Source organism: Saccostrea echinata, unplaced genomic scaffold (genome assembly GCF_033153115.1).
Source record: "Saccostrea echinata isolate AGI-Se365-2 ecotype Australia unplaced genomic scaffold, CSIRO_AGI_Sech_v1 ptg000012l, whole genome shotgun sequence".
In the NCBI taxonomy this organism is placed as follows: Eukaryota; Metazoa; Mollusca; class Bivalvia; order Ostreida; family Ostreidae; genus Saccostrea; species Saccostrea echinata.
The window spans coordinates 19,065,633-19,209,811 of NW_026889761.1; the positions used below are offsets into that span (position 1 = coordinate 19,065,633).

Genomic DNA, 144,179 nt, shown 5'->3' on the forward strand with positions numbered 1-144,179 from the left:
TTTCTTAATTAAAATTCTGCTAACTTGCAAAGTACACTTGATCAATTTAAATATATTATTTATTTCAATATCATTTATTGATTCACTATAAACTGTGATTACTATGATGTGATACTGTTAGGATTTAATTTCAAGGGGAAATGCTGAACTTGTAAATAAATACTGCCTGAAGTTATCTTGTGGTCGTTTTGACTGTCTGCTAGTTCGTGATAGGTATAAAAAGAACTTCGAGTCCAATGTTATCATGCAAGTCGCACTTGTCCAACTTGAAATGGAAACGAGGCTCTGGCCGCCATATTTATCAAAACAATGCGGTTGTAGGACTTGGTTCACGAAGGAAAAGAAAGAATCTAATCATTAAATGCTTTTGATTGCATGTAAAAATCAGATTTCAGGTGAAATTAATCCCGTTGTTATATTCTGGAATATTTTAAGTATACAAGCAATTGCTCTTTGGAGTGAAGCAGCCAAAAATGTCCGAACTCGAATCGAACGAGGTCGAAGACGCCGTGAATTTGAACATCGAACAAAATGTTACCGGGAAAGAGGACACAAGCGATGCATCAGAAGCAGTGAGAATTCATTACTTGTATATATTTTTTGCATGTATTTTAAGGTTTAGATGCAGCATCTTCGAGTTATTTCAAGAAAGCATGCTGCAAAAAGGGGCACAACTCTTACTATCTATATATATTTTTACCATTGATTATTATTTTTTGGCGGTTAATAAATAATTCTTAAAAGATAGAAATAATTTGATTAATGTGATAACTTTTCAGTTGGCTGTTTAAAGAGACGGATATTTGTTCAAGTGAAAACATGTACTAAAGTGATAAGTACTTGTCTGGGTCTTATTAAAGGGAAACAATCTTTATAATCTATATGTATAAGGTTTTTTTTTTTAAATTTTTTTTTTTTTTTTTTTTTTTTTTTTTTTTAAGGAAAATGGGAAAGAAATTTGTGTTGACATTTAAAAAAATTAGAAAAAGAAAAGGAAATATAACACTTTCGTTTTTTATTTAAAAAAACAACAGATATTGGGAAAATAATTATATATACTTTTTATACATTTTCCAAAAAAAAAGGAAGATAAATATACCCCCCCCCCCCAAAAAAAAAAGATAAATAAAGGAAAGAAAAGAGAAAAAAGAGTTTTTTTCCTCCCATAATGAGAACTTTATATGCATATGATAATTCATTTACTGTGTATAAAGAACATTCAGAATTTTTTTTTCAGTTTTTTTATAGAAAAAAGATTGGTGTGCCTTACACATTCTTTGAAGGGTTATATCAGTAAAATTCACTTTTCTTGCTTGGTAGGTGATGAGTGAAGTTAATGGAATTGAGTCCAGTGGAAGTTCTGAAGGACAAGATGTGCTAGATGGCATAGATCTCCCGTCAGTGAAAACACCATTTACACCAGATAAAGGTATATATTGCAGAATTATATAGAGTCGCATCTACCATTATGGCCACCTGAAACTAGTGGCTACTCCTGATGAGGGGCCAGTTTTTAATCCAGCCCAATCATTTTTTTCACAATATTTTAACTCTTTCAATCTGCCACCTAACTAATGCAGCCTGTGGTCAGTGATTTTAAGTCTGTTTTGTTGAAAGCACCTGTTTTTAGCGGCCATTTTTTTGGTTTTATTTACATATCTTTGAGTCTGGCATGAGTATATATTTGTTACACACATAACAGCTGAATTGATAATTACACACACATAATTACGTCTGTTTTTTGTTATTTTGAATGCTTGCTTTTAATATGATAATTAAATAAAATTTTACATGTAATTAAATTGTTCAGTATATATGCAATAGTCAATTTGAGAAAGTGTTTACGATATCAAATTATAAATTAAAATCATTTTATCACAAACTACCCAATTTTTTTCACATGATCAAGTGGCAATTAGCACAAGCATTTGTATGTTTACAAGTATTTATGACATTTTTTTAAAGTACAAATCAACAAAAGGATGCATGTAGACATCTTGAAATCAGGGTTCGACACTAACGGTGGACCGGCGGCCCAAGTCCACCAAAAAATTGGAAGGTCCACCAAATGTTCTGGACTAGGTGGACCGTCGGTCCACTTAAAATTTAAACACTGTATTAAAAAAAACACGGTAAAATTCCTTTTTTTCCCCTAAAAATCAACATCCGTAAATCAAATGATTACTTCATCCATACTTGTTACAAGAAATAAATATGGTAATATTTGTTTTAATCAGGGTAACCTAGCGACTAATTATATATTTTACATATAATATTGATGACTACAATAACAATAACATTGAGACGCAAGAACATTCAACACGGACCTTGAAAAAGAAGCATGTAAAATTCGTGCCAAATTAGTCAGTCTGTCCTTTGTTTGTTTAATGCACAGAAAGGTGTGAAAATGTACACTGGGTAACAGGAAATCACTTCACGCCTGAATGCACACTGATGGCCAGGTTTGGAGATGGTTAGAATTGATTGACAGCTGCATTTGTGCATTGTTTATTTTTTAGATCTTCAAACAGTCGTGATTTATATTTTATGAATACATTACATTTATCTGCAGTTCCTGTTTTTTTTTCCTGCTATACATAATATCACATAAAAGAATCATATGATCGCAGTTTATTTGAATGAATAATAATTAAAAATGATAATAAATAAATACATATAAATAATAAATAAATACATATACTTTTGTTTTGCATCGTGGTAAAAAAAAATTTAGCCATAGATACATGAAAAATTCACTTGTTTATATTCACTTGTTTATATGAACAATTAGGATTTAACTTTTATCTACCGTTGGAAGCGAAATAAATGCAGATTTTTACCATTGTTTGAAGATATAGATTGTGTTCTTTTTTTAATTATTGAAAATATGTTTAACAATATTGCTGAAAACTCCTGACTAATTGATTTGATTCTGTTGACTGGTTAACTTATACTTTATTAGTCTGACTGGACTGGGTACATAAGTTAGTTTCAAGCCTTGTGTAATGAATTCATTCATTAATTCAAACGTTTATGAAGGTCCACCAGAATTTAAGAAGGTCCACCAATAATTTTTGACTAGTGGACCTGTGGTCCACCAAGGTAAAAAAGTTAGTGTCTAACCCTGGAAATCCTCAAAAGTGTTGTCAAACATTAAAGGAAATTACAAGAAATTGTAACGTGTAATGATTTCTTGTGACAAAGTAAATGAATATATGCAAGCATTCTGAAGTTTGCATTTTAGTTTTATAATGTAATCATGACAATCAATGTAATGTGGAACTTAATAACAGATGCAATGTTAAATTAATGAGGCTCATTTCTGAATTACAACAAGGATACTCAGGTTAGCTTTGTGACCCATGGACACTCATTTCAAAATCTTGCAAATTCTATGGCATTAATAGTTATGCTGCAATAGCAGTTGTAAGGATTTGAATTTATCAACAAGTTAAGCAAAGTAATTTCTTTTTATATAATATATATAGGATCTCCAATGGTTTGTGGTTGGATATGATCTTTTATCCAACAAGTTGTGTGTTTTTATCCCCGAGCCTTGGTGAGGGGATAAAAACACACAACTCGAATAAAAAATCATATCTAACCACAAACCATGGGATATTTTTTTTTTTATCACATTTTACACATAGCTATCACATGTTTTTACACTGTTTTATATATATAAATCCACAATATTTGACTTGATCAAATTGATGCAGAGACCATTGTGTCTTCACAACCGTGGATATGAAAATGATATCCACTGTACAAAGAATTAAACGTGATAAATATAGTTCACTGTATATATAACTCTACTTGTGTATTAACGTGTGAATTATTTCACAGAAGATGCTGCATTAATACCAGAAGAACCTACATCACCTGAAATGAATTTGATTGTAACAAATGTTGTATCCCATGCCGAGACTCCTTTGGATGAGGAGGACCCCTCTCCCTCCACAGAGGAGGTGCCGAGTCAGAATCCTGATGATGGTGCACAGACTCCTGAAGAAAACGTGAACTGTGTCCAAAGTGAGGTTCCATCTGCTGAACTTCTGGAATCAACAGAAGATCAGGCATCCAAGGATATTGAAGAGAATAAGCAGGAACTGAACACAGAATCTCAGGATGAGGCACAGGAAGTGGTTGCCATGTCTTCAGAAAAAGTTCAGGAAAGTTTCTCAGAGGCGTATGATCAATCTAACACAGATAATGAAAGTGCAGAACAGTTGCCGAGTGGCCTGGCACAGGAAACAGAAACCCCTGGTTCTCTGTCTCCAACTCTTCAAGGCAGCATAGAAAATGAGCACTCTGAAGTGGAACTTCAAGATACAGTGATGGAACCAGAAGTCCAAAATTCAACTGAACAGGTTAGTGATGTCGGCTCTCAAGACGGTGGCTTAGGAGAATTAACAATAACCTCTGTTGGCACATTGCATGGTGACATAACAGATGAAAGTGCAATAGAAGCCATGGAGACTGAACACTCTGACGATGCAATTCTGTCTAACTCCAATACTGAATGTGTTGCGGAGCGAAACGCTGGAATTGAGACAAACGATGAGAGCATGGAGATCACAGAGAATGAGGAAAGTCTTCTAAAGGAGGAGGAGGAGGAGGTTAATCAGAAGATGGAGGAGATGGATGAGGAAAGTTTGCTGAAGGAGGAGATTACATCAGAACAGGAGGAGAAGACAGTAGAAGGTGAAGAAGTCCAACAGGAGACAGAGAAATCAGGAGAGAATTCTCAGGAGGAGGTTGTAAGCAGCACTGAACCTGTGGAACCATCCCAGGTGTTAGCGGGAATGGATACAATGGAAAATACTCCTTTAGAACCATCTGAGATCTTAATTGGTGTGGATACCACAGAGTTGGCAGGTGCTGTAGAGAAATCAGCTGATGAGAACACTCCCAAAGTGATAAAAACTGAGCAACAAGAAAGTACTCCAGATTCTGTTGAAGAGGAAAAACCCAACCAGATTGAAAGAGAAACAACAGAAATGCAACCAGAGGTTGATTTACCAGAAACTGCTGAATCTGTGAAATCAGAAGGAATAGGAGAACAAGAGATTGGAACATCTGAGGCTACAAAAGGCACTGAGGTGACAGCTGAGGCTACAGAAGGCACTGAGGTGACAGCTGAGGCTACAAAAGGCACTGAGGTGACAGCTGACACTACAAAAGGCACTGAGGTGACATCTGAGGCTACAGAAGGCTCTGAAGCCAAGTCTGAAGAAATAAGTAAAGCAAAAGAAGACACAGTGACAGGGACCACTGACGACAGCATTGAAAACAAGGGAGAGAAATCTGATACAGATGTTGTCATGATCGATGACAAAGAGGACACAAGTGGTAAGTGTGTGGTTTCAAGTCATATAGAAATTGACATTGCATGGACTTTTAGAAATCTTAGGGGTTCAAAAGAATATATAAAGCATGTCTTATGAAAATATCTCATACCCATGGTAAACAAAGAATATTTTCTTGGTAAGTGCTAAAACTATGGACACTTAAATAAGACTTTTTTTTTCACTGTGTCTGAAAAAGAACCAAAGAAAGAAGAGAAGAAGAAAGAGAGTTCTGATGATTCTGATGACATCGCCATTGTGGGAGTCAGTCCAGCCAGTAAGACCGCCTTTTTTTAAAAATTATCTTTAAATGTGGGTTCTTGGTATTGCAGTAAAGTTACTCTTCCTAGCTGTAAATCTAATTGCGTTGACCATATTTTTTAGTGATGTCACATATAAAATCTTAGAGAGTTTATTATGTTTTAAATAAGAATACTGAATAATAAGTTTGGCATACTAATGTAATTTAATATCCATGTAGCAAAAAAGCAGACATCTGCATCAGCTCAGAGTGGAGGCACAGGTTTACAGATTTCATCAGTCAGTGGGGGAACAGACATCCCAGACATTGTCAACAAGGAGAAAAAAGATCAGCAAAAAGTGAGATATTTTAAAATCATTTTGTGTAAAGAGGAATAATGTTTGATTATCATTTAAATTTACTTGAAGATTATAAGTAATATGAACGTTATTGTTTTTTTTTTTCACATAATACTTCTTTTGTGGTACATTCATTTTGAGCTATGTCTCATTTTCTATTATTTCAAAACTTTGGGATAAAGGGTGGTGTAATTCATTTTGCAATAAAGAGTTAATTTTCTGATCATGTTTTAATTACTAATTACAGACTGAGGCTCCCAGACAGTCAGTTCCCTCAAAACCAGACATAAAGCAGGAGAACAAGAAATCCTCTCCTACCAAAGTGGCCAGTAAAGTCCAGACATGTATCGTCTGCAGCAGGGTGAGCATACCGTGTAATCATCATTATTCTGGGGGGACCAATGTTTGTGAATTTCATGGCTTTTACTTAGGTACTACTTACTGTAAATCATGTTTTATTCAAGAACTTTACTTTCATTCTTGCATTAATTTTTGTTAGTATAGATTATACACAGCCATACCCAGAATTCGTGAAAACTTTATCTTGCTTATAAATACCAAATACATATCTTGCGAAAATAAGGTGTCGCGATAATTTAGTGATCTACAGTACTTAGTCCTCTTTGTGCTGGTCAGCACATAAGGTCGTCACCAGAGACTTTCATGTTGGTCTATCTTGTGTCCCTCTCTGGACCTGTACTCTTATTTACCCACCACTTTATATTCCCTTGAACAATAACTTTGTCAACATATCGGTGCATTGAATCATTGCATCTGAGTTTTCCATAGGTTAGTAGAAATTACATCCCGATGAATGAGTAAAATTTTAGTAGTCCACAGACTTGACCCATGAATTAAAATGATTTCTCAGTAAATAACATAAACTGTGGAAATATTAGTATGGGAATACTTCACCTTGGTAAATAATGGTTCATTTTGCAATCAGTTTGATTTCTTTTTATTGATGGTTTATTGTAAACATTTTATTCATTTTTAGATTGGGAAGTGTAAGTACAATATAGTACGTAATGGTGATGTGAAACACTTGTGTGACGATGTATGTTTCCAAAAATTCCGGGCCAATCCTACCAGTTACCTCAGAGGAACCCCCAAAGCACCAGCTGAAAATCACTCCGAACCAAATAATGCCCACCCAACCAACTCTCACTCCAACCAGGAACAGTTCAAAACCTGCTCAGTATGTCAACTCATGAACATTAAAACCTCCAAACCATTCCTTAACTGGCAGGGGATGGACTTCTGTGGTGAAGATTGTCTGGGAAAATTCCAGGGCTCCCTCAACGCCTCATGTACAAACTGTGGAAACATGGTGACAGCCTCTGCTAAAGGAAAATACTGTCTTAGGTTTGCCAATGAAGTTAAACAATTCTGTTCCAACAACTGTTATGTGGAATTTAAGAAACGACAGAAGCTTTGTGAGTGTTGTCAAAAAGACATCTCCAAATCCACCGATGCTTTTGTAGCACCAGTTGGAAAAGAGGGGACATTTAAGGATTTTTGTAGTCAGTTGTGTTTACAGAAGTACGAGGATAAAACTAACTGTGATGTAGAAATAGTGGGGGTGGAGAAAGCACAGAAGTCCAAAGTTTTACCAAAGGGAGAATTTCCTTGTTCAGTGTGTAAAAAACATTCGACTGTGAAGCATGAAATTCGATTAGAAGGTAAAGTTCACCGCCTTTGTAGCGATCCATGCTTTTCTGCTTTCCAGTACGCCAATAAATTGACCATGAACTCGTGTGATAACTGTGGTACTTACTGCTATGGCGATGGAGCTCCACAGTTCATCCAGTTTGAAGGGCAGCAAAAACGATTCTGTAGTTATGTGTGTGTCAACAAATTCAAATCGGAAAAGAAGAAAGTAGTGGCTTGTGCTTGGTGTAACTCCAAGAAAAGTAACTTTGACATGATTGAAAGGGTAGATGCCCATAACAAGTATCAGCTGTTTTGTTCTTTAAACTGTTTGTCCCTGTATCGTGTTAATCTTCAGGCGACCTCTAACCAGGCAGTGGTGTGTGACCACTGTCGAAAGTTTGTCCCTGCTCAGTATCATTTGACTATGAGTGATGCATCTGTGAGGAACTTCTGTTCGTATCAGTGTGTGATGGCTTTTCAGTCGCAGTTTGCTGCAGCAGGAGGAAAACAAACAGCCCCTACTGCAAACCAGCATCATCAGCAGCAAAAAGCTGCAGTGCAGCAACAAAAGCCACCACAGCAACATAAGCCACCACAGCAACAAAAAGCATCCCTTCAGCAACAACAGAAAACACCACAACAATCTGCACCTGTGACAAGAAATGCGACCAGAGGTAAAAAACGGTCTATGGGCCTTAAAAAAATAGTTAACATAATAAACAGAAAAAATGAGATGTGCTTGCTTGCTCATAATAGTGAGATATCTATAATTTGTAATTTCAGCCCCACCTTCCAAACAACCCCCAGCTTCAAAGCAGTTATCTCAGAGGATGGGCCCTGGAGCCAATCCTGTCATATCCAATGTTGTGTCACTAGCTCCTAAAGGTAAAACTGTCTTTAAAAAAAATCTAAACTACGCTTCATATATTTTATTATACATGTGTACAGATTTAACTATGTTTGCCCCTCTTAAAAAATATGATTTAGAAAACTGTGTAATAAGCAAGGGTAGTTGAAACAACTTTTCTTTGGAAATTGAAAAATAACATTGTAATATAAAAATTAGATATTTTATAGGAAATCAGCAAAGTGGATTAAAGTCTGTCACCAGTGTTCCAGCATCAAACCAGCCACAGACAAAGGTAGCAAAATTAATGTAGTAATGGTCATTGATAAGAATTTATTTGAATTTGAATGAATTCTAGGCATTTTCATTGAATATGGCAGGGGCATACAGTGTTTGTCATGTCTGTCTTCAGTCCTTCAATCTGTTTGTCCATCACACTTAGCATTTCACTAAGTTTCAGAAATAATCAAGAAATTTTTATCAAACTTTATATTCTGATACATAGTGGTTGGAGCTATTCAGCTGCACTTAAGAAAATTGACACTGACCTTCCCTATGACATTGACCTTACTATTTTTGCATTAAGCTCAGTTTCAAAGAAACTATTAAAGATATTTTTATATAAACAAATATACTGACTAAATTAGTGGATATTTTATGACTTGTTAAATTGGCAGATATTTTATGACTTGTTAATTTGGCAGATATTTTATGACTTGTTAAATTTGCAGACATTTTATGACTTGTTAAATTGGTAGACATTTTATGACTTGTTAAATTGGCAGATATTTTATGACTTGTTAAATTGGCAAATATTTTACGACTTGTTAAATTGGTAGATATTTATGACATTAAATTGGTAGATATTTTATGATTTGTAGGGGTGAAACGGTTCACCGCGGTATCGATTCACTGCGGTATTTTTTCTCGGTTTGATACACGGTGCAAAATCTCTAATTTTCGGTTCGGTTCATTTTTTTCGGTCGGGATTGTTATTCAGTCAAGTGTGGCATAAGGAAAAACACGTTACTCAGTATAAATAAGTATAGAAAATGTAAATTTTTGATGACTGATAGCTTGTAAAATTATTTTTGACAGTCAAATAATTTTAATTAATTTCTTCTAGTCAATTTGCAAATAAAATTCGTAAAATATGTGACTAGATTTAGAAAAAGAAAGCATAAAACAACGTTGAATTTGTTTCCTTCTATCAAAATGTATCGTATCGAAAATAACCGAACCGAGACAATATTATACAATACGTATCGAACCGTGAAGGAGGTGTATCGTTTCACCCCTAATGATTTGTTGAATTGGTAGATATTTTATGATGTTGAATTGGTAGATATTTTATGACTTGTTAAATTGGTAGATATTTTATGACTTGTTAAATTGGTAGATATTTATGACATTAAATTGGTAGATATTTTATGATTTGTTGAATTGGTAGATATTTTATGATGTTAAATTGGTAGATATTTTATGACTTGTTAAATTGGTAGATATTTTATGACTTGTTAAATTGGTAGATATTTATGACATTAAATTGGTAGATATTTTATGACTTGTTAAATTGGTAGATATTTTATAACTTGTTCAATTGGTAGATATTTTATGATTTTTCAGACAACTCAGATTCAGGTTCAACAGCAGATAGTTATCCAGCCTCCCTGGCCTAAAACTCAGAAGAACAAATCTCTAATGTGTAAACCATTTCTACAGACCAAGGCTACGTCTTGTAGGCCCCACACCCATACCATAGGGATTCAAACAGGTACTTTTCTCATAAAAGGACATTGCTGTAAGGCCAAAAAAAAGTGTTTAGTTTCTTAGGCACTGCTGCATTATGTCATAAACTACAACATTGATTAAACTCTGTAGCATGGATCAATGCACATACATGTAAAAACTGCCTGCATGTTGTGTTAATTTAGACCTCTGAAACAAAAAGATTTTTTTTTTTGGCCTAATCCATCATCAGTTTACAGATTTAGGCATTGTGTTGCTTTATTCAGACAAGTAATGTTTTTCATTGATTGGTAGATAAAAGAAAATGTATTGTAATCCTAATGGAATTGGATTAATTTTTGATTTTGTGCTTCGTTTATAGTTGGTAGGAAGTATTACATTGTAATATCACCAGACTTAGTGAACTCTTAATTTCAGAAAAGTCAGAACCAGACAAGGTAATCCTTCCTGTCCCTATACCATTTTATGTACCGGTTCCCATGACGATGTACACCCAGCCAACACCTGTTCCGTTCCCACTTCCTGTCCCTATACCAGTGCCATGTTTTATCCCCACCACCAGAAAGTCCGCAGATGGAATCCTTAAGCAGATCAAGGTAACTGAAGGAATTTAATGTAATGGCCAAACAAATCTATTTGAAAGAAAAGTATGCTTGGAAGTTCAAGAATTTGAACAATTTTGTCTTGATTTGAATTTTACATTAAATTTCTATATATTTTTTTGTCCCATTCAGGAAATACGTGAGAAAATTCCCAGTGATCCCCTTGAGGCTGAGCTCCTAATGATGGCAGAAGCTGTTGCCGGGGTTGACAAGGAGTCAGATTCAGACTCCGAGAAAGAGACCGAGGTCGAACCTGAAGGTAAGAAATGATGTAGGCCATTACTGTGTTTCAGAAAGACTGATAATTTTCATAGACTGACTGTAACTTAAGAACAGATCCTTGAGAAAAATCCCATCCATACAGTGTTCTGAGTATCTGAAAAAATTAATAAAGTATAGATTTAAAGTTTATGAATATACAGTCAAAACTCGTTATCTCAAACTCAATGGGACAGAGAAAAAACTTTGAGATATCCAAAGGTTCGTGATATCGAGGGTAAAATACTTAAAGCATAAGCGCTTGAGACCTCCAATTCACTATGACATATCCATGGTATTTGAGATATCAGTGTTCGAGATACCGAAGTTCAACTGTAAATATAAATTTCCTTTTGCATTGTGTTAATGTTTTTTTTTTTCAATGGAGTCACTTCAATCACTTCAGGAAAGAAAAGTTGCAAATCACCAATACCAACTCCCAAGACTAACGGTCCAGAGACGACCACAGATGCCACACCAGCGGAGAGCAATGGAGACCTCGGAGAGGACATGTTACAAATGGCACTAAGAATGGCCTCAGAATTGTCTGAACCTGTCATGGATTTAGAGAATTCTATAGAGCCAGTCCCAGTTAACACAGGTACATGTATACATGTATTAAGTTAACTGTTGAAGAATTCTTTGAGGAACAATAGGTTGAGGCCTATAGAAATATTTGGAAAAAAAATAAAAGAAAAAAAATTACACTGAGTTACAAAAAATTTCTAATCAATTCATTATTTAAATGTCCAAATATCGAAATTTGTAAATCTTTCTCATTGTTGAAGGTTCATCTGATATTATAAACCACTGAATAAAGCAGGAAATTTTTTTCCTTATATAAAACAAGCTATTGACAATTCTATTGCTTAAAGTTACAGCTATTGTAATAAATTTTAAATGAAACATGAATACAGTCCCTAATAGTGTGTGTGTTTTGGTGGGTGGGATGTTACTTTTGTTGCAAACCTTGAGATGTTTTATTCATGATTACTTATCACACCATAATGCAGCTTATTTTTTAAAAAAAATTAAGATTCTCAATTTTGAAAATTAATTAAAATATATAATTACTATAATTTACAGAACCCCCTCCACCCCCTCCTAAACCAGTCCCTGAACAACCTCCCCCAGAGGAGGATGAAGAGGAGGTTTATGTCCCTCGAGAAACAAGGTCAGGACGGGGCTCCACGAAACGTTCCTCAAGGGGAGGTGGTGGAAATAAACGCAGAAATAAACGCCAGAAAGTGAATCATCAGGTAGAAACTCCCATGGAGGAGAGCATAAGTGAGCCCCCAGAACCTGAAGTTCAGGAGCCGGCACCGGACGCTAACATGTATCTCAAGTACACATACGGTGTCAATGCCTGGAAGCATTGGGTTGTACAGAAGAACGCTCAGCTGGAAAAAGTGTCTAAACAAGGCTCAGGAAAACTCAAGATGTTTAAAACGGATATGATGGGTTGTACTGCTGATGAACTGAATTATTCTCTGTGTTTGTTTGTGAAAGAGGTTAGGAAACCAAACGGGGAGGAGTATGCACCTGACAGTATATTCTATTTGTGTCTAGGTAAATATATTAGTAAATTCTACCTTTTCTAGGTAAAAATCAGTAAGCCTTGAAAATTACATGCATTTCCTAGATTGCCACTATATCCTTAAATGTACTTTTAAGTATACTGGGACTATTTCTGCAAAAAATTTGTGACCATGTACATAGTATAAATAAATACCACATGGAAAAAAATACTTCTACAGTATCAGAAAACACTACCTTCATATAAATGTTGATGTATTTTACCTGTGTCTAGTTAAATATTGGTAAAGTCTACCTTTATGTAAATGACAATGTTTACTACATGTGTCTATGTAAATATCAGTAAATCCAGTTAAATGTATAATGTGATAAAATGTGATTGAGAAACTATAAGAATCAGCAATATTAACTTGACATACATGTATATTTGGTTTTCTCTGACAGGTATTCAGCAGTATCTATTTGAGAATGGTAGGATTGACAACATCTTCACTGATATGTATTATGAGAAGTTCACCGAGTGTTTAAATGAATTACTTATTCATTACCAACCAAAGGTTAATGCTGCTGGTAAGATTGTATTTATTTTTCAAAAATTGAAGTCAAAAATTACATGTATATGTATTTACAATGTCAGATTGTGATGACTTGTAATTTGACTGATAATTCTGTATATCAGAGATGACACCAATAGAAATGTGTAGTATGTATTTGCAAAATATCTGCAATCAATTCAGTGTGAACAAATTTTCATGATATAATCAGTATGCAAACTTTTATGGCAACCTTACACATTTTGAATATTGCACATGTTTGCAAATGTCTATGGACTTGTTAAAACAAATTAAATTAAATTATATGTAAATTCAAGAAAATATTAATTATTAGGTAGTATTAGTTGTGTTAGTTAGTTTGGATTTGCGAGGAAACCTATGTATTGATTTTTAATAGGTCAGCTGGTGTGTCGTATTGAGGAGGAACATCTCTGGGAGTCGAAGCAGCTGGGTGCCCACTCGCCCCACGTTCTACTGAACACGCTTGTTTACTTCAACACCAAGTACTTCATGCTTCAATCAGCAGAAGACCACCTTAAGCTCTCGTTTACACATATCATGAAGCACTGGAAAAAGTCGCCACCAGGAAAAGGAAATTCTTCTGGAAGAAGTGTGTTCCTCCGATACTACTGCCCGACACCAGTCAAAAATCAAAGTAAGTCAGGAACCTTCAGTATATGTTTGAGTAGATACATGTACAAATGTGTGCACATGGCCCAGAGAACACATGCTTTCTGCAAAGCACCCAAATCAATATTACTTGCGCCAGACCAATGGATCATCAGTTATTTAAAGCCCAGATCCTTTATTATTGTTTGTCTGTCCTTCTTCTCATGCATAATTTCTTTTAATTTACAATGTATTACTAATAGGAATATTCAGTAGTTATTGCATAAAGTTCGAGTTTATGGAATTGTTTCTTGATGCATTTGTGCAGAAATAATGTTTGAAACTATTATTCAAAACAAATATGCAGTATTCATACAAGTACCAGGGTACAAAATTGAAATGATTCACTTCACAAGTACATGTGATGTATTTGTATATAAACCCTAAGAATTTAATTTTGCATCTTTTTACATGTAATTGTAGATGATTCTCAAAAGGCCAAGAAAAAGGAGGAACTGCCAATTTATGAGCAAGCTGAAAATGTAGAAAATCCTCTGAGGTGTCCAGTCAAGTTGTACGAGTTCTATCTCTCCAAATGGTAAGTTTTCAGAAGAAAACATAAGAATGTTTAAAAATCACTCTGCCTCTATGGGATGTGCAGTTTCTGTAGCCACTGTCTTTATATGTACAGTGCACCTGTATACTTGATCGTGTTTTTTCTTGACTGTATATTCACTGTCTGTACATTGAGTGATTGTATGCTTTCTATATTCCAGGCCTAGTGATTATAGAAAATAGTAAGTTCAATCTCAGTGCTCTCTACCCAGCTTCCCTTTGTAGAATAGAGTTCTGATCAATGTATGAATGTCATCTCTCTGGTGCTTATACAGGGAAAAACCCTTTGATAAAACAAGATGTGTTACTGAAACACTGATGCCCCCGTATGGCAACTTTTAGCAAAAGTTAAACTTTCTCAAATGCAAATCAAATATGTTGATACCCAAAGTAAGGTCTTGTCTCGAGGAATAAACCTGTGAAATATGAAAGGCCTAGCAACAACCATTGAATAGATTTGGAAAAGATTAAAAAAATTTTTCAAAAGTATGTCAAACATCAAGGTCAAGGTCAAATGGTCAAAATTAATAGTGCCAAAGGAAGGCCTTCTCCCAAGAAATACATAGGTGAAATATGAAAGCCGAAGCACCAATCGTTCAAAAGTTATGGCCAAGGTTAAAGTTTTCCAAAAGTAGGTCAAACTCCAAGGTCAAAGGGTCAAAGCTGTTGGTATCCAAAGAAAGGTCTTGTCAAAAGGATTACATATGTGAAGTATGAAAGCCCTAGCACCAACCATTCAAAAGTTATGGCCAAGGTTAATGTTTTCCAAAAGTAGGTCAAACTCCAAGGTCAAGGTCATAGGGTCAAAGTTGTTGGTATCCAAAGGAAGGTCTTGTCACAAGGATTACACATGTGAAGTATGAAAGCCCTAGCACCAACCGTTCAAAAGTTATGGCCAAGGTTAAAGTTTGGTAAAATTTGGGTCAAACTCCAAGGTCAAGGTCAAAAGGTCATCTATGGTGATACCCAAGAAAAGGTCTTGTCATAATGAACACTCATGTCAAATATTAAACCCTACCCTTGACAGCGCAATAGTTATGGGCTAGGTTAAAGTTGACAACAACAGACAGACAAACAGACAGACAGGACAAAAACAATATACCCCTGGGATCTTTCTATCCAGGGGCATAAAAATAATGGAGATAAAAATGAAATTGAGGCATATCAAGTATACCATACAGGACAAAATTTGAGACATATCATTGTTTAGGGAAAAAAAAATGTTTTATCAATTTAAGAAACATTTTCCTTAAATAGCTCAAGGTCATTTACTCCTTGCAAAGAAGGGTAATGTATGAGATCTGTAAATGAAAATGACTAGTACATGTACAGTACTTGTGTATTCTTTGATAAAAGAGAGTATTTTAGCATCACAGTAACACATGTTCTGAATTTCCAATGTGAGCGATATGGCTTGTTTTGCATGCTTAACATTTTGGGTAAAGGTAGTTTCTTAAAAACATCACATGAGATGGATTTTTTTCAGCACTTACTAAAAAACTATCAAAAACATTTATTGATAACTTTGATTTTAAGAATGGTTTAGTTTATTGAAGCGAAAAGCTTTGTTTGAATTGCACTATACCAGATAAAGGAAAAAGCATTGAGATTGAACTTGAGCTTAATAGCACAATTTCTGCTTACTAGCTTAATTAAATGTTTTCAATAGAAGTACTGAAGCAGAACTTTTCTGAGATTCAATAAGATATAAATTGTAAACATGGTCATACATTTTGCATGGTCTAAAGTTATCATATTAAAGTCTAGGAACTTTAAAAACATTAAATTGATTTCCTATTTTGCTCTGTTACAGCCCAGAGAGTATAAAGAATCGCAGTGACGCCTTTTACCTAGTCCCAGAGCGTTCCTGTGTCCCCGACAGTCCTGTGTGGTATTCTACACAAAACTTATCAGTGGAGGCCATGAACAAAATGTTACACAGAATCCGATTGGTCCGAGAAATACAGGAAGCCAAATTTCACACACAACCAGTGTCTTCGTCTACCTGAGCAAGTGTTTGTGTCATGAGAAATTACATTTTTACGGTGGGTGATTGTACTATGGTGCTTATTTTCAGTGCAAGAGTCTGTCAAAAGTGATTGAAAGTTGTGGAAGATGCAGCAATCAGAGAAATAAACAGTTTTGGGGGAAGCTTCAGTACCTGACAATTGTAAATGTTTGTTTTGAGGATAAATGGACTGATAGAAATCTGCAGTGGTGCAGATATACATCAAAGGTTGTCAATTAAATTCAAGATGACACTGTATTCATAACATCACAGTTTTCAATTTGTCAGAAATTTTAAGTTTCACATGTTACTCTCTACTCTCCTGATTTTTATCAAATTTTCAGATGTAGTAATTTTTTTTTTCCAGTTTTATAATCATGAAAAACTTCCAACACAAGATATGCATTTTTGACATAATGTACACCAAGGCTGTGTATTTGTATTTTGTGAGAACTATAATGGAAAAAATGATTTTATGAGCAATATTTGTTGTACATGTATATTGATATATTCTTCAAGATGAACAATTGGTGACTCATTGATTTTGTACAAAATTTTTTAGTATATTTACATTGAAGTATATTACAATAAATGTGTATGCTGAGGTACTGAGAGAGAAGATGCCAAGAGAGTTATTGTACAGTGTAGTAGATGCATAATGCAAAACAATAAAAATCTGAGACAATATCACAGAGAATTTCTTCTTGATCCAAATAAGTTTTAATCTACTCCCTTGAAGAGAAACAAGAATGATCGGAGTTTTTTAGTTTTAAGACAAAAATATTCTTTTCTAGTGATTCTATATCTAGTGATTGCTAGATAGGCTATCTCTTCATTGAAGAGTTGCATTCATATGCCAAAAGGAAAAACAGTACATGTATATATATGTCACCGGGTTCACAGGTGTGTGAAAGTCAATATATCGGGTCTCAGTAGCTCAGTGGTTAGAGCACTGGCACGGTACACAAGAGGTTCTGGGTTCGAGTCCTGGTTAAGACTTGATTTTTCACCACCTGTGACATATACATGACTAAGGACTTGCACCAATTTGTGATCTTGATTGATAAAGTTCAATCTTTTTCAAGGTCATTTGTTGGATGAAATGATTTATTGGGTGAGCCTTTATAGGGCCTCCTCTTTAACCACAGCTTATCAGTGTATATGTGATGGCAAATTATTTTCAGAAAATGGAGGCATTTTCAAACAATCCAAGATTAGCAATGTTAATCAAAACAAAAGCTTTTTGATTTTTAAAAAAAATATGCAGTTTTTATTTGAAATTGAAAAAAACCCACTTAAAATACATGTTCTGTTTATTAAAATACTAGTATGTGATGTCAACAAATTTAAATTGTAGTATATTTTTAAAAGGCTAGATTTCAACTTGACAAATTGTTAGTCGTCTTATTCTTGTGGGTCTCTATACAGTCAAACCTCGTTATCTCAAACAGACCAAGAAAATACTTCGAGATATCCAAGGATTCAAGATATCCAGGGTAAAATACTTAAGGAATAAGCGTTTGGGACTTTCAAATCAGTTCGACATATCCATAGTATTCGAAATTTCAGTGTTCGAGATACCGAAGTTCAACTGTATTTTGTTTCACAGTTGTCGCCCCAAATGTAGTCTCCAAGCTCATGGTTTGATATTAAAAGTCTTTGAATCTGCATTACATGGAATGATTGCATATTACTATAATTGTTGTTCCACTTTCTTGAGCAGATGATATATATATGTATATATATTTTTCCTACATATTCCCATGTAAAATTTTGACTCGCTGTTGTGGCCCAGGCCTTGTCGTAGAGACCATGATTTGAAAAGAAATCTGTATTTACTCTGCGTGAAGATGCTTCACTATTTCTTCAACTAATTTTAGCCCTACATTTCTTTAGAAGGTGATATTTATAGATATTTCCTGAATTTCAGTAAAACCCTCTCTCCAATCCCAGTTGGAACACATCATATCCCTCTTGGCCATTTTTGAACATCTTGAATATTTTTCCTGTATATTCAAAGTAAATTTTTGCTCCCTTATCGTGGACCCACCATATCCCCATGGGACATGATTTGAACTTTGAATCTACACTACATGGGAATGCTTCCATATGACTATAACTAAATGTCGATCTTCACATTTTTAATGCTTTTCCCTCTGCCCAGTATAAAAAATAGGACCCTTCAATTCTGTCCCAACCTTAGCCCTGGGGCCATGTTTCTTTATTTCTAAAGTATCTCCCCTTGAAAGAGAGCTCACTTGTCTGTGACCCAGTATTGTGCACAAATCAAGCCAAGTGACCCAATTCAGCCGGAAAAAAAATTTCTAGGTTCAGGCGTTTTCAACATGGTGTCCTTGGAGATAGTAATATCGAAATCAGTTTATTCCAAGACGTGAAGCTTTTGATTGATATACAACATCTCCATAACTGTACATTAGCTGGGTCGCTTGTTTCTAAGCACATAGCCGGGTTCACCCATCTTAGTTCGGTAGAGCTTTAACCTTGCATTTTAAGATGTGGCACTACACAAAGAGTAACAGAAGGGAGAAAATACAGTTGTGCAGGCCAGGAATAGAGCCCTAGCACCCCGATTTCTCCCTAAACTGGGATATTTAGCCACCAGCATAAACAATATTAAATTAACAAACTTACCTCAAGTATTTGAACCAATCTTAATTGTTACTAGGGGAATAACTCTAACTTAAGTAATGAATGTTGATTAAATACGAGACGTACTTTTGAGAGGGATTACTTCTGACCGTCTATTTATTGGTCTCTTATTGCCAGCAACATTAACTTTGCATGCTAGTAACTTTTTAAGCATACAATACAGAGACTTCATCAGATGGCAACTTTCAACTAGAAAATGTGTGATGGTCTTGAACAAAATATCCTTTTAAAAATGTCAAAGTTGCAGAGGTTGAGAGTGTAATATGATTGTCTGGTCCATGGCTTTGTAATGGAGAAAAACTTCTTGAGACTTAGTTCAAAGGATTGTCTTTTCTACTTATCAGAGAGAAACTTCTGAAACTTATGCTTGGCAAAAAGATAGCTTATGATCAGAGAACATCTTGCCACTAACCTCTAGTCATTCAGACAGGGTTAAGGTAACAGGGCCTTATAAAATTCATGTGTGGTTAAAATTTTTGTAATCAACAATTTTTTTTTACATCTGGGATCAACTTAGGGAATTTTTGCATTTCAATTTTGTTCCAATGGAAAAACCTGGTTTCTCATGTTTCACATGTTTTTGTGATACCAGTGCATGTCATACATTTTGACTATTTCATTACAAACTGCTATAGCAATAATTAGACAAATAATCCAACATAAGCTTTGTGTGAGTTTAAAAAGCTCTGAAATGTGACAATCTTATTTAAATCAAATACAGTCAAACCTCCTTATCTCGAACTCGATGGGACTGAGAAAATACTTCGAAATATTCGAGTATTCGAGATATCGAGGGTAAAATACATAAAGAATAAGTGATTGGGACTTCCAGATCAGTACAACATATCCATGGTATTTGAGATATCAGTGTTCAAGATACCAAAGTTTAACTGTATCTACATTGATAGATCAAAGAATATGATTGTTAAATATGATCTGCACACGAAGATGCCTTGCATAGTTTTCAGTTTGTTAAATAAAAGACAAAATTTTAATTAAAAATATTTTATTGTGCATCTTGAATTACCATAACATATTTGCCCTTATTTTCTCTTCAAATGTCATAAGAATGAAATTCATTGTTAAACACCTGAAATAATTGATTGTTACATTTATCACAAAACATTCATTAATACATTAATTTATAGTTCTAGACTTAATTAATAGCATGAATCAATATAACAATGCTTCATGATGTCATCTGCAAATTTGCATACAATGTAATTAAAACAATAGGTATCTTCAAAAATTATATATCATTCTACAAAATGAAAGTTACAAACCCCTGACATAATACATGGATACACATACTGGAGTAAAGAGAAATTTTGATGATCACTCTAATCCCAAAATCCTCCTTTATCTTGGGGAGAGAAAATCTTCATCATCGTTAATAAGTTTTCCAAAATCCTCCACCAGCTGAGAAAAAGTGAATGTATTCTTGTTATGTTTTGATACCTATAGCGCCAGGACATTCAGAATCGGGACGTAGGGCCGTAATTCGTTGTAGAACTTGTTGAGGTCTGTACACCACCAGAGGTGAAGGTCATTCCTGGCTGAGTGCCGCCCTGTACATTGTGTATGTGCTACAAAAGAAGCAGATCTTCATTAAGACACCTCCAGTATTCACCTTTTTAATTTCTTGAAATCCTAGAATGTAACTGATATCATTGCTAATTTACCACTGTTATCATATAAGAAGTATTATCCTTCAAGAGTCAAACTATCAAAAACATCATTTAAAATTCACCACAGACGTCTAGTATGGGTACTTATCATGTATTTAATACAAGTAGATTCAAAATGGCCCTTAGTGCTTGTTATTCTAGTAAATGTTCATAAGTAACAAACAGTATTATTTTCTTTGAAATAAAGTGATATTATTTGAGAATCGCAATTATTTTTCTCAGACTTAAGAATTACATATCGATCAGTTGTTTGTGGGATCACAGGTAATGAGATCATGAATGGATGGACATGAAATGGTCACATTGAGGGTATAATTAACCAATTTCCATGGAGATGAACTTTGTGATTTCTGACCAAAGTCAGGGAAAGTGATAATATGTGATTTGAAATGATGTGATTTCTGTTCTGAATCAGTAAAACACACATCTGTAAGCATCTACTGAACTCACACTGAAAAACAAACATCTAAAACAAGTATGTACGTATTGGTTCATTAGTGCAGATGTCCTGAGCTAATAATCCACCTGCTTTTGTAATACATGTAGGTAGATATGTTCTTGACTTTTGCAGTCATGGACATGACATTGTTTTGGCTCTAATTTCTTCATAATGATATGTATGTGTAAAAGTATTGAATTGTTAGGCTCGCTAATACACATGAGTTACTAAATAAATCCTATTTTGTATCAATATATAAGATATTAATGGAAAATGACTGTATCTGAAATAATGAACATAATATTTTTTTCTTCATACAAATTTGTTACAGCATATATATGAAGCAGGTAAAATCTTGTCAACAAATACCATGATTACAAATGCAAAGATGTGCATATGAATTAGGAAAAAAAATATGCGAAAATGAGTGTTCTATTACTAACAGGGCCTCAATTGTAAATATTTAATCATTCATGTACACATATGTATGTTGTAAACTTTATAAAACTCAGCATGACTGATCTATTTATGATATAATTACATTATGACATTATAACTTTATTAGTCTTAATTTGTGAAGCAATAATCACAGCTCTTTATATAATACTTCTATCAAACTGAAGCATAAATATATAGATTTTTTTTTATTTCAAAAGGTGGGTAAACAGATATTTAAATATATAAAAATACAAGTATTTCCCAGAACTGAATTGTAAATTCCAGAATTTAATTCCAATTCTGACAAATTGAGATAAAAATGAGCAGATCAAGCTAAAAAAAAAAACAAAAAACAAATAAAAAAAACCCCTTATATGTAATTTCTGGAAGGTTAAAAGCCAATTTAAGGGTACTTGCTTGAAAAATAGGAAATCATTGAAAACTACAGCCCATCTCTGCATTTATAATGTGAACAGTTAACATTCAGGGTGGTTGGATACATGCAGATGGAGAAGAAAACAAAAACAGGAGACTGCGGTGGTAGAAGAAAGCAGAAAGAATGTCGACTTACACTAGACTTGCGTGTTTGCCAGCCGTTTCCCTTGAAATATATAGAACAGTCATGTAAACAAAAGATCAAATACACACTGATACAGTACCGTAAGAGATGGCGAACTGGTGGAACGAAGCACGACCAATAAATGTAAAGATCTGCTCTACATTACTGGCTCGTAGTGGTCCAAGACTACATTGTCAAATCACAGGCTTTAAATAAGGCAATGGTAAGGTTACACAATTGTGGTATACAGCTATTCCAGTGAGTAACATTTTTTCAAGTTTACATATGGAACTGTTATGTATTACTAGGTTGCAAGGTAACTTGGTTATCCAATATTCAAGTACACATTCATATAAAAATCTTGAAATAGAAACTGATGACAGTTGTCATAATTTACTGGCATAATTATGTTAATGGCTACTTTTTTTATATAGTTCTGCAGGACACTACACAAGTGATGAAGTAATAAGAAATGATGGTTAATACCTAATATACATGTATGTATAATTAAATGTCAATATGCTTTAAAGGTTAACTGTGAATTTGTGAGGTAACAATTCAGTAAATGGGTCCTCTAGATTTGGAACCTCTTGAAATTCCTTCTCTAATCAAATTTATTTCCATCACTTTTTATATCTAAAGTCACAACCCTAAAATATGACTTTTTTAAATCACTCAAAATCCCCTTTCTAGACTACTGTTCAGTTCTGACTAGATACATAACTAGGTTGTCATAGTTAAAAAAAAATCCAGGTAAGATTTTGTGGGGGAGAGACTCTCATAAACAGGGATGGTACTTGTACATTGTAGGCCAGTAGCACTCAGTAGTAATGTGCCTTTTAAATTTTACTGACAAATAACCCTATAGGAGCCTCATACAAGCTACTTACGGGACAATTTTCAGTCCTTAGTGGAGAACTAGACAGACTGTGGAGAGCTACACAGAAAGTAGTGTCAAAGATTAACATAGGTTGATTCTGATTATCAGCACTGGGTTAAGGATTACCTAAGCTGAGTACTCCCCGAAAAACACTACCCTAAAATGCCAATCTGAGTAGCTGATTTTCACTAAAGCTTATTTCTCCGAGTTTGTCCTGTGTTACCAATCTGAGTAGCTGATGTTCACTAATGCTAACTTATTTCTCTGAATTTGTCAAGTATTACCAATTTGAGTAGCTGATGTTCACTAAAGCTAACTTATTTCTCTAAATTTGTCAAGTATTACCAATGTGAGTAGCTGATGTTCAATAAAGCTAACTTATTTTCAACAGTTTGTCCAGTGTTCCAAATAAGAGTTACTGTAGCCGGCAGTGACTAAATCTAAATTATTTCTCTTATGGTTTGTCTGATACTACCAATATGAGTAGCTGACAGTGACTAAAGCTGACTTATTTCTCATAGTTTGTCAAGTTTTACTAACATGAGTAACTGATGTTGACTACAATCAGAGTAGTGATATTGTCTAACAATCTGAGTAGCTGATATTGACTACCAATCTGAGTAGCTGATATTGTCTAACAATCTGAGTAGCTGATATTAACTACCAATCTGAGTAGCTGATATTGACTACCAATCTGAGTAGCTGATATTGTCTTACAATCTGAGTAGCTGATACTGACTACCAATCTGAGTAGCTGATGTTGACTACAATCAGAGTAGCTGATATTGTCTAACAATCTGAGTAGCTGATACTGACTACCAATCTGAGTAGCTGATGTTGACTACAATCTGAGTAGCTGATATCGTCTAACAATCTGAGTAGCTGATATTGACTACAATCTGAGTAGCTGATATTGACTACAATCTGAGTAGCTGATATTGTCTAACAATCTGAGTAGCTGATATTGACTACCAATCTGAGTAGCTGATGTTGACTACAATCAGAGTAGCTGATATCGTCTAACAATCTGAGTAGCTGATACTGACTACCAATCTGAGTAGCTGATATTGTCTAACAATCTGAGTAGCTGATATTGACTACAATCTGAGTAGCTGATATTGACTACAATCTGAGTAGCTGATATTGACTACAATCTGAGTATTTAATGACCACCAATCAGAGTAGAAATGTTGACTAAAGCTATCTGTATTATTTCTCTCTGTTTGTAATGTGTTACTAAGATGCGTAGTTGATACTGACTACAATCTGAGTAGAGATGTTGACTTAAGCTATCATACTTATTTCCCTGAGTTTGTCCAGTGTTTTAAGTCGACAAAGCAGGCAAAGGTCACAGCTAGCTTGACACTGAGGTGGACCAAGATTTCAGTTTAGAATTATAATTATCTTTTCTGAACTTGTATGTATATTTTAGACTTTGGTATGTAAACATGAATTTCAAAAAGTAAAGAATATTAAGGTGGTATGGTCCATCACTTTGCAAATATTTCGATATTGAAAAAAAAACTTGGCATACAGGTTTATTTTTTTCTTATGAGTATATATAAATATAGTGATGTTGGTAATTACAAAATTCAAAACCTCAGATCTCAAAAAAATCTAAAGCCAATTAAAATGCAGTTTTCAGACTTAGAACTGCATGAGGATCAAAATAATGTGGAAGTATGAACATCAAATCCCATATTCAGATATAAATTTGATAATACCGGTGAATAGATGTAGAGTTTAAATAGGTTTGATGCAAAACAATAGAGTGGTCATTCAATTTAATTTTAATACAGGTATTGAAATTAGTTAAAATTTTCCATGGCAAGTTGTTTAAAGAAACATGTTTTTAACTTCAAACACATACCTAAAAATATGCAAAACTATGGATCATATCACTTAAAAATTTGAATTTGTAAATTTACACTTCTAAACCACTTTACTGTAAATGTAACTTTTCTTGATGATTTCTGCCAAATGTATATGTAAGTAAAATCGGAACTGAAATCAGGGAGAACACCGCACTTCCACTCTGTATGAAATCAGTGTCAATGTCAAGTTTTACTAGGGGGGAATTACAGAGAAATCTGAGATTACATTTCACTAGAACATCATAGCAACCTTTAGAACAACATCAAAGGTTTAAGTACTGCCAGACTATATATCTGGAAACTCTCCTCAGTTAATGTCAAGCAGATAACATGTTATACTCACATCCATACAGACAGTGTAAACAAATATCATAGCACCGTGCAGAGTTAGTTTACATAAGCAATAACATCTAATGTCAAAGGGTACTCCTATGTCTTAAAAGAATATTTCAAAATTCATACGAAATATATTCTGCATCCTTAAAATTTACAATTATCTTGTAAAACTGAATTTATGAATTATATGTATGTAATAGGTTTATCATGTTACTATCACAACTGGAATCAATAAAATAAATAAAAATTTAATAAATGTAAATTCTTTATCATTTCATAGCCTCTTTATTACACAATGATTGTTCAACCGAAGCCAACATTTATGTAATAATAAGGCAACACATTAAAAATATGACCACTAAAACAGCATGCAATCGTCATCAAACTTCCTTCACATTTTGTGGAGTTTATAATATACATGTATATTCATTGATCTAGACATGGACCAATATACATGTACAAATATCTCTAAGACTCAATGCATTATCAAAACAATTTTTAAACTTAAGGAAACAAACAGGTCATGAACACATCAAGTGAATGTTCATTGTTAATCTACCAGTAATTGTTTTTTTTCTCTCTTTTTTCCAAATGAATTTAAAATTCTAATTACAAACATGTAACTGTAACATTCTAAAGTATCATTAAGAAAGAAATCAAAACACTTCAATGTATTGTTAGATATTTCAATCAGACCTTAAAACTTGACTCAGTAAATACAAGGCTCAACAACAGCAGAACATACAGTCATGCGTTGGTTAATGGCAGGCCCGCATGCAATGGTCAAGTGGTCAAAATTTTTAGAGGTTACCTGGTAGTCACTAGTTACCATAGAGGAATTAGTGCTGGTGGTGGAGGGGGGCATCACACGGACACGCTTGGCTGGCTGTGTGTGATTCGAGGACTGATCTGTAGCCTACAACAACAGATTTAAAGATACAGTGCTACTAAAGCATATTCCCTCAGATATTCTTAAAAGGATCTGGAGAAAAATTGCTTTTTAAGCATTGCAACACTAAAGCTTTTTTATTTGGACCAATGCCTCTATAGGGCATTAAGAGAATAGGGCAGGAAAATATTTTAAGAACACTAATTTTTTCCAGAGTATCATAATGGTTTGAATAAATTACACCTGTTATTAAAACAGTAGAGACCAAATGATGTGCATCTTTTTGAGACTGTAGCAATATGTAAAATTTCAGGTCTGTTGTCTACATTACTGGGCTGTTACATGATTGGGGGAGGGGGGGCCTCGGCCTACCTTGCTGGCCCCGGTATCTGCTTTATCATCATCTTCGTCAGTCAGAAACTCCCTCTTGGGGTAAGGTATTGGTTTCCCCTCAAATATACTGTAAAACAGGCATTAATATTAGTCAGAAACTCCCTCTTGGGGTAAGGTACTGGTTTTCCCTCAAACATACTGCAAAACAGGTATTAATATTTTTCAATTGATTGCCTACCATAATTATGAATGGCCCCCAGAAGTGTATCTTTTTATATATACATATATCCTTTGTCAAACAGATATTAGATATCTACATGTAATTACATAAGTAACAGCTCAGTAGATAGATCTACATGTATATTTCTAATTTCTTGTTTCCTAAATTATGTGTTTATTTTCCCCTTCCTTACTCTTGAGATGGGTGAGGTTCCTCTGTAAAGTATGGGTCCTTCATTGCGTAATCTGAGGTGATTCTCTTGGTCGGGTCCATGGTGAGTAGTTTCTGTAGCTACAGGCAAAACAACAAAATTAATACATGTGTCAGTCATGAAACGAATAAATACATGTATCAGGCATAAAAACATATATCAAATACATGTATCAGACATAATAACAAAAAAAATACATGTGTCAAAGTTAATGTTTAAATCTAAATTCAGATAACATTGTATTGAAATAAAATTGCCAGAAAAGGTTTGAGTAACTATTTCAGTACATATTGCTACATTTCCTTTGAAAGAGTCTCAAAACTGGCTTGCAATACCACAGGCACATGGGGTCTGGAGGACCCCCCTCCCCCCTTCTCCATTTTTTTTCTTTTTAAATATGGGGTCGAGTCACCTTTTTCCCATATTTTTGTTCTAATATGCACTACATGTTATCGATAATGTAACCCTTTTGTCTCTATAAGCTGCTTTTAAATATCTTGTTTTCGACTGATACAGAAAAGCCGAAAACAAGATATTTAAAAACAGCTTACAGAGACAAAAGCGTTACATTATCGATAACATGTAGTGCATATTAGAACAGAAATATAGGAAAAAGGTGACACAACCCCATATTTAAAAAGAAAAAAAAATGGAAAAGGGGGTGGGGGGGGGGGGGGGGGGGTGGGGTTCTGACCCCAAGTACCTGTGTGCAATACAGGAACAATATAAATCATAGTCTTAATCAACAAAATCATTTGTCTAAGGACTTACCAAACCGTCTGATATCATCTTTAGTAAATTTTGTAACAATTAGAATGAGACCAATACTAAATTGGCTTCATTTTCTTTCTAATGAGGCTCCAGTAGCAATGTCAAATTGTATGTAAATTCAATTCATTTTACTGACAACATCATCATACAGTGGCATATAGTCATAAATACAATAAAACAATAAACAATGATAAAAGAAAGCAGATTGCTTTGTGTGAATAATATATCTCTTTGCTAAGCTTATAAAGTTTTTCCACATACAGTCAAACATCGTTATCTCGAACTTGATGGGACGGAGAAAAAACTTCTAGATATATCCAAGGATTCGAGATATTAGGGGTAAAATACTTAAAAAATAAGTGGTTGGGTCTTCCAAATCATATTGATATATCCATGGTATTCGAGATATCAGTGTTTGAGATACCGAAGTTAACTGTATTTTAAAAGGAAAGACATACTGTATATGTAGCCTTACCAGGTGAAACTGTTTGCTATCTGCCTTTATCTTATGTTTCTCCATGTATTTAACCAGTGTACAGTTTAAATAGCTGCAAATTACAAATTATATAATTACCACGGTATGCAATGACATTTACCATAGAAATGACTATTTTCACATGTTTGATAATAGTTATTCATATACATTATCTAAATTTTAATTTGCGTATTTCTGGGTGTAAACATCACTATTTGTATATATATGTAGATGTTAATATATACCCTATATCTGGCTATAAACATCCTTTGAATTTCTGAAATTTTGCATTTATCCTACTAATGCATTACAGTAAAACTGGTTTAGTTGATATGATAGTATGAAATATGATTTTCCAAAAATCATGAAAGAAATTCTAATGGGGCATAAAAAATTCCTGGCAGACAAAGGTACATATTAATCTTCTTAAAAGAAGACTTTCACCATAAATAAAGGTAAATGTCTCTTCATTTATAGTGCATCAGGTTACAACTAATACATCAATATTTGACTATCTTTGCATTATTATTACTTTGATCTTTTAAAATCTTTGGTTAATGTATTATGCTCAGGCATTTTTCTTATGTCTTCCCAATCTTTTTCTGCAAAAGAAAACAAAATAAATCCTGTAAAGAGAAATAGCAGAATAATCTATTATGATTAGTTTGACTGTAGTCTGTGTTCATATCAAAATACTGTACACACTCATTTCTAAATTCAAAAGATACTACCGGTATTATTGAATGAAAACCTACAGAACTATAGACTCAGACAAGTAGGTTGATGTTCTACATATTCATGAATGTCATCACAAAATATATATGACATCTGGGCATAGTGTTCATTTGTTTTGAAATTTGATGAAGTGTAAGTGCATGGACTCTCTGATATTTGATTATTCCACAATTACACTACAAATTCTTGTATGTTTAAGACAAACTAAATATACTGTATAAAACAAGACATAAATGTAGTAAGATAGATAAACTATGAATTTGAAACAAAACTTTACCATATATTTTTAAATTTATGATAGCATGCCTTTAAATAAAATTCTAGCATACGCTTTATGGAAGTTTATCCCTTAATAAGTAAGTGATAAACGTAATGTATCATTTAATCCCAATCTATATCACAATTTCAGAAGTAATGTTACTTCATTATAGATACTGTCAACAGAGCCAACCACAGCATCGTATCACATTGTATGACAATAACTTACCATCTGCCAGTGTTACAGATATATACAGTCCTTACCTTGTGGGAAACCCATGACATTAAATATACGATCCAGCTGATCATGATGATAGGGGTTACTAGTTTTAATGTCTTCCTGTCGACAGTGAAATATTGGTTCATATGTTAAAAGTTCTGCAAATATACATCCTATTGCCCATATATCTAAAAGAAAAAAAAACATGCCTTAATTCTTGATTAATTGTATGCCTCTTGAGATTTTTTTCTGGGGTTGGGAATTTCTCTTAAAATATGCTTTTTTTCCCACAACTATTTTCTTAATTTGCACTTACTCACCACTGACAAACCAAAACTTGAGCACTTTCTTTGCTATCATATCACTAATAAACATTGTGTTCAGCCAAATTACTAATTACCAGGTAGCTGCTTTTACACAATGATCAAATTTTATATATACTTGTACAGTCTAACCTTGTTATCTCAAACTCGATGGGACCAAGAAAAAACTTTGAGATATCCCCGGGTTCGAGATATTGAGGGTAAAATACTTAAAGAAAAAGGGCTTGGGACTTTCCAATCACTTCGACATATCCATTGTATTTAAGAAATTCGTGTTCGAGATATCGAAGTTCAACTGTACTTTGCAAATAATTTTACCTTGTTGGCAAGCTAAATTTTTCACATCAATAATACTATTTCTTATAAAATATCCATTTACTTTCAAACTTTTTTTTTTAATTTTAGGATTTCAAATTACAATGTAAACACCTCAGTAAATGTGTATCACTTACCAATAGCTTTAGTGTAATGTCTAGCACCAAGTAAAAGTTCTGGAGCTCTGTACCAGAAGGTCACAACCACAGGGTCAAGGTCAGCCAGAGGCTTCAGCGGGGAATTAAACAGTCTGGCAAATCCCATGTCAGCTGACCATGCAAAAAAAAAATATTTCATAAAAATCTTGCTATACCACAATTCTCAGCATTTATAGTGTCTTTAATCACTTCTTAAACTACAATGCTGAGGTAAATTTACAGGCAATTTTAAATTTAAGAATTTGAGATTTATACTTAGTACATGTATGTAAAATCGGAACATGCAGAATGGATCATTAGATCAGGTATTTATTGGAGTTTTACGGATACTGACCTATTTTTACTCTGCCTCTCTCTGCACCCTCTCCCATAACAAGAATATTGGCAGGTTTCTGTAAACAAATGATAATATGATTCAATATCCTGATAGAGTGAAACTTCACAACATTCTAGTAAAGAAAATGTGTTGAATAATGAATATCCTTAGAAAGAAAATCAGTAAAAATGTAAGCAACTTGCTTTATTTCTTGAAATATTTATATCTTCAGTTCTAAATACTGTAAACCAACTATTATTCACAATATATTTTATTTGAAAATTGTCTGTCTGAAATCCATCTGTGACTATTAATTTTTGTGACTTTGAAAATATTATACATAAATACACAATAGAATAAGAAATTCACAACAATAAATATTAGCAAGTTTAAAAAGATCACAAAACTTGCAAATATTCCTTGCATGCAAATAAAAATTTATTTAGTACGGTAATAATTAATTCCTTTCTAAGATTTGGTACCGGTATATAGTATAATCATGTGTCACAACCTGAGCATAGACTGAAACTACTGACATACCAAGTCTCTGTGTAACACCCAGTTAGCATGGAGGTAGTGAATTCCATCAAGGATTTGGTATAATAGTGACTTTACCATGTTCCTTGGGACATCAATCTGTTTTTTGTTAGCCTTTGCAGACCGATGGAATTTAATGATATGCTGGATGGATATAAAATGAAAATACAGTACATTTATAATCTCAATGTAGGATGAGAAAAATTTTCATGAATTTCTATAACCATTTCACTAAAAAGTGTTAACATGCAACATCAAGATAATTTAAATGTACAGTTGAACTGTATTTTATTATGTAAAATATATAATTGGATTGGACAGTAGGCATTGCCTACATAATCCTTCTGCAACACATAGCTTTATCCATCTATAAGTACAGATCCCTTGGAGTCTTTGCTTGAAACATGTATTGATATAATTATATAATTATTATTATATATTATTATGACATAATTATACTTACCCATAAGTCGTGTTCAGCGTAATCAAAGAGGAGCCAGACCTTTCTGTCCTGATGAGACAGGAAGACTTTTTGTAGACTGATTACGTTAGGGTGCTTCAACTCCCGCAGTAACTAGTCAAGAAAATCATATAAAAAAAACCTTAGAATTTTTATGAATATTAGAGAAAATAATACTACTACTACTTGGATAGTTTCAGCTATAAAAAAGACAGATGGCTATAATGCAGTCATGAGTGCCCCCCCCCCCTTTCCCAAAAATTATTCAGTGAGCGACAGATCTGCAGCTAGTTAAAATGTGACTCCTTCTTACAGACATTGTACAAACTAACTGTTAAGTGTCAATGCTACTAAGCAGGTCACAAGATGAAATTCAGTGAATTCAGAATAACATCCATCTTTATCTTTGAACTGATCCTTAGTTCATGGTGTTTCAACCATCAGTCCTGATTCAATAGAGTAATAGAGAATAATAAGTGTGAAACTTCATTAAAATACATATATAATTCCCACTAACTTTACTTACAGCAATTTCCCTACATGCTGACATAGATATCCCTGTACCCTCAATCTGTTTTAAGGCATACTCCTTGCTTTCAGATCTGCAACATACATATCAAATGAAAATAAGTACATTTTTTTAGTGCAGAGTTCACATAAAATAAGAATTTCCCTACCCTCTCAAATAGTAAATAAAGGAAGACTTAAAGGTGCTTAGACACAGATTTGAAGTTAATATTTCTCAAATTTTCTGTATAATATCACGACTTATATATTGCAATAGCATTTCACATGAAAATATAATTAAAAACTTATTTTATCTAGAAATTATTGGAACTACGAATTCCTAGACGCGTTTGATTAACACATCATTGCACTTTCACAAATTTGATCTTTATCCTTAATATTTAAGAAAAGAAGCGATTTTGTTGTGTATTAATGAAAAACATTACATCTACAATTCAGAAAATTCAGAGTAGAAATGTGCGAAAGCAAACCCTCTCACTAATATCGTCAACCCGTGCTCAGTGTTGTGTACAGAGTTTAACAAATTGAATACACCCCTGAAACGTAAACTGTTTTTGTAAACAGGGCACGAGCTCTGTTATTGTTAATGTTTACGATTCACCGGGTGTGTTCAATTGTTAAAGTCTGCACACACCATTGAACACGGACTGACAATACTGTGAGTGGGTTTTGCTTTCGAACATTTCTACTCTGAATTTTCTGGATTATAGTTTTAATATTTTTCAATAATACACAACAAAATTGCCACTTTTTTTAAGTATTAAGAATAAAATTAAAATTTGTGAAAGTGCAAGGATGTGTCAATCAAACGCGTCCAGAAATTTGAAGTTTCAATAACTTCGAGATGAAATAAGATTTTTATTTTATTTTAGTATGAAATGCTATAGCAACATATAAGTCATGAAATTATACAGAAAATTTGAGAAAATATTAACTTCAAATCTGTGTCCAAGCACCTTTAACAAAACTTGAGAACTGAGAGGAGATAAAGGTCTCTTAGCATGGGACCTCACATAGGTCAAACACAATCTCTTGATTTAGCTACACAACATGTACTAACTATAAACATGATAAAATTTATTTTTATTAATAAAAAGAAATAGCTTCAACAAGCTGTTGCAATAATTTTTTTAAATTATTGAACTTTTTTTTCAGAATGTAGAAAATTAAGAAATTTGATGATGTGATAGCTTATATTTTCATACATATTTAAAATAATGCATGAAAAACATTGCTTTGCAAAATTCCTATTCTTAGGTACAATTCAAGCTTTATCAGGTTTGACACAATATCTTGATTAAGCTATATAGCTTTATCTAGCTATTTTATCACATTAAAAAAATGTGCTATTTTTTCAGCGTGTACAAAAAAACACACGTTGGTGCAGTGATAGTTTTCAACTTTGAACTCTTCTGAAGACAATACATGTAAAAATCGCTTAACAAATTGCATCACCTTGAGAAACTTTATACCAAAAGTTCTAAAGGTTTTGGGGTTATATAAAGCAATTGATTTGTGACTACATACATGTATTTACTTCTTGAAAGAAATTATAAAGGAGGTAAATCTGGTCAGCAAGCTAACTGACTGGTAATAATTCAGCACCATGTGAAGCAGTCATTAGGTCATACTCATCCATGCCTCAGTCAATGCACATAAGGTGGTGTACAACAATCCAAACAATGGAAATCCATCTTTTGGTTAAAAGCGTTCAAAAGCTGCCATGTTAGAACTATCTCCGATTTGGGTTGAATTTTTTCCATAGTACATATATGAATAGTCGGAACAAAAAAAAAACCAAAAAAAACAAGACACTAACCCTAATCTCTCGGATGGTATGGGAGGACTAACCCAAATCTCCCAGGTGGATGCTAGACCATGCTAGACCAACCCATGTGTGAGAACTAACCCTTATCTCTCGGATAGATGCCAGACTAACCCTAATCAGTCGAAAACTTATGCAAGGACTAACCCTAATCTTTCAGATGGGTGCAAGACTAACCCTAACCAGTCGAAAAATGTGCAAAACCAACCCTAATCAGTTGAGTGACGTAAATCTGACGTCATAGTACAATGAGCGCGCGGATCTTGCGGATCTGGGGACCGGTAAAGTAAAGTCTACCCTGAATGGTCACAAACTTAAGACTTTTTGTCCATTTTTTACAAAAAAACCCCCATTTTTTGTGAAAATCTGCATATAAATAGCATTATCAAGCTATTCGGAATAGCTTAATAAAGCTTTATAGCTAATCTAACCCATTTAGCTAAATCAAGATAGTGCTGGACCTGTTTATTGCTCAATCTTGTGATTTCCCTGGACCAGAATGAATGACGGTAACATATGAAGCAAAAAATAGGACACAAAGAATCACACCCATCCTTTCTTTTGGCCTTGTATACATGACCATATGTCCCTCTTCCAACTTTACATCCTTCAAAGTCAAATAAATCTTCAACTTTTTGTCTTTCAGCAGCTTTTTGTCTTTTGAAGTCATAATCCATTCTGCATTTTTATTGTCAATTTGGTAACGGAAAAGCTTTGACCTCTTAAATAATTTCACAGTGATATGAAGCTTTTAAAAGACCACCGATTATATTATAAAATTTAAAACCATTCCCGGATATCAGTAGGTTTTTTTTCCGGAAAACGGCAAACTGCGGGGTAAGTGCACAATCTGCATGTTTGTCATTTGTCCCTTTATGAGACATTTCAAGAAATACTAGTGCTAATGCTGATCTAGATTGAGAATGCAAAGATTTCCCCTGATCTATCTACAGTAACTAATGATATCTCATGCTGATCAAAGTCAAGTATGCCCTATATAATTATATGTCTTGCAGCAAGTTGGCAACGAGTGGCAAGTAGGCAGAAAAAATATACGAGGCGCCGTTCTGGTGTTTATTTCTGAAAAAAGAGTTAAAGTTGAAACGGTGTCGTGTTGAAACATTGACAGCACACAAATTACTTGTACCGCAATTTGTTTCATTTAAGTGTAAGAAAATACTGGGGTTTATGATGTGTTTATATTTAATTCTTATATATATCCAAAATAACTTCCTGATATAAAAAGTCGATATTCCTTGAAAATGAGTATGAAATATAAAATTTCAAAATATTTTACATCATATATTCAACAAATAAATATAAAACTGTATTGTAATGATGGAATTATTATATTTATTTGTAAAAACGGCATGATGATAATTTTTAAAGATACTCTTTCCACATTCTTCAGAAAATCTTATAAATAAAAATCGACAGTACCAAGTTTATGGCATATAATGAAACCCTTCATCGATCCTCCAAGACAATGTATACTGAAGTTTTCTACCCATTGGCATATGTGATTGCCAGCTTTATCAGCGACATCAACATGATCAAGTGTCGTGAGCATCGACACATATTATATTTGGCGTAACCGGTCCGACAAGGAGAAAAATACAGCAGAGCAAACCAGGATTCACACCCCCAAACCCCTGAATCACTCTTCACGTGCTAAGCTGGCCACCGGCGATTGAAACTGTCTGACCGCCACATTCCTTCCTCCTTAGAGATCTTCACCCCTGAAGACACCAACCCAGGCTCTTCCCTGACCAAAGGCACCTAAAGCGTGGATCACCCAAAAAATGGCCATATACGGTTTAATAAAAATTTAAGTTATACCGTATAATATGGTCAATTTTTAAACCGTAACAAAAGTACAAACTAAACACAGAATGACATACAGAGAGAATTAACGGAGAAATAACATATTTTGGAGGATTTAAAGACTCCTATATTTTTTTAGTAATTTTTTTTTGGGGGGGGGGGGGGTCCAGGCTGCAGGTGCTTGTGCACTGACAGGTCTTTCACCTGTCGTTTCCGGGGCATGTCACGGCACCAAATGTTTGTTTGTTCGCTTATTGTTTAACGTCCCTCTCGAAAATTTTTCACTCATATGGAGACGCCACCACTTGCCGTTGGAGAGCTGCAAATTTTGACCTATACTCGGTACTTAGGGCCATTGAGCAGTGAGGGATCTTTTTCGTGCCAGCACCTACTGCGACACGGGACCTCGGTTTTACGTACGGTCTCATCCGATAAACCGGTCTCCACGTCCCACAGTGGGATTCAGGCACCAAATATAACTGGCGAAATGGGAGATGCGACATACCAGACCACGATTCGAACATGGGGTTCCTGAATCTCCAGTCAGGTGTTCTACCAACTGAGCTATATCTGGCCACCGGCGATCAAACCTATCTGACCACACCACAATTGTAAAGTTGCTGGAAAAAGTCAAGAATCTTTTAAATCTCTACCCATAGATTATGTTAATTTATATAGCTAGCGGTAAATAGAGAGGAAACTTTTCCTGACTATGCATACATAAAATAATTATTCACATCATTGCAGGGTCATATTGTGATACGTAACTGGATATACAGTTCATATCATATTAAATTTCACCGGTTTCCACGTGTATTTCTACATGTGCTGACACAACATTTAAGTCTTATTTCTCAGATAATACTGGACAGATAAGGATCATAACCAGATATGGCGGACAGAAAGTCAGAACGTCAGGTTGGAATCATAGGAAGGTATGTCAGAATACTGGGTTAATTAACAATAACATGTGATGTTTAAAGATCTAACATTGTAAAATATCAACAACAAAAGGTAATCACTAATGACATGACATTAAACTTTTTATCTTTACAAGTTCCCATGCCTTATTACATTCTAGAGAAACCATGAATAACTAAACCGATGGACATGATAAGCCAGTCAAAAGTTTGCATCAAAATTAACAATTAGGTGTTTTTTTTAACACAAAGGACATTCTCATATTTAAAATAAGATTTCATACCTACCTCAGCATAGTCGAAAAATATCCACAGCTGTTGGAATGTCATTCATACCCATAAAATATAAGGTGCAAAACAAGACAAGAAAAACACCATGTCTTTTATATGTACTTTTCTGAGTTGCGTATAGGTGTACAACAGGGGGGGGGGGGGGGCGAAAAACTCCAATTAAGATATCCTTACTTAAGCAGGATTGGCAATTTCTTTTATGGACTTTATAAATCAAGATCTTAAGATATCCTTACTTAAGCAGGATTGGCAATTTCTTTTATGGACTTTATAAATCAAGATCTGCCCCCCCCCCCCTTTGCATCAATTTCTTTTTGAAATAATATATTTTGACCACAAAATGGCTTAATTTGAATGTACTGGGCTCCAGTGAAATGCATGAAACCTTGAGAGCACCTTGTCAGATTGCAGTGACAATCTTTAAAATTATTTATGAATAGAATTTAGAAATTAAAAAAAAGTCCTAAATAAGAGAAAAATGTAACTCATGACAGACCGATGATCCTATCTCTGCACATAACTTCCGGGTCTCTTGCAAACGCTATTTAGTCATTATTTACATAACCTGTGGTCTCTGATCAAAGATAAAAAACAAAAGCAACGAACTGAATTCCAGAAATGTAATCTCAAAATAGCAATGTATAAAAATTGCAAATAATCGTAACCTGCGTGAGCTCCAAAGAAACCTTGCTTTTCTCGAACACACCCCTTCATCTGTTAACATCGTATCACAGCTTACCAACAACATAGCATCTTAATTGATATAAGATATCCTATCATAGACTTTCAATCTTTATATGACGGCTTTATTCTATGATTTGTTGTTCATTTACATTACTTCATGTCAATTAAGGTATGTCACTCGTCAGCTTTTGAGAATATTTGGTCAGAACATCTAACTTCAAAATTGTTTATATTACAATTAATTTTTAATGACATATTTGAATTAAACAATGCAAATTATACAATATTCAATTTAAAAACTGCTCACAAAGTTGTTAAGAAACAAGATTTATGGGGGACTATTTCTTGTGCTGGAAGGATATTTAGAAGAAAATTCTACAAATCTACCATTTGTTTGATTTAATATCTTGGAACTTTAGCCATACATATTTTTACTCGGAGAATTGTTTTCGTTATGAAATGCTGGAAATATTAAATATAGGTGCCAATTAATATTTAAAACAAAGAAGTAGGTACGATTTTGGCCTTATTGTGCCCTAAAATTTAACGCTTTCTAAAAGTTTTGAAACTGGCTTAAATATGAGTTGAATATATGACTATGATAAGTCAAGAAAAAATATGGCATGGAGGAGGACCATTCTGGAAATATGACGTCATTAATTTGATGCATTTCTCTGTTTTAAATAGAAAAAGCTTCATAATGATCCATTTCAAGAGTTATTTTTTCCTTAAGAAAATAGTGTTCACAGCCGTCGCCCACTTTAATTTTCGGATATGTTTTGTAAAATTCTTTGAAAAATCACATATCTCAAAATCTTTGTGGGCAATGCATGTGGTGTATATTATCTGAAAGAAAATTTCATTGAAAATTGATGTCTTCTGCAACTTTTTAAGAAAATACGGGAAAATGCATAGGTTTATGACGTCACAATTAGCATTTAGAAGGTCATGTGAGAAAAATGATTTGTATGATCTTTCTGCGTGGAATTTCAAGGATTCAGAAAGCATGAGCTAAAAATAATTTTTTACGTCACCTTCATATTCAAGAAAAATGCAGGGCAAGATTTGTATTGAAACCGTACCTTGCTCTTTTACACATTCACTCAACATACTTTACCAAAAAATGAAGAGATATTGAAGAATGCAAGATAAAATTTACATTTTTTTTCGCCTGAAAATTGCATATTTTGACCAATATCTCAAAATTTACGTCACTGACAACTTTTTCTTTTTCTTTCATTATTATTTTTTAATTATTACCCCAAATATGATAATTTTAGTGCAAAAAGGCCACACAATACTTTGCAAGTTTTTTTCAATAATAATTTTTTTTAATTATTTTTTTATACATAAAATGAGATGATATTTATTGCCATGATTACATTTGCTAGAATATGATAAAGGTCAAAGTGATTGACCTAAAAGTTACAATTTAAGTCTAAAAGATCAAGTAAATGGTACCGTTTCTTAGTAAGATGCACACTGGCCCCCGGTTTTCTTTGCGATTTTGAGTTGAGTAGTTATCTAAAATATACTTCTCAAAAATCCTTTATATAACTCATACTACGAGTGACATACCTTAATATTATTATAATAAGAGATTTAACATGAGTGGTGTCTGATATAACGTATATGAACAATTAGAAGCAATTCTGGAACTTCTTTTGTCAGGATACAATTTGTTTAAAAAGAAATTGATTCAATAGTTTTGAAATGATAAATTTCAGTGGTTTAATAGGGCATAGCTTTGCTATGCTTTATGCTGCAGCTGGATATCGAGTGCGCATGTACGATATAAAACCGGAACAAGTTCAGCATGCTTTATCTATCATTGACGACCAACTTGAGCATCTATCTGAAAATGGATTATTGCGAGGAAAACTTACAGTCAAAGAGCAAAGGGCACTAATCACCGGAACGAACGACTTTGCCGAGTGTGTCAAGGACGCCTTCTTTATACAAGTATATACATGCAGTTAAGGTAGTCTGTTCCTCAGGTTCTGAAAATCAGCAGTAAATTATTTGAAAATGCTCACAAAAATGTCACTGAATTCTCAAAGTAATGTTCATATACCCGTGTTATTTCTTAGTAATTCACCATTTATACAGTTAATCTATACAGTTGAAAGGGAAAATTATCTCAAATCTCAAATATATTTTCAGAAAACGTGAATAAAATCACCAATTTACTGATTTGGGGTCCAAATGTCTACTTTTTACAAACCCTTTCGAAGACATGAAAGAAACTTGAATCATATTAAAATGCATGAAATAAAAATTGTTGTACAAAAAAATTCTATTTTCAAGCTTCATTTTCTGACATTCAGTTAAATAATATAATTTTAAGAGTTATCGTTTCTGACTGAGGAGCGGAAATCCTTAACAGTCATAAATAAAAGTGAAACAAAATGTAGACATCATTTTTTTTTACATGTATTTTCAGTTTTGTCAATAAGTGTTCACACTAACCATAAAAATGCTTTACGAGTTACAATGGTGTAAAAGTTTCAAATATGCATTGTAATATAACAAATCCGTGATATTCTGAAAAGTAGGACATTTACTGAACGGATTAATAACCATAAAGTGTTTTGGCAGGAATGTGTGAACGAGAGGCTGGAGTTGAAGCGGGAGGTCCATGCTAAGATCGATCCCATCTGTAGAAAGGACGCCATTATTTCAAGCTCCGCTAGTGCATTGGTTCCGTCTCTTATTTCTGAGAATCTCAACAACAAAAATAGATTCATCGTTTGTCATCCGGTAATATGTGTGAGAGAGAGAGAGAGAGAGAGAGAGAGAGAGAGAGAGAGAGAGATTTTATCCAACTTTAAAAGCCTAAGCCACTGGAATGCGTTATATAATATGGAACAAGAAAATTTATATTCATATGTGTACGAAATACTGGTAGGTATTTTATTTTGTAAGTATATGGCAAAGTGATATTCATTATATATTTATTTTTTTCGTTCTCCTTTAATGATTTAGGTTAATATTATTTTCCCCAGACAAATCCTCCATTCTATGCCCCTTTGGTGGAGGTGATTCCAGCCCCTTGGACAGACCCAGAGGTCGTAGTTACGACCAAGGTACTGATGACAGAGATTGGACAGGTTCCCGTCATTGTGAAGAAGGAGATTGACGGATTTGTCCTTAATAGAATTCAGTACTCAATCATTGGAGAATGCTGGAGACTATATGAGGTGTTTATATTTACTTTTAAAAAAAATTCTTCTAAAAAAAACTTCCCGACACAAAATATAGTTCCCCACTTAATGCTTTTCGTATGGAATTTAATGGTGTTTTTTAAAAAAGGAATATAGTTAAACTGGCGTACTAGAATCTAAATTTATCGTACGAACAAAAATATGATGCAGCATTTTAGAACTATAGGTCCAGACAAAATAATTGCTCAAAACCTCAGGATCGAACCTTTTTAAAAATAGATTTCAGAGATAAAATTTCTTCCAGTAGCTTCCACATTTATCCTGCAAATTGATTAATGTGACCGTCATGTAGATACGTACAGCAAGAAGATCTACCCAGTTAAACGATTCTTTATTTGAATCTAGGAGGGGGTAATGAGCGCGGAGGACATTGATAAGGTGATGTCAGAGGGACTTGGACGGAGGTACGCTTTCATGGGTCCTCTGGAGACAGCCTACCTTAACGCCGACGGTAAGTATTTACAAGTACAAATTCTTTATAAACCAGAATAAGATTCTTGACTGTAGTCAGTTTAATTTAGTCCAAAGTTTATTTACCATGTTGTTCCTTCAAATCGGCGCTGAAGCCACTACCAAAGAACACGACAAGTTAAGTGCTCTTTTTGGCCCCCTGTCTGAATGTTCGACTTAGAGCAGTGGAAAAGTGAAACATCAGTGACTGTACATGTTTCGAATCAAGAATTGATTTCAGTAATAGCAAGAGATATCCAGATATATGCAATAGGAAAATGGGAATCAAGAATTTGTTCATTTTTCTGAATTATACTGTTTTCTTCCTATCAACTTAGAATGCAAGCTGGCCTCCTTGTATTCTACACGTTTATAGTTTTTATGTTCTATTGTTTGATATATCAAGTGTATGGATATCAAAAAGGTCTATATTTTCCAAAAGAGAAAAAAAATCAATGCCAATTCATAAACAATGAGTACTTTTTGCAAAATGTTACAAACCCCTCTTCTACTTGTGGCCTGTATTTTTGTTATATATCGAAATCAACACCAGTTCTGATCTTGATCAGAGAGTCACTTTAAGCTACAAATTTCTATATTCATGAGATTTATAATTTATGTATATATACCTTGACCTTTGCAGGTAATACAAATTGGATCAGTCAAGAAATTGATTTTGCCGATTGTTTTCCATGTCAAATGAAATAATTCATGTTAAACATAATATCTGCTGTAAATGTCAGAAAAAATATTAACTCAGTCTTTTTGTTTTACTAATTTCTCTCTCTTGTATTAGATAATACATGTAGCAACACTAACCTCTAAACTACATGTATATGACAAACGGGATGATTCGGCTTTGCCATCGTCAATTTGACCTATTTAGGTAGTAATACGCATTCCACTTTGACCAGCATAGTGTTTATATCTCTAGTGAAAAGGTATACCCAGGAAATTTTCTGAGTACAATCAATTTTTAAAGCGAGGCAGAGTACTGATAAAAATGTTGATATTACAGGACTTTCAACAGTCTTGGTTAAGTGAGCATTTTGCGAATTCTATGGTCGCTATAATGACCGTGTTTGCAAAATACAATTTATCATTGGATCGAATTTTGACCGACATGTTTCATATCAAAATTTAAGCAATTGTTTTTATACTAATTTTCAATACAGAGTACTCTCTTTACCTGACCAATAGAGAGGGCTTATGACGTGTGTGGCTGGTCAACAGGGGATGCTTACGCCTCTAAGGCACCTGATCCCACCTCTGGTTTTTCCAGGGGCCATTGTGTTTGCCCTGTTCATGATCTGTATTAGTTACAGGATTTATGAGATTAATCACGTCCTCCCCTTTTCCATATATACAAGTACTGTGAATGAGGGAATCAGCTTTTTTTCTTCTTTTTCATTGAAGGAATGCTCAGTTATGGGGATCGATACCGTGACATGATATACAGAGTTCAGTCCTCCTTTGGTCCCCCAAGGAAAATGGAGGGTCCCACTCTGGAAAAGATACACAACGAAATGGCAGCCAGAATCCCGCTAGATAAACTTCACCAGAGACGAAAATGGCGGGACATTCGTCTTGCATCACTCCAAAAATTAAAGAATGAACTAGATGAATCTCATTCATAGACTTTGGTTTAGGACGGAAATGTTCACTGGATATATTTTTCTGTTGGTGTTTAACATTTTATTTCTAGAGACTGTTGAGAAATACATGTATGTTAAGCAAAACACGTTTTATTCAATAAAAAAATCTCTTACTTATTTAATGCATGTTTAACATGTAATGATTTTTAAGTTTTTGATTTGCTAATTAAAATGACAAGACAATGCTTTCAAACAGAAACCCAATCTTTTTGTTATACAATACTGTTATTTAAATTAATATTTTGTAATAATTTTATGTTACAAACAATTTTGCAATGTGCAGATCAGTACTAAATACACAAAGCTTTTAGATTCCCTTTTCCCTTTATTCTTCGAAAAGTAGTAAATTATTTAAACTAAAATGCCAGACCAACAATTTATTCATATTTGAAATAACCAATGATATATTTTGCCATTTGATTTTACTTGTTGAATAAGATGTAAACTATTTAATGCAAATGGCAAAAGGGACAACAAACATCTTATTTTCATTGCTTGTATACCCTGCTCTCATCAAGGTAACGTTTACTTTATACTGTAGAAGAAATATAACAGCTGAAATGATGTATAAATATGCGAGGCTTGCCAAGAGAAATAAACATTTGAGCGATTTATTAATTTTACGTGTTCTGTTTATGTCATAGTCATTTTGTCTGTTTTCGACATTTTGTGACTGCCTCTTGAAAAAACATGCATAGACACATCTGAATTTTTGAGGATCTTTTTAGCGTTTATAGTACATTAAATCATCTATATATTTTCTTTTCTTTACCAAAACCTCTTTCTATGCTCCTCACTAAAATATTAACAGCAGTGAAGGAGAAACTTCAGGAATACTGTACAACAGTATATTCGTTAAGTGGTGTTAATCAGATGTGAATATTTAAAAACTCCAAGGAACTTTTAGAAAATTTCAAATCACAAAATTTTACCAATATCAATAATATCAAAACGTACAACTTTTCGGCACTTTATACAACCATTCAAATCCATACTTTTTGACATCACAGACAGCTGCTTTTTCAATAAAAATGGAACTCGTAATTTTTACATACCTTGTCATTGGTCATTTGCAAAATTATATTGTTAAAAAGCATTCTGATTGTTCACACAAATATTCTGAAGTTGATACAATGAAATGTGTGGAGATAACGAACAGTATTCGAGCTCAAAAGTCCATTAAAAATTACAAAATAGGAGCAGAGCAAACACAGACCTCTAAGACATCAGATGTGGAATCAGGTGCCATGGAGGAGTGAGCATCCCCTGCCGACCGGTCACACCCGCCGTGTGCTCCTTGTCATGATCGGGAAATAACGGAAAAATCCGTCGACAATTCAGTGTGTAAATAATGGCCTAACAATTAGTGTGAAAAGAGTCAGCATTTGACTTAATGATAAATTGTATTTGCTGACTAGGTCATTATATCGACCGTAGAACTTACGAAATGATGACTTTAAACGAGACTGCTGTTGTTCTTGTTTCATCAATTGTTTGTCAATAACATACCTCGTATTAAAAACTGTTCATACGTAGAGCATGTTCTTGCATATCGAATCAACTGAGAGATATGAACCCCATATGCAGGTGATGAAGGTATATTGCTGCATAAGTAAGGGAAGTTGATCATTGAAGAGTTAAAGTCATCACGTTTATCATAAAGTCGGTTGTTAATTACCATTAACGTCTTTTTCTAGTAAAATATCCAAATATGAAACAGGTGTGTCAGACTCTGTGGTATCTTTTATCTCAAGCTCAGCGGGATATATCATGTCGACATAAGAATGGAAATAACCATTGTTAATTGACAATACGTAGTCGATATATCTAAATGTCGAGTTGAAGGCCACAGCAAGTGTTTTCTTCTTTTCTCGTAAAAGATTTTGAATAAATTCTGCTTCATATGAATACAAAAATAGGTCTGCTAATAACGGGGCGTATTTGGTATCCATGGGAATTCCAATAGATTGTTGGAAGACCTGGTCTCCAAAAACCGCAAAGATACAGTCAATCAGAAACTCGAGGATCTTTTTAATGTCAACTTCAGAGTACTTGTGAGTACAAACAGATTGTTTTTTGACATAGTAATTTTGCAAATGATCAGTGACAAGGTAAGTAAATTTACGAGTTCCATTTTTATTGAAAAACCAGCTGTCAATGATATAAAAAAAGCCCGGACTTTAATTTATCGTGGGGAATGATTATATATAAAGTTGAAAAGTCGTAAGTTTTTAGGTTGTTGATTTCGGTAAAATTTTGTGAATTCAAATTTTCCAAAAGTTCCTTGGAGTTTTTGAAATATCCACATCTGAATTACGCCACTTCTCGAATATATTGTTGCACAGTACTCCTGAAGTTTCTCCTTCGCTACTGTTAATATTTTAGTGAGGAGTAAAGAAAGAGGCTTGGTAGAACATTTACTGGAACCCGCTATGTTATTGTATCTTTATTTGTAAGGATTTTTATGAAGTTTCGGAATCCAGTATAGATATGGTAATTCAAATTCACGTTGGTTGTAGGGAATATTAAAAATATTCAAAACTGACATATGATTTTGAAGAATTTCCTCCTTAGAAAGGGAGCTATGGGTATAACTCGGATTAACATTTGTAGAATTGAATCCTAATTCCTCTAAAATACAATTTAAATAATGAGCCTTACAAACAAAGACAATGTTGTTACCTGCTTTGTCAGCAGGGACCAGTACATACTGATCGTGTTATCTATTTAATTCTTTTTTCACTTCTGAATTATTGAATAAAGGAGGTAGAGTCAGACTTCCCCCATAGTAGGTCTTGCCCCTTCATTTAATCTTGATTTTATTAGTTCTACAATCACTAAAGATGATTTAGTTACCAAATCCTACAGCGGTGCATTTATTGCCCCTGCTTTCAATGAAAGTGGAGGATATTAATTTGGGTCCGACCGTCCGTTTGTCCGTCAGCCCGACTAACTGTATTTCTGTCTTTGTGTAACACTTTTCGTTTCCGGACTATATCTTAAAAACCTTTGAGCTCTTCCAATTAAATTTTATATCATTACTTCGTATGGCTAAGATAAGTACACTACTCATATGTCTACTATAGTATGAAAGAAAAGTTAATAAGACACATTAAGCACTACTTTTGTATAAGTGACTATATTACTTTTAAAAACATACAATTTATATCCTCCTTTTGTTTTCCAATAAGTTGACAAATTTTTAGAATCTAACTTGATGGGATGGGGGCACTTCAACGAGGAAATATAACTCTAGAGTGGCCCTTCCCCAAGGGGATAGTATCAATCTAGAGCAAATCTTGAGGGGGTGTGGCTCTAGAGTTAGCCCCCCCCCCAAAGTAAAAGGCTCACTCTAGAGAAAGACTTCCGGGGAGAAGTTTCACTCTACAACACCGGCACGAAAAAGATCCCTCACTGTTCAAAGACCTTTAGTGCCGAGTACAGGTCTAAATTTGCAGCCCTCCACAGGCAAGTGGTGGCGGCTCAATATGAGTGAAAAATTCTCGAAGGGACGAAAACAAAGAAAGAAACAAACAATTGATTAAGTCAATTTGATTGGTCAGTTAGCGGCGTGATACCTTGAAAGACCACTGATCTTATAGTAAAAATTAAAACCCGTCCGAGTGTCAGTAAGTTTTGTTCCGGAAAAAAGGCAAAGAGATAGCAACAGCGAGGTAAGTGCACGACATGCACGCTCGTCATTTGTTCCATTATGGTTTCTACTGCAATGACACAAAAATGCTAGCATTATTGCTGTCTTGATTTAGATTGAGAATACAAAGAATTTTCCTTATCTCTCTATTCATGATATCACTTACAGTTTCTATATGTTACTCATCATGGCTATTCGTAATTTTATTCAATTGACACAGTAAAATGTACGAAGCGCTGTTTGGTGTTTATTTCACGACAGAGATTACTGCAAAGAAAACGATATGATGTTGAAATAACTATTTAACTCGGTATGTTACAGCCTATATTTGAAATGTTGATCTCAATAACGGAAAACGATTCTTGAAACAAGAATGAATTATTCATCGATCTGTGGAAATTCATAAAATACGGGGGGTTATTTGAATTTCTGATATTTTCAAAATAAACTTCCTGGTATTGGAAAATCAATATATCTTGAAAATGAATTTGGAATATCATAACATCACATCACATCAATATCATAATATATCACATAAACACTATAGTAATACTGACAAATAAGGTTTTCAACTATCTTGTTTAAAGTCAGCTTTTCGAAAATTCTATGGTCTTTATAATGACCTTTTTTTGCAAACACAACCTATCGTTGGGTCGTATTTTGACTGACCTGTTACTGACTGACATTTTTTAATACCAATTTTTACTACAGATTACTCCGTTTACCTGATCAATATAGAGGACTCATGGTGGGTGTGACCAGTAGGCAGGGGATGCTTAGTCGTCATAGGCACCTGATCCCATCTCTGATGTTTTCAGGGGTCCATGTTTTTTTCCTGTCACTATTTGTTTATTTCACTGGACTTATGAATTTGATCATTGGACCCTATCTTCACTTTTTCCAATGATACCCTGTTATTAGTCCCCTACCGGTGAAACTGGAGGGGACTATAGGTTTCCTCTGAGTCTGTCCAACCGTCTGTCTGTCTGTCAGTCTGTCCCACTTGGTTTTCCGCACTTTTTTCCTAAACGCCTGCAAATATTGAGCTGATTTTTGAGTGTATCTTGATGAGTTACAGATCAAGTTTCATTCCGCTTCACTGGTTTTTTGACGGAATTACGACCTTTTCAATTTTTAGGGGTTTTCCGCAATTTTCTTCTAAACGCTTTCAGATATTGTGCCGATTTTTGAAATGTGACTTTACCTTGATTAGTTATAGATTAAGTTTGCATTTCGTCCCGCTTCATTGATTTTTAACGGAATTATGGCATTTTCAATTCTTAACGGGAACCAGATTGCACTTGCCGGTAGGGGACTAGTATTGCTAATGCATCTCAGATTGCTTGTTGTACATGCTATATATTGTCGCGCTGCATATGCATCGTTGCGGCAACAATATATGCCGACATTTTCGATCCATTGGCGTATGTTTCCGCTTGCAAATGTCGTGAGCATCGGCATAATATTGTTGCCAAAGGTCAAACAAACGGAACAAACATCGACATTCTATGCTTAAATAAAACGGTTCGATTGATCAAAAGTTAAAGGGATTCGACACATGAGCAAATTAAGCTGAAAATATATGATGTAATTCTTTCACTGATTTTTCCCTATATAAAATTAGAGCATAAGATGTGATTAACAAATCCCTACCAAAAGTTAGGTTAATATCTACTAATTATGATAGTTATAGAGAGGAATCTATCTACTAATTATAATAGTTATAGAGAGGAATCTATCTACTAATTATAATAGTTATAAAGAGGAATCTTTTCCTCTCTCTCTCTATTTATATTATATAGTAAACCATTCATCACTGCAGGATCGTATTGTGATATGCAAAGGGATAACCGTAAATATGATTTTCTTATTAATGCAATATACATAATGTTCATTTATACCGGTTTCATCTAAATTATCGATGTGTATTTCTTCATGTGGTGACACAACACTGCAGTCTATTTTTTTTTATTTTACAGATAAGGATCATAACCAGATATGGCGGACAGAAAGTCAGAACGTCAGGTTGGAATCATAGGAAGGTATGTCAGAATACTGGGTTAATTAACAATAAAATACTTCATACTATATTCATGGCGTGGGCATGTTATGTGGGGTTATTATTCATAAATATAGTTGTGCTGCAACCAAAAAAGGCATGAGAAGAACATATGCTTAGTACTTTTCTTGCAAAGATTTGTAGAACAAAAAGATAATTTCTGCAATTGATTGCAATTAATGAAGAAAACTCCAAAAAAGATGTTATCATTCGAGCAGAATTTGAGACTTCTTAAGGGTGCTTAATAGATTGTATCTTATAATTTGCAAGCGGTAAATTAAAGAATGTGTGCTATATGATCAAAGACGGAAAAGAGACAAAATCTGATTGAAATTATACAAATGTTTGATAAATATGACCACATTGAGCCCCAAGAAACCATCCTTTTTGAAAATTCTCATACTCAGGTTAAATTTTATATCAACATAACATCATAGTAAGATATCTTTATACTTTTAATTTGCTATGGCTTTATTCTAAGATTTGATCATTAGATAAGATTAAAATTCCTTTATGTCCAAGTTCTTATGTGTGAATTTAACTGGATGATAAAAGTAGGTTTTGAAAGAACCGTATGACGCAATTTTATGAATTGTATAATCCTAGCTGAACATTTAAAATAAAACTAGTTCAATGTTTAAAATGATAAAATTTCAGTGGGTTAATTGGGCATAGCTTTGCTATGCTTTATGCTGCAGCTGGATATCGAGTGCGCATGTACGATATAAAACCAGAACAACTCCAGCATGCGTTATCCATCATTGACGACCAACTTGAGCATCTATCTCAAAATGAATTGTTACGAGGAAAACTCACAATCAAAGAGCAAAGGGCACTGATCACCGGAACTAACGACTTTGCCGAGTGTGTCAAGGACGCCTTCTTTATACAAGTATATATATGTATTTAACAGTTGTGTGTCCGTAGTAATATCGGAATCTGTGGAATCTAGATAGGGTCATGTAGTTCACTATTGCACCGTTTGGTTCGATGGCACGATAATACAATGATGATGATGATGATGCGATGGCACGATGGAGCAATAGCGCGACGACGCAATGATATGATTGTGATAGCGGGATGATTCAGTGACGAAGACGCGGTGACTTATGTTGAAGCCATGTCCGCTATCACTCTGTCGTACTATCGCGCCATCGCATCCTCATCATGGCGCTATAGATCGTCGCGTCATCGTCATCGCAGCATTGCGTTATCGTCATCACATCATCTTATTAACGCACCGTCGATACAATAGTCAATGTGCCATAGTGAACTACGTGGCCAAATCCAAATTCCACAGGATTCAGAAATCTGTCTGCAGGACTACTACAAGTATTTTGTAGTGTTATAGGTATTTTCAGCCTTATCAATTAAAGGTCAGAATGACAACAAACAATGAAAGAGATGTTATTGTTTTAATATATTTCTGTATGAATTATTCCTGGATGGGTGAAAACACATAAAATATTGTGTTATTGGTCCGTAGGCTACATTGATGGAAAAGCCCACTTCCAAGAAAGTTCTATCCACATTAATTGTTAATGAACTAATAAGGGAAAACGAAAATATTCAGTAGATGTAAATATAAAAGTGTAAAAATTTTCGAATATCGTAGTATAATAAATTCCGTGATTTTCTATAAATTATAGTGAAATACTCTTAACCTTAGTAACCATAAAATGTTTTGGCAGGAATGTGTGAACGAGAGCCTGGAGTTGAAGCGGGAGGTCCATGCTAAGATCGATCCCATCTGTAGAAAGGATGCCATTATTTCAAGCTCAACTAGTGCACTGGTTCCGTCTCTTATTTCTGAGAATCTCACCAACAAGAATAGATTCATCGTTTGTCATCCGGTAATTTAAGAGAGGATAGAGAATCCAAAGTTTTCTCATATTTAGAATTATTTGCTAGTACTCCTCTCAAATGAATATCAATTAGTCCTTAATATAACTGTTCCATTACCGTAGTTGAGCAAATCAGTTAGAAGCAGAATGATAAAAAAATGTATTAAAAACGTTCAAATTTACACAGTTAAGAAAATAAATAGCATTTGGACAGCAAAACGTTGGAATGTTTATCATTAATTGCCAGGCAAAAACGTTAAAAGTCTAAGTCACTGGAATAGGATATATGGTGCGATGGGACAAGAAAATTTGTAAATGTATAGGAAATACTGGAAGATATTTCTTCCTTAATGATTTAGGTTGATTATGTTCTTCAGACAAATCCTCCATTCTATGCCCCTTTGGTGGAGGTGATTCCAGCCCCTTGGACAGACCCAGAGGTCGTAGTTACGACCAAGGAACTGATGGCAGAAATTGGACAGGTTCCCGTCATTGTGAAGAAGGAGATTGACGGATTTGTCCTCAATAGGATTCAGTATTCAATCATTGGAGAATGCTGGAGACTCTATGAAGTATACACATATACTCGAATTCACTTACAAAAACAAAAGAACTTTGATCGATTTTGATTGAATTTCCTCCTCAAAAAATAACATTGAGAAAAAATTCTTAATGTTGACTTCAACTATTATCCTGTGCAAATAGATTAATATAACTAATGTAGAAAAGCCCAACAAAATGTTTTACCCGGTATAACAGCTCTTTATTTGAATTTAGGAGGGGGTAATGAGCGCAGAGGACATTGATAAGGTGATGTCGGAGGGACTAGGACGGAGGTACGCATTCATGGGTCCCCTGGAAATAACCTACCTTAACGCCGACGGTAAACACGTACACCTTCTTCGTAAACTTTAGACACAATAGAATAAGATTCTTAGCAGAAGTCACTTTAATGTTAACCCCCTCCCCCCCCCCCCCCCCCATGACATACAACAGCAGTGGAATACTAGTAGTCTCAAACACCTGTGAATTTGCATGTTTCATATCAAGAAATTATTTTAAGTGATTACAAATATCAAAATAATAGAATGTAGTGAATTTTCCAAAAGGATATTGTTTTTTCTTCAACATAAAAGGCGAGGTAGTTTCCTAGTATTCGCCACGGATGCACTTTTATGGACTGCTGTGTGATGCATCTTGTATATGGAAACAAAAAAAAAAATGGAATCTGGGGATGTCCACGTACTTCACAGTCACACTATGACATCATCGAGGTTTGGGTCGATGGTGCCATGACGCGATAATGTCTTGACGATGATGTGATGGCACATTGATGATGAAGCTATGACAATGGTGAGATGGCACGATGGAGTGATAGCACTTAGCCGGTTCCCTGGTTCACCCACACCAAGACAGGAGTGCCGCGGAGTACACAAAAGCAGAAAATGTACAGAGAATCAGGCTACGATAGCGCTATGACGCTCCATCCTTCTATCGCATCATTGTCACCTGATCAATACAGAATACATAGGGTTTATGGCGGGTGTCGAGTCGACGGGGGATACTTGCTCCTCCGAGATACCTGATCCCACACTGGAATTTTCGGGGGTTTGTGTTTTTTGTCCTGTGCATATAACACTATTGCATCATTGTATCATCATCATTGCACTATCCCTCCATCGCGTCTTCATTGTCATCGTACCAAGCATCGCATCATCGACCCAGTAGTCGATGCTCGATGGTGCAATAGTGAACTAAGTGGCTTCTTTCATAATTCCAAATAAAATAGCTTGCGCTCTATATTTTTCAACAGTAATAAAATATCAACATTGAAAATTAGAAACACATACTGAAGAATTTTGGCAAAAATGTTCTTAATTCCCCATCTATACCTATGGCCTCCCAATGTGCTATATATTAAAATCAATACTGATTTTGATAAAGGAGTTTAAGGTGCTTATTTCCTAATTCACAAATTTGTAAAATGTTCCTTGATGTTAAAAGAAAGTCATTCGAGGGCCGAATACTATACTTTGACCTTTGGAGGTGATGCATATTGCACTAGAAGAGAAACTGTCACGGCCTATATTGTTACACGTCAAATAAGATAATCCATAATAAGCATAACATTTGCTCCATTTCAATTGCTAAGAAGGCACGAACTCATTCTGTTTGAAACTCTTAATGTAATGCTTTATTTTTTGCTACAGGAGTTAAAGGTTGCTACATTACAGATAAAAAAATACATAACCCAATTTAATGGGTTATTACTTTTTTTCTGCAACGATTGCAACCGTTATACCCCATTTAACAAAACAAAGGTATTTCATTGTTAATATTATTTTACATCTGTCTTTAAATTCTATGTATTTATATAAAATGAGTGAAAGTACGTAAAATATTCTATAATTGATCCGTTAAGTTACACTGATAGAAGAACCAAGAAAAAAGTGACCTTTAAGACTTCCTTCGAATTTGGATTTAAACATGGCTTTGGAAAAAAACCCCCGGGTCTACATAATTTGGAAATAAAATGTCTTTGTTACTTCAGAAAAGAGATATATATTTTTTATGAAATAGTCAGTGGATTTGAAATTCTCTTGTGAAGGCATGATTGCACATTTATACAGGTACGAGGGGTTATCAAAAAGTTCGTGGATTGACGCGATAAAATTAATAATATGTAGTCTTTGCTTACAAAATTTATGGGGAACATAAAACAACAAATGTTTAAAAATGTTGAAAATTTTAGCTTTATTCTTTGATAATTTGCCAAATTATTCTAAATTTAAAAAGACTTCATGTGATCACCCGGCGCTGTCGCCGTTTAGTGTCATGACGTCCACTTAACGTCATTGTTTCTTAATGTCCACTCTCTCTACCTCATACACTTATCTTGATGAGATTACCAGGAGTTAAGTAAGGACTTAAACCCGTCTTGTTTATATGAATTTACAATGTCATGAGCAACTGTTTTCAATGCATATAATATTGTAAATGGATCTATATATGGGGAAAGATCCTCACTTGATTATGCCAGAATACTTAGCTTGTTGGAGTTCAATTTCTCCACACATGATCAACGCCACTTTTCGACGTGACTGACTTTTGACATACTGACTACAACTCGACACTAACTGTGCATATTCCATCTCTCTGAATCTTTTTGGGCATTAAAAAAGAAGTACTCTGGATTCATTTTTTTTCTTTAGCCAGTTTAAACATTCCTTAGGTCTATACCAGTTTTTCTAGGAGCGAAACTCTAAAGAGTGTTTGAAAAAGAAACCCCTCCCCCCTTTAGACGTTATTTTCAAGCCCATAATTGTTTGGACACTCCATATAAATTTACGATAACATTTCATAGAAATTACAGAATTGGGTAAAAATTGCAAATTTTACTGAACAAATGTGTCGTACCACATGCCTGAATTAACGAGATAATTTTATGACAAATACTCATATCTAAAGAGTTTTTCCCAGTTACACTAAGTAGAAGAAAACGTCATATTAGAGGTTGCGCCGCCTGGACATACCTTTGCTTACAAAAACACTAACAATTTATTTAAAAAATAAAAATTATGACTTATGGTTTAATCTATAGATAGAAAAGATGATGCTAACTAAATGTGTAAAAATTCATTGATGTACCTAAAGCGGTTTTAATTTTATGACGCTAGTCCACGAACTTTTTGATAACCCCTCGTACTTAGTATGAGAAAAGTTAATTTTCTCCTCTTCTTTTCATCACAGGACTGCTCATTTTTGGGGATCTATACCGTGAGACGCTATACAGAGTTCAGTGCTCGTTTGGGCCCCCAAAGAAAATGGAGGGTCCCACGCTCGAAAAAATGCACAACGAAATCGCAGCTAGAATCCCGTTGGATAAGCTCTACGAGAGAAGAAAATGGCGTGACATTCGTCTTGCATCACTTCAGAAGTTAAAAAATGAACTAGATGAATCTCATCCAAAATAAACTGGGCTTTAAGAGAGAAATACTAGTGTTCAATTGAAATATATTTCCGTTGATGTTCTGATTTTGTAAGTCTAGATACTGTTTAGGAATATGTTCAGCAAAACAATATGTATCCAATAAATAAAACTATGTTTTACTAATTTACTGCAGGTACAAAATGTGATGATGAATTTTGTGAATCAGATTTTGCAGAATTTTAAAAAGGTTTAGGAATGCTCTTAGCTTATGTTTCGTGTTCTTAACAAGCAGTTAAGACTCACGATAACAAGCAGTTGTTAAGATGTACGATAATTTGTATACTTTTATTGGTTTTCTTTACAAGCAGTTGTTAAGGTAGAGACGGATAGCAATCACGTGATAGATAGAATCCTCATATTGGTGTCGTAACAGTATTTCACTTGAGGTTCACGTCAAATCATGGCTGACGCAAAATAATTCCTGAATCTTCCCTTCCGATTCGGGCATTTTAACACGAGACTGGAGCTGAATTTTTTTATGAGATGAAAAACAATATGTAAACTTCCTATATTGACTAGATTCATTAAAATTTAGGGCGTGCTGAATTTTCTATATACTGTATTTGAGTGGGGAGTGATTAGGTCCTGGACTTGATTTTCAAGCACCTGCTCGACTTCGAGCGAGACAAACGTGCGTGCCTTGCTGGATGGCTATGTATTTTTTGGTACTAAAATCTTTATAAAGAATTGTTTTACAAGATCTGAAAAGGAAACTTCTCAAAAGTTTGTTTTCAATTAATACCATCTACTCAAAGTTGCGCATTTTTGGTAAGAATATATAACAAAATTTAATACTGTTGTGCAACCTATTAGCATGTGCTGTTTTTCCGGATTCCGCAACGCCGCCAAATAATAATCTTCATTTACACATTATTACAAGATGGCCGACGAAGCAGTCGAGAAAATTTCCTCGTTTAAAAGACAAAGTTTCTATACAGATTTAATCTTGACAGTCCTCGTAATTGAAGCACCTTAATAAGAATCGAAATGAAAATGAGACTGAAACCGACCATGAACATAATTTTGGTGAAACTACTCCTTGTCGACTGCAGCACCACGTGGGTGCCGGTATCTGTGTCTGATGTGGTTTTGAACATAGACATTAACTGATTAAAGGCCATGACCCTGCAGATGTTAATTGGTATGATGGAAGAAGTAAAAATTTTGCAGAACAAATGTTTTGTTTGCAGTGTCCGTTTAGATACATCAGGTGAATATTACGACTATGGTGCATGTTTGTTTAACGTACAGGTCTGGTACAATCACTAAATTTAGCTACGTAGCTTGAATTACTTACATAGGTTTATTTTCCTAACTAAAGTAGTTTTATTTAGCTACAAAGTCAAACTTATTTCATGACCAGACTCTTACTTCTTGAATGAAATAACAAGACCAGACATTTCTGGTGAACATGATAAAGGCCGGATTGGTAATTATTTAGCACAATGTGAAGTAATCATACTTTTCTGTGCCTAAACGCACACCAGGTTGTGTATAGTTACTCGAACAATAGAAATACATATTTTGCTTAAAGCGTTAAAACACAGAAATGTGTAAACTTTCTCTGCTTTGGATCGCTTTTTAAATTTTAATCCCTTGTATAAGTAATAGTGGACATTTACTTGCAATTCTAGATCGTTTGTCTTTTTGAAATAAAAAGCAAATTTGTAAAAAGTTGCATTGAAATAGCTAAATAAAGCTACCCAAAGTAGCTAAATAAAGTTACAGTAGCCGTCTGTAGGTAATTCTACCTATGCAGATAAATGTACTGATTGTACTTGACCTGTTTAATACTTAACTTTGTATATTATTTAAGTACATGTATTTTACATGTTAACTTACGAACCATATACATAGATGATAAATTACAGTTTAAATGGTGCTGTATTCAAAAGATTTTTACATAAATGTAAGTTTATGTAATAATTATGCGCATGTAATAAATTATGTATGTTTTTGTTGTATGCTCAAAAGGGCCCTGATTATAAACAGATATCATAAATACTAAAAGAAATATTAAATACTACAGGTGAAGCAAAATATGGACTAGGCTAAGGCAGTGTATTCAGCATTCTCTGCAGAAATAATGTGGCCATTCAAATCAAGTGTCAGCTGGAAAGAGGAATATCAAGGGTGCTTTTTACATTAACTTCAAAGTAGCCATAGGTTTGTATTTAAAGCTTAATTTGTTTCCTCTCTTATTTTTTCCTTTAAATTTACTCTTGCACACGTATCAGGGAAAATCCAGAAATTTTTCCAATAAGGGGGGGGGGGGAGGTGTTTTATATTATTATAAATTTATTAAATTTCAAATTTTTAGTCCTTATATTCTTAAGTTACACACCATAATGTACAAACTATTGTATACATGTAGAAGCATTTTCTCAAGTCAATAATTTTTCAAAGTTCATATACATATTTCAGGAAAATTCAAGACAGATCTGCTACAGTAACTGTACATAAAGTAGCATACATGTATGACAGGAAAGGAGGAAAATGTATGGCTGGACCGAGATTCTAATCTGGGACCCCTGCATCACTAGTCAGGTGCTCTATTGACTTAAATACATGTACCAGTAAATGCTTGTGTATAGACATACAAAAAAACATTATAAATTGAATTAAAAACTGAATACATGTAACCAAAAATTAGAAAATGTAAAGATGTCTTCTAACTTGAATGAGATTGTTTCAACTATAACACCAAAGAATTGGTATGATAATCTGAAGAAGTCAGTATTGTTAAAAAACTTATGAGACATGGTTTTTTAACAATACATACATGTACATACTGACTTCTTCACATTATCATACCTAAATTTACAAATTAAATCAGAATTGTTAATAAATTCTACAATATCTTTTAAATAGATCAAGCTATCTACTTTAATTTTTATTGTCTTTTCTTCATGTTACAGATCTTATGGACATACATGATCCTTGGCTATATAATCAAGTGTCATATGCAGTGTTACAAAAGAATATTGGAATTATGTCAATAAGGTAATTAGGACAAGACTGGATTAAAAACCAAGGAATAAAAATGATGTAAAAAATGTATTTTAATTCTGTATATAATAGTTACTGTATGTGTACATAAATTTGCGTATTTAAAATTTAGCGCAATTACTGGGTGTGGAATTTTTGGCATTCGAGTTATACATGTCCCTGTTGTATATTGTATTTATAAATGATTTCTTAGCAGTATTCTTGAATTAGCGCATCGTTGTCTGCGCCAAAGCTGCTAAAATATGAATCCCGCTTTTTTAAGCATGTTGCTAGTTGCTGTATGTATTGTTTTACATTGAAGATGTTTCATTGACAGGTACATGTAGTGTTTTTTCCACAAAAACTTTATCCTTTGGCCTTAACTCTTAAACAATTATTGCTGGGTCTTTGTATTTCACATGTTTATTTCTTTTTTTAATCCCATGATCTTTGCCTTAGAGTCTGACCTACATTGAGAAACTAGAATATTTAATCTTTATCTATATATACCAATTTTTTTTTTAATTTAGACACTTCATTAATCCAAACAATTTCCATTGGAGCAAAAGTGTCCGGATTAATGAGGCCGACTATATATGCATTTGATTAAAAGATCCATTAAAGATTCATACATGTGTACATAAATGATTGATCTTCGTCAGCCAATAAGCCAAAAAACTACAGCTAGCAAAATAACAAGTTTATCTCACTTTTCCAAATGAATCTTAACGGTAATACATGTACATGTAGCATCAACATTCATCAAGCATTGTTATATTTCTTAGATTTTCTTAAATCAAACCATCCTTTTCTTGTTGTAGGTCATAATGTTGTATCAAATGACATTCCAATTTTCTTGAAATTACTTGAGGAGTTTGGACTTCAAGAAAAACTTACATATTATTGAATGTATTCACTTTATTTTGTTGAATTACATCCTGAGTTTAAAAGTTGTACACCATCATATACAGTTTATGGTGGGATTCCTCTGACTTTTATGAATCTCTGTGTAAAATCTATACTTTAAAGTTACAAATTATTACCTCTAATAGATTATATGTTCTTATGTAAATTATTACACTATTTTTGTATGTATGTAATGATAACCGAATCACTCTCTATTTCCCCGCACTTTTTACCATGTGATGCTTTAGTGTATTAATATCTGACTACTGATGACCAGGCAGTCTTCATTAAACAGTGAAACAAATAACCCATGCTTTTATTTGAATATCTTTAAAACAAGGATAACATATTGTGGACTGATTCTGTTTACAAAACTTCATAATCATTGGGTATTCTTATACATGTTATACATGTATTTGGAATGAAAAAGGAATTGTTAAAGGAAAGTGAAATTAATACTAATGTTGTCAAAGGAAGATTAAAAGAACAGTTTATTTATGCACAGAATTGGTCAAAAGATATTGCCGTTGATAATTCATCCAAAAATCATGTGTATAATAAATCTATCAAAGTCAATTTTAACGATATAAAGGAAAGTTTATATCTGTTTAAATGTAAGTGCAAAAAGGTCAACCAGGGCAACATGTGTCTAGGATGTATAAGTATTTGCTTTTGTGATATAAAATGTAATTTAGAAGAATATTACAAAGAATTTACTCATTTTCTGTGAAATATTTTGATGAATTCTTTGATAATCTCTCTTAGTCACCATATTCTTCAAAAGTGCATCCTTTGTAAAGGAAGGGGGTAGGGTAGGGTGTAAGATAATAAACTTGCGCCAGGTTGAAACTAAACCCCATTATGTAGTATAATTTTTTTCTGAAATTTAAGATACTTATTGACTAACTATAATATGCAATAAAAAAAAAGAAATTTGATGGGTAATTTTTTCACAGTGGAAGCAGAAGTATGAGTCTTTGAGTAATGAATAGACAATATTTTAACGTAATTTGACCATGCATCTTGGTGAATGTAATTCTGTTTTTCGCTTACAATGCTTGATAATTTTAAGATTGATGTCAAATATTAATTCATATAGACAGATGTTTGAATTCATATAAGACAAATGATAATTAATATATCAATAAAAATTTTATAGCCCTTTTCATTTCTTCTTCTTATATTATTTTACCCTGCTTTTTTAGCTCTTCGGTGGGTGATGAAGGCTATATCAAAATTATCAAATTTCTCTTAAACTAGCCCGATGACCTACCTTGAATTTTTAATATGATTTAGAACAAAGACTCAACACAAACATATATAAAATTCAGAAAATTTCAATGGTTAGTTTTTTTGTTGACAACCTATCAATCTCTACCTTAAGTTATTGAAAATAAAATGTTTAAAATGTCGATAGCTGTCAGTTGTATTATTTTTAACAATCAACTATACAGAGAGTTTGATAAAATAGAATTGATCAAGATAAAATGGAAAGTGCTTGATTTGGAAATTTTAAATGACGAGACAAGACAATGCTTTCCAATGAGAATCTTTTGTTAATTGTTTTGGTTAGACTGTTATTTAAATTCATATTTTGTAAATAATTTTATGCAACAATAATTTTGAAATTTACCAATTTAATTAATTACAGTGTTAGAATACGCAAAACTGTCATATTCTTCTTTGAAAGATAGTGAGATTGGAGGATCTAAGCTACTGGCAATTTTTAATGAATCTGACAACAAGCAATCGTTTAAATAGTTGATCAAACGTCATTGATGAACTATTAAACTATAACTCGATTTAAGTGATATAGAAGAAATAAGTTTTGATGACTTATTCAAAAACAAAATGTAAAAATTGCTTTCGTCGAAAATTTCTAGAACGTCATATATTTTTGGCTCTAAATTAGAAATAAATATTCTGCTTTGTTCCGTTTATAGCATCGAACCCGATATTTAAAAAAAAAAACGAGGCAATTAATCACTACATGCTACATGAATATTTATATATATTTTAAAAAAAGCTTTATTGTGAATGAGATTAATAGAAATTATGGATAGCAATTGATAAAACCATAAGTAGTGAATATATTTATGCATCGAAAGACTATTAGTAAGTGCTGATACATTTATCAGTAAAATGTGCATATTTTTCACTGAGAGCATCATGGAAACGAACCTGGCGTACAAATTCAATAACGGAAAACGATTATTGAAACAAGAATGAATTATTTATCGATCTGGGGAAATTCATAAAATACGGGGGGTTATTTGAATTTCTGATATTTTCAAAATAAAGTTCCTGGTATTGAAAAATCAATATATCTTGAAAATGAATTTGGAATATCATAACAACACATCACATCAATATCATAATATATCACATAAACACTATAGTAATACTGACAAATAAGGTTTTCAACTATCTTGTTTAAAGTCAGCTTTTCGAAAATTCTATGGTCTTTATAATGACCTTTTTTTTGCAAACGCAACCTATCGTTGGGTCGTATTTTGACTGACATGTTACTGACTGACATTTTTTTAATACCAATTTTTACCACAGATTACTTCGTTTACCTGATCAATACAGAGGACTCATGGTGGGTGTGACCAGTAGTCAGGGGATGCTTAGTCCTCATAGGCACCTGATCATATCTCTGATGTTTTCAAGGGTTCATGTTTTTTCCTGTCACTATTTGTTTATTTCACTGAATTTATGAATTTGATCATTGGACGCTATCTTCACTTTTCCCAATGATACCCTGTTATTATTCATGCTATATATTGTCGCGTTGCATATGCATCGTTGCGGCAACAATATATGCCGATATTTTCGATCCATTGGCGTATGTTGCCGCTTGCAAGTGTCGTGAGCATCGGCATAATATTGTTGCCGAAGGTCAAACAAACAGAACCAATATCGACATTCTATGCTTAAATAAAACGGTTCGATTGATCAAAAGTTAAAGGGATTCGACACATGAGCAAATTAAGCTGAAAATATATGATGTAATACTTTCACTGATTTTCCCTAATATAAAATTAGAGCATAAGATGTGATTAACAAATCCCTACCAAAAGTTAGGTTAATATCTACTAATTATGATAGTTATAGAGAGGAATCTATCTACTAATTATAATAAGTATTGAGAGGAATCTTTTCCCCTCTCTCTCTATTTATATTATATAGTAAACCATTCATCACTGCAGGATCATATTGTGATATGTAAAGGGATAACCGTAAATATGATTTTCTTATTAATTCAATATACATAATGTTCAATTTTACCGGTTTCATCTAAATTATCGATGTGTATTTCTACGTGTGGTGACACAACATTGCAGTCTATTTTTTTTTTTTTACAGATAAGGATCATAACTAGATATGGCGGACAGAAAGTCAGAACGTCAGGTGGGAATCATAGGAAGGTATGTCAGAATACTGGGTTAATTAACAATAAAATACTTCATTCTATATTCATGGCGTGGGCATGTTATGTGGGGTTATTATTCATAAATATAGCAATAATTCTGCAATTGATTGCAAGTAATGAAAAAAACTCCAAAGAGATGTTATCATTTGAGCAGAATTTGAACTTCTTAAGGGTGCTTAATAGATTGTATCTTATAATTTGCAAGCGGTAAATTAAAGAATGTGTGCTATATGATCGAAGATGGAAAAGAGACAAAATCTGATTGAAATTATACAAATGTTTGATAAATATGACCATATTGAGCCCCAAGAAACCATACTTTTTGAAAATTCTCATACTCAGGTTAAATTGTGTATAAACATAACATCATAGTAACATGTCTTTATACTTTTAATTTGCTATGGCTTTATTCTAAGATTTGATCATTAGATAAGATTAAAATTCCTTTATGTCCAAGATCTTATGTGAGAATTTAACTGGATGATAAAAGTAGGTTTTGAAATAACCGTATGACGCAATTTTATGAATTGTATAATCCTAGCTGAACATTTAAAATAAAACTAGTTCAATGTTTAAAATGATAAAATTTCAGTGGGTTAATTGGGCATAGCTTTGCTATGCTTTATGCTGCAGCTGGATATCGAGTGCGCATGTACGATATAAAACCAGAACAGCTCCGGCATGCGTTATCCATCATTGACGACCAACTTGAGCATCTATCTCAAAATGAATTGTTACGAGGAAAACTCACAATCAAAGAGCAAAGGGCACTGATCACCGGAACTAACGACTTTGCCGAGTGTGTCAAGGACGCCTTCTTTATACAAGTATACATATGTATTTAACAGTTGTGTGTCCGTAGTAATGTCGGAATCTGTGGAATCTAGATAGGGTCACGTAGTTCACTATTGCACCGTTTGGTTCGATGGCACGATAATACAATGATGATGATGCGATGGCACGATGGAGCAATAGCGCGACGACGCAATGATATGATTGTGATAGCGGGATGATTCAGTGACGAAGACGCGGTGACTTATGTTGAAGCCATGTCCGCTATCACTCTGTCGTACTATCGCGCCATCGCATCCTCATCATGGCGCTATAGATCGTCGCGTCATCGTCATCGCAGCATTGCGTTATCGTCATCACATCTTCTTATTAACGCACCGTCGATACAATAGTCAATGTGCCATAGTGAACTACGTGGCCAAATCCAAATTCCACAGGATTCAGAAATCTGTCTGCAGGACTACTACAAGTATTTTGTAGTGTTATAGGTATTTTCAGCCTTATCAATTAAAGGTCAGAATGACAACAAACAATGAAAGAGATGTTATTGTTTTATATATATTTCTGTATGAATTATTCCTGGATGGGTGAAACCACATAAAATATTGTGTTATTGGTCCGTAGGCTACCGGTACATTGATGGAAAAGCCCACTTCCAAGAAAGTTCTATCCACATTAATTGTTAATGAATTAATAAGGGAAAACGAAAATATTCAGTAGATGTAAATATAAAAGTGTAAAATTTTTCGAATATCGTAGTATAATAAATTCCGTGATTTTCTATAAATTATAGTGAAATACCCTTAACCTTAGTAACCATAAAATGTTTTGGCAGGAATGTGTGAACGAGAGCCTGGAGTTGAAGCGGGAGGTCCATGCTAAGATCGATCCCATCTGTAGAAAGGACGCCATTATTTCAAGCTCCACTAGTGCACTGGTTCCGTCTCTTATTTCTGAGAATCTCACCAACAAGAATAGATTCATCGTTTGTCATCCGGTAATTTGAGAGAGGATAGAGAATCCAAAGTTTTCTCATATTTAGAATTATTTGCTAGTACTCCTCTCAAATGAATATCAATTAGTCCTTAATATAACTGTTCCATTACCGTAGTTGAGCAAATCAGTTAGAAGCAGAATGATAAAAAAATGTATTAAAAACGTTCAAATTTACACAGTTAAGAACATAAATAGCATTTGGACAGCAAAACGTTGGAATGTTTAATATCATTAATTGCCAGGCAAAAACGTTAAAAGTCTAAGTCACTGGAATAGGATATATGGTGCGATGGGACAAGAAAATTTGTAAATTATGTATAGGGAATACTGGAAAATATTTCTTCCTTAATGATTTAGGTTAATTATGTTCTTCAGACAAATCCTCCATTCTATGCCCCTTTGGTGGAGGTGATTCCAGCCCCTTGGACAGATCCAGAGGTCGTAATTACGACCAAGGAACTGATGGCAGAAATTGGACAGGTTCCCGTCATTGTGAAGAAGGAGATTGACGGATTTGTCTTCAATAGGATTCAGTATTCAATCATTGGAGAATGCTGGAGACTCTATGAGGTATACACATATACTTGAATTCACTTACAAAAACAAAAGAACTTTGATCGATTTTGATTGAATTTCCCCCTCAAAAAATAACATTGAGAAAAAATTCCAGTGCAAATAGATTAATATAACTAATGTAGAAAAGCCCAACAAAATGTTTTACCCGGTATAACAGCTCTTTATTTGAATTTAGGAGGGGGTAATGAGCGCAGAGGACATTGATAAGGTGATGTCGGAGGGACTAGGACGGAGGTACGCATTCATGGGTCCCCTGGAAATAACCTACCTTAACGCCGACGGTAAACACGTACACCTTCTTCGTAAACTTTACACACAATAGAATAAGATTCTTAGCAGTAGTCACTTTAATGTTACCCCCCCCCCCCGTCCCCCCCCCCTCCATGACATACAACAGCAGTGGAATACTAGTAGTCTCAAACACCTGTGAATTTGCATGTTTCATATCAAGAAATTATTTTAAGTGATTACAAATATCAAAATAATAGAATGTAGTGAATTTTCCAAAAGGATATTGTTTTTTCTTCAACATAAAAGGCGAGGTAGTTTCCTAGTATTCGCCACGGATGCACTTTTATGGACTGCTGTGTGATGCATCTTGTATATGGAAACAAAAAAATGGAATCTGGGGAGGTCCACGTACTTCACAGTCACACTATGACATCATCGAGGTTTGGGTTGATGGTGCCATGACGCGATAATGTCTTGACGATGATGTGATGGCACATTGATGATGAAGCTATGCCAATGGTGAGATGGCACGATGGAGTGATAGCACTTAGCCGGTTCCCTGGTTCGCCAACACCAAGACAGGAGTGCCGCGGAGTACACAAAAGCAGAAAATGTACAGAGAATCAGGCTACGATAGCGCTATGACGCTCCATCCTTCTATCGCATCATTGTCACCTGATCAATACAGAATACATAGGGTTTATGGCGGGTGTCGAGTCGACGGGGGATGCTTGCTCCTCCGAGATACCTGATCCCACACTGGAATTTTCGGGGGTTTGTGTTTTTTGTCCTGTGCATATAACACTATTGCATCATTGTACATCATCATTGCACTATTCCTCCATCGCGTCTTCATTGTCATCGTACCAAGCATCGCATCATCGACCCAGTAGTCGATGCTCGATGGTGCAATAGTGAACTAAGTGGCTTCTTTCAAAATTCCAAATAAAATAGCAAGTTCCAAATAAAATAGCTTGCGCTCTATATTTTTCAACAGTAATAAAATATCAACATTGAAAATTAGAAACACATACTGAAGAATTTTGGCAAAAATGTTCTTATTTCCCCATCTATACCTTTTTGCCTCCCAATGTGCTATATATTGAAATCAATACTGATTTTGATAAAGGAGTTTAAGGTACTTATTTCCTAATTCACAAATCTGTAAAATGTTCCTTGATGTTAAAAGAAAGTCATTCGAGGGCCGAATACTATACTTTGACCTTTGGAGGTGATGCATATTGCACTAGAAGAGAAACTGTCATTGTTACACGTCAAATAAGATAATCCATAATAAGCATAAAATTTGCTCCATTTCAATTGCTAAGAAGGCACGAACTCATTCTGTTTGAAACTCTTAATATAATGCTTTATTTTTTTCTACAGGAGTTAAAGGTTGCTACATTACAGAAAAAAAATACATAACCCAATTTAAGGGGTTATTACTTTTTTTCTGCAACGATTGCAACCGTTATACCCCATTTAACAAAACAAAGGTATTTCATTGTTAATATTATTTTACATCTGTATTTAAATTCTATGTATTTATATAAAGTGAGTGAAAGTAGGTAAAATATTCTGTAATTGATCCCTTAAGTTACACTGATAGAAGAACCAAGAAAAAAGTGACCTTTAACAATTCCTTCGATGAAATAGTCAGTGGATTTGAAATTCTCTTGTGAAGGCATGATTGCACATTTATACAGGTACGAGGGGTTATCAAAAAGTTCGTGGATTGACGCGATAAAATTAATAATATGTAGTCTTTGCTTACAAAATTTATGGGGAACATAAAACAACAAAAGTTTAAGAAATGTTGAAAACTTTAGCTTTATGCGTTGATAATTTGCCAAATTATTCTAAATTTAAAAAGACTTTATGTGATCACCCGGCGCTGTCGCCGTTTAGTGTTATGACGTCCACTTAAGGTCATTGTTTCTTAATGTCCACTCTCTCTACCTCATACACTTATCTTGATGAGATTACCAGGAGTTAATTAAGGACTTAAACCCGTCTTGTTTATATGAATTTACAATGTCATGAGCAGCTGTTTTCAATGCATATAATATTGTAAATGGATCTTTATATGGGGAAAGATCCTCACTTGATTATGCCAGAATACTTAGCTTGTTGGAGTTCAATTTCTCCACACATGATCAACGTCACTTTTCGACATGACTGACTTTTGACATACTGACTACAACTCGACACTAACTGTGCATATTCCATCTCTCTGAATCTTTTTGGGCATTAAAAAAGAAGTACTCTGGATTCATTTTTTTTCTGTAGCCAGTTTAAACATTCCTTAGGTCTATACCAGTTTTTCCAGGAGCGAAACTCTATAGAGTGTTTGAAAAAGAAACCCCTATCCCCTTTAGACGTTATTTTCAAGCCCATAATTGTTTGGACTCTCTATATAAATTTACGATAAAATTTCATAGAAATTACAGAATTGGGTAAAAATTGCAAATTTTACTGAACAAATGTGTCGTACCACATGCCTGAATTAACGAGATAATTTTATGACAAATTCTCATATCTAAAGAGTTTTTCCCAGTTACACTAAGTAGAAGAAAACGTCATATTAGAGGTTGCGCCGCCTGGACATACCTTTGCTTACAAAAACACTAACAATTTATTTAAAAAATAAAAATTATGACTTATGGTTTATTCTATAGATAGAAAAGATGATGCTAACTAACTGTGTAAAAATTCATTGATGTACCTAAAGCGGTTTTAATTTTATGACGCTAGTCCACGAACTTTTTGATAACCCCTCGTACTTAGTATGAGAGAAAGTTAATTTCCTCCTCTTCTTTTCATCACAGGACTGCTCATTTTTGGGGATCTATACCGTGAGACGCTATACAGAGTTCAGTGCTCGTTTGGGCCCCCAAAGAAAATGGAGGGTCCCACGCTCGAAAAAATGCACAACGAAATCGCAGCTAGAATCCCGTTGGATAAGCTCTACGAGAGAAGAAAATGGCGTGACATTCGTCTTGCATCACTTCAGAAGTTAATAAATGAACTAGATGAATCTCATCCAAAATAAACTTGGTTTTAAGAGAGAAGTACTAGTGTTCAATTGAAATATATTTCCGTTGATGTTCTGATTTTGTAAGTCTAGATACTGTTTAGGAATATGTTCAGCAAAACAATATGTATCCAATAAATAAAACTATGTTTTACTAATTTACTGCAGGTACAAAATGTGATGATGAATTTTTTGAATCAGATTTTGCAGAATTTTAAAAAGGTTTAGGAATGCTCTTAGCTTATGTTTCGTGTTCTTAACAAGCAGTTAAGACTCACGATAATAAGCAGTTGTTAAGATGTACGATAATTTGTATACTTTTTTTCGGTTTTCTTTACAACCAGTTGTTAAGTATTTGAAAATAAAATGTTTAAAATGTCGATAGCTGTCAGTTGTCTTATCTTTAACAATCAACTATACAGAGAGTTTGATAAAATAGAATTTATCAAGATAAAATGGAAAGTGCTTGATTTGGAAATTTTAACTGACGAGACAAGACAATGCTTTCCAATGAGAATCTTTTGTTAATTGTTTTGGTTAGACTGTTATTTAAATTCATATTTTGTAAATAATTTTATGCAGCAATAATTTTGAAATTTGCAATTGAATTAATTACAGTGTTAGAATACGCAAAACTGTCATATTCTTCTTTGAAAGATAGTGAGATTGGAGGATCTAAGCTACTGGCAATTTTTAATGAATCTGACAACAAGCAATCGTTTAAATAGTTGATCAAACGTCATTGATGAACTATTAAACCATAACTCGATTTAAGTGATATAGAAGAAATAAGTTTTGATGACTTATTCAAAAACAAAATGTAAAAATTGCTTTCGTCGAAAATTTCTAGAACGTCATATATTTTTGGCTCTAAATTAGAAATAAATATTCTGCTTTGTTCCGTTTATAGCATCGAACCCGATATTTAAAAAAAACGAGGCAATTAATCACTACATGCTACATGAATATATATATATTTTTTAAAAAAAGCTTTATTGTGAATGAGATTAATAGAAATTATGGATAGCAATTGATAAAACCATAAGTAGTGAATATATTTATGCATCGAAAGACTATTAGTAAGTGCTGATACATTTATCAGTAAAATGTGCATATTTTTCACTGAGAGCATCATGGAAACGAACCTGGCGTACAAATTCAATAACGGAAAACGATTATTGAAACAAGAATGAATTATTTATCGATCTGGGGAAATTCATAAAATACGGGGGGTTATTTGAATTTCTGATATTTTCAAAATAAAGTTCCTGGTATTGGAAAATCAATATATCTTGAAAATGAATTTGGAATATCATAACATCACATCACATCAATATCATAATATATCACATAAACACTATAGTAATACTGACAAATAAGGTTTTCAACTATCTTGTTTAAAGTCAGCTTTTCGAAAATTCTATGGTCTTTATAATGACCTTTTTTTGCAAACACAACCTATCGTTGGGTCGTATTTTGACTGACATGTTACTGACTGACATTTTTTAATACCAATTTTTACCACAGATTACTTCGTTTACCTGATCAATACAGAGGACTCACGGTGGGTGTGACCAGTAGTCAGGGGATGCTTAGTCCTCATAGGCACCTGATCATATCTCTGATGTTTTCAAGGGTCCATGTTTTTTCCTGTCACTATTTGTTTATTTCACTGAATTTATGAATTTGATCATTGGACGCTATCTTCACTTTTCCCAATGATACCCTGTTATTATTCATGCTATATATTGTCGCGTTGGATATGCATCGTTTCGGCAACAATATATGCCGATATTTTCGATCCATTGGCGTATGTTGCCGCTTGCAAGTGTCGTGAGCATCGGCATAATATTGTTGCCAAAGGTCAAACAAACAGAACCAATATCGACATTCTATGCTTAAATAAAACGGTTCGATTGTCAAAAGTTAAAGGGATTCGACACATGAGCAAATTAAGCTGAAAATATATGATGTAATACTTTCACTGATTTTCCCTATATAAAATTAGAGCATAAGATTGATTAACAAATCCCTACCAAAAGTTAGGTTAATATCTACTAATTATGATAGTTATAGAGAGGAATCTATCTACTTATTATGATACTTATTGAGAGGAATCTTTTCCTCTCTCTCTATTTATATTATATAGTAAACCATTCATCACTGCAGGATCATATTGTGATATGTAAAGGGATAACCGTAAATATGATTTTCTTATTAATTCAATATACATAATGTTCAATTTTACCGGTTTCATCTAAATTATCGATGTGTATTTCTACGTGTGGTGACACAACATTGCAGTCTATTTTTTTTTTACAGATAAGGATCATAACTAGATATGGCGGACAGAAAGTCAGAACGTCAGGTGGGAATCATAGGAAGGTATGTCAGAATACTGGGTTAATTAACAATAAAATACTTCATTTTATATTCATGGCGTGGGCATGTTATGTGGGGTTATTATTCATAAATATACTTGTGCTACAACCAGAAAAGGCATGAGAAGAATATATCATGCTTTGCTTAGTACTTTTCTTGCAAAGATTTGTAGAACAAAATGATAATTTCTGCAATTGATTGCAAGTAATGAAAAAAACTCCAAAAAAAGATGTTTTCATTCGAGCAGAATTTGAACTTCTTAAGGGTGCTTAATAGATTGTATCTTATAATTTGCAAGCGGTAAATTAAAGAATGTGTGCTATATGATCAAAAGATGGAAAAAGAGACAAAATCTGATTGAAATTATACAAATGTTTGATAAATATGACCATATTGAGCCCCAAGAAACCATACTTTTTGAAAATTCTCATACTCAGGTTAAATTTTGTATCAACATAACATCATCAGTCCAGTCCAATACGAAAAATCGTAATATTACGAAAAATTGTAATATTACGAAAAATCGTAATATTACAGAATATCGTAATATTATTCTTATATTATTATTTTTCGTAATATAGTTAAATTACGGAAACTCGTAATATAGCTAGTTGTGAGGGACTATATTACGAGTTTTCGTAATGCAAGACAAAATTAAGCATTGAAAGAAACTGAATGGTGTGATGCAAACTATGACGTCAGAAATATATTAGGTTCCAATGATACTAATTACACGTGGTCACTTTGGTCAGTGACGTCTATCGAAAAATATGGAAACGCAAGATGAAAGTACCGCAAGCGATGGGTGAGTGAACATTTTGTTTTTTTTATTCTTTAATGAGATTTTTCCAAGAGATGGGACCAATTTTCCATAAAACTTCAATGTGTCCTCAAGCTTGTCACATTGTTCCATATTCCCCGAAATCCCTACATTTCTTCCGAAATCTACCCTAAAAATCAGACCCTCGTCTCAAACAACGAGATGTTACGGGGGATAACTTGTACGACTCTCGTCAAGCTCTGACCCCGCATGCATTTAGATTAAATGCATTGAATTCGAAACAAAGAAAACACACTAACAAGAAAATATGAGATTCTTCACCGAGTAGAAATTGAAGATTTTCAAACATTTCCTGATTCTTAAAAAAATCAGAGTTAAAATTTCAGACACAATTCAAATATACGCCATTGTTCAGATACAAAAATACATTCGAATGAGCATGTCAAAGTAGATGAGAAACACATCACGGGCCCGGGGGGGGGGGGACTGAAAAATCCAAATAGTCTAAATACTCGTATAAAAAGAAATAAAAAAAATTAACCTTCGATTGTTTAATTAGTTTGGGTTTTGAGTTTTTATGTGTGCATGTTTTATTATTTTTATTAACAATATATTTTATTTATTATAAGTTTACTTCAATTATTTACTTTTTAAAAAAAATTATTTATTGCTTTTGTTTTTATATGTTTAACGCAAAAAAAAAAAAAAAAGAAAAAAAAAAAACAACAAAAGTTTCAAATACTATCTTTGTGCATGATAAATTGCTATAGCTTTTTTATGCATGTTATTCAGAGAACAATATCGCAATACTTTTTTCTGTGCTACATGTATACTTTTTAGATGATGGGATTTTTTATGTGAAAAATTCCAGCGCCGATCGCGCGGTGGTATTAAATTATATCTTGCCCGCAAGCAGTAATTAAGGTTTATTCCCATTCCCCTCTAGCCAAAACCAGTCACCAGTTACAATTTCAGAATTTTGGCTAAGTGGGAAGACACCGTAATTAAAGTTCGTATTTTGGAAGCTTTCAAATGAGACTCGAGTTCATCTAATAACACATTATTAACACGTTACACATTGCATACAATCACTAAAGATCACAAAAATTCCAAATGTACATTAATGACCCAGTAAAGTTATTAGTCCAAGTGAAAAAACCAAAGTAATACTTGATACATATTTGCCGCAGTTTTGATTCGCTCCTGACAGTAAGAAGCACACATGCAGAAGTCAACAGCAATACTACACATTATAGCAGGTCAACAGGAGGTATACTAGAATATACAAAATAAGTGTAGAGGTAATTATATAACGAGGATCATTAATATATCGCAGTGGCGGATCCAGGAATCTTGAAAAGGGGGGGGGGGGACCAGTTTGGGGTCGGGGTAGGGGCCCACGGCCACATCAAATAAAATTGATTTATTAAATCATGTGTGTTTTGGACACAAAAGGGGGGTGGGTCCCCAGCCCCCCCCTTTCCTAAATCCGCCAGTGTATCGAATAAGTATGGATGGCAATGTGACGTGTAAAAATACATCAGTTTCAGAAATTAACATATTTAGAACTCTTACAAAAAAACAGAACCCATATTGGCAGTGTGATTTGTATTTATCCTTATACATGTACTTTGCATTTTTTAATTCAAATATATTTTATTTTTGAACTTTAAGATTTTTTTTTATATTACTTGCTGCTAACTAATGTAGCTTTTGTAGAAAATATAAAAAACGTAGCCCCTTCATTCGGTCAATCAATAGCTATGCATCCACAAGGGAAAAAGTCTTGTCTTTATATGTTGTGCCTATTGCGTAATTATGTTCAACGTCTGAAAAAACGCTCTTTCTCATTGTTAGCGCACACATGTGCTGCCATTTAGGCCAGATTAATTGGTGCCAAACATCGTCACTAAGTTGTTAAACCTTCAGATTTTTCTAATGACTTGTGCTCCCTCGCCCCCATGCTGTGACTTTTACACTCTGTTTATTTGATGCGATGTCGATTTCCAGACTATCAACAAGGCTCAAATCGGCAAGTGATATGAGAAAACTTGTAATAAAAGCAGTGGCGGATCCAGGAAAATCATAACGGCGGGGGGGGGGGGGGCAGTAGAAGGCAGGGTGGTCTGGGGCCATTATTGAAGCCCCCAGTAGGTCTAGGGCAAAGCCCTGGTGGGCGTCCGATTTTGGATAATGGACATAAATTTCTACATAAAAAAATTCAAACGGGGGGGGGGGGGGGGCGTGCCAGCCCTTGATCCGCCTTTGAAAAATTCTTTTTAGGGGGTATATTGGCTAAAATTAGATCTGCCATCTTTTCGAATTCGGCTTTTTCATAATGTACCAGTATTTCACGTGTGAAGTAAAATTACACGAAGATTATAAATAAGTCTTAAACAGCCGTGAAGAAACGAATAACAGATTTTTAATATATAGTAAATCTACCAAGCACTAATAATAATTAAAGATCTTTTAATTTTTGGCAAGTTTTTGAATGCTGCCACATTGTTACGAAAAAACAATATCGATGTATAACACTATTTTCATGTATGTATTTTTACGTTCACTCTCTCTGTATGATTTTTTTTTCCTAAATACATGTAGCATGTAGTTATTACTCTGATAAGCCAACTGGAATAAAGAAACTTGAAACCTCATCGTTCAATACAACAGCAGCTCCTCCCAATGCAGTAAAAAAGTAAAACGACCAAACATGCTAAGCATATGGGGATTTCCTTTTATTTTCAAACAAATACAGTATCAGATGTGTAAAAGTAAAAAACATGTATATCAATTCTTATTTTATTTATATGAGCGAAATAATTGCATTATATAAGACTTCTGTGCAGGTCTGTGTCGTTTAAGATTCGGATGCAAAAGTGGGTGGGGGATATTTCTTTAAAAGTATTCGAGATTTCATAGAAATAGCAGGATTTGATATTTGAAGTAATTAAATTTATGATATTTTCTGAACCTCTTCGAAAGAGAAACTACTTGAATATTACCAAACATAAAAATATTCAGTGTCACTGTCAGTTTATATTTTCTGAAATTAATATCATAATTCTAGACTCACTCGAACCCTAGCTGAAATAGCCAGGGTTCGAGTCTAGAATTATGATATTAATTTTTTTTCAGTTATAGTCTATCAGAGTTATTGCTCGAAAAAACAATGATCAAGTAAGCTTTTCTTTCAAATTTAAAATAGAGCCACATACGATAGACTCTATCAGGCAATTAGGCTGTTTCAAGAAGCTCCATAGACATCTCGGGGATATAAATTTTACAATCCAGCTGGTAAAACTTCGACGATGAAGTACAACGAATCAAGAATGAGAAGCCTTTATAAGGTTCCAACTGTTTTTGCCCCCCCCCCCCCCGAAAAAGAAAGAAGAAAAAGAAAAGAAGCTGGGGAAATCTTTCTCTGAAATTCATGTGTAAATATAATACATAAAATCTTGAAATATGTTATAAAGCTAGAATTCCTTATAATTTTTAGACACTTCGATAAATGCACTAAGTTATACGAATTGTTCTTTGCCGAAGTGATGTCCCAGGAGGATTGTCGACGTTCAATCACAAGGCTATAGACGAATTGTAATATATATAATTAAAAAATATTTACACAAATTTGTCAGACCTGGATAAAGTGGTGACTTATTAATGAATCATTCTGTGTTAACATGGTTAACGCAGTTAAACAAAATAGCAATTTTACATCAACATGATCGCACAAGATTCATTTGAAATATGAGAAAAGGACAGGATATAGACCATGTCCATTTCACACTAGGGTGTATGATACAGGTCAAGACACATGGTCATAGAGTGAGAGAGAGTACCGATATGTACATGTATAAAGTTAATGATTTCCCTTCTACTATGGCCTATCAGTATCAGGAGGCGGGAAGTTATAGTCAGGGACGCAGTGTCGTTTTTGAAAGGGGGCAGAAAAAAATGACAAATTACCTGAAAAAAAAAACCTTGAGAAGCAATAAAAAAGGAACTAGAAAATCCTATTTCGTTAAAGGGTTGCGGTGGATGGGTTAGGTTACAACTTTCTTTCATAATCAATTTATTTTTAAATACATACATGTACCAATTTAATATGATTTAACTATGCTACAACAAAAACTGGGGGTGGGGGTGGGGGAGGTAACCAGCCTTTTCAATGAACTTTTTCAAAAGTGAAATTTTATGTTGGAGAAAAAGGGCGGGGGGGGGGGAGCCGTTCTTAATTGCCCTCGTGAAACTATACGTGTTTGACTCGGCGGGATACTTTTGATTTATACGAATTTGAATAGACAAACTGATGCCTTTCCCTTTTCTTTAAACATTCAGATGAGTTACGAATCGGTCAAGGTGGTCTATGTAAATTAAATGATGGTTTTTTTTTAAGGGGAAAATATTGGTTTTTATAAAAAATGTTTTTGTTCGTGGATTGGTGTTCTTGTTTTAATTGTTACAGCAATAGTGTAGTAATACACCCATTGCATCCATTGTATTCCTGTATATATACAAACTAGATCACTTATGAGAACTCGTTTATAAAATCAGAGCAGTGAGTAGTAATTAAGCTATCATTACTAAAAATTGTAAAATGATAAAAGGTTCTTGCGTTTATTTCTATATTTTTATGGCTTTTGATTTTCATAAATTTGAAGCTCCCTCCCACCACCTCAACCATAAAAGTTTATTTATATTAGGAAAGCACTCTACAAACGTTTTCCCCCTTGTTAGAAGTTGACATAGTTGGTGTAGGGATCACGTAAACTGTACCCCCCCCCCCAAAAAAAAAATCATTTCATTTTTACAAATGTCTTTGACATGTACACAGTCAGCAACATGGGCAATTTTAGCATACCATTCTCCTGTACACTAGGTGTACAACAGAAGACCATATCAATTAAATAAATCTTTTTTGTAATTTAACGATCTTTTTGCAGTGATTTTATGTGAAATATAGATTTTCGTAATATTACGTTTTTCTGTTATATTACAGATTTTCGTAACAGTACGGTTTTCTATATTGTTATGGATTTTCGTAATATTACAGTTTTCTGTAATAATGGAACGATTCTTAACAGTTTAGGTTTCCTATTTTTTTTCTTTGAGGATCGACAGTTTTCCTAAAATTGGTATAACATACGCACCTTTTAATTCTTAATGGATGAGTAATTTAGTACAAGACACTTGCATTGACAACAGGCTAAATTTTGAAGTGACTTTGGTCGATCGAGTTGGGTTTCTTGAAAAATGATATCAAGTAATAAGATTTTATTAAAATTAGTTATGAATCAATATTTTCTTAACATCTTATAAATCGACCATTTAAAACACTTTTTAACGATGTACTATAAATAGCTGCTTTCAAAACACGAAAATTAGGTCATTGGTTAAGACACATCTCTGTAGAATTTTGACATGCATGTATGTGTTGTTTGCATATATAACTAACCAGCTTTTCATATGAATAATTGCAAAAAAATCGTGCTTTTCATGTTTTCACGTAGTATAATTTATATATCCACGATATCATGATTAATGAAACAGTGTATCAGAAAAAGGGAAGTAACTCTTAGAAAAGTTAGAAATTGCTTATATTACGACTTTTCGTAATATTACGATTTTTCATATTGGACTGGACTGATCATAGTAACATGTCTTTTTACTTTTAATTTGCTATGGCTCTAAGATTTGATCATTAGATAAGATTAAAATTCCTTTATGTCCAAGTTCTTATGTGAGAATTTAACTGGATGATAAAAGTAGGTGTTGAAATAACCGTATGACGCAATTTTATGAATTGTATAATCCTAGCTGAACATTAAAAATAAAACTAGTTCAATGTCTAAAATGATAAAATTTCAGTGGGTTAATTGGGCATAGCTTTGCTATGCTTTATGCTGCAGCTGGATATCGAGTGCGCATGTACGATATAAAACCAGAACAGGTCCAGCATGCGTTATCCATCATTGACGACCAACTTGAGCATCTATCTCAAAATGAATTGTTACGAGGAAAACTCACAATCAAAGAGCAAAGGGCACTGATCACCGGAACTAACGACTTTGCCGAGTGTGTCAAGGACGCCTTCTTTATACAAGTATATATATGTATTTAACAGTTGTGTGTCCGTAGTAATATCGGAATCTGTAGAATCTAGATAGGGTCACGTAGTTCACTATTGCACCGTTTGGTTCGATGGCACGATAATACAATGATGATGATGATGATGCAATGGCACGATGGAGCAATAGCGCGACGACGCAATGATATGATTGTGATAGCGGGATGATTCAGTGACGAAGACGCGGTGACTTATGTTGAAGCCATGTCCGCTATCACTCTGTCGTACAGGAAGATATTTCTTCCTTAATGATTTAGGTTGATCATGTTCTTCAGACAAATCCTCCATTCTATACCCCTTTGATGGAGGTGATTCCAGCCCCTTGGACAGATCCAGAGGTCGTAGTGACAACCAAGGAACTGATGACAGAGATTGGACAGGTTCCCGTCATTGTGAAAAAGGAGATTGACGGATTTGTCCTCAATAGGATTCAGTATTCAATCATTGGAGAATGCTGGAGACTCTATGAGGTGTACACATATACTTGAATTCACTTACAAAAACAAAAGAACTTTGATCGATTTTGATTGAATTTCCCCCTCAAAAAATAACATTGAGAAAAAATTCTTAATGTTGGCTTCAACTATTATCCTATGCAAATAGATTAATATAACTAATGTAGAAAAGCCCAACAAAATGTTTTATCCGGTATAACAGCTCTTTATTTGAATTTAGGAGGGGGTAATGAGCGCAGAGGACATTGATAAGGTGATGTCAGAGGGACTAGGACGGAGGTACGCGGGTCCCCTAGAAATAACCTACCTTAACGCCGACGGTAAACACGTACACCTTCTTCGTAAACTTTACACACAATAGAATAAGATTCTTAGTTGTAGTCACTTTAATGTTAGTCCAACGTTTATTTACCGTACTATTCCTTCTCATTCGTACTCTATCCAATTCCATAGAACAAGGTAAGATAAGTGCTCTTTTTGCCCCCCCCCCCCTCCCCATGACATACAACAGCAGTGGAATACTAGTAGTCTCAAACACCTGTGAATTTGCATGTTTCATATCAAGAAATTTTAAGTGATTACAAATCTCAAAATGATAGAATGTAGTGAATTTTCCAAAAGGATATTGTTTTTTCTTCAACATAGAAGGCGAGCTAGTTTCCTAGTATTCGCCACGGATGCACTTTTATGGACTGCTGTGTGATGCATCTTGTATATAGAAAAAAAAAAAAAAATGTAATCTGGGGATGTCCACGTACTTCACAGTCACACTATGACATCATCGAGATTTGGGTCGATGGTGCCATGACGCGATAATGTCTTGACGATGATGTGATGGCGCATTGATGATGAAGCTATGCCAATGGTGAGATGGCACGATGGAGTGATAGCACTTAGCCGTTCCCTGACTCACCCACACCAAGACAGGAGTGCCGCGGAGTACACGAAGCAGAAAATGTACTGAGAATCAGGCTACGATAGCGCTATGACGCTCCATCCTTCTATCGCATCATTGTAACCTGATCAATACAAAATACATAGGGCTTATGGCGGGTGTCGAGTCGACGGGGGATGCTTGCTCCTCCGAGGTATCTGATCCCACCACTGGAATTTTCGGGGGTCTGTGTTTTTTGTCCTGTGCATATAACACTATTGCATCATTGTATCATCATCATTGCACTATCCCTCCATCGCGTCTTCATTGTCATCGTACCAAGCATCGCATCATCGACCCAGTAGTCGACGCTCGATGGTGCACTAGTGATTTAAGTGGCCTCTTTCATAATTCCAAATAAAATAGCTTGCGCTCTATATTTTTCAACAGTAATAAAATATCAACATTGAAAATTAGAAACACATACTGAAGAATTTTGGCAGAAATGTTCTAAATTCCCCATCTATACCTTTGGCCTCCCAATGTGCTATATATTGAAAACAATACTGATTTTGATAAAGGAGTTTAAGGTGCTTATTTCCTAATTCACACATTTGTAAATGTTCCTTGATGTTTAAAGAAAGTCATTCGAGGGCCGAATACTATACTTTGACCTTTGGAGGTGATGCATATTGCACAAGAAGAGAAACTGTCACGGCCTATATTGTTACACGTCAAATAAGATAATCCATAATTATCATAATATTTGCTCCAATTCAATTGCTAAGAAGGCACGAACTCATTCTGAAACTCTTAATATAATGCTATATTTTTTTCTACAGGAGTTAAAGGTTGCTACATTACAGAATAAAATACATAACCCAATTTAAGGGGTTATTAATTTTTTTCTGCAATGATTGCAACCGTTATACCCCATTTAACAAAACAAAGGTATTTCATTGTTAATATTATTTTATATCTGTCTTTAAATTCTAAGTATTTATATAAAGTGGGTGAAAGTACGTAAAATATTCTATAATTGATCCCTTAAGTTACACTGATAGAAGAACCAAGAAGAAATTGACACTTCCTTCGAATTTGGATTAAAACATGGCTTTGGGAAAAAACCCGGGTCTACCTAATTTGGAAATAAACTGTCTTTGTTACTTCAGAAAAGAGCAATATATTTTTCATAAAATATTCAGTGGATTTGAAATTCCCTTGTGAAAGCATGATTGTACATGTATACAAGTACTTAGAATGAGAGAGAGTTAATTTTCTCCTCTTCTTTTCATCACAGGACTGCTCATTTTTGGGGATCTATACCGTGAGACGCTATACAGAGTTCAGTGCTCGTTTGGGCACCCAAAGAAAATGGAGGTCCCCACGCTCGAAAAAATACACAACGAAATCGCAGCTAGAATCCCGCTAGATAAGCTCCACGAGAGAAGAAAATGGCGTGATATTCGTCTTGCATCACTTCAGAAGTTAAAAAATGAACTAGATGAATCGCATCCAAAATAAACTTGGTTTTAAGAGGGAAATACTAGTGTTCAGTTGAAATATATTTCCGTTGATGTTCTGATTTTGTAAGTCTAGATACTATTTAGGAATATGTTCAGCAAAACAATATGTATCCAATGAAAAAAACTATGTTTTACTAATTTACTGCAGGTACAAAATGTGATGATGAATTTTTTGAATCAGATTTGCAGAATTTTTAAAAATGTTTAGGAATGCTCTTAGCTTATGTTTCGTGTTCATAACAAGTAGTTGTTAAGACTCACGATAACAAGCAGTTGTTAAGACGTACGATAATTTTTCTACTTTTATTCGGTTTTCTTAACAAGTAGTTGTTAAGTATTTGAAAGAAAATGTTTAAAATGCCGATAGCTGTCATATTCTTCTTTGAAAGATAGTGAAATTGGAGGATCTAAGCTACTGGCAATTTTTAATGAATCTGACAACAAGCAATCGTTTAAATAGTTGATAAAACGTCATTAATGAATTATTAAGCCATAACTCGACCATAACTCGATTTAAGTAATATAGAAGAAATAAGTTTTGATGACTTATTCAAAAACAAAATGTAAAAATTGCTTTTGTCGATCCCTGTTCTTAGTCTTGAAGGAAACTTCTAGAACGTCATATATTTTTGTCTCTAAAGAACGAGTGCACTGAAGGGCCCCGGTAAAATGTGAAAAAATGAAGAATCAAATTAAGTATAATTTTTCATTTCAGATCATTTATTAATTAAACTATAAGATTCAACAAATTTTATCGCTGAAATTCATGAATATACAAAGACCAAAGTCATACAATGTGGTAGGGGTCAGCCGACATTCGTGATTTTCTATAGTAAATCGAGGACGGTCATTCATTTCAAAGCTTTTGTTTACTGTCAGCCTAACGTTGTACGAACTTGTGCGAATGACAAAAAACGCATTATACATTTATAAAACTTGTGTGAAAGTAGGAAATTTGTACAAGATTAGGCTTGTACTTAAAATATTAAAAATGTATGAAAAGTTCAATGTTTTCCTATATAGCAAGCGAGAGCTATTTACCTGTATGACCTATGTTGAACCCACCCGTGGAATAAATTATTTAAAATACCGGTAGTAAAAGATAGCCACGTTCTGTATCATTATATCGAAGTTTGCATGTATTTGGTTTTAGGAACACGGGAGGCTTAGGAGGGTTTAGTGTCGTTAAAATGTCATCATACAGGTATCAGATTGTTTTTATAAGTGTCCGATTTAAATGTATCCTGCCCTTGATTTAAACAAGCATTCTGAGAGTATTGCATTAACAATACTAGTCCCCTACCGGCAAGTGTAATCTGGTTCCCGTTAAGAATTGAAAATGCCATAATTCCGTCAAAAATCAATGAAGCGGGGCGAAATGCAAACTTGGTCTATAACTAATCAAAGTTAAGTCACATACCAAAAAATCAGCTCAATATCTGAAAGCGTTAAGAAGAAAATTGCGGAAAACCCCTAAAAATTGAAAAGGCCGTAATTCCGTCAAAATTCAATGAAGTAGAACGTGATCTGTAACTCATCAAGATACACTCACATACCAAAAATCAGCTTAATATCTGTAAGCGTTTAGGAAAAAAAGTGCGGAAAACCAAGTAGGACAGACTGACAGAGGGACAGACAGACAGACAGACAGACGGACAGACTCTGAGGAAACCTATAGTCCCCTCCGGTTTCACCGGTAGGGGACTAATAAACGAAACTCAAAATAGGTTCGGTACGACTTTTCCAGATTTGGGGTATCTTTAGGCATTTGTTTCAAATCCATGCTAAATTAGGTGATGTTTTAACGTGATTTTAATTAGAAATATCCACTTGTGTTCAACTATTACCAAAAGAGAACGATTTGGCAATATATTCTAAAGTAATACGGCACTGAAAAGGGCCCATTAAGCACTGCTTAAGTGCACTTGTCCTTAGAAATAAATATTCTGCTTTGTTCTGTTCTATAGCATCGAACCCGATATTTAAAAAAAAATATGCTACATGAATATATTTAAAAAAAAAAAAAGCTTTATTGTGAATGAGAATAGAAATTAGGGTATAGCAATTGATAACACCATAAGTAGTGAATATATTTCTGCATCGAAAGTCTATTAGTAAGTGCTAATAAAATCAGTATAATGTGCATATTTGTCACTGAGAGCATCATGGAAACGAACCTGGTGTACAGTTTGTATTGACAACAGGTATCAGTTATAGATTTGTCAATTAATGAATATAATATGAAAGAAAAGTAGTGCATTCTAAATTTTCACATTTTCAAGGCTTTTAAAAAAGTGTGCTTTAATCAATCCATTTCAATTTTTTAATACTATATTTACCTCTTGTATTTCATATTAGGCCTTTACATAAGGCATGTAAAACAATATCTATTTTTAGATAAACGCTTTTACCTTTATCAATAAGTGTGCATATTCGCCTCTCTTATCCTTTATGGAATGGAAACAGAGCACCCGAAGTACAATATGTATATACAACAGGTATCAAAAATTATGTTGCTAAAATGTAGAGAAAAATTGTCAGTCAATGCAAACACCGGTTCAAATCTCGTTTACACTGTCGCTTTTCTATCATTTTTTCCTTTCTTTTTTAAAGCAACAATCTATTGTTCTGTCAAGGAGTCATAGTTGACAAGATGCTCCGTTTCGCCAAAAACTCTCTTTCGCAAAACCTCTTCCCGAATGAAGAGTTTAATACATAGATTTCAATTTAATGAAACTTTGAAACTTTTGTTACCCATACTACATAAAAATATACACATTTTTTTATTGCATTAATAAACAATGTTAAATTAAGCAGAAGAAAGAAGAACGTTGTAAGTGCTATTATGTAAACTAATTAAAAACAATATGAAAAGAAAACAATCAGTAAATTGTAGGCCTTCAACTGTTTATAAGTTCATATCGATTGTTAGACATTTGCCTATATGCTAGATTTGGCTACGGAATATTCCGTCTACCTGATTAATACACAGGACTCACAGTGCTTGTGACTGGTCAACAGGGGATCTTACTCCAACCAGGTACCTGAGCCCACCTCTTTAATTTCCAGGGGTCCTTGTTTTATGCCCTGTTCACAAATTTGTATTGTTTGTAGGATGGTTCGTTATCTTCACCTTTTTTCATTCAGCTATGGCTGAAGCTACTCCTAAAATTGTTAAGACACGCTTAAGGTTTATATACATTGTATATATGAGTGAAGAATATGACTTGGTATCTGAAAGAAGTAAAAGGGAGAAGACATCATTATAAAGTACAGAGTACAGTATCTAAGATTTAACGACAGTTGTTTTCGCCATTCACCATGAACATTTTAAATAAGTTGGCATATGTTTGTGTTCTAAGGACAAATGATTTATTAAACATAAAACAAATTGTTAAGTCAATACATGATTGTTGTCACCAATAGATTGTAACTATCCCACTTTATATATCCTAAAAAGAATGTCTCCTGCCTGTGTAGGCGACACATTTATCTGATTTAAAAAGCTTTATTCCATAAAGATCCCGGAATAATTTTGCACGAAAATCATACTTTTGTTCAGTTCTATTCTCATTGTTTTCGTTGGACTGAGATTTGTTATCACTCACTTGCTGATCACTTTCTTCATTGGAATTTTCATTTGTAGATGATTGCAAATCGCTTGAAGGATCATAGTGTTCATGATGGTGTTTGCCTTGGCGAAAACTTTCTTCATCATAATTTTCTATAGGTGTATCAAAGCTTTCTTGTTGAATTACTTTTTCTTCATATGTATTTTTTTCTTGCAATTTCATCTCTTCAGGTGTTTGTGCTTTCATTGCGCTTTCTTCGGTTTTAGAGGCATTCTTGCTTGTAGATGCTGTGATTATTTCTTGTGTTCTGCTATTGCTTAATTGTTCTGGCATTTCGGATTCTGTGTTCTGGAAATTTTCATAAGGATTTGGGCGACATGAAGATAATCTTTTTCTAATTTGGAGTACTATGTACACAATAGCTACTGCTATTAATAATATTAGTGACAATACTGTTGGTATTAGCCAATCCTCTGAAATATATACCATAGTATAAATATATGTACTTAAGCTACATTTCAGTTTGTTACTGTTTAAACAACAAAAACAACAACAACATATGTGACTTCACATTTATGAGAAAACGCAGACGTTACAAAATATTATTATAAGATGGTTCAGAATCTTAATTTTATAAGGGAGATTATAAAACAAAAGTTGTATTTACCTAAGAGGATGGAGGAATTATCTTGCGGATTTCCGGAAGATACCGAATGTGTGCTGATTTCTGAAATAGGAATAAACTTATAAGTAACCATACTGAAACATAACAAATAGGTCAATTGTTTTTTACCTTCATGTTGTCAAAATTGGATTGAAGAAAATAAAATTTTGATTTTGAGATCTATGAAGTTACAATTTCGTACCTGTTTGAGCATTAATTGTGGAGGTTGAGGTTCCTTTCATACTAGCTGAAAAATAAATAAATTATAAGTGTCTGGGCTGACCCAATGCATTTCATTTTATTGACCTTGTCAGCAAATACAATCTATCATTAAGTCATATGCTGACCGACGTTTTTCATTCTAATTGGTAGGTCATTATTTACTAACTGAATTGTAGACGGATTTTTCCGTTATTTACCGATCATGAAAGGGAGCACACGGTGGGTGTGACCGGTCGGCAGGGGATGCTCACTCCTCCATGGCACCTGATCCCACTTTTGTATTTGGAGGTCCGTGTTTGCTCTGCTCCCGATTTGTATTGTTTTAATGGACTTTGAACTTGAACACTGATCGTTATCTCCATATTTCATTTGAATTAATTATAAACGACCTACTGCTGGAAAATTGTAGATCCACCACATCATCAGTTGTTTTTTCCTTGCCAGACTGTAATTTATAGGAAAATTGAAACAATACACCAGTATCCATCACAAAATTGAAATCAGCGTTAAAAAGACTGTTTGATACCAACATCACACTCTGATGTGATAGGCAATGTACGGAATGACCTCCTTTAAATTCAATTACAGGTTCTCTTATTTTAAAAATATTGTAGTGCTGATCCCCCTGAAATATGGAAAAACTATTTCAAGTTTTATAAGAAAAGTATATGTATATCTTCATTTTTGTATCTACGGATCTCAGGTAACTTTTAAAATTTGATATATAGTGTATTTAAACAAAAAATTCAGCATTGTAACATTCCTTGCAAAAAAAAAAAAAAAACTTTAACAATAAAACAACATGAAGACCGGAGTAACATTAAATTATACCTTTATTCGATATAACATGGTGACGTTGTTTGGCTTTGGATACAAACACACTGCAGTTGCATTCAGAACCACACCATCATCAGGAATAAACACTCCAGATGTAGGGGGATTTGTAAATCTAAAATCTTTTGGAATACCTAAAATGAGTTTGAAAGTAAAAAAAAAAATAAAAATAAAAATCAAACCTTTTAAAAAAACAAATGAGTTTTCTTTTTTGCTACGTACTTGTAATCATGAAATTCACTGATGATTCCAGTCCATTAACACTACAATACCATCTTCCGTCATCCTCATAATAACTGGCTGAAGAGATAACAAACGAGGAGTACCGATTGTTGATAAAAGCCTCGTATCTCTGGTGATTAGGGAACTGACAGTAACCCGGATAATTACAAACACTGATATTGGAGTTCCGATCACTGTACCATACCACGTGTACCTTCGAGTTTCCGAAGTGAAAGTCGCATTTTAATATCCCTTCTGCTCCCTCTGATGCATATTTTGAAATTGTCAGCAAAGCCTGGCTTTTCCTTTGAATACCTAAAGTATCATTAAAATAAGAGAAAATTAATGTAATAGATATATTACTAAACAATTTTAATGTATTTGGGTCGCAGGCGATTGCAATGGTCCTTATTAGAAATATTATGAGTCCCATAATGACTTCAAATGAAAAATGTTCTCTACATATTTATGAGTAAAAACCCTAGGAACAGTTTTTTTTAAATTTTATCTTTTTGTATTTATTTGACATTAAAATAATGTAATGAAATTATAATTTATATATATTATACTAATCCTAATAAAGGTTAGTAAAGTGTGAAAGATAATTTACATGCAGACTTCAATGCTTTAAGCATGCATTCAACTGAATGAAAGCTACTTATAATATGCCGACTTGCTTAGAGATGGATATACAATTGTTGGACAACAGTAAATTAGTTATAATGAACCAACCTGTTTGGAGAAACATTCCCAATTTTTTCTTCTGATTCACTACCCTGTCATATTTTATCTCTTTTTTCAATCTAAATACATACACTACGATTTTATGACATCAAAATTATACTTTTTGTCGATACTCACAGACTTCCTAAAACGTTTGTACTTTTGTAGGAGAAATTTTTTTTATTTTTAATTAGAAATATTTTGTATGCTATTTCATTTAATTTGAAACTATCTTTGGTCTTATCCTTGTTTTTGAGATGTGGGTTCCATTTTAAACAATATATATTTTTTATAGATAGGAATGGGATTGGGCAGCAGGCATATCCTTTATGTTTAATTGAAAAAAGAAATTAATTGACATTCCAAGAGATTTCTTCCAGTTAGACACTCGGTCTTATTTTTCGGTGCCTAATCTATCTATCCTTGAATGGAAATGGTCCTTTATTTGAACAAAATTGAATTATATAATAAACCAAAATTGCATTATAACAAGTTCAGTTAACTTAGGGGTGCTGGAGGAAACAATGTTAAGTTTACGATCCAATCGAAAATGATTGATTAGGTCTATCAAACTGAACAGAAGAAGTATTTTATCGCAAAATTCAATTTTTAAAAAGAAATTATTAAGTTTGAATTCCATGTAAAACATTCATAACCTTTTTCATTCATAATACTCGTATCTGAGAAAATATATTTCAATGGTGCAAGTTAACGCAAACGATTAAGAATGATATTTACCCAGATGGCAAAAGAATTCCACTGATGGGAATGGAAAAAAAAACTGTTGTACAATGTAGACCTATGATTTGTGGTGGTATTTTCCACTTTTAAATATATAGGTTAATGAACTAATTTTCATACTAGAAGCCTCTCAGTATTTCGCAAAAAAAAAAAAAAAAAAAAAAAAAAAAAAAAAAAAAAAAAAAAAAAAAAAAATCCCCACTTACATGCTTAAAAGTTTGCACTTTGATCAAGACATTCATTCTCAGCAAAATATAATAATAAATGGAACGCTTTGGATAAGAATTATAAGGAAGTAAAGGGTAGTATAAACGATGAAAGATTTGGCAATACACCTGAAAAAAATATGAAAAAATATTCCAGTCCGACTTGCCCTGTTAATTTTCTGAATTATACCATTTTTTAATTCAATATTACAAAAAATTGAAAGATGAGAGCGCCTAACTCTAAACTTTTAATAACTTCAGTTTACTTCTATTGCCCCTTTTCTGCTGGTATTAAGATTATATAACGTCAGTGATCATATTTCTGAAATGTACCGTCTTGAATGACTTTTGTTCAGATTCCAGATTTTCTCTATTGCATGCCTTCTAATTATTTATGATAATACATGAGTCTTTAACAAACATTATAAATACAAATATTTACATTCAGTGTAATTTTCTTCATGAAATCCATCAGAAATTTACGACGTTCAATTCTCTATATCACACGCGAAACCTTGTCACCGCGCGGTAGAATACACAGTAGGAACTATATGCATTTTCAATATCTAGGAACACCAAAATGTATATTAGTTTAATAAAAAAAACACAACTAAAGTGTACCCTGTTAAATTAACGTAAAATAAAACAACTGTGCATTTAAAATTAAGTTGTCATTTTTTTTATCGCAATGTTCATTTGCGTAAGTTAACTTTCCAAAGTCACAAACTGCTCTTACGTCTGTTAAGCACACCAGTTCTGAAAGGCACTAAATTCATAATAAATATTAACAAAATAAACAATTATGTAGAGAGAAAATAAGAGAATGTAAATGTAAGCATTGAATTCTTATATTTAGATGTCGTCGGTCCTATAACACACCTGGCAGTGCCGACAATATGCTTAAAACGATTAAAAAAGGAAAAAAAACATAGAAATAATTTTAAGGATAACATCCTGAGTTAAAACATTATTTAAAAAAAAATAGAATATGAAATGATGTCCGAATTTCCTCTGCATTACCTCAAATATATATCAAATTGTAAAATATTAAATATTGATATTGATATTCATTTATAACACGATACATGTATTTCGTTTGTTTAGAACAATTTTTGATTTAAGATTTTTTAATTCCTGTCAACTAAAACCACGAATAAACGTCATCATTAACGGAAGTTTATATGAAATAAGATAGTTTTGAGATCTATCCCGAGAAAATCGAAAAATTTTTAAAACATAGAACAAAACATATTTTAGTTATTCAAAATATTTATTTCTCTCGAAACACTTACTGTATAACAAATGAAATAAATAAACAGAAATACAAAGAAACAAATTGATATAAAATTTGCAAAAGGTACCTTTATGCAGGGACTTTTTTTGTTCCTTACATGTAAATAACCAATATCATTGTTTGTTTTTAATTAGGATTGTTATAAAATTCATCAGGTCTATACGAGCATACATATAGCGGAAATAATTCCATTTATATGTTTTTATTAATACGTAATATTTCAGTTTTTTTTATTGTGCAACATTTTCTGTAGTAAAGTAAAATGAAGTGGTTTTACACTCTTGAAACAAATTGTTTATTAATTTTTTTTATCGAATTTAAGGGAATAATAAGTTAAAAAAACAGATTGAAAGAAATAATTTTTCGTAAAGAAAAAGCTTTGCAACTATTTTTCTTAATGAGGTTGATGTCATTCTGTATCTTTAAGCTTTGATAAACTGAAGCTCCTAAGGAGGAAGGCACAGAATTAATGTAAAAAAAAGTATGAAGTATATGCTTTTGAATTTTTTAAAAATAGAAATAAACAGATCTCATTGTAATATTTGTTTTGTTTTTTTCCCTATGAATCCTTATTTTTCATCTCCGTAATATTTAATTAAAATAGGAAAATTGACAAAATTTAGCATTTTTAAAAGTTCCTTTATGTGAACCAGATGGTAGAATTTTTTGTTTTTAATCATAATATGTTTACAATTTGAGCAAGACGTCTATTAGATTACATGTATTTAAAATTTTCTTTGAAATGCAAAGATACAAATTTCTTCGTTAATCCTAAAGTAAATGTATCAGTATTTTGAAATGGGTTTTATCAAATACACAGTGGAAGAGTGTCCTGGAAATTTAAATCCACACTGAAGTTAGTGTAGGTTACACATGGCATAAAAATAAAGAGTTTTTTTATTGTACTTTTTACACAGGAATGCCAAAGTCGCCCTCCTTAAGAATATCCCTTTTTCTGTTCATAGCAAATGAAAAGCTTTTTATTCAGTAAACACAATTTTAATGAAGAAATGGTCAATTTATAGCATTCCTTAGCCTCATTTTTGAAGGATAAATGAATATGCATATTTCAAGTACACCTTCAAATTAATTCGAGAAATAGTATTCTATTTTCTTTGTAAAGATTTTTGTTTCATATTTTTCCCCCGAAAACTTTGAAACCATATCATAACTCAACACCAGTACAATATAACTGATAGTTAAAAAGAAATATATGAAACAAGTAGTTTCATATCAATTTGTAAAATTTGAATGGTAATTATACTGATTTTAGGGAGGATATTATTACAAGTTGGTCATTTGCTGAATATTTAAAAGCTAAGCTTATATTTTATATATAAAATTACTTTTCATGAATCCTAATAAATGATTACTTTTACAAATGAATGATTTAATATATATGAAATATAAAAATGAGGTAACTTTCATTAGGAGATGCTTACCCCTCCTAGGCACCTGATCCCACCTCTGGAATTTCCAGGGGTCCGTGTTTTATGCCCTGTTCACAGATATATTGTTTGTAAGTTTTTTTTGAGATCGACCACTGTTCATTATCTTCAACTTTTCATTACAGATCAATGGAATCAGTTAGGGCTTTTATCATAAATTGTAGACTGGAATACATGTTACATAACTTGGGTTACTCCAGCAAATAAGCTTAGGTTAAAGTTAGCGTTATAAAAGTTTTCACTGACACAAGTACATTCTTAATTTTGCTTTGAATTCTTATTCATAAAATTCCTAAAACATAAGAAAAAGAGAGGGATTTCAGTATTGAAAAAAAATTCTAAAATGGCACAATTTTTTCTCGCGGTGTGAATTACAATGAATTACAATAAATGAAAAGTGCAAAAAAAGTAATTCATATAAGCTTCATTTGTTCTTTTCGACGCGTTTTTTTCTGTCTTTTTCAATTGTATATACAGTGTATCATATTGCCAATCAAAAAACTAGAAGTTTCGGGATCTTGGAAGCACTGTAACATTACCTTCCTTGCATTTTGAAATAGATTTACACAACGTTGTACAATTTTCGTGGAATTTAAAAGTGATACATGGAAAAATATAGTTCTAAATGATAAATGAGTTAAGCAGTCACATACAGCAGATACATATGTGTCACTTAAATAAATATATCCCAGAAAAGAAATATTCATTTTTAAACTGTATTATGTATTGGATATTCTTAAAGCATATGGTATGATGACCGGATTTGATGTCTTATTCCTGGTGTGACTCAAACTAGAGCTGATAATAGGACAACCTGTATCGTTGTAATAGTTATGAAAAGGCCTTTCTCTGGAAAAATAAGATGTTTTCATATTAATGCTACAATATTGAACAAGTTTGCCGTTATATAAAGCATAATTTTAAATAATGTCATTCCAAACAAATTTCAGGGACAGTACAATCAAATGCAATTAAAAAATTAACGCATCTTTTCAAAGGGATATGTTTTTAGAAAACAATGATATAAGAGATAATGACTGTTGCATGTTATATAAGTAGAATTTAGATAAATCTGGAATACTGCGGAATTCTTTTTATCCGTGGGGGTCAATGTTCGTGGGTAATCAAAATTTTACTTGTTGGCGGAGGCTTAATTTTATGGACAACTTATAGGTACAGACAATTCAGCGAGCCCATACTGTTTTTCAAAATTATTGTTCTTGGGGATGTTCACGAACAATAATGAATCAACAGTATCAATTTACGTTCTTAAAATGGTCATATTTTTGATGTGAGAAACAAGACTAAATTATACCTTTATGAAACGGTGCAGATGAAGTACTTTCTAAAAGAGAAGTTAATAACATGATAATCATATAAAGTAACATATACGTTTTAACTGCACTACGTGAATATGATTTTTAACTCTTTTATTAAGATTATGTTAAGTTAAATATAATCATTTAGTGGTATGTTTTTCATCAGTATTTATTTCAAATATAAAAAAAATTAAAGAAGAAAAATGTTTTATCAAACAAAAACCTTGACAAGTAAATCCGGTATATCCATTCTGACATTTACAGGTGAAGGTGAAATGATCTTCGTTGCCATGACAAACGCCATAATTTTCACAGGGGTTTGAGACACAAGGGTTTACTGCAATGAATTTTTTTCTTTATAAAATTAATTCTTTAGTTCACATCATGTAATTTTTTTCCTTGCTTAAGTATGACCTTAAATTTGTTTATATTATTATAATGCGTTAGTCCTCTAACATATACATATAGTTATCTAAGGCATGATCTCTGATTACATATAAGAATTGGTCTTTGATGAACAAAGTACTTACTTCTTTACACCTGTTCATTTAAATATATTTGTAATTTTGAAATATAAAAATAATTTCAATTGTTTGTTCCATTTTTTAAAACAAAAATCAGGAATGCATTCGTAAATATACTGTTTGTAACAGCAATTCAGGAAGATGACAACAATTTCTTCTTCACATCTTACCTTTAACATCACAGTCTTGTCCAGTATATCTTGTTGGACAGGAACAGTGATAATGACTGAATGACAGTACTTTACATTCCCCACCGTTCTGACAAGGCTTTGATTGACATGGATGACCTAAAAACACAAATTTACTTAGATTTATACGAATACAGAATTCTAGTTTTATGATATTAACCATGCACACTAATTGTGATTATTATACCGATTACTGTGGTTTAGAAAAAGATTAAAACTAGAGGTACTGTGAACAACGAGCTTCCAAATGATACTCCCGCCCCCTTATGAGTATGATGACAAAGTCCATTTTTTTTTCTACGGAAAAGAGAAATTATCTGGAGGAGTATAGGAAGAGTTGTGGATAAGAGATGGGTATCCCATGAAATAGAGAATGGCAGTTTTCATGCTTTGCTAGGAGAATCCCTAAATATTTGTTTGATCAAAAGTTAAAATAGCAGGTGCACAATATCACTATGTAATAAAGATTATGAATGCCTCATTAAATTTCATTCGGTGGTATAGGAGGAGTTGCGGAGAAGAGATTGGTACCCCCAATGATATAGAAAGAATGTCAGTGTCCATGTTTTGTTAGGGAAATCTCTTAATACATGTCCGATCAAAAGTTAAAATAGGAGGTGCACAATAGCACTGCATAATGAATATTCTTTGAAAGTCTCAATAAATTTTCTTCAGTGGTATAGGAAGAAATGGGGTTGAGGGATGGCTACTCCCTAGTGTAACTGATGTATGGAGGTACAGACGGAACACCTTCACTATAACCGATGGCTTAAACATTACCGTAACGTATCTGTAACACAAACTTTAAAAGCATAATTATATGATGAATTCTTTACTTTTGCATATTGTTGAAGATGTACTGAAAGTAAATAATCTTGTTCGGTCACGAAAAATACTTTCTTTAGAAAAAAATTCAACTATTTTGATGTATGTATGTGTGTTGACAAACAATGTTGACCTACATTATAATTTACCTCATTTCTCCTTTTCCCATTACCATGAATAGCTTTAAGTTTCGCAATCTTCAGAATCACCCAAAGAAAGAAAATTGTACTTATCTGACAGGTATCATTTGCAAAATTACGGACGACATCAATATCAATGAAACTTTATACTTAGTTCCTTTTCAGCTAACACAAGCCAAAGGCTCAAGTAAGTGTTTTTGATCAAAGGGTGTCCGTCTGTCGTCTGTCATCTGTAGACTATTCACATTTTTGACTTTTCAAGAACCACTGGCACTGCACCAAACAAACTTACCTCAAAGCCTTGGGTAAAGGGGGATTCAAATAAAGGGCCACGCCCTCTTTCAATAAGAGATACATGCATGTAATTAAGAATAAGTGAAAATTTAATGACATCTTTTTAAAAATCTTTTCATGAAGAATGGGCCAAAAAAAGGAAACTTATTTGAAAGCTTCTTTACATTGTATAGATTCAATTATGTAAAATTATCAGGGTTCTCCATGGTTAATTTTTTGTGTGCCATGCTTAAAGAGACGCCGTGACGGAAAAAGGGGGACATTGACAAAAGTAGAATTTTTTGCATGACACGTGCAAATTTTGTTCAATTCTTGAAGATTCTAGGTTTCAGAAAATTACAGGTTTCAGAACCTAAAAAATCTACTTTTATGGAGAAAAATAAAGGTAAACATAATTTTTGTTTGCCCCAATACAAAGAATATTGCTTCACTTCTTCCTTTTTATTGTACGCATGCGCAGAAAAGTTGAAGAATTTACCATGGTGTCAATTCCATAGGTATAAATGTCGGATGACCGAGGATTTTGATACAATCTTCAATAAAAATGATCGAACTTATTCCTCACTTTGCTTGCTCCAATTGAATGTTGTTTACAAGTTTCACGCTAAGAATAAAGTCGCTTGACCTTGACATTGTTTTACGATACTGACGATAACAACTAAGCGATAGATACAACCTTTGCTTTTCCGGCACTTACATTTTGCATTTCTTTTCTTCCTTTACACTGCAGTTGAGTTGTCAAAACTTCGCTTTATTCATATTTCACATAAATCTTTTGTTTTATAATACAATTATCTTAAATGAAACTCATGATTTTGACTCATTACGTAACTTTAACGAGATACGCCATGGTCAAAATCGGCAGCCTCCATGAACAATTCATAGCGCTCCGGAGTTCTTTCTTCACAACTGTTTATAAACTTCAAATTAAAAATGTAACACTGTAAATATTTAGTGTTTGAAGGTTTAGTAGTAGTGCTAGTTGTTTTTGTTTCTCTGTTTCCTTTATTTCTATGACTTCTTAATGTTTTTCTTTGTCCTGAGGAAGGGACAGGTCGTCCAGAAAATTTGACAATTTTTATTGTTCGTGTTGTTGGTCATTTTTAGTGCTTTATTTAAATTTCCATCCGTGACCTTGTATCTAATTAGTAGATCCGACACTTAGGATATACAGTGTTGTTGGTTTTTAGTTCTTTTTCTATATATATATATATATATATATATATATATATATATATATATATATATATATATATATATATATATATATATATATATATATATATATATATATACATGGATGCATCTGCAGATAGTGTAGATTCAAGTTTGTTCAAATCATGACCCCCGGGGGTAGGTTTGGGTCATAGTAATTGATAAATATTTTACATAGGAATGTATATGGGAAGAATCTGCTGATAAAATTATAGCAGGGACATATATTGACTCGAATGAACAATGTTGTCTAGGGCCTCTTGTTTATTTTAATTTAGTTAGGGAAAGCAATAAAACAATATCCATGGTACTCAAATACATTAAATCGATCTAAAACCTAAAAGGACTTTTTATTAAAGACTATTTATAATTGTATGATTAATTTTACTTATGTTTCCAACTGTAATGTAGTATTATACAAACCGGGGAAAACAACATAGGACGTGGTTTGACTCTGTATAACGTCTCCCGTCAAAGCAGTGTACTGCATTCTGAATAGCATTGTCAAGTCTAGGAAGTCTTCCTCCTTTAACGTTATCTGAGTTAACATGATGTATTCATGTTTATCGCAGTTCTGTGTGCTACCACCGGCAAAATAAATGTCGGGTTTTCTTTTTGTGAAAAGATTAAATGTATTATCACCCTGAAAAAAAAAAATGATTTTAATATATTATATAGTCTATATATATCCAACAGGTTTTTGATGATTTCAATTCTAAAGATATCAACACATTTTTGGAGGCAAACTTTTTGTAGCAAAGCTCTACTTTAGCCTGAATTCAATGGCTGTTTGGCAACCTTCTTTGTTTAGATTTGGGCTCGCCATGATTGCTTATGAAATATATGGAGATAACGAACAGTATTTAAGCTCAAAAATCCATTAAAAAAATTACAAATCAGGAGCAGAGCAAACACGGACCTCTAAAAACATCAGAGGTGGGATTAGGTGCCATGGAGGAGTGAACATCCCCTGCCGACCGGTCACACCCGTCATGTGCTCCTTGTCATGATCGGGGAATAACGGAAAAAGTCAGTGTGTATATAATGGCCTTACAATTAGTATGAAAAACGTCAGTCAGCTTTTGACTTAGTGATAGATTGTATTTGCTGACAGGATCATTGTATCGACCATAGAACTTGCCAAAATGATGACTTTAGACGAGACTTTTGATATTCTTGTTTCATCAACTTGTTTGTCAATAACTAACCTCGTTTTAGAAATTGTTCTTACGTAGAGCATGCTCTTGCGTATCGAACTGAGAGATATAAACCCCATATGCATGTGATGAGGATATATTGCTGCATAAGTAAGGGAAGCTGACGATTGAAATGTTAAAGTCATCACGTTTATCTTAAAGCTTTGTTGTTAGATTACTATTAACGTCTTTTTCTAGTAAAATATCCAAAGATGAAACAGATGTGTCAAACTCTGTGGTATCTTTTATTTCTAGCTCACTTTGATATATCGTGTCGACGGATGAATGGAAATCACTATTGTTAATTGATAATACGTCGTCGATGTATCTAAATGTCGAGTTGAAGGCCAAGCAAGAGTTTTCCTTTTCTCATGCATAAGATTTTGAATAAATTCTCTTTCATATGAATTCAAAAATAGGTCGCTGATAACGGGCGCAATTTGTATACGTACCCATGGGAATTCCAACAGATTGTTGGAAGACCTGGTCTCCAAAAACCAAATAGATATTGTCAATCAGAAACTCAAGCATCTTTTTAATATCAACTTCAGAGTACTTGTGTGTACAATGAGAATGTTTTTAACAAAATAATTTTGCAAATGACAAATGACAAGGTAAGTAAATTTACTTTTTTATTGAAAAAGCAGTTGTCAATGATGTCAAAAAAGTGTGGACTTTAATTTATCCTGGGGAATATTTGTATACACATGTAGAGTTGAAAAGTCAGAAGTTTTAATGTTACTGATTTTTTAGTAAAATTTAGTGATTTCAAATTTGCGAAAAGTTCCTTGGAATTTTTAAGTATCCAGATCTTATTTACACCACTTCTCGAATATGTTGTTGCTCAGTACTCCTGAAGTTTCTCCTACACTGCTGCTAATTATTTAGTGAGGAGTAAAAAAAAGAGTGTTGGTAGAACATAGAAATATAAGTATTTGAAAGCCTAAGGTCAGTTTCAAGGTAATATCTCATGAAATATAATCATTTTATATAATATCTCTCAAATTAGTCTCAAAACGTTAAAAAATTTATTTGATGACTTTTTTGCCTTAGGTCTTACCTTAATCATGTAATGGAGGCTGACTTCTGTTAGCTGAGGGAAGACACACACAGCTCGTGCATGGAGGTCCAATCCGCTTTGTGTGATGAAAACCTCAGTCGCAGGAGCATTTGTGAAATAAAATGAACTCGGGAGGGCTGTAAATATCAAATGAAAAAATTCCTTTAACTAGAAAAATAAACGTTTTAAGGATATGTGTGTGTAAGAGAGAGAGAGAGAGAGAGAGAGAGAGAGATAGAGAGAGATAGAGAGAAAAAGTTTTTCTCAGAAAATATTTTTATCATTGTCTTTTCAACTGTTCATGAAGATTCGCTGTATTCTTACTCTAATAACGTTACACTTCTTTATTTTCTCTCGGGTTAATAAAAAAAGAACATGCTATTCATAAGTCATTCTCTTACTAGACACAAGCAGATTCACTGAGGAGTGATACAGGTCATTTACAGTGCACTTCCATTCTCCTGAGTCTTCACTTTGTCGTGAATGGGTTATTGTGATATTAGAATACAATCTACTGACACTACAATGATATCTATTGTTCACCAAAGGTAAGCAGGTTCCTGGCACGAAGCAGCTAGTGATTGTTCCTACTCCAACTCGTGTCCAAATCACTGTGGTAGCTTCTACTGGATATTTGCATACTAGAGTGGCATTCCTACCCTTTGATGGTTGAAGTTTGATTTCCAGGAAAGAATGGCAATTTGGTACTAAAACACAGAAATTCACTTTTAGCTGATAAACACTGGTGTGAAAAGAATCATATTTACGGTTTGTATTCAATTGTATGAACACAAATACATTATTTAGTATTCTGTAGAAACAATTTATTAAAGTTTAAGGTTGTGATCAAAAAAGCCAATCTTAGCAAAGTTTTGCAAGGGTAAAAGTAATGCTTTATGGACTATTACAACAAACACTTAAAATATTACAATAACTGTCATTTAATCGGCATAATCATACAATATCTAAACAATATTAAACAATGTCATTATTTAAAACAGTCAGTTTTCAATGAATGAAAACTTCCATAATGGTGATGAAATCAATAAAATGTAAAATGCAAAAAACTTGAATCTGCTGTGATCGTTCCTCTTTATTCCGTCTTATACTCTTCTTTTGGAACTCTTCAAAATTCTGTAATATCAATGTAAAATCAGGCACCTTAAGATCAAATATTCGTCACAATAACCATTTTTAAATAAAATGTATTACTTAAATATTTTTTGTGCCATTAGATTTTTAGATGACATTTGAAAGTGTCAATCAAGCAGATTCAAGTTCGCAGCACATCAAACATTATATTCAAAGAGACAAGGAAATGCACATTTACATTCTAAAGACATAACAAAGACACTAATTTATCAAAATACTTTAAATTAGAATATCAAAAAGTAGGTGCTTACTGATAAATTGCTGAACCAAATTTTGTTTTGAATCATTTACATTTCTTTCTTTAACATTCTGGAACATTTCCAGAATGTAATTTAAATATGCCAGATGTTATTGTACTTTCAAGATATTGAATAAGTCCTTCAATTCGCACTTAGTTTCCATTATCGACAGATATTAAAATCATATGAAATTTTTAACATGTAGCTCGCGAGTAATACAAGATTTTTACAGGTCGATTCCTTGCACCAACCAACAAAAGAAAATTGACGTCAATATTTTTAACTTCGTCAAATACACGAAAATGCTTCTGAAATTTGAAAATTGATATTTACAAGGGTGCATATTTCAAGTTAAATAACTTGCGCAATTCAAAATCTATCGAGTGACTAGCCTCGCAAGATTTGTCAATGTAGGAGGGCTGATCAAAAAGTAAAAAGTAGGCCATTAAACCTTTGAAATCTGAAACGCATCAATAAACCTCTGTATGCATGTATTTAAATCTATTTTTGAATACTCAGAAAAATATTCATGTGCATTACACGAAACGATATTTTTCTTAATGTCCATATTGAAGAAATAATTTGAAATATAAAGTGATTGCAGAAAGTGGCATTATTCTAGTCTGCTCAGCCGCATATATTTTTCCAATGTGCAATGGAATACATCAGCAAAAATGTATGCCATTTATAGCTAAATACATTGTCTCCAATTATTGAATTTTATCATGTATTGGAACACACACACACTCACACGCGTGTGTGTGTGGGTGTGCATAATGATCTCAGTGAACATACTCTAAATGAATCTCATATTGCAATTTTTTATACCGCAATATCGTGATACATGTATTTCCTATACAGATAAAATGTCTACACATAAATGCAAGCAGACAACTAAATATTTTCATCTGTTCTTAAGAGAAAAGCTTTCCTTACTTTGTATTTGTCAAAAAATATCTGACCCGTTCAATTTACCTGCTTGAGATGAAGCTTGCTGAATTTGTCTTCCCCAAAATGGCCTTTACTTATTAAAATTTCTCAATCATCTTCTCTGCTTAAGAGACTTCAGGCATCGCCATGATAATTATCAGAAAAAATCATATCCGTACGGTGTAGAAAAAATAACCGAATTTTAAGCTTCATGTTCATCATTTTAGTATTGCGAGTAAACTTAACTAAACCACGTGACTCGCAACCCACAAACACACACGTCTGTACATTCTGTGTAGTTATTTTTTTAGAAGTCTTATAAGCTAATCAACAATCATTTGATGTGATACTCTGCAAGCAATTTGCGAACGTATATCATAGGCGTCGGAACCGGGGGGTTGGGGGTTGGTTGGTCAGGGGGGCTTAGCCAACCCCCCTCACCTTTTTTGCAAAGATAGACATAATATATGCATTGAAAATTGGGGCTTACCTTTTTTGTTGGCTTAGCCCCCCCTCTCCACTTCCAATTACCCCCCCCCCTCCCCATTCAATTTGCTTCCGACTCCTATGTATATAATACTTAATAATAAGCTATAAAAGAAAATAGTACTAATGAACTAAAGGTTAATCAATCCCAGTGAAGCTATGATCGAGAACTTGATCTATATTTAATCTTAATTTTTATTCGTTGACATCCCTAATATATATATATATATATATATATATATATATATATATATATATATATATATATATATATATATATATATATATATATATATATATATATATATATATATATATATATATATACAACGTGTGTAGCTTTCATATGAACATGTTAAATTAACCATTTGAAATTATACATTATACTAGATTTTATGAATAAAAGAAAGGCAAAATATTAATAAGCTACAGAATCAATCATTGTCGAGACAGAAGAAATATTTGTCATCACCTTGACGACGTTTACAATTAGTGTCCAGTTTACCATTATGTAAAGGAAACACTATGATATATACTTCACTTTTGAGTTTTATTTAGGAAAATAAACTATACTTGCATGATTATTTGCAGGGATAAATGAAAGAAAGATAAAATAAAAGTGCTAAGTTACTTCTTTCAGAACATCCACTCTAAACAAGGATCGACATTTTATAACAATCTATGAGACATTACATGTATATGTATAATGTCTAGTTTTTTGTAAAATTATTTATTCTTACCTGTCAAAACAATCAGAATTATCCGTAGAAACATGGTAGGAGAAATGACTGTAGAATAAGACGCAGTTGTTAAACAGTTTTGCGCATGCTCCGAGAAATGATAAAAAAGTTTACTGGAAAAAGAATTCAACTGAAGGCAAGTATTTTGTGTTCAAAACTTTTCGAGTTCATTAAAAAAATCCAGTGGTAGTTTCAGTAGTTTAGAAATAGCACATTAAAGTAGCAACTTGACAAGGAATAAGTAACGTTCCATTATTTGATCTTTTCGATGTAAATTAGACGGGGTTTAAATGCGTTTTTTTTTTCAAAACCTGTTCTGTAAAATACGAATTTGTGATATGTCACATTTAAAATGGCGCAATACATTTAATGCATAATGCAATTTTTAAATACTGCACATAGACATTGCTTACTAAACGCCAGGAAGAGATACCATTTACAAATTCAAGTGTAATGTATTTTCCCTGTTTATCCATCTTACCCTCATCTCTGGACTTTGACCCTGGACCACGGGGGGGGGGGGGGGGCTTGAATTTCTACATGTATATTGGTAGAGGATTTACTGATCATTATTATACAACAGACTGTGTTGCCTCTAAGATGTTTATGAGTACTTCTACTGTATTTTCGGTACATATCCATTTATTTTCGCCTCAGGGCCCGCATCTTGTAACATATCCTTTTTTTAATATTCCAATAATAATAATAATATTTACAATGATTGAAATGTAAGTTCATATAGAATAATATATCATGTAAAGGAAACAAAACATGGTTTTAAACTCACGTCCAAGAAGGGACAGAATATATAAACAATGTTTAGTCATCAACTTACTTGGATTTTAGACATGAATATTTTATTTTCATTTTTCCTGTTGAAAACTGAATGGTATTGATCAATTGATCAAATTCTAAATTATTGAGATCCGGTTTTAAAAGCCACCTCTATGAAAGATTTCTAAAAGAGTGTCAAATTTCAACTGTTTCATAGCTCTACCCTCAATGTAAGGCCATTCAAACTTTTTTGTTTAGCGTCCGTTCTGGGGTGTCATAAACAAACAACAATCAAAATCAGAAGTCCCAAAATCATTTTTTTTGGTGGAAGCCTCTGAATTCTGCCAAATATTCTTTCTCAGGTTTTTAGAACCAGGGCACGTAGATACGTAGGTAAAAATCCTGAATAAGCAGTTTAAAGAAGCCTTCTTGGAAAAAGTGGGCATCACAGCTGAGGAGTTTTCTAAGCGATATAACATGAAGGGTGGATATCATGAGATTGAAGACCTAAACATAACAGTAAATGGAGTCCATAAGTTACTTAAGAGGCTGAATGTAGCCAAAACTACAGGACTAGAGAATATATAAATCCGAGGCTTCTTAAAGAATAACAGATGATGTGGCCCCAACACTGACTGTGATTTTTAACCATTCTTATCAAACAGGAGAGATAACAGCAATATGGAAATCAGCCAACATCTGCCCCATATACAAAAAAAGAAAGTAAAACGAGGCAGTGAATCATAGGCAAGTATCATTAACATGCATCTCCAGCAAGATCATGGAACACATCGCTACCAGCCACATCATTAACCATGCTTATTCCAACAACATCATATACCCTCTTCAGCATGGAAGTCGTCTTCGAACTGGAAGATGTTATGGTATACCACTTTCCGAAAGAACCTGTACTCTCTGTAATACTTCTCAAATTGCTGACGAATTCCATTTTATCCTAGAATGTAAAGCTTTAGATAATGTAAGAAAAAATACCTAAGTAATTATTATTCTTGCAGGCCAAATGTTGTTAAATTCGTTGAAATAATGTTAAATAAGAACAAAGAACCCTGAAAAACTATGTTTATTTTAAAAATTTATGATGCTCTCTGTCCTCCTTGAAATATGTCCTCCTCTCTATTTTCTTTTTAATATTTATACTTATTTTGTGTCATCTTTTTCTATTGTATACGTGTTTGTACTTCTGACAATTTTGTGTTTAATGTATATATGTTATTAAAATTCCTCATGTACCAATATTTTGGTTTGGGAGAATAAAATGAACTTGAACTTGCATGCGTTCCGTCATGGTTTTTATGCAAAACCCAATTTAATGAGTTCATTGATAATACCACTATCAACAAAGACAAAGCAAAACATACTGACTGCCTTATTATGGACTTCTCCAAAGCATTTGATAAAGTGAGCATAGCCTTCCTATCCATAAGCTCAAACATTATGGAATAAAAGAAAAGATCGACCAATGGATCCAAAGCTTCCTTACAAACCTCTGGTAAAGTGTAGTCGTGGAAGGGGAATCATCTGAAGAGGTGTCAGTGGACTCCAGTGTGCCCCAATGTTCAGTCCTTGGACCGAGTCTCTTCTATATCAACGACATGCCGGACGGCCTTTTTTCAACCGTACGACTCTAGGTCGACCTAGACCGTAGCACCTTTCGACCGTAGCATTTATGACTATCACCTCAGATGCAGAGAAGCTGCAGGACGATCTAATCCAACTAGCAATCTGGGAAAATAAATGGCTCATGCGGTTCCACCCAGAAAAATGTAATGTGCTTACCATCACCAAGGATTGTTGGGTGATCAAGAAGAACTACATTCTATATGACCACCAATTTGAGCATATTCCTTCAATAAAATATCTTGGCGTTACAATCTCGTCAGACTTGAGGTGGACCTAGCACAGAATCAACATCTGTGCACAGCACCATCGGCTTTCTCTAAAGAAACATCGACATCAGCAACAATAACATCAAAGAGAAAGTCTATAAATCATTAGTGCGACCAACGGTAGAGTATGCCACTGCGGCCTGGAATCCTCACCAAAAACTCAAATATTCACAAAATATTGAACTTATTTAGCATAGAGCAGACGGCATGTCCACAAGAGTTATCACAACACCTTATCCGTAACCGACATGCTTAACCAGCTTGAATGGCCATCATTAGAGGAGAAGCGAAGAATAGTCATCCTCTGTGTTATGTACAGGCTGATTAACAACAAAGTCCATACTGACACTGTCCGAAATCCAAGAAAGAAATCTAGAAACAACAACAACATTCTGGTATTTCAAATCCATTTATGTCAAACGTCAGTGAGAAAGGAATCATTCTACCAGATATCAAAATGGAGTGGAACGCCCTGCACACATCCATTGTGATGGCTCCGAGCCTTGACTGATTCAAGGCTCGTCTCCGTCATTAAGTCTCCAGCTCTGTGTTTTTAACTCACCTGTAAATAGACACTCACAATTTTTTTTCAACATGGGCTCACGAAACAATGCAAATTTCGCAAATTATATGGTCGTTATAATGACCTTATTTGCAAGTACATCAACCGTTGTGTCGTATTTTGACTGACATGTTTCATACCAGTTGTTAGACCATTGTTTGTTTTATACTTATAATTTTGAATACAAATTACTCCGATTACCTGATATACACAGAGGACTCACGGAAGGTGTGACGGGGTAGGTACCCGATCCCACTTCGTGTTTCAAGGAGTCCATCTATTTGCCATGTTAACATTTTGTAGTTTTTTTTTAAAAAAAATTATGAGATTGGTCAATCTTTATCTTTACTTCTTTCATTTACAATATATATCAATCTTATCATAGATTATACCAAATATTTCACATTCACAAATTATATATATATATATATATATATATATATATATATATATATATATATATATATATATATATATATATATATATATATATATATATATATATATATATATATATATATACACACTTTTTTTAATTATCAAATCCGTGTCTTATCGAAAGGTAGTCCTAGACAGAACAAGCAAAATGAACAAGCCCATGAAAAGAAGATCCTATTAAACAACTTGCACTTGATTTCAGATGAAGATATATTATTCGTCGGCGTCAGTTAATTATAAATATTCATTTGAAATCTGCTGATTAGATAGATATGCATTCATGTTATCTATGCAAATTCTATGTGACATCAAGAATGCTCTATTCAATGTAATGATTGAAGGAGGTAAAACATTTACAAAAACACTAACTATGTCAAATGAGTCGCAGATCTTTCTGCAATCGATGCTCATTTAAATGTGCTTTATTTGATAATTCCTCCAAATTCAATCAAACGAATTTCAAAATCAATTCCAAACGTCTATTATGTTAAGGCATGAATTTATGTTAATTGGGCTTTATATGATTTAAGTTACCATAAAAATTGTCAGACATAGCCGTTATGCCTTATTGACAATAAATTTTACTGTATAAAATGACACCATTTCTCTACTTCAGTCTTGACAAAATAGCAAACATCACGGAAATTAAGAGTATTCTGTAAGACGTCTGCACCCTTTGATTCAAAGTAGAAAATTTCAATAAATATTGTTCAATATAATAAATAATACAAAAATGATTTTACAGGTCCCCACCTTTTTAAGATGTCAGACATAAACAGAAGTAAATGTCAACCTAAAAAAATGTATATTTTCTGTAAACAGCATTTTTAAAAACTAAAAAAAAACAAAAACTTGCTAAAATGACAAAATTTTAATTTCAACAGATTCAAAATCTGTTACTTAATAAATAAATTTAAGTTTACTAAAAATCTGACATGTCACCAAAATGTGATGTGGGATAGGTCACGAAGCTTAAATTAAATGCATATGAATTAGTTTAAAACCATTTCATAATAATGGAGAGAAGTAAGATGAAACTATCTAGTATTTGTTTTATGAAATGAATGCTCTAAATGAAAAAAAAATTATTTTGATTTTGTTTTCATTTTATCATCTATTTTTTTCTTGTAGGAATGAATCTAGACAAAATCATCGTTGGAATTATATGCATTTCAGGTATACTAGTGTAATGACAAGTATGTGATACACTTATACACAATCTGGAATTTCTGAATATTTAACGTATTTCTAAATCTTATAACAGAATTATATTTGCATATATTTTTAAATGAAATAATTGTAATTTCAAAATATTTTATTCGCAAATATTTTCGAAGTTTTGAGAATAAAAACAAATTGCAATATATACTTGAGAAAATAGGATTACAAAATCGCCACTCTATGTGCCATTAAGGGAAAATTACCAGAAATTATTATTCAATATAACATTCAGACAACATCATGAAAAACTTTGTATAAATCCGTTCCGGGAAATAGGCTATCTGTTGACCAATTCCGGATAAATACCATAAAGAATTTTAGTAATGTTTTATTTATTTAAAAAAATGATAATTTTGAAGTAATCCAGAACAGACATCCTTTTTCTCTAGGCTTTTAAATCATGAATATATTTCCTGTAAAAACAATTTATGCTATAGTATCAAATGCTGAATATTTTCGCTTTGGTAGTTATCAGGTGTCTGAAACTCAGTCCATCTCCTATCGCAAACGTCCGATATGGTAGACAACTGGCGCTGACATGTGAAGCTGATAATGAATGGGATTCCATTTCTTGGAGGAGAGCAAGTGATGTATCATACACATTTGTTTTCCACAAAACCGATTGTGAAACAAAAGAGAATGCCGAGGGACAACGAGCATTTTGTAGTAAAACTATGAATAAAACAACAATAACACTCTATGATACAAAGCCAAAAAATAGTGATACATGGGAATGTCTTGCAGTCTATCCAGAAAATGAGTTTCAAAGAGAAAGAACAAAAGTTTATATTAGTGGTATTTTGAGGCTGTCTTCAAAAGTTCTATCACAAAATTCTAATCTCAAATTCTTTCGAAAATTTTCAGAAAGGGTAAAATTCTTCACAATGTTTTTTTTCAATCCCGTGGTTAAAATTTAGAACCTCTTGCTTTGTTAACTTTGTGAAAGTTATCAGAAGTAGTATTAATAATCTTTCCAGTATTTGTAATTAAAGACACTCTTATTGAAACACATTTTCAATTACATTTTTCCTTTATTAGATCCATCGATAGATATATCAAACAGTACAAAAGTACTGTACGGACAGGGAGCAGACTTAGTGTGCACTCTAGACCCTGGCTGGAGCAGGTGTGCTTGGAAATCTGTACAAAATGATGAAGAAATATTTTCTATAACGTCATGTATTAATATAACAACCACAAATTATTCACTTATTTGTAATATCAACATTGTTACTCTTCATGTGGACACTCCAGTTCATCAGGAAGTATTCGAATGTGCAGGATATTACTTTATAGGTGACGAAACGCATTCACCCAAAGGAAAAACCATGATATTCATATATACAGGTAATTATAAATAGTATCAAATAGTATTCAAAGTTTACTTGCTTTTCAGTCCTATGCTCAAAGGATTGATTTTATAACTGTGATATGATTTTTTGTTTTTCAAAGATCGTAAACTTATCAATTCATAAATATATAATCGATAAAATTCTTTTTTCCTTACTTATTTTCTGTGTTATTTTTTAGTTTAGTATATGTATTGTCAAAAACTGAATCAGGAGCTAGGAGTAATGAAAATATTATTGAACTGATACTTTTAGAGCCTCCACGTGTTCAAATTTTACCTTCATCTGATCCTACAGAATTCTTCAGCTTCAAATTACTTTGCATTGCCATAGGCCAACCTATCCCGACAGTTGTTTGGAAATACGAAAATGAAGAAATAAGCCGTGCAGTTGGTGAAAACACAATTGTTTTTCCGAAGCTCAATAGAACAGACAGTGGAAATTACTCATGCGAAGGAATTTCATCATATCTAGGAACCACAATGAAAAATACTTCACATTATATCCTCACTGTTCAGTGTAAGATATTAACGTCAATAAAATACGAATTTTACAAATCCAAGAATCAATTAAAATTCATCATGAGCAGAAATAAACAAAGGGTTGAATTTGTAAGTTTAAATGCTAATAATCACGACCATTCATGTAAATTTAATTTATCTAGATAAAATAATATATAATTGTAATTGTATTACTTTGGGGAAAGCATAATTGAATATGAAAGACTCAATACAGCAGGCAGTGGAACGTACGCATGCAAGGCAAATGTTACTCACTCAAGAAACGTAACAAAAGATGCCTAACGATACATCCTCAAGGTCCTCTATTCTGTGTGCCACTGGGCCTAAAGGTCCGTGGGCCGAGGTGTCGTTGGGCCGAAGTGCTGACATTCTATGTGACATAATCAGAGAACACACACACACACACACACACACACACACACACACACACACACATCCGTCATGTACCTTCTCTTTTTTTGCATTTTCTTGTTTTCATCATGGTTTTTATTTTCTATGATTATTTTGTTTTAGTTTGAAACATCTGGTACACAAACACTACTGGACCTAATCACAGCGATTATCAAAGGATACCCTAGAATGCTACTATGTCGTAGATGATAAAGCTTTTAAAAGTCTTTAGATTTTCTTCATTATGTTTGAATTCAGGTCAGGTCTGCCCAAATCATATTTGATCATATTTTACTAAATGTCAATAGCATTTTGTGAGTGTGTGTGTGTGTGTGTGTTTATTTTTCAGCAAGGTCAGTCAATTACCTCCAATTTATCCGCCTTTTTTTCAATAGGATAGGTCTATATATCGTTTGTTAGCAATAAAAAAATTGGCTTACAATGTCATGAATAATAGCGCTATCCAAAATCCAGAATTTACATTCACATGCTGACTACTTAAATTCTGAACTTAAAGGATCATTTTTTTCAATATTAATGTTTCAGAATAATAAAGTAGCACAACAATATCCTGCAAATTATTTTTTGTGTATTAAAAAACGTGTTGAATGTTGTAAGAAAACTTTAGAAACAGATATATTGCTATTAACATTAAGTAAAATAAGGACACAGTCAAAAAAATATTTGTGATAAATTGAGAATCATCTTTGAAGTGAATGAAGGTTTGACTTTATATTTCATTCTGTGATTTAGACATGGGAAAAAATCAGTATTGGTTTGTCTTTGTTGCACACTTAAAAGAATGTTCTTTGAAACACATGAAAAAAAATTTATATTTTCTATAAAATGCATAGAGTATTTTTTCTCTCATTTTTGTAGATACACCGTTTGCTCGGATCAAAAACTTAGTTGTAAGCTGTAGTGACAATGTTTCAATAGACTGCTTAATAGAGGAAGGCATGCCAACAAAGTATAACTTGCTTAGATGGGAACACAGATTCAATGGAACTTTTATTCAGAACCTCAACATCAGCGACATGCAATACTTTATCAATCACGTAAGAGTTAACTCAGTCCACAATTTCTGACTAATATCTCCTGCTCTCTCTATCTCTCTTTGGTATTTACAATGCATTTAAATAAAAGAAATCATTGTAAGATTTATCATCAGGTGACTATCAGCGATTTAGGTGAATACGTCTGTGTTGTATCAAATGGGGTGAAGGATATCAATGGAAATGTGTTCATAGAGGGCATTGGAAACCTTCTGGCTAGTAGCTGTACGTTAGCAATTTTTATTCTTGTAATTTATAAAGCCAAATATACTTCCCTTAAATAAAGGAATTATTATCTTAATGAGTTTCGTAAATTTTGTTTAATTCTAAAAGTGCTTACAAGAACCAAAGAATCCTGGAATATTGGCTATCGTTGTTCTGTTTCGAATGAAACTATTGGAAGTTCACTTTTTACTGTCTTTACAGGTTCACCAGTCATAATCAGTCTAGAAGACTCTCTGCTTCAAGGAATACTTACATTAGAATTAAGGGTCATTAGTATTCCACCGGTAAAGGAAGTACGTCTTCTTCACAATAGTAATAATGCTACTTTGAGCATGAATACAGAAACTACATATGAATATGCAGATATCGAACACCGCATTCATAATGTGTCAGTATTATATCCTGGGCAAATAATCATCGTGAAAACAAAAGAAGCTCTTAACAGAAACGATACGTACATTGTATCCCTCTATAACTATAAGACGGCCGCAACAAATAGAAGCATATATATTTCAGTCAGAGGTAAGTGTTCATCAAAACCAAATTTACATGGACAAAAAAAAGAAGAAATACATGAGATGTGTTTTTAAAAGATTTTTTTTAATCAGGGGAGTATATATACAAAAAAGAAACGGAGGAAGGAGCAGAGAATGATTCTGTTATTGTTATAAGCTGCATATCTGTGGTTGCTGTAGCTTTCATCGTATTCGTTGTCATTATTTGGATGAGGAAACGGAAAATATTAAAGCCAGGTATATAAATTTTGGTTTTTATTGTTTTGATATCTATCTAATGTGTATGTGGTTAAATAGTTGCACTGAAAGTAAACATTTTTTTATGAAGTGTTTCATTCAGAAAGAGAAAAAAGAATACAATCAATCATAAACGACTCGCAATGGAACATTTTTTCTTATAAATTATGCATTTGAAATGTATGTCTTTGGTGCGCACTGTCCGACGACAATAATTTTTAATTCTTAAAAGCATACGAAACATCAGATATATGAAATCTGTATTAAAACATTTAAATCTAGAATACTCTTTTGACAATGTGAACTTCTCCTGAATGTTTGTAGAATGAGTAGAATGAGTTGGACAAAAGGTAGAATTCTCCATTTGGGTGTATTTTTTGTCTCCAATTGTAATTTTATCTCGAGAAATTCAAGATTGGTATCGTTTAGAAAACTTTCAGTCTTGAAAAGCTCCAAAGAAAATTCATAATATAAATTCTTCATTTGGAATAGTATATGAATAGATGATCCATTTTGATAATCCTCCATCACGAAGATATACCACGTAGGAAATCATCCGTCACATAATTTAAGTCATGTTTATTTGAATACCAAACAAAATACCAGATTCTCTGTTAGGAGGATTTTTCTATTTTGAAAAAAGGAAATCCGAACAGATTTTTTTAAAGTTACAAACAACATTGAATTGCAGTAAGCAAAGTGAGGAATAAGTTCTGATCTTCTTTATTGAAGATTGTATCAAAATCCTCGGTCATCCGACATTTATATCTATGGAATTGATTCCATGTTAAATTCTTCAACTTTTCTGCGCATGCATACAATAAAGAGGAAGAAGTGAGGCAATATTTTTGTGTTGGGGCAAACAAAAATTATTTTTACTTTTATTTTTCTCCATAGAAATAGTTTTTTAGATTTTAAAACTTGTAATTTTCTGAAACCTCATATCTTCAAGAATTGAACAAAATTTGCAAGTGTCGTGCAAAATATCTGCTTTTGTCAATTTTCCCCATTTTCCGTCACGGTGTCTCTTTAATGGGCGAAATTTTTCTATATATGGAGACTGTGTATGGGAAAATTGATGGTATAACACCGAGAATATGTGTTTTTTTTCTCATTTATCTTATGTTATTATTAAAACTGAGTTGATTTTTATTTGCCCTTAACCTTTATTATCATCATATCTCTCTCAATCGGGGACGTTTATGTTATTTCCAGGATTTATTTTGAACTCTCTCTCTCTGCCTGTCATAATGTATGACCCAGAAAAAGCTTTGAAACCCTTCATAATAATGCAATGTTTCGTATACTGATGTATAGTTGTCTATAACCTAAAGTTAATAGCTATTTGATCACGTACAAACTTCCTGTCGTATCCCAATGAACCTCTAAAAAGTGATATTTTACTTCTTATATTTCTATTTTAATTTGTGGCATATAGAAAAGATTAATCTTTTTAGACTCCGTTTTGGAATATACATGTGACGTCACAGTCTAGACTGTGCGATTTGCTTTCCGTACGCAAGAAAGTCTGATCTTGTGATCGACTTCATGTCATCAAAAATTGAATGTCAGTTTTGTTAGTATTGTCATTTAAGGAAAAACATGGCAAATGTAAATATTTAAGAAATAAGATATTTTTTGAGTTTCATTGGGATAATTACATGAAGTTGGTCACGTGATCAAATCCTACGAAGGGCGTTATAGTAGCTTGAATCAACTGAATTGAAGTAAATGCTGGAACGGTGTACGGGCAATACTTATTGCCCTTGTTTCAATGAGTATGCTTCCGATTTAATGTTTGTAAAAATCATGACTAAGGTAAAAGCACAAACATGTTTTAAAACTTGAAATAACAATCCCTCTAGGCATGTCCTTCAGAAAGTCTCATAAAAAATTCCGGTTGGATGATGAGGGATATGACAGCTCTGGAAAGATAGATGAGGGAACATGTATCAACCCATGTGAGATTGATGACCAAGGTAAAAGTTCATCTGAACTTGTATTTTCGTATCTTAGAAAGTAACATGCATTCTCCTACCTGTTTATTGTTTAAATATTTTGTTTTAACAGATGCAAGGGACGGAAATAACATGGAATCAGGGTAGGCTCATACTTATTTTGAAATTAAATAAAATTAGAGAATTTTATAACTTAATCATTTTTGCCTGATAACATTTATCGTCCGAGTGGATTATGAAGTCCTCAGAATATACAGTTTGCCTGAGTTTCAAATATGATTAAAACTGCACATGATTAAAAAAAATTATTCTTATTTGTGATTGTCTTTGTACTGTAGAAGCCAAAAAGATTATGCTAAAACTGTGTAAAGATAGAAATTTCTGACATTCTATATCTAAATGGCCATGAAAGGATTATTAATTTCTACACAAAAGAAATGGAAGAATCAGCTTTACAAAAAGCTTGAAGTTTTTCTGTGAATGGTGGGTGGGGGTTCAAGCGTTTCTTGCAAATTGCTAAAGGTTTGTTTAGAAAGTGCTTGATATTATTTTAATACTATACATTTATTTATCACACAAACTTCTTGCATCTATGCACAGAATATTTAGCCTTCTTTGAACAAAGTGAAGTTACTTGAAACTGTTCAAACTGGGTTTTTTTTGTGTTTCATTTGACAAGGTTGGACGTCTTTGAAAATGTATGAATTTTTCATAATATTTCTTCCTTGCTCTTACTTCTACCGGATTAACTGTAGCATTATGATAATGATCTAGCTAGGAAATTGTAATTAAAGTACTTTCTAAACAACATAAAGCAAATGTGTATCGAGAAAGTCCAGAGAACTTTGAAACCTGGTTTCACCAAGGCTAATGATTTCTTGGTTTAATTTAATCTTGATATAATTACCTTTTTACGTTTTTTCCTAGTTAGAGAAAAGTTTAGGGATGCTTAAGAGGACGCCATGGGTTAACAGTAGGTATTGAGAATAGATTGGGGTCATGATTGAATATCAAAGAGAAATGTCAAAAGTAGAGAGGAATTGTCAGTGACTATCAGAACTAAGAAAATAAAAAAAACTAAAGGGAAAGCCATGGATATTATTGTTTTAAACTTTATGCAGCAGTGCGACGAATCCCAAGTAGACAATAAGTGATTTCTGATTTCATGAAAGTTTACCCTCATAGAATATTATTGTTGTCACTTCTAATGAAACATCTTATACTACAATCCATAGAAGAAAAAAAGAAGAAGTGAAAGTAGTTTCCCAAAAAAAGAGTAAGCATCAGGGGGAGAAAAGCAAGGATTACTTTCATGTGATTCCTACAAGACATACGGACTCTTATGTTTCAATGCAACAACCTAGTCGTTCTGAGATGGAATAACGGAATAATACAGAACAATCCAATCATAATTACCTCGTTTGCAAATAAATACAGACCATTCTCGGGTCAAATTTTTACTGACATGTTTCCAGGCAATTGTTAGGCCATTGTTTTTGCTTATATGATATATTGTTCTTTCATATAAATTACTTCAATTTGTTTCGTCACGAAACAATTCTTAAAAATCACTTTAACCTTTGATTGATGAAAACAACGCCCTCCAGCGCAATAGAACTTAGCAACAGTTAACATTACTTAACGAAGGGTAATATCCCCCCCCCCCCCCCAAAAAAAAAAAAAAAAAAAAAAAAAAAAAAACATTAATTGCGTGGAATCTTTGCGCATTTACTTCACCTTTATTTATATTGTATAAAACATTCAGTATAATACAATAAATTATATTGCATGTTGTTGAGCGTCCGTAGGAATGTCCATATATCAATTAATTGATTTTGTAATTAATCTACTGATTGGTTTATTGATTGTTTGAATTGAAGAGGCTGTTGAAAATGTTGATGTACTTTTCTCTTTTACAAAAAAGTATCTTATAATTATTCTTACAGCCACCAGAAAACGGCGTCAAAAGAGTTGTCGAGTTCTACTACAGGTGCTGTATATTTTTATATCCACCTATTTGGGACGTTTTAGTATGTTTTGCATTTTAGAAAAGTATAAAATATGTGTATGTACGAGTTGGCACCGAAGTGAAAAATAGGAATAGCTCCGGGCAGAAAAGTAATGTTTCTAAACGTGCTATTTTGTTGATAATGAAAAACTTTGTTTTGATACCTAGAAAGAAGTGAATATGAAGAGCTTTTAAATAAGAGAGAGAGAGAGAGAGAGAGAGAGAGAGAGAGAGAGATTTTCACCATTTCGATTCATTATCTCGACTGTATTTAGTGAAAAAATAATTACATTAACTTTGTATCAAATTAACATAAACATTCCTTTAAAAGTTTTTGAAAATTTCTCAAATAAAATAAAAAAAAAGGCATGTAAAGTGATATAATAACGTTCTCTATTACAGATGAATCCAATAATGCAGACATTCAAGGATTTACCTCATTAATGTAATTATCCTTTTTCCTTTCTGCTAGTATTAAAATAGTTTTTAAACAACAACTGTAAGTCATTAGGAAGTAAGTACTATATGATCTGATGATTTGTTTTCTATCAAAGTAAGGGTTTTTTAAATAAAAAGCGACATAATCAGTTTGATAAAGAATATCATCTCATTTAGAGATTCTATTGGCTTCAAAAAAGGAACAGCTTTACAAAAGAATGAAGGGGTCACTGCCACAAGTGAGTTTTATTAAAACTATATATAAAGCACAAAGGAATTCACTTTTATAAGGATACCCACTTCCGCCCCAATCCGACCCGGGTTTGAACTCTCGACCTACAGAATCTGTCTCCTAGCAGTGCAGGAACAGCGCGATAGACTGTTCGGCTATATAGGCAATTCAAAAAACTTGCTTTCAATGCCGAAGGAATTCTCGCGGCGCCGCCCTACACTACACGGTCATTGAGAATAGAAGTGAAATACGGTTATTTGACCATTAGTTTTAGTAGAGGAGCGTTATCGATAAACATTGTAATGTAATTAATTTTATTGATTAAGCACATTTTACAACAACTCTTACACTAACATAACTACCCTAAGTGAAGAAATATTCATATAGAAAACACAAAGAAATTCACTTTTATAAGGATACCCACTTCTACCCCAACCCGGGATTGAACTCTCGACCTACGGAATCTGTCTCCTAGCAGTACAGGAACAGCGTGATAGACTGCTCGGCTATCTAGGCAAGTCAAAAAAAATTTGCATTCGATGCCGATGGAATTTTCTCAAGGAGCCGCCCTACACAACACGTGTCATGGAGAATATATATATATATATATATATATATATATATATATATATATATATATATATATATATATATATATATATATATATATATATATATATATATATGAACAAAAAGTATTTCGAGGGTGGGGGTGGTGGATTGACACAGATCATCTCAAATCTTCAGATATAGGCGTTCCAATCCTTTGTCAACTTTTCACAAATATAGTCGATTGATGACCTCTTTTTCAAATACAGTCTGTCATTGGGTATGTTTTTTACGAGTTGTTATACCATTGTTTTTATATTTTTTCACTATGAATAACACTGTTTACCTGATCAATACAGAGGGTTCACGGTCGTGTTGACCGAAAGATGCTTATTCCATTCAGGCATCTGATCCCATCGCTCGTGTTTTTGCCCTTTTCACGAATTGTTTATGGATTTAAAAGATTGATCGTTGTATGTTGTCCTTTACATTTTCCATACATCGCCCCTTCAAATAAGGAGGGGCTAGTACACAAATATTCTTATAAAAGATCAGAATTCCTCATATGTGTGTAATTATAAAATCGCTTATTAATTTCTAAAAAGAAGAGTGATTTGTGTTTCATATTTGATTTTTTGTTTTTAAAATAGTTTCACTTTGAATTGATAAATCACTTGTACCTTAACGACTACGCAAAATTTATTCATTGATGAACTTGCAATCAATTGGGACTGAGATACTTAAGAAAGTTAGACCAGTGCCTGGGATCATAAAACATCTCAATCTTAAGTCAAAATCTTTCCTTGGCGATAAAATGACAAAAAGTCAAAAATAAAAATATCATTCAACATTGCTTTATCAAACCACTGTTGTCAGCAAATTAAGAGGTTTGGTACATAAGTAGTTAACATCTTGGAGATGATTGAAATTTTGACTTAAAGCTAAGTCTGTTTCATGATCCCGAGGCCTGAGCACTTATCTGGTGAAAATACTACTAACTACGCATTTCTAGATGCAAAATTTTTGCAAGTATCATCTAAGAGGATTTAAGCCTACTTCAGAATTTATTTTTCCTATTTTTTATCCATTTTTAGTGGTGTTTCTTCTGCATGGTTTGTCATTGTAAGATCTTTCATTTATATCCATATAAGAACTGACATGCATTCTTTTACCATTCGAAAAGTAAATCTAGGTCAAACGAAGTACACGAAGTATTTTTGTGTCGCCTGCAGAGCAAAGCGGCACTAAGGGATCACTTTACCCGGCGTCTGTCTGTCGGTCTGTCTGTCTAGCTCTCCGTCTGCCACACCCTATATCTCAAGAACTTTAAGAAGTATGGATTTGATATTTCGCATATATAATGCTTGGCACTATGGCTTTTGTAAATTACCATGGTTACCGACCTCGTGACCTTTGACCTACTTTTTAAAATATTTCATAGTGCCGATATACAGCATATTTTTTGATATTTAAGAGGTAAGCCTATGCTATTCAGCATATGCACCGTTTGTCTTAAGACAATATAAAAAAACCAGCATAACAATCCACTTGATCTTGACCATTGACCTACTTTGCAAAAAAAAAAGGTCTCGGGCAGTTTAATTAAACTGATGACTTTTGAATTTTGAGAGGCAGATTTTATATAATTAGCATTTACCGGTATACATGTTTATGAGCTCATGATAGTGTACCTTTGTAACCGTATCATATTCAGTTACCAGACAAACGAATATTTAAATACTATGAAAATATATCGGGATTGGTATTCCACAATGGATCTTGTAGACTGAGAATTTCAGTAGAGACAGACTGAAATCTCTCTTGAATGATTATTGGAAACACGTTTAGCTCATGAAAAAATACTTTGTAACTGTATGCTTTTCAGTTACCACACAAACTTATCTAAATACCATAAAAATGCATCGGATCGGTATTCAACAATGGATCAAGTAGACTGACAATTGCAGTAAGACAGACTGAAATCTCTTTCGGAGGATTGTTGGAAACACGTATTAATAAAATGACAAATAGTTATTTCTAACAAATTCAATTAAATTATTCATTTGAGGGTTATAGTACAAAATTTTCTTATATTGTCAAATTCTATCGCAGTCTAATTATACTATCCATGGATGCCATTTTTTCTTTGCAGGCAAATGCATGAACTATCAGTCTATCATGTACTAGTAAATAAAAAGATGACCACTCTTAGTTTTATTTACACGTTTAGTGAAGCTACAAAGCAGGGGACACAAGCGTTCCTTGGAATACTCTAGTTAATAAAGTGAAAGGATATAACGAACAGTATTCAAGCTCAGAAGTCAATTAACAATACAAATTTTGGAGCAGAGCAAACACGGACCTCTAAAACATCAGAGGTGGGATCAGGTGTATGCATATGACATTAATTGTATGCATTCTTCCAAACATTAACCCTACATCTTTGAACAATAATTGCACTACTGATACTTATGAGTGGGAGTTCACTAAAAATGTAGCATTCGAAAAATGACTGGTTTGTATGCATTCAGAGATGCAACCTGTTTGCAAGTTTGGCAAAGGTAGGACTTTTATGAACTTGATCCGAAAACTGCACAAATATTTAGAACATGTATCACATGTAGCATGAGTGGTACTTTACATCCCAATATATTTGTGAGATTAATCGAGGTAGGAATTCAAGTTTATTAGGAATGAACCTGACCAAAAGTCACCTTCTTGGCAACCCATCCGAAGGTATGTTAATTAGTTAAATGGTCGACCGCCTGGGGTTTGCTCTAGAGTCGTTGAGTAAGGAGCTGATCCTTACCTTGCGGTTTCGAATCCCACTGCGGGACGTCAAGTCCGGTCCTTCGGATGAGACCGTATAAACCGAGGTCTCGTGTTGCAGTAGGTACTGGCACGAGAAAGATCTCTCACTTCTCAAAGGCTTCAAGTGCTGAGCGCAAGTTTAAATACAGCCCTCCACAGCAAGTGGTGGCGTCTCAATATGAGTGAAAAATTCCCGAAGGGACGTTAAACAAACAAAATTAGCCACATTTTCTTTAGTCATATTGGTATTGAAGTATTCCCCTTTAAATTTGTTTATGTCAGGGCTAAGGAGCACAATCTGATGTCTAAATTTTGTTGGGAATAAAGATAAGAAAATCTATAAAACATCTTCAGACGTACAGAGGGGACAGAGTAACCAAGGTGAACGTTGTGGTCCAGGGAGTTCTTTATTTAGTTGGTATTACCACAAATATTACCACAAAGCCAAAAGTAAAATATTTTTTTGGCTTTATTTTAGAATTGAACGATTCTGACATGTCTTCGGATTCTGGTCTAGCAAGGTGATATAAAATTCATTTTTTAAATAATATTTTTCAATTTAACATCTGTAAACAATAAGAAAAAAAGACATACATGTATTTGACAAATTTAAAAGAAAAACACTACTGATGTGCATTTATGACAATTATTATCAATCTAGGACTGAATCCGACAACCCACAGGCACAAGCAGCTATTGCTGAACACTCCAGTATTTCAGGTAGTATTTTCTTTTTTGTTGGCATTATTTACAAAATGTAGGAAATAAAAGTACATTATATTTTATCATTTACAATAATCAAAAAGAGTGGAAGTACTTAAAATGACATATAGTGATTAATATTTAATTGCAGACATTAATGGTTGCGACATGGTGCCAGATTCTGATCGGTAATGTTAAATGTATCTTATATATAAAAAAAATTAAATCGTCTTGAAAATGTACATTGTTTAAAGCAAGCAACAGTCACTACTATTATCGAGAATGACATATCCATTCTTCTAACATTATATATATATATATATATATATATATATATATATATATATATAAAAGAAAAAACGCGTAGCCGATCAATTACGGAATTTTACCTCTAGCTTTGATCTTTTATTTAAATCGCAATTTGATTTTCAAAAATTTCATTCCTGTCAAACAGCACAAACAAAAGTAAGACAAATAGTTACATGCTATGGATCAAAGAAATTTAGTAAGCATAACTTTCCTAGACTTTAGTAATGTCTCAAGAATCTATCTTAAACCCACTGTTATTTTTACTGTACATAAATAATCTTCCTCTACATGTTAATAAAACATATACTGTATATATTAATTTCTTTTCCGATTATACAGCCTTATAGACGGTTATATATCATGCACAAGTGTACAATGTCTTGAAATTTTTGATTTGTGTGAGATTGAAAATTAGTGTTCCAAAAAACAAATGGTGTTGAATGTCGGTAAGACAAATTGCATGCTTACGGGAACTCAAGATAGAAAATCTAAGATAAGTTCTTCTGAACTAAATTTCTATGTATAAGACAAACTGATTAAAATTTTGAATTTGAAAAACCTTTGGGAGCATATTGATCATTCATTTCGCCATTATTACCATATTAATTCAGTTTGTTAATCTTTGACGTATAAATAATTTACCTTACGCAAAATTAAAAAAATCCTAATATTACAACTTTTCTACAGTGCATACATTCTACCTTTTAATTGATTTTAACAATTTTGGAGCAATGAACCAGGTGCTGGCATAGATAGAGTTTTTTTAATTGCAACAAAGAGGCCTTTGATGCCCCATCACAACCAAAACTTGGATAGATGACTGACCATATAAGATTGATTATCATGAATATGTATTTTTATTCTACGAAAAATTCCATGGTATGGCACCTGAATATCTTCAAGACTCATTTGAATTCACTTCTTCTAATGTTTATGTTTTACGTTCGAAACCAGTTATGACCTACGTCAACCGAAGCATCGAACAAATCTCTTTAAAACTTCATTCCGTTATTTCGGCGTTCATTTATGAAACAAAAGTTTAACATGAAATGTATGGCGATAACGAACAGTATTCAAGCTCAAAAGTCCATTGAACAATACAAACTATGGAGCGGAGCAAATACGGACCTCTAAAACATCAGAGGTGGGATCAGGTGCCATGGAGGAGTGAGCATCCCCTGCTGACCGGTCACACCCACCTTGTGCTCCTTGTCATGATCGGGTAATAACAGAAAAATCCGTCGACAATTCAGTGTGTAAATAATGGCCTAACAATTAGTATGAAAAACGTCAGTCAGCATTTGACTTAATAATAAATTGTATTTGCTGACAAGGTCATTGTATCGACTATAGAACTTATTAAATGACGACGTTAAAAGAGACTGCTGATATTCTTATTTCATCAACATGTTTGTCAAAAACTTACCTTGCTTTAGAAATTGTTCATACCTACAGCATGCTCTTGTGTATCGAATCAATTGAGAGATATAAACCCCGTATGCAGGTGATGAAGGTATATGCATAAGTAAGGGAAGTTGACGATTGAAAAGTCATCACGTTTATCATAATCTTGATTGTTAGATTACCATTAACGTCTTTTTCTAGTAAAATATCCAAAGATGAAACAGATGTGTCAGACTCTGTGGTATCTTTTATTTCCAGCCCACTGGGATATATCGTATCGACATACGAATGGAAATAACCATTGTTAATTGACAATACGTCGTCGATATATCTAAATGTCGAGTTGAAGGCCACAGCAAGTGTTTTCTTCTTTTCACGTAAAAGATTTTGAACAAATTCTGCTTCATATGAATACAAAAATATGTCTGCTAATAACGGGGCGCAATTGGTACCCATGGAAATTCCAATAGATTGTTGGAAGACCTGGTCTCCCAAAACCACATAGATATTGTCAATCAGAAACTCAAGCATGTTTTTAATATCAAATTCAGAGTGTAATCAGAATGTTTGTAACAAAATAGTTTTGCAAATGACCAATGACAAGGTAAGTAAATTTACGAGTTCTATTTTTAGGTCACCTGAGTAAACTCAGGTGACCTATTGCTATTCGTTTTTGTCCGTCGTCGTACGTCGTTCGTAAACTTTTGATAGATTGTTGGAAGACCTGGTCTCCCAAAACCACATAGATATTGTCAATCAGAAACTCAAGCATGTTTTTAATATCAAATTCAGAGTGTAATCAGAATGTTTGTAACAAAATAGTTTTGCAAATGACCAATGACAAGGTAAGTAAATTTACGAGTTCTATTTTTAGGTCACCTGAGTAAACTCAGGTGACCTATTGCTATTCGTTTTTGTCCGTCGTCGTACGTCGTTCGTCGGTCGTAAACTTTTGAACATTTTTAGCGTCTTCTCTGGAACCACTGAACCAATTACATCCAAATTTGGTATACAGCATTTATGGGTGAAGGGGAACAAAAATTTTGAATTTCATAGTCCTTGCCCCCCTGGGGCCTGAGGGGTGGGGCCAAAACTACTAAAATGAATGCAATCTTTAAAAATCTACTTCTTCACTCCTGGACATCAAGCAGTCAAACTGTTGGCATGATTGTAATCAGCTTTGAGTCCTTTACCAAAATTGTGAAATTCATGGTCCCTGGGTCAGGGGTTCTGGTGCTAGAGTGGGGCTATATAGATCATATAGTAAAAGTCCATTATTTCTTTGAAAATCTTCTCATCTGCTCCTGGGTATAAAACAAACAAACCAAGTACATAGTTATGATGACCAAGAGTGCCTCTTTCAAAATTGTGAATTTCAAGGCTCCAGAGTCAGGCTTTTAATTCTTTGAAAATCTTCTTCTCTGCTACTGGAGACTATTTAAACAAACTAAGTGCATGGTTATGATGCATAAGGATGCCTTTTCAAAAATTGTGAATTTCATGGTCCCAGGGTCAGGGGTTCTAGTGTTAGGGCGGGGCTCTATTGATTATATAGTGAAAATGCATTGATTCTTTGAAAATCTTCTTCTCTGCTACTGGAGATTATTTAAACAAACAAAGTGCGTGATTATGATAGACAAGGATGCCTCTTCCAAAATTTTTAAATATATGGCCTCAGTTTTTGGCGTTCTTGAGGAGGGGGAGGGGCTCTATTGATTATATAGTGAAAAAGCATTAATAATAATATAACGGGGGGGGGGGGGCTTTTGATAATATAGTGGAAAAGTGTTAATTCTTTGAAGTCCATAGTTATGATGATGAGGGTAACTCTTCCAAATTTGTAAATTTCTTGACACTTGGTCTTGGGTTCTGGTGTTAGGGTAAGGCTTTGTTGAATCTGTAGTGAAAATGCATTGTACCTGTGAACTTCTTCTCTGCTTCTGGGCATATCGGAAGCAAACTGAGTAAAAGTTTAAATGATATGAGTAAGCGTATTTCTACCAGATTTTTAAACATCTGGACCATTTGTCTAAGCATTCTGGTCCTGGGCAGGGCTCTATTAATTTGTATTCTACTGAGAGAAGTTATTCCCCTTTTCCATTCACCTTTGATAATTAATCACTGTAAATAATGTATTTGAAAGGTTAATAGAATAAGATAAACAAGAATGTTTATCGTATAATTAAAAAAGTCTTTTATTAAGTTTTAATAATCAGGTAGACCTGTAAGTAATAGATAAATAAAAATGAGACAAAAATAACTTATTTTATTAAAAGTTCTTCAAAGACCATAAGAGAGGTCAATACTAGAGGTTTTTAATATGGGTTTAAAAATAGAACAGAAGCACTAATAGTTTGTTAATAGTCTGCATGGTGATATTGTTAAGTGGGGGACAAATTAGAACTTAATTTATGAATTGATACTGAATACTAGACTAATTATTTTGTTGATCCTGATCTTCCTACTTCTCTTGCTTTAGGGCAACAATGCTTCATCTATCAGTGTATTTAACTTCTAAATTTTTGTATTATACTCAGGTGACCGTTAAGGCCCTTGGGCCTCTTGTTATTAAAAAGGAGCTGTTAATGATATCTAAAAGCCTGGACTTTAATTTATCGTGGGGAATAATTGTATATAAAGTTGAAAAGTCGTAAGTTTTTATGTTGTTGATTTTGGTAAAATTTTGTGTTTTCAAATTTTCCAAAAGTTCCTTGGAATTTTTAAGTATCCACATCTGATTTTCACCACTTCTCGAATATATTGTTGCACAGTACTCCTGAAGGTTCTCCTTCACAACTGTAAATATTTTAGTGAGGAGTAAAGAAAGAGGCTTGGTAGAACATTTACTGAACCCGCTCTGTTTGTAAGGATTTTTATGAAGTTTCGGAATCCAATATAGATATGGTAATTCAAATTCATGTTGGTTGTTGGGAATATTAAAAAAATATGATTTTGAAGAATATCCTCCTTAGAAAGGGAGCTATGGGTATTAGTTGGATTACCACTTGTTGAATTAAATCCCAGTTCCTCTAAAATACAATTTAAATAATGAGCCTTACAAACAAAGACAATGTTGTTACCTGCTTTACATCAAATATGAAGATAACGAAAGGTAATCGAGCTCGAAGTCCGTAGAAAAAATAAAAATCAGGAGCGGAGCAAACACTGACCTCAAAATAAATCATCAGAGGTGGGATTAGGTACCATGGAGGAATAAGCATCCCCTGCCGACCGGTCACAACCGCTGTGTGCTCCTTGTCATGATACGGAATACGGATCGGGAATACGGACACCAACTGTACAATCATTTCGTAAAGATGTAGAAAAAAGTATTATTCTTGCCGAAACAATTCAAATAACCCTTAATTCTTCACAAATTTTCTTTGTCCTAAAAACATTTCTTTATGTCCATCCACACAACGTGAGGGGTCCTGTCAACTCGTTGCCAAATCGAGTCCATGGCAACGAGTTGACACAGGACCCCTGACGTTGTGAGGATTTTTTATGACATGTAATGTTATTTTTATTATTATACATTGTATTCATAATTGTATTATTGTTGTACATGTTTAAAGGGCCCGAGGAAGTCTAGCGTATTGTATAATCGGATAACTCTTTAAATAGATTATTATTATTATTATCTTTATTTTTATTTAATGTAATGAATATGACACTTCAGCTTTTGAGAAAAGCATGGTCAGAAACTTTTTACAACAAATTTGAATAACTCAACTGAAGTTATAATACAATATTCAATTTAAAAACTTCTCACAAAATCATAGAGAAAAAAGATTTAGGGGGGGGGGACTTCTTGTGGGAGAAGAATATTTAGAGGAAAATTTAAAAAATCTACACATTTATTCAATTTTTTTTTCTTCAATCACACAAATTACAAATACAAACAGTCACAGTTATAGAAAGAAAAAAAGTGTGTGAAAGAATTTTTGGGAGATTAAAATAGAATAAGATATTGTTAATAAAAATTGATTTTTGAGTTCTTATAATTTTTCAACAATATCCTGCCAGTGTCTTGTAAATTCCTAAAATTTACAGTTTTTTAACAGCAAAACGTTTCAACACTAATTCTGTCAGTAATTACATATTTTAATTCCTCAATGCTTAATTTTATTGGATTTTTGAACTTACTTGAAAAAATATACTGTTTGATAGTCATAATAAGAAGATTTTCAAACTCTGTTTGTAAATTTACCAAACAAGATAGATTTCTTATCGAAACAAACTAACCGGTTTAGTTTATTCAAAATCCATTCTTCAATTTCCAACCAAAGTTCTTTAACACAGAACCAGTCAACAAAAAGATGATCAGTAGTTTTCAATATCAGTATCACAGAAGGAACATAATGGTGAATCAATTAATTTTAATTTGTAAAGATAACTTTTAGTAGGAAATATTCTATGTAAAATTTGAAATTTCAACCATTGAAATTTAGATTCTTGAGTTGTTTTAAATGGTAGCTCAAATATTTTTTCTCATAATGCCTAACAAAATTGTTCTCCTTCCTTTCTCCATTTTATAACTGAAGTTATGAAACCGGCTGAAGAAGGACATTGTCTGTATGTATCTAAGAAGGAGCGTTAAACACAAAGCAAAGATAACAGTATATGGTGTCGTCTTGTAACATATACACAAAACATTGAGGCATGTCAAAATGACAGAACATCGCTTGAAAATATACAAACTGATGTCACTCACTTATTTAAAGAATGCGAAGTAAGTGCGTCAGAATTTCTGGAATTTTTCGGTAGACCAAATTTTGAGCAAAGTATAAAAGACGAAGAAAGTTTTGAAATATCTTACAAGGGCAACATCGCACAGTCGAGGAAAGGTTTTAAAAACTTTTGCACAAACTGGCCGAATCTGATGAATCAGAAACTAAGTGATCGATCATCAAGATCATCTCCGAGTTCAATCATCGCACAAAAAAGGCAATGGCAGAAGAAGCGTGTACTGACTAAAAGGAAGCTTAATTAAAGAAACCGAAGGCTGCTATGAAAGAACAAATAGCTGTTTAGAACACTGCTGTGGAAAAGGAAAACGCTGCTAGAAGTTGACCTTGAAAGTCCTGCTCATACTAAAGAGGTTGTCGCGACAGAGGCAGCCTTAGAAAAACTCGAAATAGAGGAAGTGAAATCTAAGGAATTCTTAGATATTCTATCAGTGCCGAATAAAGAGTTAATTGAAAAATATGTTAATGAACTCCTAACCGAAAATCATTTAGATCCACGCGCTGAACCATACATTCCGCGTCTACTTGTGATTACTGATCAGCCAACAATCATGACTTCTAACCCAGGCCAGGTCGGATACCCGTATTCATTCGTACAGCAGCCCATACCGTTTCAGTGTGAAAAATTAGGGCCATTGCACAATAGCTTTAGAAGATCAAGTCAAGGCTATAGTCGACCAAAACCATGGCTTTTCAACAGACTTTACTCGGTTTTTACTAAAAAAAAAGATCTGTGTTGTTTTACAGATAAAGCAGATGTACCCGTCTTTGAAATCGAGTTTGAATAGCGTTGTCCAAGAAATCGGAGCAACCGCCACCAAGGAAATTGACATGCTTGTGAAGTAAGCATATTTCAGAAATAGGTTCTCAGTCTGCATGCAGCCCCTACACAAAACCCGGCTTTAAGACTTACACGAATCTTGGAACGCTTGGAGGAAAGATACGGCAGCCCAGAAATGATCGACAGCGCATTAGAAAATAAAACTTGCAAACAAAGACTTTAAGAAACTGTATGACCTCGCTGACATCTTTGCAGAAATTGAAGCCTTGAAGGAAGAGGACATGTATTGGTCTATGTTTTCGTATTTTGACATGTCTATCGGGATTGGTCCAATAGTTTGTAAACAACCATATATGCTGCAAGAACAGTTGGACGATTAAAGCATATCAGTATAACAAAACACATCATACACTACATCCACCATTTACTGCATTCTGTGACTTTGTGCGGGAACAAAGCAAAATACGAAACAATCCATCACTCCAGTATGAATTGTCAACTCTCAAATGTGAGTCCATTTGCTTCACGACAGAAGCGCCTTCCGAGAAACGTGGATTTCGGGTAACAGCACGAAAGACAGACATACAAGTTTCGAACTCGCCTGATACAGTATGCCCTTTACATAGCGCAGAAAACTCACTCAACAAATGTAGATCATTTCGCTACAAACCAATGGCCATAAAAAGATTGATTGACTATATGTTGTTTAACGTCCCATTCGAGAAATTTTCACTAATATGAGATGCATGCCTGTGAAGGGTTTCAAATTTAGACCTATACTCGGCACTCAGGGCCAGTGAGGGTTCTTTAACTCGACCAATCTGACAAACTCGGAAAAAATATATTCCTAAAGATGGAATCTGATGACGAGCCTGGACTGTCCACAGACGATAGAACATTCTTCAATATCATGATGGAAGGCTTTCACAAGAATGACGATGGTGACTGGTCAGCATCACTTCCGTTCCGCTATCGGAATTTCAAGATTTCTGATAACAAACCCCAAGCTATAAAAAGTGCCAAAACTCTTGAGTCAAGCCTGAGTCGTGATCCTGTGAAAAAAGCACTTCTTTGAATTCATGAGCGGCATCTTTAACAATGCACATGTCGAAAAAAAGCCACCAATCCAAGAAGAGAGTTAGCGCTGGTATATTCCAATATTTGGAGTTTATCATCCTCAAAAATACCAAATCAGTTGTTTGCCGTATTCGACTCTTAAGCAAAATACGGAGAGGATACTTCTTACAGGTCCGGATCTCACTAACTGTTTATTGGAAATTCTTCTTAGATTCTGTCGCGAACCAGTAGCAATCATAGGAAATATTCAACAGATGTTCTTCTGTTTCAAGGTAGAAGAAAATCATAGGGACTGCCCTCGTTTCATGAGTTATGAGGACAATGACTTCAGCAAACCACTAACAGAATATCGCATGTATGCATATGTATTTGGAAATAGCCCTTCACCAGTAATTGCTACTTATAGACTTAACAGACCTTGACCTGTCAAATGATTCGCTACTCGTCCAGAAAAGTCTTGGACTCAACTGGAACATTACGTAAGATAGCTTTGCCTTCAAACGCGCCAATGATATCAAGCCATATACCAGACGAGGAATATTGTCAACGATTAACAGCGTGTATGATCCCTTGGGATTCCTTGCGGCGGTCCGTATTTTAGGCAAGCTTACACTTGGAGAGTTAACAACAGGAAACATCGTTTTAGATGAAACATTACCTGAGTCTAAATATGATGAATGGGGACGTGGAAAACTTCTTTACGCCATTTGGATAAAGTTACTATCCCACGAATGTGCGTTTCAAAGTCATTTAGAGACCTAGTGGATAGGAAACGTCATATCTTCTCAGTTGCATCAGAAAATGCTATCGCGGCATTTGGGTACTTAACCTCAGAGATGCATTCGAACGTTGGATCTGTCCTAGAAAAGCCAAGGTTGCACCAAACCATGGACACAAATCCCAAGATTAGAGTTATGCGCAGCTGTGTTAGCCACCGAATATCCGATAATCTCAATATTCCGCTAAACAGCATGCAGTACCACACTGACATCAAGGTTGTTCTTGGATACATTTGCATTGAGAAACGTGGGTTCTACATTCACGTCAGTAATAGAGTGATGAAAATCCGTCAATTATCTCATTCTGCACAATGGACCTACGTACCAACAAACAAAAATCCAGTAGACTTAGCTACCAGATCTATTCCATCAGCGGATTTGCAGCAAAGTTCCTGGTTGTTGGGTCCTAAACATCCACTCGGAGAAGAACCAACTGGGGAGAGATTTAAACTTCAGAATCCAGAGGAGGATTAAGAAATTCTACCCGAAATTACTTGTGCTAAGTCAATAGCATGAACGGAATCTTTGCTTAGAACGCAACATTTTGAACGGTTTTCATGCTGGAAGAGACTTGAAGCTATTATTTATGTTAAACAATTTCTCAAGGCCAAAAACAACCTTTCAGAGAAAGACTTTCTTCAAGCAGGAAAAGAGGATGAAAAACTTAATCATCAAAGAAGTCCAAAGTGAGATCGTCCCTGAAGACGCCTGAGTCTAAATATGATGAATGGGGACGTGGAAAACTTCTTTACGCCATTTGGATAAAGTTACTATCCCACGAATGTGCGTTTCAAAGTCATTTAGAGACCTAGTGGATAGGAAACGTCATATCTTCTCAGTTGCATCAGAAAATGCTATCGCGGCATTTGGGTACTTAACCTCAGAGATGCATTCGAACGTTGGATCTGTCCTAGAAAAGCCAAGGTTGCACCAAACCATGGACACAAATCCCAAGATTAGAGTTATGCGCAGCTGTGTTAGCCACCGAATATCCGATAATCTCAATATTCCGCTAAACAGCATGCAGTACCACACTGACATCAAGGTTGTTCTTGGATACATTTGCATTGAGAAACGTGGGTTCTACATTCACGTCAGTAATAGAGTGATGAAAATCCGTCAATTATCTCATTCTGCACAATGGACCTACGTACCAACAAACAAAAATCCAGTAGACTTAGCTACCAGATCTATTCCATCAGCGGATTTGCAGCAAAGTTCCTGGTTGTTGGGTCCTAAACATCCACTCGGAGAAGAACCAACTGGGGAGAGATTTAAACTTCAGAATCCAGAGGAGGATTAAGAAATTCTACCCGAAATTACTTGTGCTAAGTCAATAGCATGAACGGAATCTTTGCTTAGAACGCAACATTTTGAACGGTTTTCATGCTGGAAGAGACTTGAAGCTATTATTTATGTTAAACAATTTCTCAAGGCCAAAAACAACCTTTCAGAGAAAGACTTTCTTCAAGCAGGAAAAGAGGATGAAAAACTTAATCATCAAAGAAGTCCAAAGTGAGATCGTCCCTGAAGACATTGAATGCGTCAAGTTACAAAGAAGTTGCAAAAGAAAGTAAAATTGCGAATTTCGACCCATTTATAGACGAAAATGGATTAATACAGGTGGGAGACTTCGTCAGGCAAAAATACCAGCTGATGAACGACATCCAATAATAATTCCAGGGAAACACTATGTATATGTAGCAATATTGCTCATTCGACATTTTCATGAGAAAACAAAACATCATGGTAAACATTTTACGGTAGGTGCGATTCAGTCAGCTGACTATTGGATAATAGGTGAGAAGCAACTAGTATCATCAATTCTCCAGAAATGCGTTATATGCAGAAAACTACTTTGGCAGAACGAGCAACGAAAGATGGCAGATTTGCCAGAAGATCAAATCACTCCTGGACCACCGTTTACCAACGTTGGTATCCACACTTTAGGGCCTTGGTCTATCGTAACAAGAAAGACTCGTGGTGCAGAAGCAAACTCAAACGCTGGGCCATTATTTTCACTTGCTTGACAACACGAGGCATTCATTTGTAATGCGTTGAAGATTTGAAGATCCATTGAAGATCAATGGATATTTAATGCTCCGAATTCATCTCATATGGGAAGAGTGTGGGAGAGAATGATTGGTGAATCCAGAAGAATACTAGATTTCATGACCTGACAACAATTCTGTGGAGACCTTACACATGACGTCCTCGTAACTTTCCTAGCACATGTTTGCGCAATCATCAACTCTAGACGACTTTCCGCCCTATTATCAGATCCAGAGGATCCATTTCCTTTATGTCCGTCCTTGCTACTTGCACAAAAATAAACATGCTTCTGCTTCCAGACGTACGATTCGGAAGTAAGGATATTTATAAATCACAATTGAAACGAGTACAGTACCTGGCAGACGTTTTCTGGAAGAAGTGACTAGTAAGCTGCCTAAAGAGTCTACAGTCGAGTCAAAAATGGTACGACGACAGAAAAAACGTAGCAATTGGCGATATAGTGCTTCTCAAAGACCCTTAGTCGAAACGCAAATATTGGCCTATTGGACTTATCACGAAAGTATTCCCCAATTTGGACGAAAAAGTGGCCTATGGGACTTATCACGAAAGTATTCCCCAATTTGGACGAAAAGTGCTCAAGCTAAGGTTGAGGTGCGCCTTTCGGTAAAACGTTTCCCTCACGGGGAAACTAGTGACTTACATTCGTCGAGTAACTGAATTGGTAGTTCTAATTTCTAGCAATGAGTTTTGAGTTATATATATCAGACGGAGAGTGTAATGTCTTACATTCCGTATATTGTTATTTAGAATTGCAAATTATGCAACTAGCAAATGTGTCAATTTTGTATGACTAAATACATTGTTCATTGTTCCAATTGTTTTTATAATCATATTCTCACGCTTGAATTTTGGTGTCCGAACATAAACAGGTGGGTACAATTCCCTTCTTTACTAAATGTTACGCTAAAAGGGAATTGTACATGTAATTTAAAAACACCTTACTGTAAACGGGAATTTTCACTCGTTTCCCTTTTATTCTCGTGTTTGGTTTGAGTAAAAGATTAAGTGCAAGAATACTTTCACATTCTCTAAATATTTATAGTATATTAAGTGTATGTATACTTAAAACTACAATATTTATCGCTGCAGAACGCCGAACATGTGTGGTAAAATATTTCTACAATATAGATTTCTTACGGAAGCCTAACGGTGTTAAAAATGTAAGATTGAATACGTTCAGCACTTGCTAACTCGTACATGAAATCACTCACTCTAATTTCATTGTATATAATTTCTTTTAAAGATATTGTAAAATTTTTTTTTTTCAATACCACTGCTTCTTGTACAGATGCAAATCATTATTTTAAATATTAAAATTTCAAAAGATATTTATTCAAAGATGGTTTTAGAATGAATGTCCTTAAAAGATTTCATACTTTTCATATCATTTCATTAAAGGAAGTGTTGTGGATTACTGTTGAATGTGAGTTTTAATTCCTTTGCATGTTCGAGATTTCACCTCAATGAAGCCAAGCTCTGAAATTTTCCGTCTTTGAACTAATAATAATTTACTTACAAAGGAAAATTTCACACCCGTTGCAAGGTAACTCACGATGTCTTCCGATTAAATTTCATCATACTTTCGTTTGCAGCACCAAAGGACTGACATTTTTTTCAGAGAGGTTGGTTTAATAAAGCTTAAACACATTACATCGTATTTTTTATGCAATTTTTATTAAATAAACGGATTTCTTGCATTATTTAAAAAAATATGATGAAAATTCCTGTTTACAGCAATGTTTTTTATTACTGAAGAGAGGAATAATTCCCCTTTAGCGTAACAGTTACTAAAGAAGGGAATTGTGCCCAACCTGATGAAGTCCTATGTGATGTGTTAAAGTCAAAACTTGCTGTGTATTGTTTATTTAACTTGGTAGGGCCTGTAGTTTGATATTTATTTATTTTAATTATGAAACTCTGCTGGTTCCTGCGTAGATTTTGTTATTTTGTCTGTATTTCATGCACACAATTCATTCTTGTAAAAGACTCTGTACTGTCCAAACGTTATTGAACTCAGAGAAACTGTAGCCGATCACAACCAACATTAACAATAACGACAACAATAACGACAACAATAACAACAACTAATAATGTTTTTCGTCACCTTTTGTAAACAGAGACACACTTGCGCCTATTAGGATCCGCGCCCCTTTGTGTACCGTTTGTGACAAAAAAATTACTGGTTATATGACTTTTATCCGTGTTATCATGTTTTATTAAAAGTGACATGGAGGACAGTATAGTCTTCTTTCATGAATTATTTTTCTAGCACTCAATTACAATGTATGGGAAAAAATAAAGGTTTTATTGAAAAAAAATTATACCCGCGGTATTATAAAATACAGAAGGTACGTCACTTCGGTTTGTTTACATTGTACCCTTCTTGGTTATCATTTACCTACAGCAAGAAGCCAAAATGTTTCATCATATCTTGTTTCGGTAGATATTTTTGTCTTTAACCGTGCTATGTAATTGTCTATGCATTCTACTATTATCCCACTAGCCATCTTCTAACGTAACAAAAGGCTCCAAAATTAGAAAATGTCAAAGCAGAATTTTTGGTAGTGATGCGAAAACGAAACCAGGCGGGTAACTCTCGAGTTCAAAACAATCTAAAGAGGATGATGTCCTTCACACATACATACTTTTTATAATATTCACTTAAAACTATCTGGATTTCATCAGGGAAGATATCAATTGTTGTTATTTTAAAGTTGGCTCAAAATACGCATTTTCATTTGACATGCATCACTGCCTACTGTTTTTCTAACTAAGCGTCTCTTCACATTCTGTTTTGATTTAAGTTTTTCATAATATAATTTAAAACACATTCACTATTCATTTTTGTTTGACAATCTAGTCGGCTTTGATCCCGTTGCGACATCTTGAATGGACACCATGCTTCTTTTCCCTTTTTCAAATCCCCTCTGGTTGAATATTTATTCCACAATGATCTGATATTATATTCTAAAATTGTTACTGAATGTTCATTTTCAGACTTTTTCTTTCCATCTAACTTCATTTCAACAATAAATTTCTGTAGATAGTTTGTTATTTCTAGAGATTCTCAGTCCAATATGACTGATTGTTTGTTTATAGTTCAATCGAAATGATGACGACAGAAATGAATAAATTACGTCACTTTCATTCTTTCAAAGATAATAGGTCCCATTTTACATGTTTCAAAGTATAATTCAAGGTAATTTCTTTGATTGCGCAGGTCCTTAGGGAGCAATTTCAGTTGGGGATAGGGGCACAACCAAACTTTTGTATTTGCACTACCAAGCAGGGAAAAAGGACATCAGGTTATTCATTATTGAGAGAGACACATCGATAAAGAAGCTTTGTTTTCTATAGTATACTATATATCGTCAAACTTAAAAGGGACACGGTTCCCCCGTCTCCCCGTCCTACGGCCATGATTGCGTGCGTGCGTGAGAGAGAGAGAGAGAGAGAGAGAGAGAGAGAGAGAGAACGTCATATATCAACCACATGAGTGAAGAGATCATTTTGCTTTTGAACATAGTTGAATCTAAATCGAAATCTAGTCAATCTAGGTAAAAAATCATTCTCATATAAGGATAATAAAGTTTATTTCATTTTCAAGATTGACATACTGTGATTTATTTAATGAATAAAAATGATATTTTTTAACAGTGTGAAAGGATATCAAATTAAGTAAAAATAATTTCTGGTCTGTACTAAACCATCTTGACAGAGACTAAAACTGCCAAATATTTCCCGAATATGTTGCTTAAATCCATTATAGTGCCTTGAAACTGTTCATCTTTCTTTACAGGAGTAAAACGTCTGATTCATCTCCTTCATTTATTATAGTGTAATAGGAAAAGATTGACTATAATAAAGGAAATAACAAAACTTACTATGTTATACAAAATATAAATATTTGACTTTAAAATTATGCTAGATAATTATAACTTACTGATATAATTAAACATAAAAATATGATAAATAATAAATACATAACAATACTGAAAATTTAGGCGAATAGAAAATATGAAATTTATGCTCAACCTGTGTGTAGTAACTTTGTTTACATTCTTTAACTGACAATTCACCTTGTTTCAATGCATGAGAATACAATATGCAGATATACATCTATTCAAAATTATGTTGAAACAATTATAGAATTTATAATTACCGTGATTATTTCCAATACATCTAAGAAAAACAGCTTCAAGTAGAACACTATAGTACAGAAATATTAACTCATGCAAATATGGCGCGTTTCTAGTTCATGTTTTTACCAAAAAAATACCTTTCTGACAAAATTGGAAAATACAAACAAATTCAATCGGATAAAATTGGAAAACCGTCAATCAAACACTTTACATCCATGTTATAATGTTTTCAATCTCACAACTGCTAAGCTATGACGTCTCAACTGCTCAATCATGCAATCACAGCCTAATGACATGTTGAGAAAAGACGGGCAAAGGGCAAATAAAAAATGTAATAAATAGAAAATTAAATGTTTTGTAGCTGGATATTGAATTTCTTTTACTCGTGAGACAGGATTTTTTTTTATATTTTCACTCGCGCTTTGCAGTACTGAAAAAAAAAAAAAATTCCGTTTCATCATGAAATAAATTCCATATCCAACAGCAAAACATTGAATATCCTCTATTTGTTTAATTCACATAGGTAGCCAGTATTAAATACTGATATTTAAATGACCATTATTTTCGTTCTGAGTATTTTGGAAAAATATTTGATGACAATTTAATACATGTACGATTTTTATCAATCTAGGGCTGAATCCGACAACCCAAAGGCACAAGCAGCTATTGCGGAACACTCCAGTACTTCAGGTAGTATTTTTTTTTTTTTACACCTTTGCAAAATCTGACATATATGTACATATATGTGTTTATCAATATTTATAATGTCAAAAAAGTAAAATATAAGTAAATTTCTCAGTAGGAACCGTACATTGAACCCTGTTTAAAGGGAAAGGCCTTTAGATTGCTGTATTCAGCTGACAAACTTTTGGTATTTAAAAAATAAAGGTGTGGATCTACTCAGATAAGGTACCCAATTTTTTCGCCGATGTAATACTAATAAAATAAATGGCTTAAGTTATACTTTCTTTATATATATACTTCCAAAGTTTAATCTGATATTTTGCAATTTTGCATACTTTCAGAGTAAAGCTGAAATCAATTCCAAAATTAACAGATTTTTCCTTATTGAAATTACCGTCACGGTAGCTCAGTCGGCAAAGCGCTCGCTCCGTGATCGGAAGGCCGTGTGTTCGAATCACGGCGGCGACTGACCTAAGTCGATAAAAAATTAGGTAGCAGCTGTTCCTTCACCAAGCGCTCGGCACTTTGAAGTGAAAGTTGACTGAGGCCTTGTGTCACAGTAGGCGTTGGCACTATAAAGAACCCCCACTACTCAATGGTCCTGAGTGCCGAGTAAAATTCTAAATTTGAAACACTTCAGTTGTATATGGTGACATTTCAATATGAGTGAAAAGTTCTCGAACGGGACGTAAAACAACATACAAATCAATCAATCAATCTTTATTAGTCCCCTACCGGTGAAACCGGGGGGGGGGGGGGCTATAGGTTTCCTCTGAGTCTGTCCGTCCGTCTCTCTGTCCGTCTGTCTGTCTGTCTGTCAGTCTGTCCCACTTGGTTTTCCGCACTTTTTTCTTAAACGCTTGCAGATATTGAGCTGATTTTTGGTATGCGAGTGTATCTTGATGAGTTACAGATTAAGTTTGCATTTCTTTCCGCTTCATTTATTTTTGACGGAATTACGGCCTTTTCAATTTTTAGGGGGTTTCCGCAATTTTCTTCTAAACGCTTGCAGATATTAAGCTGATTTTTGGTATGTGACTTTACCTTGATTAGTTATAGATCAAATTTGCATTTCGTCCCGCTTCATTGATTTTTGACAGAATTAAAGCATTTTCAATTTTTAACGGGAACCAGATTACACTTTCCGGTAGGGGACTAGTATTGCTAATGCAATACTCTCAGAATGCTTGTTGAAATTAGCAATATATATCTCAAAATTCACAGAAGTCTGCATATATGCACAAATGAAAATTATAAGAATTTTATCTACTGTGGCAAATATTAATGATTTGTGTGTGCACTTTGTAGTGCTAAGTAACAGGTCTCGGTAACCTAGTGGTAGAGCGTGCGCTTCATGATCGGAGGCCCGGGTTCGATTCTCGTTCGCCACTCCGCGTCAAACCTAAGACGTTAACAAAGGTAGTGAATGTTTCTTTGCCAAGAGCCCGGCATTTGAAGTGAAAGTCACAGGTCTTTTAGATGAGACTTTAAAAGCCGAGGTACGTGTCAGGGTAGGCGTTGGCACGATAGAGAGTCTTCACTGCTCAATGGCCCTGAGTGCCGAATATAGGTCTAAATTTGAAGTCCTTCACCGCTATATGGTTACCTCTCTAGATCTATGTGAGTGAAAAATTCTCAAATGAGACATACAGCATACAATGTAGTGCTTTATTATATAGTCTATATAAAGGCCAGTGTAATCAAACAAAAGCAAATGCTTCATAACAACACATATTCACTGGATTTGAGGTAGTATTCATCGGAGGGTCAGTGCACGTGCAGCGGCGATTGTTACGTCCTCAAATAACATTGTAAACAATGGTTACAACGGTCAAAATCAGCTGTGTATCTGAGCAGGGAAAAGTTAGGCAAGCGGAATATTATCAAGTTATTTCGGCTGGAAACACTACGAAAGGAAAAAACGGTAGTTATAACTTGGATTTTTTTTATCCGATTGCAACAGAAGTTCGCTAATGGAAATGGTGTCGTCATGTTGATAAATGTCATATATTCGAAGCTGGATTATATGATAAAACAATTATGGACTCTTTTGGTGGTGATTATGGATTGCTTTTCACCAAATAACTTATACTAGCTTCACCTCGGTCAATATTGATATTTCACTGGTGAATATCAAACCATATCAGAGTCCATATATGGAATTTTTTTTTAGTTTCATGTGAGTTAACTTTATTGGTGTGAAAATCAAACAGACTTATTACGTAGGCATATTCCATGAAGCGCGCTAATGCTCCTACGTGCAATTCTGTGTGATATGCACACCAATAAATAACACGAAACTTGAAAACATTCCTTATATTTACAATACTTAATTAGATGCAGCAAAAATACACTCAATGTTTGAATTTCTCGTTGCCCTATATCGTTATATTTTTGATAACGTGTCAATAGTGTTATGGGTCAGAATAACCCGAAATGCCAGCGAAAATCAATCACACAGTTTAAACTTTACAACAATTTATAAGTGCAGTATTTTTTTTTTATCTTGGGAATGATATATGGACATCAAACCGAAATCCAAGGTTTAGAATGTTTCTGTTTTCATTACAGATGAAGATATTGCCTGTAAAGGTTCAAATTTTAAGCCATCAAAGTAATTAACTTATATTTTTGATATTATTATTAATTTAAAAAAGTTATTGTTATTATTAGAACTATAAAATTAATTTCTAAACACTTTCTGACTCACTTCAGAGTTTAATTAATATTTTCAGTGTCATTAATTATTTTATTTTAATTATGTGAAGTCTCGTCAAAAATGATTCTAAAATGTATTAAAATCTTAAATGCTATCCATTTAGATCGTCCGAAGGCATTTCTGAGATTCATGCTTCACGAAATCAAAGTTTCAGCACTTCAGGTGAGTACTATGTGAAAAAGACTACATGGAGAATTAGAAAATCAGGTCAAGCAAAAAATAATGTGAAATTATTGATTAAATTAACCTAAATCATTCGGTATTTCAATTCATATTCATTAATAATATTTCTTATATCTGTTCTTCCAAAAGAATTTTAAACAGTCATGACCATATGTAATTCAAAACGTTATCAATTGGTTAGAACTGGCCCTGTCCATTTAGAAAAAAATTGTGTTGACTTATCAATACAAACAAAACAACAGTGATTTACGTTCCCTGGTTTCTACACCATAAAGCGTGTCATGCTAAAACATCAAGCTCTTAAAAAAAATAGCAGTGTCTTATTTCAACTGTATAAATATTCTTCAATACAACTCTTCTCTACGGAAGCCGGTAGGTGCCAGGTAGAAAAATATTTTATCTGGCGGCCGCCACATAATTATCGCCAGAAATTATGTGGCGGCCGCCAGATAACTTTCTGGCGGCCGCCAGATAATTATTTGGCGGCCGCCAGTTATTTATGTGGCGGCCGCCAGATAAAATATTTTTTCTACCTGGCACCAACCGGCTTCCGTACTTCTCGGTGTTCAATATGCAAACTTTAATTTCTTTTTATATAAAGAATTGCTCATTTTTTAATTTCTTGTTAAATGTGTTCACAACATTTAAGTATACAATTTAAGGGTTTAACATGTAATGTTTATACTACCTGAACATTTGAAAAATTGAACATTGAATTCTTTTCTTTATAACAATTCATAAATTAATCCTGATAATTGTAGATAATGGGATTTTACTGGAATCTGAAGAGGAATCTGAAAGGTCATTATGTACATTTTGTTTTAACTTTCCTGATATTTTTTAATATTTTTTTTTTAAATTATTGATCAAATATTCAACTCCTCCATTATAGATCTGACAAGAATATATCAGTTGAAGAAACAACACACCTGTAGAACATCTTTTATGCCGGTCTAGTCACTTGTGACAATATGAAACTTGAAGAAGTAATGTAAAAATAATTTTAAAGGTTTTAAGTATTTAAAAGTCTGAGGAATTTGTCTGTTTGTTTGTTTATTGTTTAACGTCCCTCTCGAGAATTTTTCACTCATATGGAGACGCCACCACTTGCCGTTGGAGAGCTGCAAATTTTGAGCTATACTCGGCATTCAGGACCATCGAGCAGTGATGGATCTTTTTCGTGCCAGCACCCTCTGCGACAGCACCTTGTGCGACACGTGACCTCGGTTTATGCGGTCTCATCCGAAGGAGCGGTCTCCACGTCCCACAGTGGGATTCGAACCCGCGACGTAAGGATCAACTCCTTACTCCGCGACTCTAGAGCGAACGCTCTAACCACTGCGCCACGCGAGTGACGTGAGGAATTTAAAATAGCATTTTGTTTGCAACTAAGTATAAAATGCAATAGTTAATACCCGGGTAATAAAAGTGTAAACATTGACAGGCAGTAATATAATCTCCTCACAAAGATGAAATAGAAATGAGTATTACAGCCTCAAAGTGTATTCACACACTAGTTGTGTTCTTGGAAGCGTGTATTTCTATTTTAATATCTCTATTGATACATATTTATGTGTTATTACATGTATTTAGTAAATATTGTTTGAATAAAGAGATATTTAGAAATAAAATTTACATGTACATGTATGCTGAAACGCCCAGTGTTTAATTTCATAGAGGGAATATCAATGAAAAGTCTTGTCTTATCTCTCCCAGGTAAACGGATTATTGTGTTGACCATGTAACATTTATTCTATTATATAGTAGTCATAAACACTGAAGTATATTCAATTTTTGCAGTGTGGAGAAAATAGTTGTATCTTTTTATATCATCTGCAAAGTAGAATGACACTAAGGGATTACTTTGCTTGGCGTCTGCCTAGTTGTCTGTTTGTCTACCTGTTCGTTTTTTGTCTGTCTTTCGCCTTATTCAGTGAAAAGATAATGAACAGTAATCAGCTCAAAAATCCAATTTAACATTATAAATTGAGTGTAGAGCAAACACTGACACCTACAAACACCGAAAGTGGGATCAGACACCGTGGAGGAGTAAGCATCTCCTGCCGACCTGCCACATACGCCGTGAGCTCTTTATCTTAACTGGTTAAACGGATTAGTTTGTATACAAATCAGTATAAAAACAATGGCCTAACAATTTGTATTCAAAACGTCAGTCAACATTAGACCTAAAACATACTGTATTTGCAAGCAAGCTGATTGTAAAGAGAAAGAAATTTTAAATACCGGTATTGACTTTAAAACAAGATTGTTGATACTTTCGTAACATCAACTTATACATATATGTGATAAGCCTTCCTGGGTTTAGAAATTACCATTAACGTCTCTTTCCAGTTAGTAAAATATCCAAATATGAAACAGATGTGCCAGACTCTGTGTTATCTTTTATTTCAAGTTCACTGGGATGTATCGAGTCGACATATGAATTGAAGTAACTCTTGTTAATTAATAATACGTCGTCGATATAACTAAATGTCGAGTTGAAGGCCAAAGCAAGTGTGTCCTTCTTCTCATGTATAAATTATTGAATAAATTCTGCTTCATATGAATGAAAAAAATACACTCACGTGAAAGTATGTCATTTTTTTTTCAAGATGTTCGCCTTGAAAATGTCAATCTATAATTTTTTTCAATACAGTTTTAGTTTACACTTACTAATTCAGACTTATTTTTGCCACCGTCAAGGCACAGTAGATTATTTAAATTCTTTGTAAATTGAAAGTAGTCAAAACCTCAGCTATTTTTACATTGTCAATGTAAACAACAAGCATGGGATGAAAGGGACGAGAACTTACTATTGATGAAAAGAAGAGCGACTTATATCACTAATAGGAAGTGGATTAAAAGCAGTCAAAGTCGCTGAATTATTGAATTTGAATTCCTCCAATATATGTGGATTCTTAAAAAGCGAGGCGACATTGAAAATAAACCTCGAAGTGGACGACCCCGATCCATGACAGTTCATGATAAGAATCGTAAAGAAAGACAGAAGAAAAAGTTTATCAGATATCACTAAAGAATATAATAGGTCAGTATTGAAAGCAGTACCAAAAAGAACTATTCAGCACGAGTTGTATCGACGGGAGTATTGGAGATGGACTGTGGTAAAAAGATTGGGGGTGCGTGAGGTGAACAGGAAGAAATGATTTCAGTATTGTAGGGGAAAATTAACTTGGAAAGTCGACCAACACTTGAAGAATTTTATTTTTAGTACTAAGATGACCATAGTTGTTAAACCGGACGGTGAAGTGTTGAAGAAAATATCGGAGAAATAGAGAGGCTATAGTTTAGGATTTTTCGGACAGAGACCTTAGCTCACGCTGTTTGGTTGACGATAACTTACCATGGAACTGGAATATTAGCATTTGTTGACGGTGATATGAACTCTCAGAAATATATTAGTGTCTTAGATGAACATTTGTGGCCTGTGCTCGTGAAATATTTTTAAAATTTTCACCATGGTATTTTATGAATAAAAATTGTCCTGATCATTGCTCTCGAGAGACAGAGGACTGGAAATTCAGGAACAAGATTCCACTATTGTTTTGTCCTCCACAATCCTATTGAGAATGTCTGGCTTGTTTTGAAAAAAAAATCATATAAAACGTCAAATTTTCCTCATCCGTACCATTGACGGCTCGAATCACAAATTATACTGTGCTTAGAACAACCTATCAAAAAACTTTCCTCAGGTCCCTCTACTCAAGTCTACCAAAAGCGATGTCAAAAAAGTGATCGCATCCAAAGGCTTCATATTAAATATTCAGTCAAAATACGAAGAAATAAGGTAAATGCATGATTTTAATGCAAGTAGAAAACAAACACTTTGGCGGCAATCTTACAAAAAAAATTGGCATACTGTTGGCACGTGCGAATAGGTCTAATAAACTACATCAAAATGTTCTACATGGTAAAATTTGAGGCATTTCTTTGCGATGAGAGGTGGATTAAGGAACTTTATCACAGTGAAAATGTGTTGTGTAATTAAACAAAATATTTGCAGTGCTGCGCAGTGCTGTTCAGAAATATTTCAGACAACGTGTACAACCAGGCTGCTTCCAAATTCATATGTCTTACTATCATGGATGTTTTTTTTTTCTTTTTCAGGCACATGCATGAATAAATTCTGGTATGCATGTAAATAAGTTTTTATCATATCCTTAATGCTGCTTTTACAGGCGACAAATGCGTTCCTTTGAATACTTTTTTTAAGTCACGATAAATTAATATAAGAAATTATTTTGTAGCTTAAAAAAGAAACAATAGATTGTGTGAATATGACTCCGATATAAAATTTGCAATGGATTTCTCAATGTTCAAGAATATGCCAACCTGCTAAAACTATCTCGACTAATCTAACTTGTTCTACTAATAGGGTTATCAGTGAGTTTGAACCTTGGAATTTGAATGAAAACGAAATGACCTTAGTTTTGCAAGCTCATGTTTAGTTTGCCTTATCGAATTTTTAAGAAGCAATAAGATCTTAGCAGTAAATTTCATATGAAATGAGCATATGCACATCTTTGGGTCTGCTTATGTTCAGTATAAATTTACATTAGCGTCTTTACGTCTAACTTGTCAAACTGTTATGTGTCATTGTCATTGCACCTAAAAAATATATCAAAAGCCCTTATTTTACATTTTTTTTATCATTGAAAATCATTGTTGTGAAAGCATTATTAGCAAAGCACAATTTTTGACAAATGTACTAAATTAAAAATAAATTAAGTTTACTGAGATTATTCTTTATAATTTTTGTAATATGACTTTTATGACAGTATCTTTAATTACTTTTCTCGTTGAAATATTTTTTAGAATTTATGAAATTTCATTGCTGGAGTTTAGTGGTAAATACACTCAAGATCTTGGCGATAGTCAACCGAGTGCTGTTCCTTCTTATCTTTATCTGGTATTAAAACGTGTCCATATCGTTTGAAAAGGTCGTGCACAAACCTAAATTGCTCCTTCCATGGTGTTTTCCCACGATGATAGTTATTTGCACTTTATTGATACGCATAAATATATTAAAAATAATAAACACGCGGATTTAAAATTAAAAGTAATTGTTACTGTTATAATGGGATACTGTGTAGTAGTATTTAGGTTTGTGCACAAGACACTAATATAGAGATTATGTCTCTGTACATGAATTAGAGATTTTGCATTCCTTGTTACCTGCTAAGACATGGTGATCGATTAAAAATGTAAAGATCAGAAAGCTTATATGGTGTTACTTCAAAAATATTCTAAGATGAAGCACTCCATGGATATACATTTGATTCCTTGGATTTTCTTACGAATTATAATCACTATTGATAAAATCATACCCTTGAACTCTTATGATAATGGAGATATAGGAGAGATATTTCAGTGCAGAATCAGTCAACGTGTGACTCAGACAGCACTATGAAAGCCATTATTCTTCTGTTGTCCGTTTTGACTTCTTCAGAGGCAACTGTAACGTGGAGGGATTGTGTTCGTAAGTAATGAGACTTTTAGTTCTCTGAGAAAAAAAAAATTCCGCATTATTTGCTTATCTTAACAACAATATTTTTTTTATCTATTAAGCCTCCAGCACTGCTCATCCATATGTGACATTTACATCTGTCTCAATTTCGCCTGATTTGGTTGTGCTTCCTGGAAACGTAACAATCGGAGTACAAGGGACAGTCCATCATCACTTTGGCAAAGATGTTAGAATGGTAGTTCACATGGACAAATATCTCCTCGGAGTGTGGTCAAAGGTTCCATGTCATAGCAACGTTGGTTCTTGGTATGATATATTGTATTAACTTAAAAGATTCACTTTACTGTATTGTTTTATTGATTATACTAATATTAATATTCAACGACAATCCTAAGTCAGAATTCATTTTTAGGATCATTGCTGATAGCATGTAATTATCGATAGACATCCTAAATATTTACTGAGGGAATTGTTTGTAACCTGTGCATTAATAAAAAGCAAGGTAGCTTACAGTGAAGTAGCTCTTAAATATAAAGTTTTGTGATTTTCTTCAAATAAAATTTTAATCTGATAATTATCAAGCCATGTAAACACATAAATAATCCCATAACAATTATCATTCCATCACAAATCAAAAAACTTGCCTGCATTTTTGGCTTATTAACATTCCTTCATGTACTCACTTTCTTCTCCATGGCTTTACCAATTTCATACACCTACAATTTCCTGTGGTTTATAAAGTGCTGAACCATATATCTATAAAACGATGCCACAGAACTTCAGTCACTGTCCATGGATCTTGGATAGAAAATTTCAAATAGAGGAATACCAGACTTTGCTTAAAATTTCGTAAATTTTGCTTTGTCAACCACTCAAAATTTTTACAAATTTGCTTCTTTTTTAAATTAAGCAACTACGATAACCCGTGTGAGTTTTTGTCAGCTTTTGCGACGTCAGGGACTTGTCCACATCAACTTGAAGCACATGGCCTACCGTGCACCTGTCCATTTAATCCATCCGATATAAATCTACCGCCGTCTGTTTTCGAGGTGACAAAAATAAATGCAGCCTGGAACTGGCTGGCCACGGTATGTATTAGTAGCATTTGTCAATGGACTCATTTACGAAGTTTATCTAGAACATGACATTTTTTTCACATTTCATTTGGTGAAATTTACTCGTTTCAGGGGAAGTTTCGAGTGCAAGCTGAGATGATACATGGTAATGATATCGTTGGATGCTTCCATGTCGAAATGGACATAAAAGTAATCGGAGGTGGATTTATTTTTGGATAAAACAAAAAGGATTGGGGGGAAATAAATTTGCACTGTTCGATAACGAAAAATTGAAGCTTAAATTGTGATTATAGTTTAAACATCCTCACAAGTGTCATCGATTTTTGAATCATTTTTTATATCGTGCTGATACTTCAATAAATTGCTGTCTGCCTAAATCCGTCTTAATTATAAATTATAACTTACTACAAAAAAGAAAATTGTCGTCTGTAGAGTGTCAGTTGTCTGTGATACAAAAATCTTGGAATAGTTTCAATCTATTGTAACCAGATTAACCTGAAAGGACAGGTTAATAAGGAGATTAATATTTCTTTTAATAATGGCCCACAAAACTTTCAAAAGGGAGAGAAATCATAATTAAATAGATAAGACTTTAAAATTCTGTAGAAAAACTTTCACCACAAAATAGCAAAACTGAAAGCTCTGTGTATGCAGCTCTATAGTCAGGTTTAATTGTGCCATCTCAGATAATGCAAACTAGTACCTAATCATAAACCTAGAGAGAATATGCATTGTAACTTGTTCCAATTAAAGTCGAAAAATTTGCAAATTAGATCAACTGCACAAAAAATTCAATGTACAATTTAAATCACAGGGCTAGGTGGCTATTTAATGGCACCCAAGGAAATCAGGGAAAACCGAAAAAGAGCAATATGTTAGCTGCAATAGGCAGATATCAAAGATTCATAATAAACCGATGACCAGTATATGGTATCCCTGTCCGGTCAAGTGAAAATGCGCGAAGTGAGATTATTCTGCACGCCAACACACACCATGCCATCATCCTGTGAAGCGAAAACTCAAATACATTGTCGCACTGTCACGAAAACACCGCA

General features: G+C 33.7%; 9 protein-coding genes and 1 long non-coding RNA gene across 15 annotated transcripts; 8 read left to right on the forward strand and 2 right to left on the reverse strand.

The window, feature by feature from the left end:
• The first annotated feature begins 278 nt into the window (after positions 1-278).
• LOC133185485 (zinc finger MYM-type protein 4-like) lies at positions 279-17,066 on the forward strand. Of its 2 annotated transcripts, XM_061320737.1 has the most exons (19): positions 279-572; positions 1,321-1,429; positions 3,847-5,352; positions 5,548-5,625; positions 5,830-5,948; positions 6,196-6,309; positions 6,946-8,275; positions 8,385-8,486; positions 8,679-8,743; positions 10,075-10,222; positions 10,615-10,793; positions 10,932-11,058; positions 11,464-11,658; positions 12,144-12,626; positions 13,038-13,163; positions 13,545-13,802; positions 14,240-14,354; positions 14,533-14,553; positions 16,185-17,066. In XM_061320737.1, the coding sequence occupies exons 1-19, from the start codon at positions 474-476 to the stop codon at positions 16,378-16,380; spliced, it is 5,370 nt and encodes a 1,789-aa protein (XP_061176721.1). In that variant the 5' UTR covers positions 279-473; the 3' UTR covers positions 16,381-17,066. The 2 variants fall into 2 exon arrangements, with proteins under 2 accessions (XP_061176721.1, XP_061176722.1); XM_061320738.1 differs by lacking the exon at positions 14,533-14,553.
• Positions 17,067-20,038: 2,972 nt separating this feature from the next.
• LOC133185486 (cyclin-dependent kinase 8-like) lies at positions 20,039-34,557 on the reverse strand. Of its 4 annotated transcripts, none has more exons than XM_061320741.1 (14): positions 34,387-34,557; positions 32,011-32,086; positions 31,488-31,598; positions 31,028-31,168; positions 30,506-30,563; positions 30,151-30,282; positions 29,420-29,563; positions 28,695-28,764; positions 28,163-28,235; positions 26,899-26,996; positions 26,525-26,612; positions 26,093-26,179; positions 22,186-22,215; positions 20,039-20,635 (listed from the first exon to the last, which is right to left on the reverse strand). In XM_061320741.1, exons 1-14 carry the CDS (start codon positions 34,512-34,514, stop codon positions 20,525-20,527), a joined length of 1,347 nt encoding a protein of 448 aa, XP_061176725.1. In that variant the 5' UTR covers positions 34,515-34,557; the 3' UTR covers positions 20,039-20,524. The 4 variants fall into 4 exon arrangements, with proteins under 4 accessions (XP_061176725.1, XP_061176723.1, XP_061176727.1 ...); XM_061320739.1 differs by having other exon boundaries at positions 26,075-26,179; XM_061320743.1 differs by lacking the exon at positions 22,186-22,215.
• Positions 34,558-34,656: 99 nt separating this feature from the next.
• Positions 34,657-43,503, forward strand: LOC133185487 (lambda-crystallin-like). Its single transcript, XM_061320744.1, has 7 exons — positions 34,657-34,674; positions 36,520-36,596; positions 39,284-39,518; positions 40,155-40,316; positions 40,562-40,756; positions 41,126-41,231; positions 42,647-43,503. The coding sequence occupies exons 2-7, from the start codon at positions 36,553-36,555 to the stop codon at positions 42,865-42,867; spliced, it is 963 nt and encodes a 320-aa protein (XP_061176728.1). The 5' UTR covers positions 34,657-34,674; positions 36,520-36,552; the 3' UTR covers positions 42,868-43,503.
• A 3,013-nt stretch (positions 43,504-46,516) lies between these two features.
• LOC133186072 (lambda-crystallin-like) lies at positions 46,517-54,577 on the forward strand. 2 transcript variants are annotated; one of them, XM_061321353.1, is made up of 7 exons: positions 46,517-46,559; positions 48,517-48,579; positions 49,254-49,488; positions 50,288-50,449; positions 50,818-51,012; positions 51,218-51,323; positions 54,191-54,577. In XM_061321353.1, the coding sequence occupies exons 2-7, from the start codon at positions 48,536-48,538 to the stop codon at positions 54,412-54,414; spliced, it is 966 nt and encodes a 321-aa protein (XP_061177337.1). In that variant the 5' UTR covers positions 46,517-46,559; positions 48,517-48,535; the 3' UTR covers positions 54,415-54,577. The 2 variants fall into 2 exon arrangements, with proteins under 2 accessions (XP_061177337.1, XP_061177336.1); XM_061321352.1 differs by lacking the exon at positions 46,517-46,559 and adding an exon at positions 48,357-48,389.
• A 770-nt stretch (positions 54,578-55,347) lies between these two features.
• On the forward strand, positions 55,348-57,434 carry LOC133186074 (uncharacterized). The gene is made up of 4 exons (XR_009720997.1): positions 55,348-55,641; positions 56,461-56,597; positions 56,856-56,978; positions 57,350-57,434. It is a non-coding gene; the product is annotated as an uncharacterized LOC133186074 (long non-coding RNA).
• Positions 57,435-61,690: 4,256 nt separating this feature from the next.
• Positions 61,691-67,769, forward strand: LOC133186073 (lambda-crystallin-like). Its single transcript, XM_061321355.1, has 6 exons — positions 61,691-61,756; positions 62,354-62,588; positions 63,389-63,550; positions 63,925-64,119; positions 64,301-64,406; positions 67,185-67,769. Exons 1-6 carry the CDS (start codon positions 61,713-61,715, stop codon positions 67,406-67,408), a joined length of 966 nt encoding a protein of 321 aa, XP_061177339.1. The 5' UTR covers positions 61,691-61,712; the 3' UTR covers positions 67,409-67,769.
• A 1,940-nt stretch (positions 67,770-69,709) lies between these two features.
• LOC133185099 (lambda-crystallin-like) lies at positions 69,710-79,536 on the forward strand. The gene is made up of 6 exons (XM_061320158.1): positions 69,710-69,775; positions 76,425-76,669; positions 76,865-76,869; positions 76,959-77,153; positions 77,359-77,458; positions 79,313-79,536. Exons 1-6 carry the CDS (start codon positions 69,732-69,734, stop codon positions 79,534-79,536), a joined length of 813 nt encoding a protein of 270 aa, XP_061176142.1. The 5' UTR covers positions 69,710-69,731.
• Positions 79,537-90,198: 10,662 nt separating this feature from the next.
• Positions 90,199-99,851, reverse strand: LOC133186075 (uncharacterized). The gene is made up of 8 exons (XM_061321356.1): positions 99,773-99,851; positions 96,627-96,932; positions 96,226-96,362; positions 94,393-94,612; positions 91,478-91,594; positions 91,007-91,120; positions 90,780-90,809; positions 90,199-90,313 (listed from the first exon to the last, which is right to left on the reverse strand). Exons 1-8 carry the CDS (start codon positions 99,804-99,806, stop codon positions 90,252-90,254), a joined length of 1,020 nt encoding a protein of 339 aa, XP_061177340.1. The 5' UTR covers positions 99,807-99,851; the 3' UTR covers positions 90,199-90,251.
• A 2,382-nt stretch (positions 99,852-102,233) lies between these two features.
• Positions 102,234-111,293, forward strand: LOC133185100 (opioid-binding protein/cell adhesion molecule-like). Its single transcript, XM_061320159.1, has 10 exons — positions 102,234-102,330; positions 105,713-106,021; positions 106,279-106,542; positions 107,814-107,992; positions 108,106-108,214; positions 108,416-108,526; positions 108,823-108,966; positions 110,832-110,945; positions 111,037-111,067; positions 111,263-111,293. Exons 1-10 carry the CDS (start codon positions 102,234-102,236, stop codon positions 111,291-111,293), a joined length of 1,389 nt encoding a protein of 462 aa, XP_061176143.1.
• A 30,694-nt stretch (positions 111,294-141,987) lies between these two features.
• On the forward strand, positions 141,988-143,486 carry LOC133186076 (ganglioside GM2 activator-like). The gene is made up of 4 exons (XM_061321357.1): positions 141,988-142,060; positions 142,150-142,354; positions 142,959-143,136; positions 143,236-143,486. The coding sequence occupies exons 1-4, from the start codon at positions 141,988-141,990 to the stop codon at positions 143,341-143,343; spliced, it is 564 nt and encodes a 187-aa protein (XP_061177341.1). The 3' UTR covers positions 143,344-143,486.
• Positions 143,487-144,179: the final 693 nt, after the last annotated feature.

Bases quoted from the DNA above. Each gene is read 5' to 3' on its own strand.
- LOC133185485 (XM_061320737.1), top strand. From the start codon at position 474: ATGTCCGAACTCGAATCGAACGAGGTCGAAGACGCCGTGAATTTGAAC. The intron at 573-1,320 runs GTGAGAATTCAT...CTTGCTTGGTAG, and splicing joins CAAGCGATGCATCAGAAGCA to GTGATGAGTGAAGTTAATGG. The intron at 13,803-14,239 runs GTAAGTCAGGAA...ATGTAATTGTAG, and splicing joins GACACCAGTCAAAAATCAAA to ATGATTCTCAAAAGGCCAAG.
- LOC133185486 (XM_061320739.1), bottom strand. From the start codon at position 34,514: ATGGATTATGACTTCAAAAGACAAAAAGCTGCTGAAAGACAAAAAGTT. The intron at 22,216-26,074 runs GTAACCTCTAAA...ATATATTTCAAG, and splicing joins TGGTAACTAGTGACTACCAG to GGAAACGGCTGGCAAACACG. The intron at 20,636-22,185 runs GTAAGTCGACAT...CTTCTTTTGTAG, and splicing joins GGCAAACACGCAAGTCTAGT to CACATACACAATGTACAGGG.
- LOC133185487 (XM_061320744.1), top strand. From the start codon at position 36,553: ATGGCGGACAGAAAGTCAGAACGTCAGGTTGGAATCATAGGAAG. The intron at 36,597-39,283 runs GTATGTCAGAAT...GATAAATTTCAG, and splicing joins CAGGTTGGAATCATAGGAAG to TGGTTTAATAGGGCATAGCT. The intron at 40,757-41,125 runs GTGTTTATATTT...ATTTGAATCTAG, and splicing joins AATGCTGGAGACTATATGAG to GAGGGGGTAATGAGCGCGGA.
- LOC133186072 (XM_061321353.1), top strand. From the start codon at position 48,536: ATGGCGGACAGAAAGTCAGAACGTCAGGTTGGAATCATAGGAAG. The intron at 50,450-50,817 runs GTAATTTAAGAG...TATGTTCTTCAG, and splicing joins GATTCATCGTTTGTCATCCG to ACAAATCCTCCATTCTATGC. The intron at 51,324-54,190 runs GTAAACACGTAC...TTTTCATCACAG, and splicing joins AACCTACCTTAACGCCGACG to GACTGCTCATTTTTGGGGAT.
- LOC133186073 (XM_061321355.1), top strand. From the start codon at position 61,713: ATGGCGGACAGAAAGTCAGAACGTCAGGTGGGAATCATAGGAAG. The intron at 62,589-63,388 runs GTATACATATGT...ATGTTTTGGCAG, and splicing joins AGGACGCCTTCTTTATACAA to GAATGTGTGAACGAGAGCCT. The intron at 63,551-63,924 runs GTAATTTGAGAG...TATGTTCTTCAG, and splicing joins GATTCATCGTTTGTCATCCG to ACAAATCCTCCATTCTATGC.
- LOC133185099 (XM_061320158.1), top strand. From the start codon at position 69,732: ATGGCGGACAGAAAGTCAGAACGTCAGGTGGGAATCATAGGAAG. The intron at 77,154-77,358 runs GTGTACACATAT...ATTTGAATTTAG, and splicing joins AATGCTGGAGACTCTATGAG to GAGGGGGTAATGAGCGCAGA. The intron at 77,459-79,312 runs GTAAACACGTAC...TTTTCATCACAG, and splicing joins AACCTACCTTAACGCCGACG to GACTGCTCATTTTTGGGGAT.
- LOC133186075 (XM_061321356.1), bottom strand. From the start codon at position 99,806: ATGTTTCTACGGATAATTCTGATTGTTTTGACAG. The intron at 94,613-96,225 runs GTAAGACCTAAG...TTTTTTTTTCAG, and splicing joins GCCTCCATTACATGATTAAG to GGTGATAATACATTTAATCT. The intron at 91,595-94,392 runs GTTTGTATAATA...TTGTGTTTTTAG, and splicing joins GTCCTATGTTGTTTTCCCCG to GTCATCCATGTCAATCAAAG.
- LOC133185100 (XM_061320159.1), top strand. From the start codon at position 102,234: ATGACTATCACCTCAGATGCAGAGAAGCTGCAGGACGATCTAATCCAA. The intron at 106,022-106,278 runs GTAATTATAAAT...TGATACTTTTAG, and splicing joins CATGATATTCATATATACAG to AGCCTCCACGTGTTCAAATT. The intron at 111,068-111,262 runs GTAGGCTCATAC...TTTGTACTGTAG, and splicing joins GGAAATAACATGGAATCAGG to AAGCCAAAAAGATTATGCTA.
- LOC133186076 (XM_061321357.1), top strand. From the start codon at position 141,988: ATGAAAGCCATTATTCTTCTGTTGTCCGTTTTGACTTCTTCAGAGGCA. The intron at 142,061-142,149 runs GTAAGTAATGAG...TTATCTATTAAG, and splicing joins AACGTGGAGGGATTGTGTTC to CCTCCAGCACTGCTCATCCA. The intron at 142,355-142,958 runs GTATGATATATT...TTTTAAATTAAG, and splicing joins CATAGCAACGTTGGTTCTTG to CAACTACGATAACCCGTGTG.